Source organism: Alosa alosa, chromosome 6, assembly GCF_017589495.1.
Source record: "Alosa alosa isolate M-15738 ecotype Scorff River chromosome 6, AALO_Geno_1.1, whole genome shotgun sequence".
NCBI lineage: Eukaryota > Metazoa > Chordata > Actinopteri > Clupeiformes > Clupeidae > Alosa > Alosa alosa.
Window position 1 is genome coordinate 9,924,968 of NC_063194.1, and position 133,134 is coordinate 10,058,101.

Below are 133,134 nucleotides of genomic sequence, written 5' to 3' on the forward strand. Positions count from 1 at the left end.
GCAGCCTCTTGTGCATGACTTAGCTGGGCGAACAAAGCTGTCCATACTATGTTGTGAAGTGCTCGGAGGGAGAAGAGGGAAAGCAATTTAATGTATTAATATGCACAACAAGTTTCATGCTGTAATCTAGACCTGACATCAAAGTAAATATCTGTTTTATGTAGATTTCTACACCTGCAGCATTTACTACGGAAGCGTATTGCATTCATGCAATAAAAAAAGCACCCTGTTTGTTTGAATTAATGACTTAGCACATCCTGTTTTTCTGAATTGTTGAGTTAACTATCTCATCAATACAGAAAAACAGCCCTGTTTCTCTGAATTAATGAGTTATTCTGATTTTCTGAATTAACGAGAAAATTATCTCGTTAATTCAGAAAAACAGTTCTAAAGACGGCCAAGCAAACAGCAACAGAGGTGATGATCAAAATATGCAGGCTGCATTGTAGTCTAGGCATCACAGCCAACATCCATATAACTAGCTACTGCTAGCTGCTAGCTAAAACACAAAATACTGAATGCGATTTAGAATCTAGCAGTGTTCTATATTCATCTACACAGACATTCTTTGATAAAACCCAAGTTAAATCGGACTTTTTCAGTTTGCTGCGGAGGGTTTGACAGCCAAACCAAACACCTAAAACAAACATTAAAACACCTCTTCCAGGCATCTAGCTTACCTCATGCAAGTCACAGCTCTGTTTTTCTGAATTAACGAGATAATTTTCATATGGCCATCGCGCCAGCTAAATTCAGAATGTATCACGATTCACGCGCTAGTGGTGTGCTTCCTGAACAACGGTCCATGTGGAACTATCAGATCCCTGCGCATATAGTGCGCGTCATAGGAATTTAACGAGGCTTCGAGGCAGGGTTTTTGCCTTGAGTAATTTTTGTAATCGAGTTATTCGAGTAACTCGATGAATCGTTTCAGCCCTAGTCAGAATTTAGAGGAATATCAAAGTAAATGAAAGATGAAAAAAAAAAAAAAAAACTGAAAACATGTTTTTTTGGTTTCAACTAAACTCATAAACTCAAAACCTGAAGTAATTTTTCAGGACAACTTTAGGCAACCTTTTGCCTATAGAGATAATTGCTAGTTAACAGGTATCAGGGAGTGTAATATGTTGAAGTTTGATGAATTTCATTAAAGAGTTCCTGAGACTAGAGACTGTAGACAGTAAAATAATGTCACCTCATCCCTAGCAGGTGTGACAAATATAATATAACTTCATGGTCAAAACAGCAAACTTCCATAGTACACTTTCCTGGCAAATTGATAGTTTGGATAGTCTTCTGGAATTTGTGCTCACAATTGTGACTTCTGTGAAAGTTACATATTAAAATGTGGGATATATGAGATGTTCAGAATGAGAATCTTGCCAATGACTGATTATATGAATACAAATGAGATGTTTTTATTTATTTTCCATTACAGTAATATGCGTGTTCACTGAGTGGAACAGAATATTATGAGTAATTACTTAATGAGTATGCCAGTAATTACATCATGAACTTCAATAAAGACTGACCTATAGCTTTCAATAACGTCATATTTCCATATTTATTCATTCTTATTGCATTCATCTCTGCGTAAGAATGACTGCACAGATTCACACGTTTCTTTTTTTTTTTAGGATGTCCTCTGAGCCAGTTGGTGAAGTGGGTGGGCACAGACCTCTTCCCTTATCCCAAAGTATAAGTATGGAAACGGTCTGTTTCAAACGGACTTTTCTTGGGAGGAGAGATGACTGTCCGAAATATGAGACCACAGACAACGATGAAAATATACATGGTGAGTGCTGTTCGCGTATTTGTTTCGTCTTTGCGCAATTGACTGGGGCTCGCAAAAACACTTTACCTATTCCGTGAAAGCCACCATCGGTTCAGCGCTGAGTACCTACCGGTTCCCACTATGCATTATGTTGGAAAAAGAAGAGGGCTACGCTATTGCTGTTACCTTTGGGAATGCAGCTGTAGCCTTCTGAAGGTGGTCGTTTTTAAAAACAATATGAGTTATGTCATTGAAAGGTAATTAAAGCGCTTGACATATATATATATATATATTCGCTCAACTTCAAACTGTCATTTCAAATAGCCACAGTTAGTCATCTCAGACAGAACATGCGAGTAAGAGTCGGAGTCGTAGTGGCTTGAATTAAATGTGGAAGCTATTGCCGCGTTCATTCCCGACGTCAGGAAGCCTACAAATAACAGGCTGAAAGTCAGTCAAACATGCTGCAAACAGGTCAATGATAGTCTTTTTTTCTGTTCTATTCAAGGGACAACAACGACTAACAGCTGTGCTTAGCCTACTTTGAATAGACAAATACATAGACAAATAGGCTACTGAAACAGCCTATACGAGAAATGATGAAGTAGGGATTCGTCTCATATCAGGTTTTATTTATGGAAGTTAGGCTACTCTACAAAAAGTTCAACCTGCATTCTTCCTCAGAATAGGCTAATAACCTACCTACTGAAAAGACCAGTTGTTTCCCATCCTATGTTTTGCATGTTGGTCAAGTTGGCCGCTACTCATTTGCATAGCCTACATCTATGTTTTGATGTGTATCTAAGTGCATGATCAAGAATGATTTTAATGGACTTTACATATGATTTCATTTTCAAAAACATTTGAATAGGCATGCTCAATATTTTTGCGCCTACAGATTAGGTTTATGCTTACTGAGTCAGCGGGGTCACCCTTAAAGCCGTTGCCATTTATCACTAAGAAAAAATCTCAAGTCTTTGATCTTTCCGACTGAGCAGGTGGGGGCTGTTGCACTTCCCTAATTCGCCGAGGTGTTGTGAATCGGCTTGACTAGATAAGCACTGTTTTCCATCTAACGGTGTGTTCGACATAAGCTACAGTTAGGGTACACTGAAGCCTTAACGTTTGTTTAGTTTAGTAGCAAGCAAGCCGATGGGAAGTAGTAGAACTTCCTCATTTCAGTCGGTTTGGGTCTACCTGCCAAAATCAGTGTTGTGTTTTGTTTTGCATTGACAGTCATAACTGCCAATAACAGCTACCCCACATTAGACTCTTCCTCGTCCTCTGGACAAAATTACATTTCAGTCCACTATGTTGCAGTGTACATTTAAAAAAATCCTTCCATTTACTACAAAGCATCAGTTGATGGTATTAACCTATATAAGGCATTAGGCTAATTAGGTTTCCCCCCGTTTTATCATCATAATATAAAATCAGTTTGAACCATTTACATTTTATGATCATAATGCCTCCTTTCACATTGCAGCAGGTCAGGTAAACAGAGAGATTGTAGGTGGGCTCATGAACTCCTGTGATCCTGTCTGTGGACGCATGGCTTGTGTACATAATCTGCTCTCTCTCATCTACATGCTGTTTGAAGTCATGATGGCTTTATGATGATGATGATGGAGACAGACCTGCAGTTGTCTAATGCCAGGCCTCCCAGGCGATGTCTGCTGGGCCTCCAGGCAAGGGGAACATCACAGAAATCCCAGAGAACTAAGTTTAGCAGTGGTCTCAGCCGGGTGATGCAGCCTGTATTGAACAGAGATGGCAGCTTTAATGCTGATGTGTGTTGGAATGTTGATGTGTGCAGAGTCTGTCAGCATCTAATAACGGGCTTAGTTTAATGCAAAAGGGTGGAAGGCGGGTGTTTTTCCTGCGTGACTTTTTCCTGTGTGACTCTGTAGTGTCAGTCATAGCTGCCTCCAACTGCCTGTATAGGGAAGATGGCCTGTACTTAGTCTAGAGGTCTAAGATGATGTCTTTGTTAAGGAGTGCTTGAAGCACTGATGTCTGTGTTAGGCTGTTGTAGTCTGAGTAATGCCCCATGTGCACTCTCCCGTGTCCTCCGTCCTGTCAAAGCAAAGAGTCTTCATTTGTCTTCCTGTTAGTCTGTGCGCACGCAGTGCACAGATTTCAGAAATCTCAGATATCTCACTCGCTGTTCCTGAATCAGACTTGTACCCAGGAATCAGAATCTGTATGCTATACATGACATGAAATAGATTCCCGACACCCGTTAACCATCCATGTCAGTGGCCTCAGTTACATTGAAACAATTAACCCTAGGATTTTACAGGACATTTGTCCCGGTTTATTTAACTCTAAATAAAACTATGGCTTATGATCCAGAATAATGTATTGATTTGATAGTCTTGTTGGCCGCCTTCTTAATTCGCATATGAATGGTCCCATGGAATCTTGGTGGTCATGTAGCTCCGGCTCTGTTTCTGTTTTTAATGTAAGAAATCTTGTAACATGCCTTTGAGTTTAAAACAACATACAGCCATACAGTACGTCTGACATAGATGAATGCAACATACCTTGAAATCAAGCGTTTGATTTTTTAGCTGGCAACAGGCCACAAGAGTCATCCTTTGTGAGTTTCCTTCAGATCATTTGAATGGTGCAATTATGGTCGTCAGAGGCCCTATACAGCCATATAATTATGGTCTAGAGCGCTGAACAGTATGTCATCAAATGGCAGCGTCCCACTGAACAGTGAAAAGGCTAAAAGTTCAATGGCTTTTCCACCCTCTTTACTCCTCTTCCTATGGCAGTCCCCCACAGTGGAACACATCGGAGGACTTAATGATTTCCTTAGAAATGCCCTGCCACCTGCCATGGAGAACATGACTGATGTTTGGTCTGGGCCCGGGACCCGTTCAGACTTTTCAGCCACTGTCACATCCTTCGTCCGCATGTGTGAAGTATGCACATCTGAGGAGGTGCCAAGAGAAGTCAGTCCAGGACAACTGGGAGATCCGGAAAACACGCCATTCCGGTTGCCGTTATTGTTGTTGTTTTGTTATGGCAGCCGGGTTTCGGGGAAGTCCGCCACGCTGCCGGCCAAGGGACCCAGAAACTTGCATAGTCTTCATCGCGACCAGACGCCAAATTCTCTCTCTGGCTTCATCAAACGTCACCTGTGTGTCGGGAACAAATCTCCACCCAGTCCTCGTGCTCATTTAGTCAAACATACACTGATTTAATGGATGTACCGCTGGCTAACATTTAAATTCTGCAGCAAATATTGACACCGTATGCAATGAGTATGCAATAAATTCTGTAATAAGTGCCTTGGGCAGGGTACAGGGCACTGATGTTGTTACCCCATATGTTACCACTGTGGTGTTGTGTGTCTCCTGGAGCGGAGCCTGGGTCATTTCTGGCCTTTACTCCCTGATGTATAACAACTGACTTTGATGTCATCTCTCTCTCTCTCTCTCTCCTCAGTTTCTCACCGCCTCCATTGCCTGGGCCCTGCATGACGTGCAGCCACATAAGTACTCGCATCGAGATCCGGTCACCTTCGAGCTGCACCTGTGCGACCAGTGCCCGCCCGGCACGGCGGTCAGCCGCCACTGCGATGGCCAGCGGCGCACCGAGTGCAGCCCGTGCCCGGAGCGGCACTTTGCGGAGCAGTGGCACTGGGGCGAGAGCTGCCAGTACTGCACGGCCGTCTGCAAGGAGAAGCAGCTGGTGCGGCAGGAGTGCAACGCCACCCACGACCAGGTGTGCGAGTGCGTGCCAGGCTACCACCTGGTGGTGGAGTTCTGCGTTCGCCACACGCCGTGCCTGCCTGGAAGTGGTGTCACGGCCCTAGGTGAGTGTGCTCGACCGTCCGCCTCCTCACTTCGTCTGTCGCCTTCAACAGGTGCACGTCCCTGGCCCATTTCTTGTAGGGCCCCACTGTCCACGTGACTCTTCTTTCCCAGGCAACTTCCACTGTCTGTCAAAGCTGAAGCTAAAAAATCACAGAGAGTGCAGCTGCTGTTAATGGAGGATTGTGAAAGCATACATTCTGTCATCTTCCCCAAACTCCAGTTTCATGCCTTGTATAAACTACACCCGGAAGATAACAGTGGGAATAGCTAATAACAATGTGTAAATACCAAACGAGTGTTATCCCTGGCGTGCGTTGAGGGGTCCAGTGTGCTGGATGTGTTTGCTTGGCTGGGGCTGAACAGGCCATACGTTGTGTGAGTGACAGGGCTGCAAGGCGTGGGGAGAGCCTTCGAGGAAAGCGCAGGGGTAATAACTTCTCTGGCAGCGTCCGGCGGTGAGTGAGTGACAGCGTCATTCATCACGGCGGAGTTAGCCGGGTTCGGCTGGCTGTGATCGGCCGCGGTCCTCCTGCTCGTCCAGGCCCGGGGGTGTACTCAGGGGAGCGGCGGGATCCATCTGCGATGGCGTTTTAATTTGCACGTTTGTTTTTTGAGATTCTTTCCTCCCCACTTTTAATCAGGCCGCGCTTCATCCCCTGGCCTTCTGCAGTGCACTATGGACAGCGTCCAAGGGGGTATTTCCCTGGCCAAACCCTTCCCATCAACAGTCTGCTACGTCTCCATAACAGATGAGGAATAGTGGTTCTTTGTGGCATGTTGACATCTCCCTCAAACTCTTACTTTTCCACAGTTTATACAAGAATTACAGTTTTAGTTTTCTTACATAATGTGTAGTAACATGCACTGCTAGGTTTGTGCAATATGAATGAAAAAAGTTGCCTAATATAGACTGAAAAATGTAGACGAGAGACATTTATATATCTGAAGTATAGAAATGAAATGTTATATTGTTTGAATTTGAAATGTTAATTCATAGCCTGCAGTCACCAGAAGATGGCAATATAGTTCCTGATCAAGAGGAATTGTACTGTAATTTACAGTGTGAAGAAAACATATAGCTATATAGATGGATTGATAGATAGACAGAGACAAAGAGAGACACTGCCACTAAGTGTTAGATTAAGGGCATTCATCACCAACGAAAAGTTCTTAGCTTCTTAACTGTGAAATGAACTGTTTAAGAAATATCAGTTCTTCACAAGGGGAAAACCCCGTTAGTTTTCTTCATTGGCTATTTTTATGTTCTGAGTGTGTAATTATAAATGTTCTATTTATAGCCTATGAAATGGGAGTGTTCCTGTGTAGCAAATCATGTGACCCGGAATGAAGGGAAGCAGGAGCTTCAGTATCAGAAACTGACCTTTCTGTGTTTGCTGTCAGGAGGTTTCTGTTCCTGATTGTCTGACCTTCATCAATGAAAACCTCAAGCCATATGTATGATTGCTGAAAATGACCCCTATTAACTGCACGTCCACGCCTCTCCCACAGTTATCAGAACTAAATGAGAATCAGCTAGTGGTCTTTATACTATTTATTTTTGTGGTCAGTGCCAAAAGTTCAGGAAAATCTTTTTCACAGGCAGATCATTTGTCTGCCCATCATGAAACCATTTCCAATTCAGACCAGCTGCAAGTGATTTGGAGACCCTATATTATTTAGAGGATGCAGACAGTTAGACAGACATCCATTACAATTCATGTGTATGTCAGCTACTTAAACTGTACTTTTGACCTATACTGAGTGGGACCACATTTCTACATGAAGACAACATGTCATGTAGGTTTTAATGCTCCTGAGATACACAACAGTAGACATTCTGGTGAAGTGAACAGTCCAGTTACACATATTTGAATAATGTATGTAAATATCAGCTTTTTACCTATCTGAATCATTACATTTCAAGTGAAGCTCAGCCTGACTTTGTGTGTCTGTATTTGTGTGTACAGGGATGCCAGAGAGTGACACGGTGTGCGAGGCGTGTCCAGATGGCTATTATTCTAGCGTATCGTCGGCCACAGAGCCCTGCGTCCCCCACCGCAACTGTAGCCAGCTCGGCTACAAGACCCTCCGACACGGAACCAGCACGCAGGACGTGGTGTGTGATAACGAAGCTTTAGTCCCCACCGAGTGCAACACCCTGGACATGCAGTGCCACACAGGTATGCCCTGCACCCAGACAATACCATGACAACCATGATGGCACCAATATTCGAAGGTCAGAGTAGGCCAAGGTAGCTAGGGTGGCACTCACGGCATGACTTTTCAATGGCAACATGAAGTTTTACGACTGGCTGCTGTCAGAATGGGTTTGCACCTTTTCAAATTTTTGATCAGTGTGTAACATTTGTCATATACCCACTCTTACATGAGAGCCATACAATGGTAATATATAACATTCAGGCAGCAACAAAAATGTTTTTCTGATCGACTTCATGTCGGCCTTGGGTAGAATAAAGCAAAACTTGTCCTAGCAGGTGCTCCGTTTTGTACTAATAGACCAGGTCGCCACCTTCAACATAAGACTAAGGATATTTCACATTTAGGAAATAATTTGGGGCCTCTGTGCTGTAATGAATTATGACTGGATTATGTCAGATGAAATTCTACTGTACATCAACCATAGCTATTGATTGAGATTATTAGTGAAACACACTGTCTGTCCAATAAAAACACTGTGAGGCTGTGGAAATGTATTGGTTACATATTAGGCAACATTATGGAATTTGGGGGAAAAGAATGTGTGGGCTTTTTCCTGGCAAATTTAGTTCAGTAAAGCGTACAGTTTATTGCTCTGGCATGGTATCATTTTTTTTCTTAATGAAAAGGATTCATGAGGAGCTGTATTGGGCTAAATCCAGAGAGTTCAGACGCTACTCTTATATTCATGAGTTTAATATTGGTTTTATTCTGCAGCTCTGATCAAACAATTTTTTGTAGATTGAGATTTCTCATGAGATTTTATTTTACCAGTTTATTTTACAGTTGATATTCTGGGAAAAAAATTTGATATTTGATCTCAACAGTCAAACAAAACTCTCCTCCAGGCTCCAATCTGCAAATCATGGATGCACACTGTTAAGGCAATGACATTAATAAGTGGGCTTTACTGACCAAAAGAGAAATATGAAAGAATCCAGAACATCTACCGCCTGAAGGCCAACCGTTCACCCAGGCAGTGGAGATAGTCTTAAACATTCCAACCTCATACAGCGTTGAAGTATATTATAGTATAAAACATCATCACATAAATAACCTGCCAGCACACTAAACAGCATCTAAAAACCCAACAAAGTCAAGATCAGAGAAAGAAATTTTGTTGTGTTGATTGTTTTAAAACTACAATGGCCGAAGACAGGATTTTAGATTTGTGTCAGATAACCAAACAAAAAAGGTATTGATACCAAGCAAAGTTTTTTTTAAAACATGCATAAATCCAAATGGTAAGAGGAGTAACCGCTGGAGCAGTTGTGGCTGCTCCAGGGCCCATTCTCAGTAGAGGCTCTTACTAAGCTTCCCTGATCCACAGAGGATGTCTGTCTGTCCATGACTGACTGACCAGAACTGATTCAGTGACTCATTGATTGACCAAATACCGGTACTTGATACGATCTTGAGACTTGAACGATCAACTTATTGTGACTGTAACATGAACTGGTGTTTCTTTAAATCTAGCTAGACCGTAAAAAGGAGAGAAAAAGGACCGAAACTCAAGTGCATTTGGCTGAAATACAAAGAGCGAGAAAAGTACGAGAAAATTGAATTGCATTCTGAGCTCTTCTTTCGTCTTCCTTCAAAACAATGATGATGATCTAAAGCTAAATCGAAAGCATCGCTAACAACAAGGCTAGCTTCAATTAAAGCTTAGCTACCCCTTTCCATGAAAAGCACACCTGAGAGGCTTAGGAGGACAACCACCAGCAACTGGAGAAGCACATGCAGAAATGACGAAGTCTTCAATCAATGCACTTAAAGTGCCTCGTGCTTTGAGGGGAACTGAAACTATTTACAACCAGAAATTCTCTTCTGTTACTATATAGCTAGCAGCAGAGATGTAAAATTCCAGCTTCAAAAAGTAAAAGTCCACATGAACACATGTGATTTCAGTAATTAGCTGATCTACCTGGCTGAATTGTGCTAATTAGATTTTAAGTGAATGGTTGGAACAAAAATGTGGCGGGACTTTTACTTTCTTAAGCCGGATTTTTACAACTCTGGCTAGCAGCATCAACACAACAGTACAGTATACCTAATATTACTTACTGGTACCTATCAAGCAGAAACAGAGAATCTCCACTCGCTGTTCTCCATGGTTGGATGTTCCATGTTAGAAGACCTTTTCACCTTTGGCTGATCATTAGTCATTTCCTTAGCATGGTTAGTGCTTATACTTGGCTTCTATGAATTTCTTGAATTTCCCCTTGGGGATCAATAAAGTATCTATCTATCTATCTATGGTGATCTAAACAGATAGATGGGACAACAGTCTATTGTGGGTTAATCCAAAATCCAAAATCCCAAAGTTGTGGGTTAATCCAAAATCCCAAAGTCTGTACCCATTTTACAGCTCAGTGGACTGAGACCATGCAGATAACACACCATGTCCAGTCCAAAAGCATAACGTGCTTCACTGAGTTACCATGTTGGGACTCAAACCGGCAACTTTCAGATTTCCAGCCTGACATCATACCACTGATGTGCTTCTTACCTAATCTGCTGATTTGAATGATTTGGCACTTGCCACAATTTTCTTTCTTTTGACTCTCTTCTCTTGGGCATTTTCTCCACCATGTCTCCTTCCTGGCAATGTGATTAGCCTATGTTGACTGTGGAGTTGTGGATCATGTTTGCTCTCTCCCTGTCCTGTGCATGGGCTGAAGGACTCCCTGTCGCTGTGTGGAACAGTACCGTTTGGCAGAGTCAGTGCCACTTTGTAGTTTCCCCAGCTACAGAGTCAGGGCTGTGTACAAACACTGCTTTTTTCCCGCCTCATACAGAACTGATAAATAGCAGACCACGAGGAGGCATTTGCTGAATTTGATTTAAAAAAGTTTATTGCATTAAAAAGTAAAAAGCAAAGTGGAGCATTCGCAAAATAGATTTTGAACAGCGAAATTGTAACCGTAACTATAACTGTCAGAAAATACTAGATTTTATGTTTTCATTGGCGACATTTGCTGGAGTGGCAGCAAAGTAGCAGCCCTACAATTTGATTGCTGTGGAGAAAGCATCGATAGCCTACATAATCCTCCATCCAGTCCACATTCGCAATGTGAAAGAGAAAGGGTCGGAATACAGAAATGGACAGCTGTTAGGACCCAGGAGGAAATGTTTAAAAGGTGACATCATATCCTAAGACAACCAGAGAGGAAACTGACTCACGTTGATGGCAACATAAGGAGTTCCTTCTGGATCTGGCCTCATACTTAAGTATTAAATGGTGCTAACATAGGCACTCAGCAAGGACACATTACTCATTTTTAAGCAATGAGTATTTGCTTACACATACACACACACACACACCCCCGACTGCACCCACCCGCACACACAAAAACACCGACATGCCCACACACACGCGCACACACATATCTTGCACCAGTATGAAATACCTTGCAATATTTGGAAAGGATGTGAAAGGTGTGGTACAGGGTACATCTGAATATAGTTTGACTGTACATGTCAGTAAGAGGCGGACTTATCCAGAACTGAAGAAATGATGAATGATTCTGATAACAAAATATGGTTTCACTGTAGGTTTCATTTGTGTTTCTGGGAAACGGCACACATTATATCTTGTCGCAGCTTTGTTTCATTTGAGGCATCAGTGACAGAAAGAATCAAACACAGTGCATAACTGAATCATGTGTTGGTAATTTGCAATCCAGAAGGCTTATCCAGAACATGTGAAAGTGAGTTAGCCTGGGTGTTTCTCCTTTGAAAGCTTGGTGGTCCAGAGACATTTATCACTGTAACTCACGTTTGACTCACTTTTACAATCACCTCTTAATTAAGAGGGGGAGGATGTTTTCTTTAATTACTGATAAAACCATGACTACGGCCGTCATTTAGAAAGAATTTCCGCTCTTTGCAGTGATAAAGGAGGCTGTTTAAAAGAAAATTGAAGGATAACTTCAGTGTCTACCCTTAAAGTGATGTGAAGTGAAAGCCTTTTTGCCAACTGTTGAGCTCTTTTTAAAGGTTCTGTAAAAGTCATTTGCTACTGGCTTGTATAAAGGGTTCTTTTACACAATAAAATTTACAGCGACAATGTTGGACCTCTTTAAGGGGTGTAGGGTGTATTTTTTGGTTTCCCACCAAAAAAAATTGCTTTTGATTCATGCCTGTCTGGTCATATTGTTTTTGGGACCTTTGGTCTTATCTAGATTTTTGCCTGGAAACTTTGCCCAACCTATAAACTAAAGGAACAGCATACATTTTCTTACAGTCTTCACATTACATAGATCCTTTGAACGATAGAATACATGAAACACAGTTTCAAACACATGCAACCACACACATCAAACCTACAGAGACCAATTATGTACATCATACTGTATACCTCAGTGTGTTAGAACCTTGTAAATCACTGGTGGGTGACACTGGTTTGGACTCTGCATTCCTAAACATAGTGTGGACTGTAAAGTGGCTTATTTACCTCATTATCAGAGATTATTATTGAATTGTAATATAGCAAGGTTTACTTGACAGCTTATTTTTCGTGGCCAAAAGTCACAGTATCATATCTAAGTAAGATATAATGGATTTCATTTCTTTTTAAAGGGCACTGAGTCTAAAATGCACTACATAGAAAAAAAAAATACTATAATTTTGCTCATCTTGCAGTCATTATTTGCAGTCTTAGAGAGCACTCTGGCGGTACAAGTTGAACCCGTCCAGTAGGGATTAGTATAAATCTTAGGTATCGCTGAGAGTTTAAGTCGAATCAGCCCAGTTTGATCTGAAAGAGTTGACAGGAAACATGATATACCTGCCCAGACATACTGTGTGTCGTCATTAATCCCCCTCTTTCCCTCTCTCCCGCTCAGACACCCTGCTCTGCGAGGAGGCGATCTTCCAGTTCCTGGCATCCCCGCGCCTGGCCTCCATCCCGCTGGAGCGCCTGCTGGAGAGCCTGCCGGGCCGGCGTGTGGACTGGAAGAGCGTGGAGCGTCTGAAGAAGGCCTGCAGCCCACAGCAGCAGCTCCTGCAGCTCCTGCGCCTGTGGAGGGAGCAGAACAAGGACCAGGACAAGCTCTTCAGCATCATCCAAGGTCCGACCCCGACCCCCGACCCCCGACCCCGACTCTGACCACCAGTGCACTCATCCTCACATTCCTGCTCTGCAGTTGTGGGCTACATTACAGTGGCCTGCCTACTGCCTAGTTGTGGGTTGACTCACTTGTGCTGTTGAGTCTGCAAGTTAGTTTAACTGCAGGATGTTGGTTAAGGAAAGGCATGAAGGGACTTGTGAGCCAGTGTGCTTTGCCATCAGGTTACTCTCAGGTATTTTTTTTTGTTAAAGAGTGATAAAGCTGGTTTTGCCTTATATTTTAGTCAAACTCAGTCTTACTCTCATGAGAGAGCAATGAGGCACTTTTGTAGCGTTGGGGTTTCACTTTCCTTCCATGTGAGTCGCCAACAAATTACTCATTACTCAGTAAACAGTCACATTCAACACTGAACAGAAATCCCTTGTAGGACTCTCAGATCAGTCCCCTACACTCAAAGAAACTCCTGTAGAGGCCAACAGCTTAAAAAAATTTGCCTTTGCTGCACAGCAAACCAATGGCATTGTTACCATATTTTTGGTCTTTTTCACACAACTGTTTCAGATTAGTGGAGGCATAGTGGCTTCAGTAGGTGCTGATCTCCATGTGCTGCTTCATGAATTGTTCTCCGAGGGTCTTCTCTAAGCACAGGGTTCAGTTTCCGAGAAGTCTCTCTCTCTCTTATAGTAACACACAAAGCGATGCAGAGCAAGAAAATGTCAAGCTGACTGACCATAACCATATGACAGGGATTACTGTAAAGGGTATGGTTCTGTGGGCTCATACTAATAATAACATCACACACACACTCACACACAGTAGTCTTTTTGTTACGTCATTCATACGAGACATTCAGAAATACACAGTTCCATAAAGGATTACACAACCTGTGGTAAAATGCTACAAGTTTGTTCATTAAAGTGGTGTAGAGTATCCATACATACTTAAATGATTGAAATAGTTGAGTGTTTGGCCAACTTTATGTTTGTTGAGCACACAGGTATAATTGCTCTATTCCACATATTTTAAATCCTATAATTCACAATATGTACAATACAATGCAGGCAGACACTTTATGGCATGTGCTGTATAGGAAGAGAGCACACATACATATCCTTATAGGTGCTGCGTAGGTACAGATACAGATAACACTAAATGTAAAGATCTGCATCAGTACAAGATCTGAATTGTCCTTTGTGTAGTTGTCAAATTGTCCTTCTATAACCTGTATGTTTCCCTACTCTGTTTCAGGAGTGAATGTGTGTGAGAGGAAGGTGCTGCGCTGTGCTGGCCTGAAGAACCTGACGCTGGGCGACCTGCTGGCGGTGACGCAGAGCCTTCCGGGCGTGCGCGTGAGCGACGAGGATGTGCGCACGTTGGTGGTCTCCTGCCCCTCGCAGCAGCACATCCTGCAGCTGCTGCACCTGTGGAAGAGCCGCAACAGCGAGCGTGACGTGGGCAAAGCCCTGGCCCAGAGTCTACGCCGGCTCCGGGGCCGCGGTCACGCCGTCTCCAAGCGTCTCCTCAAGAGCCTCAAGCGCATCGCCCGCATCATCGGGGCCTCCACCATGTACCGACTTTACGAGAAGATGTTCTTCAACATGATTCAGGACAGCTCGTGCTTTAAATCCAAAGCCTATAACGACTAGCCAGACCAGTGTTCCACCAGCAGAATTATTTAAAGAAGTTGTATATAGTTAAATGACAAGGGAAAGGAAGGGAGGGTTTGTATTTAGAGTGGGGCTGGGGCTTTGATGTGAGGACGGAAAAGACGGGGCTTGGTCCTCTTCTTTTTAACGATTGATCTTTTGGTTTGGACTGCTCAGCTCATACAAAAATAACTTAACAGAATTTTGTTAAATGCAAAACAGACATTAGTTGACATGAATGTACAGTAAAGTGGAGTGCAATTTTTTTGTTTATTTAAGTGTTTATTTTTTTAACCGAAAAGTTCTAGAGGCTTATGTGTGTGGATTTGTCTGGAGGCTGGACTGTGAATGCTGCATGTCACACATCATCTTGTGTGCTTTTCAACCTGTTTTTTATCTGTTTATTGTGTAACGGTACTTGAGTTTTTAATGTGAGGTGATTTAAATTAATTTGTATAATTTGTACTATTTTTCACAGAATTAGAGGTTTATGCCATATGATGTGTGTGGCAGTCTGAATGTATACAGTGTATGGTGACACCATTTGAAGACATGAAATCAATATTAATATCAATATCCTCTCTCAAAAATTATACTGTTTTGCTGATGGTCTCTGTCAAATGGCATTTGAGCAAGTTGTGACATGGTCTCCTTCCTCGGGAAATTGACTGGAAAGCAAATCTATCACATGGCATTTGAACTCATGTTTTGTTTTGTAAATCCCTGGTAATGTTAATATTTGTTCACTTAAATTAAATGTGTACTGACTATTTTAGACAGCTTCCTGAATGTCATTTCACTCATTAAGCATGAACTAGCTCAGTCACTATAAGAAAAAGAAAGGTGGAGGATAAAAGATGGGTGTTCTCCAAGGGTGGGTGAGGTGTCTCATGTCCTCTTCAACTTCCCTATAAAAAGGGAACTCTCTCTCTCTCTCTCTGGTCAACAGTACAGTGTGGCCCCTGGTGAGTCATATCGCTAGTAAAACATGGTGGCGCATGTGACAGGAAAAGTATGGTCTACCTCGAATGACACAGCAGCCAGTGGTTCCAAGGAGCTGCCGAGTCATGGTCTGCTGAGCCTTCTCTGTACCGTGACACCGGTGTCATTGGAATGTTGGGAAATGAAAGTTCTAAAGGATATCTGGCTTCGTTGAATTCAAAATAGAATTTTAGAACCATGAATCAAAGATCCTTAATTACCGCTTCAACCCCCTCTGCTTGAATTGTTGCAGGACAGAATCATTTGTTAGAATGTTCAAGAACTTACACCTTTAAGTGGTGAAATAAGCAGGTGGCCAGAACACAAGTTGATTGACTGGAAGGTTCAACAGGACATTACAGCAACTGGACAATATGGTTGCTGTTTATGTTCAAACAAACAAATTGAGCATTTATCAGTTCTAAGAAATCAGTTTACAGAAACAGCATGAGTGATTCATAAACAGAGGTGCACGGATCTTTATCTGAAAGTGAGACATGGATAGATAGTATTTCTGAAGAAAACCTGGTCCTATATTGAAATTTGTCTACAAAGCATGCTCCAACTAGCCCTTCAAACCTCTCTTTAATATCTTAAGTATTTAGTCTCCACCTATTCTTCAATTCCTTAGAAGAATGTATGCATGTTAAGTATGCTACCATGGGTCTGCCTGCCAGCTAGACCTCACACAAATTTAACCTTCTTCACATACAAAAAGAATCATCTGGCAGAAACACCTAAGAGCAACAGGAGAAAGGGAGGTAAGAGGAATTTATGTGCAATTTCTAGCAGCTGGCTATAGAATTAGAGATGTTGTCTTTTGTTGTGTTAAATATTACATGCAATCTGTACAAACAAATTACTGTACAATACAATCTACAATCTCATGTTAAGTTACAGTGTAACATAGGCCTAAGCCTTTCTAAATCTTAGTCACAGCTTCACAAATTTTCTCACCTCTGCTTTTTCCTGTTTGAATTAGCACAATACGGCTACAATGAGCCTACAAGGTGGTAGATAGAGACTAATAATTATGCTGTTTTTTGGACACACTTAAATGACCAAAAAGGAATCAAAGAGGCTACCTTTGATGATGTCATTACTTTTTACATATTTTTGCAAATCAAGTCTGACTAGCTTCTATCTGTATTCTTCTTTAAGTCTTCTGTAAATAACTTTTGTACACTAGAGAAACTTTTGATATGTTCATACTCTTCTGCAGAGGCACTTTAGCAGGTAAAAGTGTGACGTAACGCTCATTTTTTGGTCTGTTGTCTTTTCCCACTGGTTTGATGTGACCTGCCCCCTAGTAGCGTAGCCAAAGATCTTTGTCACACACTGACCCTTTTGTCATCTCTCAAATTTGAAAATTTCTCAACTGAATGGAGCCAACACTAGCCATTGATAGCTATCATGCAAAGTGGGTTTGGATAGAGGACTGTCGTGTCTCATGTTTGCCCATGGTGTTTAATGGAGTGCTAACTGTTTTGAGTGTACTGTGTGTGTATGTGGGGCGGGGTGTTGTAATCAGATTCTGCCATGACTGGTGCTTCCTGCTCAGATGAGTCATTATGTCACACCTGTCTTGAGTATGACTACAGATTCAAAGATGTCAAAAATGTAAACCAATCAATACAGCTTTGCAATTGCTATCTGCAGTTCTTAAATGCAATGACTGTTGCATTAAGCACTGTCTGAGTGCAGACATAAACCATAGACACATCCACCTGAAAGATACCTTTGACCTTTAAAGTAACCGTTATCGTGTTCTCCAGAGGAAATATAGACACATCCACATTATTGTACTCACGAGTGTCTGCAAAAGGCAGATGACATTTGCAGGTGTAGTGATAGTTTGACCTTTCAAAATAATCCAGTACATCCAATTTGGAATGACATTTTATTATTAATAATAATAAAATACAGTTTCCACTATGGACTGTGGGCCATGTGTATCTCTGTAACTCAAAACAGAAATTATTAAAACATATATTATGAATAAAAGAATACACACACAGACACACACACACACACACACACACACACACACATATATATATATATATATATATATATATATATATAATGAAAAAATGGGCGATATTGAAGTAATGGTTTGAATACCATGTGCTAAATGATTAAGTTCTGATGACATCAGATTGATGTTTTATATATTGTTGTTTATCTATGGAGAAATTGGGAAGAGGTATTGAGAATACAAATGTTTGTAAATTTGTTTGCTTCCATGGAACATTTTACACCCGTCACACACATGCACAACCCACACCTACAAAACCAAATAAAATAAAGCTTCTCTTTTTCAGTTCCTCAAAAGTAATCTGCAGTCATTATAAAAGTCTGTGGAACCCCTAGTCCTCTCTCTTTTGTCAGAGCAACATCTTAAAATGGTGAGTTGACATGATGATATGCTTTAGCATTTATTTGGTAATACAAAAATGTAGCATTAAGCATTTTTTTGGTAATAGTTCCAGAAGCAACTGCACTTAAATTCAGTAATGTATGCCTACTACAGCAGATGGGAATGTAAGTGTTTGCCTGATTAAGACTATGGCTGTGTTCCAATTCGCATACTTCTGTACTTACACTAGTGATGCAGGAGTGCACAGCCTTGAACAACCGGGTATGCGAGTGCAAGGAGGGCCTATTAGATATTGCACAGAAGTGAGTACAGAAGGTATTGTACAGAAGTGTGCAAATTGGAACACAGCCTATATCTTTGTTTGGATTTTCACATGTTTTATTAATGTAAAATGTAGTTACAGACCACTTGTGTAAAATACATGTTTGCTCTCAGTGTGATATTCTAGTTATGTCTCCTCCACAGCCTCCCCACACACTGGCACCAGTGGTTGTCTGTGCCCTGTTGGTCAGCGTCACTTCAGAGCCACACACCTTCCGGCACAGGGACCCTATGAGCAGGAAGATGCTGATTTGCGACCGATGTCCCGCAGGCTTCTACATGAAGGCTCCCTGCACCCCCAACAGGCAGACCATCTGTGCACCCTGCCCTCTCAACCACTTCACCCAATTCCACAACTACCTGCCCAAGTGTCTGTACTGCTCCACGTTCTGCAGTGAGCACCAGGTGGTGAAGCAGGAGTGCGCGGCCTTCAACGACCGGGTGTGCGAGTGCCAGGAGGGCTATTACAAGCGCGCTGATTTCTGTGTGAAGCACAGGGACTGTCCCCCTGGAGAGGGCGTCAAACAGAGAGGTAAGCAGTGGTCCAATGTAAACCATCCAGGCAGCACATGATCTGTGTTCTCATTCAAATTTCAGGGAAGTGAACCATTCCTCCTGCAAACAACACATCCACAAATGTCTTCATGTCTTTGGCCATGGTGGTAACATTTCTCTCGGAATTTCTTCAACAGGTAGCGCCATGCGGAACACAGTGTGTGACACCTGTGAGCTTGGCACATTCTCTCCAGAGAGATCCTCCACTGCAGTCTGTGTCCATCACACCGACTGTGCAGCCCGTGGGCTTAGAGTAGCCTTAAAAGGTTCTGAATGGCATGACAACATTTGCATGTCATGTCAAGAGCAGAGGGACCAAGGTAAAGAAAAATTTTTAGTCACACACATAAAATGTCTAACATAAAAATGATAAAAGCTGAATGTCTAAATGCAGTAAATATATTGTTCCAATACCATATATGCAACTTAAAGGTGCTCTAAGCGATGCTGGGTAACGTCACTTCTGTTGACTTTCAAACAAAACAGAGAGCAAGCTCGCTACTTCCTCCCCCTCTCTCCCGTGCTGCTCCCATGCAATTGAAACTCTCCAAAACGCGCATCTCGTCTGTGATTTGCTGGAACAGTTTGTTACGTTTTTATGGGGTAGGTTTGCCCAGGTTGTTTTTGTTGCTGTTTTTGAAGCCTGGACTGTCCACAGAGATGTCCACGTTTTTTTACAGTGAATTCAGGACACAGACAGCTAGCGGTTGGTTAGGTGATGTTTGCAGTAAGTGACATTAAATGTTTTAGCCTAAAAAATGCGTGGCATCGCTTAGAGCACCTTTAAATAAACAAAAAATGATTGATGATGTGTCTTATAGCTCCATCTTATATACTATACAGTTATTGTAATTTTCTGTTGTTGTGTTATATATATATATATATATATATGGCTGCACAGCCTGACCAATGCACTGATGGTGAAATGGCTGTGTGTGACTGTGTGACAGGCCCACTGGCTCCACTCAGGCGAATCCTCTCGGCCTTCTTCAGCCATGAGAAGCTACGGCTTGGGAAGATGAGGAAGTTGGCCAGGGTCCACATGGGCCTGAGAGTGGAGACCAAGCAGCCTGCAGGCGAAGAACGGTCCCCGTCCTCGAAGCGTTCTGGTCTGCTGGCGGCCATCGACAAGTGGGCCAAGGAGCAGCCGGAGCCCAGACTCAGGCAGCTGGTCAACACCCTGAGAGGAGAGATGTACAACGTGGGCCGCGAGCTGGAGAGGAAGATCAGTGAGATAGACGAGCAGATGAAGCACTGTGAGCTTGAGAACAAAATCGCCACACAGAACCAGCATCAAGGCACACACATGAAAGACCAAAGGAAAAATGACATTTATTAACATTTAGCATTTTGTATTGCACATACAGTACTTTCAACTTTCATAAATAAATGTGTTTTTTACAACAACACCTTTAAAATTCCTATAATTATGTCAATAAACTGGCATACTACCTACTTTTTCTATGGGTGAGTCGAGTGGAGTCTCACTGTTCTATCCAGAAGTTCAGTTAAGAAGAGGTAATCCAGTGTAACAGTCTCGTCTTGCTCATAAAGCACATTCCTTGTGGTTGTATCTGGTTAGAATTGGAGATCAGGCAAGGAGCGGGAGACGAGACAAAATAAATAAGAAACACAACAATGCCCTCCCAGTCTACGTGATTAGCTTCACAGTCATTAATCAAACCGCACTTCCACTGGTTCCATATGGCTCTCCTGCAGAGATGCACAAATCCACAATTAGGCAGAAGTGAACCATGAAGATCACACCTACCACTGAACAAGCAGTACCACCCAGGCTTCCCCCAGTGACTAGGGTTATGACTAAACCCAACTGAAATGTTTATGAGTGCCCAGTTATGTGTGGGTTTCCTATGGAGGAGCCAATGCCTTCCTGATGATGGGAGCCATGGGATGGCTGCTGTGGGCCATTAGTGTGTTCTCACTGCTGTTAGTTTCCTATAGACCTTTTCAACAAGAAAAACAAAAACAATGCTTGAACGTTCTATTTTGTTCCCAATCTACTTACGCTTCATTAAGATAACATATGGAATGTTAAAACAAAAGCCTTGCGGGAACAACTGATAATGGAACTAAGTATAAGTATATATACTCTTTTGATCCCGTGAGGGAAATTTGGTCTCTGCATTTATCCCAATCCCTGAATTAGTGAAACACACTCAGCACACACTAATCCCAGCGCAGTGAGCTGCCTGCTACAACAGCAGCGCTTGGGGAGCAGTGAGGGGTTAGGTGCCTTGCTCAAGGGCACTTCAGCCATTCCTACTGGTCGGGGTTCAAACCGGCAACCCTCCGGTTACAAGTCTGAAGCACTAACCAGTAGGCCATGGCTGCCCCAACTATCTTCAAACGGTCAATAGAGAGAGTATGACTGGTGTTAGTCCACACATCTTTAAATGGGGTACTGTCTCTCTGCATGTTTATTTGCATGTGGCTTTGTGCGTGTGTGTGAGTTGGTATATGAATTTGTATAGAGGTGGGCGGAATAGCATGTCAGTTATGTGTTCAGTAAGATTATGTGTAGACTGATAGACTGAGAATTTGCATGAGAGGTATGTTTTGAGGTACACTGTATGTTTTGAGGTACACTGTATGTTTTGAGGCACGAAGCCCTGATGTTACAGTATGTATGCAGCTTCATGCTCGGGACACACTGGGAGAAAAGGGAACCCAAGAAAAACCAAACCAACACAAAAGCAGAACCTGACCTTAAGGCTTAAGTAATGCAAGTTATCCACACAGACGTACTTCAGATAGTGACCCCTATTAACACTGCTCAAACAACACTGCTGAAAGGCGTCAGAGGAAGACAGTGGAAGCACTGGAAAGGCCAAACTAACACTTAACACTATTATAGTATTAAAATAGTATTAAAATCTTGTCATGGGTCTAAAACATCTAGTAGTTAGCCAAATCCATTCAAAATAATCAAAGGTGTTGCAGCAAATGCTGTATGTTTTCAGTGTATTCTTGACTTTGAATGGAATTTCACACTCTTTGAGTATGTGTTTTTAAGGAGGCCAATGTTTATTTCTTTGCTTTTTGGAAATTCCACTTGAAGCAAACAGTGAAGTAGAATTTCCCAAAGACACGGTAAGCCTGAAATAAATGCACGCTGGATGACCTCCTGAGGCACGCACAAACTCAAGCTTGTGTGCCTTGATCGGAGACTTCCTCGGCTCCGCTTATGAGGTGCCACGCTCACGTGCTGAGAGACGTATGCACTGTATACGGTGAGTCAGTAAGGGGGAAAGTCACTTTTAGCATCCTCTCACAGAATAACTTGCAGGGACACAAACAAACGATCAAATGACTCACTGTATGCACTCACTGAGTCACATAGAAGGAGTGTCCTCCCTTGAAGCTATTCCTGGTGTCCTTTGAACTTGGATACAGGCAGCTCACAGTGTCATACACTACCCGAGCGGCTTAAAAAGCACCTCCCCATCCCTTTTATGATGATCCACAGAACAGGACCGAGCCACCGCAGGAAGGTTTGTGTGGATCCCATGTTTGATTGATAGTGGATGAAGGTGGTTGCAAAGCTGAGCTACATAAGTTAGTGACACGCATACTCACATCCAAGGCATGATTCATAATACAATAAACACATCTTCTCTTGTATCCTCAGTGTATTGATATCATATTGATAATATCAGCAAGTATACTGACAATGCTAAAGACTAAAATGCTAGAGAAGCAGTGGGACCATTTGTTTGCGCAGAGCCTGAGAGTCCAATGGGAGTAGGTCCCTGGTCACTCTACTGCCATAGATGTCTACCAGATGCTTGAGAGCAAATCCAGGACAGACTGTTCAACCCACCAATTCACCTGACGCCATGCCAGACAAGTGCAGAATGCATTATGGAAAGACAGAGAGTGGGCAGGCCACAGACATAAAATAAAGAAAGGCCTTAATGTTTTGACTGGAAGCGACAGGGACAGCTTGAAGAAATTACAAGAACAGCAAGGTTCAGGTCATATATAAAATAGGGCTTTGGAAAGGCTTTCAACTCTCTCTCTCTCTCTCTCTCTCTCGCTCTCTAAGTCGCATTATATTTTACTATTTAGTCTCGTAAAACTACCGACTCGATGTTCGCTCACGAGGCTGTCTGTTTCCATCACATTTCCCCGAAAATTGGAAATACACTGTTCCTAAGTGTTTGTGTGTTGGTGAGTCCTTGGAGTGATTGGATGTTGAGGAGGGGAAGTGCCAACAGTTTTATTTTTATTCACAGGACTTTCCAAAACTAAATTGAGGTATCATGTGAGGTCCAAAAAAAGGACACAGGTCAGATTTGGTGTGTTGTCACTCTCTTGAACAAAGAGTGAAACCGATTCATAAGACTGTGGCATCGGCTCTGGTTGTCACTAAGGCTGAAGTTTTGAAAATTTTCCAGTTCAGTGAAAGAGCCTCAGATGTCTAGCCAATTTTCACACAGACATGCAGCAGCACTGGGACAAAGCACATGTCACACATCGAAAAAGTAACATTTTCCAGCTTTCCGTCTCGGAAAATGTCATTGAACTCAAACAAAATGAATCCTCACTATTCTCTTATTCATAAATAAGCAGAGCGTGGAAAAAGAGGTCTCTCCCAACGTAAGGCAGAACTCTTCCCCTCTCAAGAGGGCACCTGTTGAGTCAGAGGGTGACGGACAGAGACCCAAACATGGGTGTGAGGTTGACCTGTCCATATGCCAGAGAAAAAATACAAAGTGTCATTCATACAATCACTAAAATCTCTCCACTTGATCTCAATACAAATATCAAATGTCAGTCAGTCATTTAGAACATTGCTGACCACCAGTAAATAATATGGACTTGTCCATTATCCATAATATCTTCCTGAACATAATAACTTTTCCTCCTGCATTTCAGTGAAAGAATATCATCCATTTTGTATGCATTTCCCGTTATGTAATGATTTATCACTGTGTTTTTGTAGTAAATTCACAAAAGGCTATATTTTTAAATGACATGTAATATCAGTTAAAGTTGAATACCATGTGTTTTAAAATATAGAATCGGAAATGAAGACTAAAGAGACAATAATTCCAATACTTCGCCCAGAAAATATCAAAATGTTTCGATGACAGGTAAAACATACAGTAGGAATAAACAAATTGCTCCTCTGAGAGTTTCTCCTCAGTACCACAATTTGTCTGAGCTGCTGCTGAGCTCAAATGGTTTCGTCTACTTCTCGTTCCAAAGTAAATGCAACATAAATATGTACTGCCATCTAGTGGGTAGGATTTGCCGTCAGTAATGACAATGTAGGCTTTAACAGTGCAAGATGTAGTATTTTTTAATGCCCTACTACAACTAAAAGCATATCATTACAGAGTGTTGATGTTGGGTGTTGGTTAAAGATATATGTAGGTGTTTTGATAAATATATATACCTATATAGAAGTACATACAGATGCAGCTAAAATTGTTGGTACCCTTCTGCAAACAAAAGAAAAGAACTCAATTTTTCTTTTAAATACTTTGACACACAAATGTTGCGCAAGGTTGAACAAACTTTAGAGGCAATCACTTAAAAAAATGCTTTCTGTAGCTTTGAATCAGACATCTGTTAGTTAACAACAGACATCTGTTAGTTAACAACAGATAGTTTTGACCACTCTTTCTGTGCAAACTGCTCCAGATGTCTCAAGTCCATCTGCTGATTGCATGATTTAGTCCTTTCCTGAGATGTTTAAAGAGTTTTCGGTCTGGACTTAAGAAGCCCATTTTCAGAATAGTCCGCCGTTGCTTACTTGATCATTCTTGGATGCTCTATCTTTGGGTCATTATCCTGTTGGCGCGAGTCCATTACCTGCGACTGGCACTGCACTCTCTGACATTGGGCTGCATGTTTCGTTCCAGGATGCCTTCTAGTCTTGAGATTTCATTGTGCCCTGCACAGATTAAAGGCACAGATTCCATTTTTTCATCTGTGAACACAGAACTGATGTGACTTGCCAAAACATCTCTGTCTCATCCGTCCAAAGGACATCTCTCCAGAAGGATTTGACAATATGCATTTTAGCCAATTCCTGTCTGGCTATTTTTCCTTTCAACAATTGAGTCCTCCAAGGAGCTCAGTGTTGTCCAAAAAGTGACCGATGGTGTGATCAGACACCCTGACCTTGGAGTTTTTCTTGGATGTTTTCTTTGACTCATCGCTCTTTTCCTCTTTGCAACTAGTCACAGGAATGTCAAGCTGCTTGGAGATAGACTTCATTATGCTTGTCTATAATTTCCTTTCTGATCACAATGGTACCAAACTGAAGAGTAACTACTTTTCTCCATTTAGATGAGATGAATGAATAACATCACTTTAATCCAATAATGTATCATATTCTTAGGGTTACCAACAAATCCGTACGGGCCATTTTAGAATATATACTTAAAATAATTTACTAATGATCTCTTTTCAAACTTCCTTTGATTTACTCTTTATTGCATACCAAACGCATGCAGTTATACAAGAAAATGGCTTTGAATTTCATCACTTTTAGAGACAAGATGAAACATTCTTTCAATATTCGTAAGGGTGCCAACAAATTCAGCCAGGATTGTGAATAGCAGAGGAAATGAAGACTAAAGAGACAATAATTCCAATACTTCGCCCAGAAAATATCAAAATGTTTCGATGACAGGTGGAGAGCAGCTGGTTCCATTAGGAGAAAGTAGCACCACACTACAGAAAAGGTCTGTCCTGCAGTCCAAGCATCTGTGGAAGATATTTACAGAGGGCACCCTGAAAAATATAAGCTCAGTGGTTGAAATGTGGGTGCAGGTGTCAATCTGCAATCTGGAGAGCTACTGTAGTGTATCCTTAAAACTCTGCTCTTGGAGTGTTGCAAAAAGGCATTGTTTCAGCCAGGGGTGCTGCTAGAACTTAAAACACAGGATTATATGTTATAATCCCTTGTGCCAAAATCCAAGGTAAAAACACATTCAAAAGCCCCTACTCAAATTAACTTTAAAAAAAGCACGCTAACCACAAATCTGCCAACCAATGATTACAAACACAAGACAAATGGCCCATCCAACAGCAGTATATAGTATGGGGCATGTCATTGGGGTTATCAAGTGGGCACCCTCATTCACCAATGTTTCGTTAAGTTAGGCCCATGACACCTCATGAAGGCTTAACAGTGAAACCAGCGTCCTAGAGACACTCCCCTCCATGCTGCCACCATATTACCACATTGAAATATCCAATACCCAACATACTCTTAACCAGCCTAGGTATGGTCTAGGTTGGCTAGGTTGGTCCGTCCCGTTGATGTGGACTGAACCATAACCATAAAAACCCTAGCCAACCACCATCAACCTAGGCACAGTCCGTCACAAACACAAAACAAATGAGCCAGTTAGCTTACGCCCCATGTTGCCACCACATTACCACAATATAATAGAATATAAATAGAAAATGTGGGCCTATGACAGAAAATAATTATAGTATTAATTATATTAATAATAGCCTACTCTCTGTCAGTGCTGGGCCCTTAGAGCACCCCCCTGCGGCTCCCCTGATTTTAGCAGATCAACATTAAATCCTATCAATAAAGCCAAATGTTTTTGAAACAGCACAGTGTAGGCCTACATCTAACACAGGTAATGCCACAAGCCTACACCATCCCAATCATTGCCTAATCCTTCAGAGAATCTGTGACATACAGTGAAAGACACCATGCCATGAAGCTATGTTTGATGAAAAATGTTACCAAGAAGAATGAGACACTTTATTCTCCTACGCAACCCTAAAAACGGTTTTGCATTCCCCTTTCAAGTATAGGGTATTTGTGGAATACAGAACTACAATGACAGAATGCAGCACGTAGGCCTAATAAGAACCAATACTGATAGATTTCGTCAGGGCAGTAGGCCTAATTAACTCAACTGTGTGATTTCAGACGAAAGCCAGCAGATGTCACTGTCTGAACATTCCCATTGCCGTTCAGTGTTGGAGATTCAGTGACTCAGGGTCGCCTTGTCTCCTGATATGCGCTGCGGCGGATGTCCTTTGGAGGGCTCGCGTTATCACTGGCTCGGTGAGGCGAGGGTTTGAATGAGGAGGGTGTGTGAGTCTTCCGGGCGGTTCATTCTCGCGAGGTGAGCCTACAATACTACCGAAGCTTAATCGGGGGATTCCTTCTCTCGGTCTCCGGTTATCACTCAATACATGATTTTCCTCGTCGAATTCATCATAAGCCGACTGAAAGAAGGACATGCTACGCGACAAACGTGGATATATAATACCGACATCGCAGGGGGAGGGAGACATGTAAAGTGTCCGAAGCGGCACCTGATACCGATTGAACGAACACTAGGGGAATAGCCTACCTCCACATTCTACTCCGTTATATGTTTGTTCATCTCCAGAGCGCATTGTCTTTCAGTCAAGTCAGGATAATCTTCATGTGGATATAATTACCGACAACGAAGTCCAGGATGACTGAGGAAATATCAGATGTTCCCAAAGAAATGCTTGGTAAGCGTTCGTATAAACATTTTTGTAGCACGTCTCCGGACATGGTTGAATAATCCTAGGCTACTATTTCTACTTAAACTGATGTGAAATTGCTGTAGTCATTTTCAAGAAGTTTCCGTAGATCTTGAAAAATGAATCTTCAGTTATTGCCAGATTTGCTCAATGCGTGCGCGCTATGGGCAGCTTACAAATGTCTGCTGACTGATCTATCTGAAACTGTCTTTGTTGCATATTAAGCATTCGTCTCTCTGTAAAAGTAGGGAGTATAGTCTATCTCGAAAACTACAAATATCGTGTCTATATGGCATGCTATCGCTAGTGTTTACAGTCCGTTTCATCACATTAACGTTATCCTATAGCCTACTAATTCCCCCCATTGTGTTATTGAGACTTAGGTCGTGTAGCGCCATGGGACGGGTTTGACAGCAGTTCATACTCTTACAGCGTTAAAAATGCTGATAGGAAGCCACGGACGGCTTGAGAACAATACACATTAGCGGTGCGTAAGTCATAGCAGTACAGTTCAACATAGTGTAACTGAATTTTCTTTTTCCTTTCTTGTGCTATGTTGAGGAAAATGCTTAATTACACTTAGTTTTAGTAGGTCCATCGAAACCTTATATTAATGATTTGATTTGAAAGTTAATTTTAAAGTCTGTAATTTCGTGTCTCAGTGAATCCATCTATGTATTAGATTCATACCCGCATCAAAACGCAGCTGTCTAGACTTTTATCACATTGTAGGCTTGTGAATCCCATTAGATTGATGAACCTCTGAATTGCTCTCAACCTCTGAAAATTGGCCACATTTTGACCTGTCCAGTGTTCAGAAATGCTTTTACTGTAGGTATGGGCATGGGCGGATTATGAACTTTCGGGCCCCTGGGCCCAGATGTATAAAGGCCCCCCACTAATTGTCGTATATGTGGGAGGGAGGGGGGATTTGTTTGATGTGATTTCCTGTATTCTGGTGGATTTTGGGGATGGCCAATACGAAATTCAATCAGATTCATAGCCTACATCCTGATTTGTTGATATTGAGGCAATGATTCCATGCAAAGGCTTGGGCTTCAGGGCCCCCTGACACCTTGGGCCCCTGGGCCCAGTAGGCCCGTGCAGTAATCCATCCCTCCTGGGTATGGGATGAAATAGGAAGAGGTGATGGTTGGAAGACTAGTCTGAAATCCCCTCTGCAACCATTGCTCATGCCATGACTCGTCTATGTTGAGTAGGACAGGGAAGAGGTTTTACCTCACTCAACAGACTCTGGGATAGTCCACTGTGTGTATCTGCAGACCCTTGGGACCTTGCACCTCATTCAGCCATCGTGGTGATTAATACTGTGACACTCATGGCCTCCATATACTCTAGGATAGTCCACTGTATGTATCCATCCACAGATTCTCTATGTCTGAGGGACCTTGCGGCTCATTCAGCCATTGTGATGATTAATACTGTGACACTCCTGGCAGTGGGATGCACCTCATGCATCAGGCACACTAAAAACCCCAGAGACACTCCTGGCTGCCTCGCCAACCGCCTTGTGGCAGAGTCTCTCTCCACACAGGTGCAGCGGAGAGGTTGACAGAGGGTCTCATTTGCAATGCAAGCGCTGGAGTTCTGACAAAGCGCAATTAGCGCCAGAGCACGGCTCCGCTGTAGGATGGGGAAGAGAAAGTGGATGCTTTGTTTGTCTGGCCGGCCACAGAGGTCTGCCCACTTGCAGCAGAGCAGAGGAGCTTTGTTTGGAGACAGCTTAGAGGATGCATGCAGGACAGCACACCTGGGCTGTGTGTGTGTGTGTGTGTGTGTGTGTGTGTGTGTGTGTGTGTGTGTGTGTGTGTGAGCGAGAGAGAGAGTAGCATGAACGAGCTAAGCAGCATGAACAACTTTGTCTTTGTCTGCTGACATGGAGCCTTCTCATACGCAGATGAGAGATGCCATTTACAGCTGAAAAGTCAGCTGTTTTCATAGGGTGTCTTAGTGGTCAAACGCCTGCTTGGGGGGGGGGGGGGGCAGCAGAGGACCTTTGCATGTGGGCCTCATGTGGCCCAGGAAGCCTTTGGTGCTTTATGAGTGACATGACCCACTTTGGGGTGAAGCCAGTCCTACTTCCAGACAGAACTTCAAGAAAGGGGTGTGAAATCAATGTGAGGGGTGGAACCGGGGGCTAATATGACGGGGTGGTGGCACCAATCTTCTAGCCATGAGCTGAATGCTAATGCTCCTCTTGGAGAGGCAAACTCTCAAATGACAGAAAGCTGGCTTTAAAAACTGATCCACAAGGACTGGCTGAAATGAGGAAATTAATTAATGTTTGTCAGTATTGCCATTATTAATTAACACACTAGAATGAACAGCATATGGTAAATGATCAAACTCATTTTTAGTGTAACTGAACATCTGATGAGAGTGTCACTTCAGGGACATTTTCAACAGGATCAGCTATTAGTGCAGTGAATATTTGCACCAGGGATGCATTCCCTACATGAAATGCCAGTATCTCTCTCTCCCTCCCTCTCTCTCTCTTTGTGTGTGTATAGTGTCTGTGCCTGTATTTCAGTGTTTGTCAACATGTACTTGTGTGCGTGTGCATTTAAGTGTCTTATAGGGGTATACAATGTATTTTGAATGCCTGATGTCTGCAGCTGAGTTGCATACCCAGAGATGGAAGGAGAGAGAAAGACCGTCTGTGGACGCAGCTGCAGAGCAATTGCTCATTTCAAGTTGATTCACTCTCTTTCTACTCCTCTCCCGTCCTCAGAGAGCATAAAGGATGCAGTGGGGAGGAAGATCAAACTGTCCGTGAAGAAGAGGGTTAAACTGGAGATCAAAGGGGACAAGGTGGAGAACAGAGTCCTGGTAAGTCACTTGTCTCCTTCCTCTCTCCTTTTGCTCAGAGTCACTTGCGGCGCGCAGCGCACCGTCTCCCTGTGACTCTGTGCTTATGCCTGGTGATCTCTTTGTTCCTCCTCAAGGCTTTTCATCTTTCTCCACGGGTAGTTTTCATCTCGCCTTCATCCATCATTTCTGCCCCCAACCCCTGTAGGCTCACATGAAGGCAAAAGTGATGGTGGTGGAAGTGATGGCCGTTGAATCACTCTTCCCCCATGAGCCTGTTTGTGCTGTAGACTGTTGTTGGGGTCACAGAGGCTTGTAATGGTCTGGAAATCTGACTGATGGCACAGTTAACGTGCTTACCCAGCAATCCTCACACTTCATGCCTGTAGCATTGTTTTTATCTGAGTGGTCTGAGATGGTTAGGCCTTTCTTGATGATTCCTGTGCTTGTCTATGAATAAAGGTAGTGCAAAGACGACAGCAAGCAAAGGCAAATTCAGACCAGCTATTCCTTGCGTAGCCACTCAGGCTTCAGCTTGATTACAAGTGTCACTTAATCATGTGTTCATGATGACCATTGATATAGCCATTGTTAGGGATGACAGTGGAATAACTGCACCCCATCCAGATGTTATCTTCACTTTAAGTGCTTTTAGATGTGCTAAGCAGTAATTGCTAATAGTTGTTCTTTAAACTGTCTGGATTATTACATTTAATCAAGCCAACATGTCTATAAAGTGTTTGTGTAGTCTGTATTTATTTATGGGAACAAAGCACACGCATATCAAACAAATGGTCAGAGCGAAATTGACATTCACAAGAAATGATTGCCACAATCTCAAGCCAATATTTATTCCCACATATTTTACATGAGAGGACAGCAGCTGGTGTGTAATTTCCTGTTCTTTTGTGGCATAGTCACACCCAGTCCACACTATCAGAGGAATCCTCAGCAGGCCCTGCAGAGTCAACATTGCATTTGATTGCTGCTGGGAATAGGTAAGGTGTGTGGGATGAGTGTGTGGGGTGTGTGGGAAGTGTGTGTTGGGGGTGTTGTGTTGCTTATTCACTCACAGTGCTGGGCTTTGGAAGGAATCAAGGATACTCAAAATCTCTCACCGGAGCACTTTCTGAGCCAGTGCTGCTCCGATCCTGCTTGCTCTGCGTTTGTAAGAAGTCTCCCGTTCAGGCAGCTGAGTTGGCTAAATGTAATTAAAAACCTGCTTGACCTCGCTGTCACTGAATGCCATTCTTCTGTTACTTCATATCAGCACACTAGTGAGCCCCGTAACAGTGATGGAACCCCAGTGATAATAATAAGGACAGAACTGACCTGTGTGTGTGTGTATGTGTGTGTGTCATGTGATTGACAGGCCTGTGCTACGACAGGAGTGCTAAAGAGGTCAGTGGGTGAGGAGCTTCCTCTCACTCCCTCATGTTGTCATAATGCTGCTCATAAACAGAGAGTAGCCAGAGCTTACAGCTAACAGATTTATAATAATTTTACTGTATTGGGTCGAAGAACACATCAACAGATGGTGTTGACTTGAGCCCCTTGAAATATCTGTACTAGCAGCTGAACGGACTCCTTTTAAGTGGACCAGGGCTGAGTTTTCCACACTTCTGATTGATTGTATATGGTCAGGCCTCCCACGCGGAGACTGGAGTGCTTTTACATGCTGGGGCTTGTGTCACTGAAGCAGAACAAACCCTGCTGTGTGTAGGAGGGACTCTCAGACAGCACAAAAAAAGAAAAGTGGCAAAATTATCCTTGGAATTTCCCTGGAGTTGACACAGAATTCCATGAGTGGGACTCTCTGACCATAGGAGTACTATGCTCGCCGGGGTCCTCGGCTTGAAAGGCCGAACAAACAAATGGCAACCGAGTGTTTGTTGTTTCAGAGGTGGAGAGAATCATTTGGGAGGAAGTGATAAAAAAGAGCAAGGAAACATCTGAGATCTGGATCCCCCACTGGAACCCCCATATTTGAATCCTCCTCTTGGTTCCCATCTCATGTCACTATCCTGCTGCATCAGTTTTAGCTATAAAATGAAATGGTCTCTCTGGAGACTCCTGTTTGTATTCTCTTTCTTCAGTGGCACATTGACAGGCCATAGCCTCGAATTCAGGTCGCAGCAATCCCTGATCCAGATGATCTTCCATATGGGCCAACTCTGCGTGTAGCCTGCATTTAATTAGCTAATTTAAACAATTGATTGGCTTGAGACTGCTGTCCACTGTTTCCGAAGAACAAAATGGGGCTAATGGATGGGCTAGCATTAAAGCTGGCCAAGCCTTCTTGTCTTGGAGGTGTGCCCTCTGCACTTGCTTTTTGTATTATTAAAATGCTATGGGTGGGATACTCTAGCCAGCAGGTTTTTCATTCTAATAGCCACCACAACTGTAGATTCTCTATTAAATTCCACGGCAATTGAACTTAAGTTAAGATTAAATGCTAGCATTAGTAACATATTTTACTTGATATGAATTTATATGTCTATACTGGGCTTGTGTAAGGAGCTGGGGTTTGTGGGAAGACACAGTATGAGCTATTGTCATGAGCTGTCTTTTAAGACATTGGGCCTACTACTTAAAGAAAGCTGAAGTGACAGCTGTCATTTGTCTTGTTTTGAAGGCACCCCAGTGTGCTAATTTTCATTCCAGGACAGGTTGATCATAGGGTGCTGCTATTTGTAATGAAACCACATTGCATTGTTTCTTTCCCATCCTAGAATAGGTTGAGCTGCACACATTGAGCAGTTACTAACAGAAATTTCAATTTATTTGAAGCAATATTTAGAAACAGTAAGGATTATATATACTTATACTTGTTATATTATTGATATTGTGTTCTACAGATGATTGAACCCATAGTTCCTGCACTGCTCGACAGCATGTGTTCAATAAAATAGTCTGCCTCTTCTTACTTCGTGTCTGGCGTATTCGGAAGGCAATGCCTTAATAACCACTAATCACTCTCTGACAGAGCAAGCTTCTCTAAGCACCTACAATAAAACTCAAACAAACCCCTAAGCCGAGGCAAGCATGGATGTCTTCAGTAGGACATGGAAAGATGAAATGTGTTCTTGTTGGTTGCCTAAAGCCCTTTCGGACGCAGATATCAGGGAAACAGATGTTTTAATAACTCCACTCCATCAGCAAGGCATCCCCTGGGACCAGGCCTGGGAGGAGACGCGGGGAGACGCAGGATTATGGCGGCTGGTGTGTGGGGGGGTGTCTGCCAGAGGAAAGCCCTGCGCTGCCTTTCATTAACAGTCAGCCCCTGCTGTCTGTACCGCTGCAGGTTCCACGAAACAGACACATGGAGAGAGTGAATCAGACCTGAAAAGAAAGACTGAGCCGCAAAGACGGAGGAAGGGATACATCTCGCCTCAGATCCCCTTCTTTTCACTTAGAGTTGTATTTGTTTGTGTTTTTGTACACTAATAGGGGTGCTGGTTGTGATTAATGGCCAGCCAGTGATTATTCTGTATAAGCTTAGCCTGTCTGGTTGTCCAATTTATCAAGGCAACCCAACCCAGGACAAATGGCTTTTATAATACATCATAAGAGCTGGCACATTATTAAAAAAAAAAGTGAAATGGAATGGAGATTGAACTAGGAATGGAGAATAAATGAGAGATTTATGCAACTCAATCCTGATATTAGCCTGCATTTTTAACATTAACAGTGTTGTTACACATTGTTGAAATTCTGTGGAAAAACATAGCATCAGATGTTTGCTGTGCTTTCGACCTAGACCCACCCAGTGGTGCTTCCTTGACAGAGGACAAAACATAGATTGGGCTTTTCTTGTTCAATGTATTTTTCTCTACTCTGTAGTCCACTGGCTCATTATATGTCCATGCCTGCAGGGGTGTTATGTTTGTGTATATGTCAGTGTGTGACAGGGGGTGGGGAGGGGGGGTCTCATGCTAAATTCTACACTTGTGTGTTGGGCTCTCCGCTTCCGACCTCGGCCTGTCTTGACTTGATGGCATAGATTCCAGAGGCATGCAGACAGGGCCAACCAGCGGTCTTGTGCTTAGGATCACCTACCCGCACATCCCAGGACCCCTCACCTGTCCGTGTGTGCTGTGATAGCCTGCCAGTCATTGTGTGTTACAGGGTCATTGTGAGGGTGTCCCAATGCCAAACATACGCCTAGAGAAGTGGAGGCCGTTGCTGGTTGGTGTGATAAGGCTGTCCGGTTTTTATATCAGGCACAGAGGATGTGTGTAGAGGGACACTGGGTTGCTGGCTGAGCCACTGACATGGAGTTAGTGGTCATGCTTAAAGGAAGTGTCACTGGTGGCAATCTGTCATTTGTCACATGAGTAAGTGCTGAAAAGACATTACAGTTCAGACAGTATGGCAATGTCACAAGCAGATTGGTTACTAATAAATGTCTGTTTAAATGTTATGAAGGCCTGTGTTCTCTCCTGCAACAGCAGCAATGATTCTTAACTGCAGAATGGCAATACTCTGAGTGTTCCAAGGATCAGAACAATGCAGGAATAGATACACACATATTGAAATGATTGACTAAGAATGTAGTCATAATATCAATTTTCAGTGTAAGTGAGAAGTCTAAAGTAAATGAAGTTTCACTTTCTCACCACTCATTATTTAATCACATGTGCATGGCTGTCACCTCCGTTATTGTGGGTGGACTAGCCATAGCAGTTACTGTAATTTGCATAAACCAACAGATTTATGAGATATTATACTGAACCTAATCGTTATTTCAATCAGTTACCCCTGGGGAGATGGTTTGTTTGGTTAGTCAAATTATAGCGTTGTATCCAATTAAAATTCAAATCCTCTTACAATTAGCACTTGCAGATAGCTTGTAATGATCTCTGATTTAGACATGTTACTTTAGCAACAGGAGGTTAGGCTTGAACAGAGACGGGGCTGGACCAACTGTTCCTATGAGCTGGCCGTTGGTGTGGGTGTGGTTCAGGTCTAGGCTGGGTTTCCCTCCCCACGCTGAGCTCAGCCTCATACCCATTCACCTCTAATAAGCTCCCCTGGGGGGGTGGGGTAGTGTCTACAGCAAACACACATGCACATATGCATTCATTTGGATTTCGGCTTCCAAAGAGGTAGCTTCCTTCTCTAGATTCACTCCACACTCAAGATCTCTAGTGTGATCTCACTTTGAATTTGAATTCACTGTTTGAATTTGATCCTTCCAGTTATGCCACAAGTGTTGTGCCTGAAGAGAACCGTACATGGATTTGATCACTGTTGTAAATTGCTGGATGCAGCAACACCAGTAGTAAGGTCCCAAATACTCAGACATATCTGTGTGATATTTACCTCTGGGAAGGACATAATCATTTTGGTTTGGTTTGTTTGTCTATCCGTCTCAGCGGAATTATACAAAAGCTACTGGCTTGTTTTTGTAATGAAACTTGGAAAGGTGGGGCATGGGCCAAGGAAAGACCCATTAGCATTTTGGTGCAGATATGACTCATGGGGCGCCTAGAGTAATTCAGTTTCACTTTCACCGATGATGCAAGGCACAGTGCTCAGCCTCGTTAGAGTTCTGAGCTCTCCGAGTGCCCTTCTAGTTAAATGTGTGTTGGTGGATGCAGTAAGCTCATTGACATGAAGGAGGTCTGTGATTTGTACTGATTCATCACACCGGTTAAAAAGTAAAGACAAGACATTAAACCAATAAGGAACATACTGTGAACCTCAGTGATTGACACAAAGACAGGTTAACTTCTCAAGTTTATTATTGATCTAATCCTTGGCTCATCACATGCTTTAGTAAATTATTTTAAAAAGGAAATCTCAAAAGGAAATCTCATTTGCTAATTGCTTAGAAAAGGAATTCTCGTTTATTTGTCTACACATTTCATAAGGGCTTGGCTGCTGCTCTTACCATGGAAACACACCTCATGTTTCTCTCCTTTCATCTATGACTCCAGGGAGTGCACTAGTAAAGGATTTTTTGATCAGGCAGCTCACATCTCCCTCTTTCTAGTCTGTACATCCCCATTTCCCAAGTATTTACTTCTCTTGACTGTTCAAGACGTGGAGACACTGGAATTCACTAGCAGCTAAATGTCATTTTTTTCATGAAATATTTATTGTTCTTCTGCAGTTACAGCTGTAGTAAGAGATGGCATGCAATTAACTTAACATGTTCACTCTTTATATATCCTGTTTAAGAGCTAAAATAAGGAAGACTAGAAATAAAACTGAAGCACATACCACAGCATTACCAGCAACACAGAGGGTGGTACATGTCCAGAAAATATTCAGCTCTCCAGGAGAGGAATAAAATCATGTTTCTGTGTTATCAGGAGTTTCCATGATGTAAAATCACAGCCTGGGCTCAGACTGAAGTTTAGCCTCCCTGTGTTTGAGAGAAGTGCACAAAAATGTGAGCCAGTACACACACACACACACACACACACACACACACACACACACACACACAGTTTTTCCAGTCTGAGTCATGGTGAGTTTTAAGCTCATGGTGATTATTCAGTGCCCTGGTAGGTGGTGATTCTGAACATTAAATCCTTCTTCAAGAGGTTGTTCTTTTCTTGTCCCCAGTTTTTATCCAGCCACTGTTCTTTGGTAAAACAAGCTTCACAGATCATCACATTCTGAACCATACAATAAACATATTTGATACAAAATGGGCTGTTATTATTTTGGAATAACGTTAATGTTTAAAGAAAGTACAATCTCCAGCTCCCAAGACTCCTCTCCCTAGTATGGTAATGTTTTGTAAACATGTAGATAGTCAAAGATCTCCATTGTGTCTCCATTCAGTCTCTGGCAAGCCTTTATTTACTCTCTCAGTATCCTCCCTTCTGATGTAGTGGCCTCCTAGCCGTGGCGCGCACCTTTCTGCTGGGCGTGTAGAGACTCTCAGGCGCGTGCAGTAACACTTGCCCAGAATGAAGAGAGCAGCTTGTAGGGTTTAATTGGGTAGCAGAGCAGGGCACTGGGGGTTTGTTCCTCCTGCTTGAATATGTTTATCAAATGTGGTGTGTGCTGGCTCTCTAGATCTGTCTTCATCTGTCTGTCTGTGTGTTGGTGACACAATGATGCAATGACACTGACACCCCCTCTCCTCTCTCTCTCTCTCTCTCTCTCTCTCTCTCTCTCTCTCTCTCTCTCTCTCTCTCTCCCTCTCTCTCTCTCTCTCTCTCTTTCTTTCTTCCCCCCCAGAGCAGTGAAAGGGTCCAGGGTCAGTAGAATGATATGCAGACATACTGAGGCAGCAGCACTGCTGAATGTGGTGTGCTTTTCTGTCACAGTGGTTGACTACTGTTCATAATAATTTAATGAACCCCTGTTTGTTCTATTGCCCGTCAACACTAGTGGAGAAAAGATTTGCTGTCTATGAACCGAATGGAGAGCTTGACAAAGCACAGTTTACACATCACTTGATAAGCTATGGATTTATTAAGATTTGTTTAGCCTGTAAATTTTGAGATTATGTTTTACCTCCAGAACTTCTTGCAATACATCTTTATTACGAGAGAGGTCAACATTGCTGCCCGTCATGTAAACCTTTGCCCCTTTATGAATTATTTTATTGATTCCCACGTACCATAAGCGCCAGTCTTTGTCTTTATTATGTATGGCTTGTCAGAAACCATGTTTCTGTGGAAGTGGGAGCTAAGCAGTAATACATTTAGAGGTCCATTCAGAAGACATGTAAAACATGCATGGCTGGAGTCCTTACATGACTGTCTTTTACAAGCCCTGGAACATGAATGGCTGCAGACAGTTTTGTGTGTGTCAGACTGGTCGTCTGCCTGAGGGAAATGCGCTCCTCTGTCATCTCTGCGAAGGTTGGGGCAATGCCAGGTAGGTGTGTGTGTGTGTGTGTCTGTCTGTGTGTGTGTAAGCAGTGAGGCAGGCCTATGTGGAGACACCTGTTCTGTTCATGTGTTTGGACCTGCCAGAGATGTCTGGATATGGGAAGAGTATTTGGTTTAGTGTGTGAGAATGCTCTTCTCTTCTTTTCATGTATGTATAGCAAGGCAAGTCAGAAGATTGTAATTCTTGGTTATGTATGAAAAGGTGTGTTTATTTCATGAAAACTATTCGATTGTGTACAACTAAGGACCTTTTGTTTCTCTCTACACTTCAAGATGAACTCCAAAAGCTGGCATCTTGTAGCTCCCGGTGACCACACCAACAGTCTTTATCTGAAAGAAAGTGACTGATGGGCTGAGGTCAGCACAATAGAGACAGCCATGACTGGGCAGCAGCGTGCGACCTGCTGATCCCCCTCTGGCAGGCTCTCGGCTGTGACGGACTGACATCACTGGCTTAGTGGTAGAGCAATCTAGAGCGTCGCTATTGTTGTGTGCAGGTGCTGAAAAGGACTAGTGCTTACATGAAAGCCGCGCACAAGTTGGCAAACACTTCTCAGTGAAACGTAACCAGAAATTCTTGTCTTTGTTTTTGTACACACACACACATACACATATATATATATATATATATATATATGTATATGTATATGTAGTGTACATCAATATCAGGACACTAATTGAGAATGACTTATTGCAGTGGCAGATAATCTGATTTTAATATCTAATTTGTTGGAGTCCCCCCAGATTTGCGTTTCCTTGTTTTTGCTTCTCTGTGCAGCGGGTAAGTGTTGGCCTGTCTCTGGCTGTGTGGAGCTGCAGCAGTGGAAGCTGCCTCTTATCCTGTCATCTGTGCCATGTGAACGGTTGCGAGGGCAGGGGAGCGGGAGCAAGGGAAGCTGGTCTGGGTGCGGCCCGTGGCGCTGTGTGGTGTGCCAGCCTGCAGATGAAAGCGCATGTGTGCTGTGTGTTTTGTGTGTTGTGTGTTTTGTGTGTTGTGTGCTCTCTGAAGTGGCCACTGATTGCTTGGGGCGGGGGGGGAGAGTCCTGTGAGTCCTGCGAGTCCTGCAGCTGATGTTTATCATCAGCCTCCCAGCCGGCGTTTTCCAGTCTCTTCTCCCAGGGAAGCGTGCGAGGCTGCACCATTACTGGTCTTAAACTAGCGTGCTGCAACTATGGGTCAGATCAGTCCTCCTCCCATCAATGGGATGGGTGCTAGCCTTTAGATTAGCATGTTAAACCGTCATAGGGTAGGAGTCCTAATTTCAAAGAGTCCCCTATAGTTTAATGAAAAATGTTTAGTACAGGAAGAAATGTTTGATTTTAGTTGTGATAAATGTTGCAAATGTCCATTTTAAACATCTAATCGTATCCATTGGAGTAGGAGTAAAGGGTTGTTGTATTTGGTCAGTGTTATACACATTGTTCTGCTTCATTGAGTAGCAATATGTTAACCTGAAATTCGGATTGTGCTAAAACTCCACCCTGGCCATTAATGACCAGTCCAGATTTTTGTGGCATATGCCAGCCTGTCTAATCTCCTGAGCTCATAAATAAATCTCCCCCTGAGCCCAGACACAGAGGCAGGCAAATTGAAATGAAATTTGGAGTGGGTTTGTGGCGGAGCAAAAGCCGTTTATGCGATATTCCGCACGTTGAGATTAGCCTCTACATTATCAGGGCTGCCGGCGCTCATCTCATAGGACCTGCCCTAGAAGACATTAGCTCTTCAGGAAACGGTGCCATCCATCAGAGTGATCAGGGATATGAGGGCACACTTACGTGTGTACAGTACAGCACAGCTGTGCGCCGTCTATTAGTATGTTCCTCATCCTCATCCTGTTCTTAGTAAGAGGGCACTGCAGTGGGCTGTGAGGCTGTGAGTTTTGGCAGCGGGCCAAACTCTACCGTGTGTGTGTGTGTGTGTGCGTGCATGCGTGTGTGGGTGTGTGTGTGCGCACCAATAGCTGTTAAAAGGGAGGGGGGCATGTGGATGTGTCATGGATGGAAGCACCAGGCAATGGGAAAATCCATCTGCAAAAACCCCCTATTGTTACGAGCCTGTGTTTGTGTGTGTGTGTGTGTGTGTGTGAGTGTAGGGAGGCTGGCTCCTTTGTCTAGGCCTATGGTTAGACTGACATGCTTGGCTCTTGATAAGGCCCCTTTGGAAATGGAGCGGGAGGCAAAATGCTCAGTTTTATCAGCAAGTGCTTGAAAATGTACTGAAACTGACATATTGAAGAAACAGAGCTTTCGTATGATTTCTGAAAGCTTGTTTGCAGTAAGCAATTATCAGCACTAGTGTAGAGGCACTAGCATAACCCCATAACCTTTGGTGACATTAGAACCGGTGGTGTCTTTAGAACCATACATGTTTTCAGCTCAGCTGCAGTGGCTCTAGAACCCTATAGTGTTTGCGGAGGCCGCAGTATAGCAGAGGAAGCCGCTGCTGAGGCAGAATGCTGTCCACCACGCTGCTCGGTTAAGCTGCCGCGTCAGCAAGAGGCTACTGCCGTGCCGCCGTAGGGGAAGAGACCATCTCCATCACTGACACTTCAGGGAGGGGCAGTGTCACCAGTGCTCACGGTCAGTTGGCTTTATCCTGCCTGGCCACACCTCAACACTTAGTCAGAGTGTGTTTGATCCTCGTAGCCACGTTTTTATCAGTGCACGTGCCAGCCGTGAGATAAGACAGTCCCGCAGTCTGGTCTAAGAATAGACTCCGTCCGCTACCCTTACTTTCTGCATATTGAAATTGTTTGTTCACATTCATATTTGTGGTAGAGATACTTCATTGGCTTGTGCTGGAATGCCTGCCAGCACCCTGATTTGGGAGTTGAATTTATTGCCATTGGATTTGGACCACAATCTCCACAGCTATGAGCATTGTCTTTTTGTCAGCTAGTTTGAAAAGGATGTCGCAGAGCTCTAATTTGTTACCCTGCAGGGGCTTATTTAGCTGCTATGAATATCTTGCAAATGTTAACGCCATCTTTTACGCCTACAGGCCTTTGTGCTGTAATTGTGCAATTGCTTGTGTTATATTTGGTGGTGAGAGTAAAGGAAATGAGAGGCTGTCTTTAAGGGAAATGAGCGGTATGTGCTGCGTTGGAGTCTCGATGAATGGGAAAATTAATAGGAATTATGTATGCATGCATACTCAGAGGAACACGTGGCTGGCTTTCCTCAGATGCTGCCTAGAAGACAGATGTAATGTCACTCCCATGAGTGTGTGACTATCTGCTGTTTAAACACACATGAACTGATGGAGCATTGTGGTGTGGTGAAATGGTCATAGAAGTAATGACTGCACTAATTGCGATTGTCTCTCATTGCACAGCTAGTCAAATTGCCCTGCTAATATCATGCAATTTATTATGCATAGCCCTACATCAACCATCAACAACAACAACAACAACAATCAGCAACGTGTTTACTTGTCTGACTGTTTGTTATGTTTCATGAAGTGCGTTCATTCTGCCGTCGTTTGTCTCCCCCAAACAAAGGTGTGTGTGTGTGTGTGTGTGTGTGTGTGTGTGTGTGTGGAGGGGTGTAAGACACCGAGGCGAGGCGCATCCGTCTGGATCCTGCGTGTGGCGTTAGTCACAGCTGCCCCCCTGCGTAAGTAGGTTAATGTGCAGCAGTGCCGCGAGCAGCCGAGACGAGGGAGCACCAGCGAGATGCACGGCACAGGAGGAGCAGAGCTTTGTCAGAGCTCCAGGGGAGAGGCAGGCACGGTACGGCACAGAAGGGGGGGGGGGGTCCCCCAAACAGGCCCGCGTCACTGCCTTCCCTCTCTCTCTGGACTGGTCTCTGGAGTCAGTGACTGTGCTCTCTGGACACAGGGTGGGGCATGTATGCTTACGTGGTGTTTAAGATTTTCAGGAACTGGTTTTAGAATACGCTGTTTATTTAGCTCATTTTGTTAATCGTGGTCATGGTAGCCAGAATGAGTCATCCTGGTCAGTCATGTGTCTTGCCCCAAATCTCAGCAGCGGTTGAGGAGTAGACGTGCGCATGAGAACGGCATATGGGCAGAGACAAGTGGAGAGCGAATTGTGGAGGCTCTATGCCCCTTCAGGGGCGAAGAGGACTAAGTAAGTACTGTAAGTAAGTGAGAAGGACATATGGGCAGACATGTTGTGTGCCTGCCTCACCACGCACGCAGGCTCGGGCCAGTCACTACTGGCCTGACGGATGGGTGTGCTGCACTGCCCGAGGGCGAAGGTCACATCCTCCCGCTCTCGCCTTCCCCGTCACTGCCCCGAGGGCGCCCGAGAACACCGCAGAGCGGCCTCGTCATTCCTCCGTCGTCGTTTGCGTAACGGCACGACGGAAGAGCAGTGCTCAAACTCTTGCGTGCAATTACGAGCGTGGGTGATCACTAGGCTTGAACGTCGAGCACCACACAACCTAATCTCCCCTCAGCGGAACAGACAGAGTGTAATTAAACAGAGTTGGACATGGTTGGAATGGTTCCCCCCTCCAGGGTATTGATTTGTGAGTTCTACATACATAAAGCTGTAATGCAGACCATTACAGAGATGCCCAATGGTCTCCGTCCTTTCTTGTGTTATTTGTTTGAGAGAGGCCTGACAGGAGATTATGAAGATAAAGTGCTAGAGCAATTAAACCTCAGCGCTGTTCTTGCAGCCACAGTGTTTGATTAATCCAACCTCAATGCAGATGGGACGTTTTCTGTATATTGTTTTAATATTCCACAGCCTTGATCATATTTCCATTTTTATCTAATTTCGCTTTCTCTTAAATTCAGTGATTCAGCATTAATAAGTAATTAGACGAATTAATAAGATCCGTGCACTGTGCAGTAATTCGTCACAGATTGGGTCACCCACAGCTGACTTGATGGATGGTAGTGGAAAGGAATCGCTTGACAGACAGACCCTGGTGAGACAGATCTGAGTCAGTCAAGTGAAGGGAAGGCTGTACATCAGAACACGGGGTCTCTTGGTTCCAGGTCAGTGGTTTGGCAAAAGCAGCATGAGGTGAGCTGGTGTCTCTGTGCTCCCTTTGCTGCAAGCTGTCCCTCCTGACAGGACCCTCAGCTGAACTGCAACACTATCCCACAATATGGCCGTCAGAGCTCAGCCCAGAGGGGAATAGCCGTGAAAGCGAGAAACACAAACCGCACTGGTCGTCACAAAATGTGACCGATCAATCTGATGACCCCTGTTTTTTTTGTTTTTTTTCATTTATTGATTTATCATTGCAATTCAGGAAAGCAGAAAATTGTTTCCGCTCCCAAGTTTAATCTTTGCAGGATTTAGGGCATTTTGTATTCTGTCCCATGTCCTAGCATGTCATTGCCATAGCCATCAGCAGACTGCCTGACTGATCCAACACCGACATGGAAGAGTGCAGGCCTGACGGTGGGAGTGGGAATGAGGTGCAGAGTGAGGGTAGGAGGCTGTACTGCCCGACAGATAGACAGACAGATGGGCCTTTGCATTGCCAACCGAGTCACACACACACACACACACACACACACACACACACACACACACACAAAGAGAGAGAGACACACACACACACAAAGAGAGAGACACACACACACAAAGAGAGAGACACACACACACAAAGAGAGAGACACACACAGGGACAGACAGAGACAAACACACACACACACACACACACACAGAGAGACACACACACACACAAAGAGAGAGACACACACACAGGGACAGACAGAGACAAACTCTCTCACACACACACACACACACACACACACACACACACACACACACACACACACACACATAGACAGACAGAGACACACACAGAGAAAACACACACACACACTTCATTATTTTATGCACTCGTTTTTCCTAATGTCATCGCTCCAGTCCATTCACTTGTATGCGCTAGTCTTTGTTCTTCCTCTGATGAGGTTAAGGATGGCTTGGTCAGTTGGGCTATGCAGGCAAGCCAACATGGTAGTATCAGAGCATGCTCCACTGCTGCCATCTGGAGATGCTGGGACGTGATTGGCTAAGGGAGAGCTCATGCAGGCACTGGGAGACGTGGTTGGCTCAGGGCTTTCGGTGGTGGCTTGATATGCTGCTGGTGCATAACTGTATCAGGAAGTTCAGATTTATTCCTTAACTCTGCAGTAGGGGAACACATCAGGAGATGGCTTCATCAAAGCTGCACTACCCCCACTCTCCTTTACTCCCCATTACTGGAGGAGACAACCTCCTACCTGAGGAACAGGTATCCCAGTGATGCAGGGATGCTCCACAGGTCTGTGGTAGTTGTGGAAGATGTGGAGTGACCGGGACAGTGGGCTCTGGCAGCTCCCTGGGGCCAAAGCTCTGAACTGACGTAAAGAACCCCTGCACTCATCTCTGAGAGGGAGGGAGAGGGACGAAAACACCTGCATGACCCACCAGCTGTGGCCATTTGTGTCCATCTCTCTCTCTCTCTCTCTCTCTCTCTCTCTCTCTGTCTCTGTCTCTCTCTCTTTCTCTCGCTAGCACAATTCAGTCAATGTGTACACATTTTCTGAATAAGAATGATTGTCACAATTTGCACACACTTTTGTTTTTCTGTATTCTGTCTTGCACAATGGCATCATGATGTTGGCAGGACACAAAAGGACTGGTGTTTTTGGTTAATAGTCTGTGACTGAGCTGCAGAATATATGGCTGTGTTTATGCTTCATGTTTTGGCAGGTTATTTCCTATGACAACCTGTGATTGAAAGAGTGCAGAATCCTGGAAAACATGTGGACACACACACACACACACACACACACACACATTGAGAGCTCAGTTCAGTCATAATTTTATTGTAGTCTTTAGCATAGATAGAGAAATCACACCAGACTGTTTTGTGAGACAAATCAAAGATTCAAACACTAGTCTCAGTGTGTAGGCAAATGTAATGCACATTATTATTAAATAGTAATTTTACAGGGTTCAGTGATTTGTTTTTTAAAGACAGTTTTGAGCCATTTTCTTTCCAGAAGATAACTAGATCTGCAGCTCTACCTTCTACAGTGGATTTCCACAGAGTGCTGTGCTGTCTGTTCCAGTGTGGACCCTTACTCTGTCTGTCACATTAGAGATGGGATTTAGAAACTGACTCTGTCTGTCACATTAGAGATGGGATTTAGAAACTGACTCTGGGTCAGAGATGGCTCTCACTCTGTCTGTCACATTAGAGATGGGATTTAGAAACCGACTCTGGGTCAGAGATGGCCCTGCTCAGGTACAAACGTGACTCATCACGGCCACATCATCATCTCAGAGTCCGCTGCCGTTTCGAGCCCGTTCCTAGGAAGTGGCGAAGAAGCCCTGTGGCAGGAGCTAAACTGGGAAGGTTCCTATTTGCATGAATGACCTCATTTGAGCCGAAAAAATTATGTTTCTGAAGCTAATTATGCACCATGATTCAAAATGTAGTCATGGAAATAGATCAAATGATTTGAGTGAGTAACTGGAAAGACGAAACATTTGACTGACTATTTATTGTCTGCCAGATGTTCAGTCGTGCAAGTACTGTATGATGCATTTTTGAAGAGCAGCTGTTTTTTCTTGAGGTATTTTCGTGTTATTTCCCCCAAAAGCTGGAGTTAGACCAGTGGGTAAAGAAAGCTCATCCTCTGCAGCTCTGTGTAACTTACTGTCTGGATGGAAAAAGGCAATCCTGTAGGGCGCTTCCTATTGAAGATCAAATCAAAATGGACCCATGAGATAAAACTCAACTGCACACAATGCACACGCTCAACAGACACGCACACACATATACAGAGAGACATAGAGATACATACATACAAGGTCACTGTACACATTTTAGCGATGTCGTTTTAGAGGCACCTTATAAGCTTTGTGTGTGGCCTTGAATATTTCATGATGTTCTTTCTATGTGTTTCCTGACTTACAACTCACCTTGATTACGCTGCTTTCCCCTTCATGGTTTCAGTTTGCTCTTATCAGCCATAATGTCATGTTTTTGTGATATACAACTTAGCAATGACACTGACACCCCCCCCCCCCTCTCTCTTTCCGTTCCACAGGCGCTTGCCTCTCATCGGGCCTACATCCTCACCGCGCGCATCCCCTCCAAGGTAAGACCACTCAGCCTGGTAGGCTTGTCAGCACAATAGCACAGAGTGAGCCACTACACAAGCAGATAACAGGCCTGCCTTATCTGCGCCTGTTGAAGCACCGGCGTAGCCTCCTCACTATCTGTTTTGCATGAATATGGGCTGGTGTACTGGTATATCTATGGGGCCCTACTTCATCGTGCCTCTGTCAGGATGCTGTAGATCCAGGAGGGATGTCTGCGTGCCTGCTGGGTGGCTGTATGTTATGTGTGAATGATTAAAGCTGTGAAGCTGTCCCTTACAACAAATAACTGCCACAAATAACTCAAGTGTCAAAACAGTTGCTGTTTTCTGACTATCAAAACTATTTTGGAGGAATTATTCGCAGTTCATATGCAGGAAATGCTATATTTTGGACATTGCACTACATAGTATTGCACTTGACTGCAGAAATACAATATTTTAAACTTGGAAATCTGTTGTATGCAGTATAACTGCAATTATTGATTGTAAGGGTGGGGGGTGTTCATGTGTTATTTGTTTGCTTACTGAAAACAGCTCGGTAAGTCTCTCTGTAAGACCGCCTGGGGGAATGTCCTGAGCAGAGTTGGTGTGGAGGATTCCTCTGAGATTATCCCCTTCGTCGGTTCGCTCCCGCTGGGATTAGTGGGAAGGTGGAGACTGCCTGAGTGGAGCTGACCAGTCCTGGATGCTCGTTTGCTCTGAGACAGACATTACCCTCTGGGGTCAACTCGCAAGCAGACAGTCATGTGACCTAGCAACCCGCTGACCCTGAGTGACCATGTGACACTGACATACTCCACCCATGACATAAATCCGTAGAGTGGCCATAAAATGGTCAGGTGTGGCCATTGCCATAGTCATACTGCTGCTTATCGTCTTGACTGTAGCATGTACATTGATGCTGCATGTTGAAGCTGCTCTCTACTCCTTGCAATTTGAGGACAAAAACCTCACAACTTACTCAGCAAATGCAGAACAAGCTTCTTAAAAATGGAAAGACTTTGAGAGTCCAGGATTTTTTCTGTATTGAATCCAGATGGACGGAGCATTTTTAGCGCTTTTTTTTCCACCATTGTGGCCGTGTGTGTGCACTACTTGTGGTTTGGGTCAGCCCTCGCGCCAGGGTTGAAAGAATGCGTTCACGAGGGCCCTCACTTCGGATGCTCTACAAATATAGATTTATTTATTTTTTTACAGCGAAGGCTCGCCTGTGGGTGCCTCCGAGAACAGAGGCTGAACCCTGGCAGGTCGATGATAATTACAGCCTCCCGCTCAGCAGCGCAGTGGCTTCGCATCTCTCCCTTTTGTGTTGGTAGTATGGCTCTAGGCAAGGGTTTGCATGTTCCGTGAAATTGGGGCTTGGATCTGACCTCTCACCTCTCGACAAACACATCCACCCACCCTACCCTACCGCACCACACACAGAGGCGCTTGTGTGATGTAGCGCCATATCTGGAGGTGACTAGATTCCAGTTTTGAGGTAGCCTAGTGATTCTATCTCTATCTCTTATTTCCTTTTTTCCCCTCCTCCCCCCTCTCTCTCTCTCTCTCTCTCTCTCTCTTTCTCACCACAGCAGGCTGACATATTGTGGTGGTGGTTTCTAGTTGTAGACGTCTGTAGCTGTAGGGTCTCTTTGTGTCTGAGGTCAGGTGCTAAATGCTAGCTGGCAGCAGGAGGCCGGCCTCAGTGGGTTGGCTGGGCGGTGCTGCTGCTGCTGCCTCCGCTGCCGCCGCTGCTGCTTCGGGCTACTGAGCAGGGCCAACTCCGCTCTGCTGGGGTTAGATTGCAGGGTGGTGCTGCAATACCCTCCAAGGCTCTGGATTCAGCGTGTGTGTATGTGTATGTGTTTATGCTTGTGCGTTGTGTGTGTGTGTGTTGTTTATGTTTGTACTTGTACATTGTGTGTGTGAGTGTGAGTGTTTGTTTGTGCTTGTGCGTTGTGTGTGTTGTTTATGTTTGTGCTTATTCGTTGTGTGTGTGCTTGACCTAGAGCGAATGTGATTATTATTGGTAGCACAGCATGCATGCATGACACACATTCACACAACACACACACACACACACCCACTCACACTCACACTCACACACAGTTGCATACACTCTTCTACACATAGGCATATTCCTACAGGGACTTGTGTCCAACCTTATGCATGTTCCTTTGTGTATAGCACTGAATGAGACAGACACTTGACATGACACTTCAGCGTTATTGTGAGTGCTGACTGATGTGTGGGAAATGGTTTGATCATTCAGGTCAACACTTTGATTTGCGGCGTTGTGGATGACAAACAAAGCATAAATCACAACCCCTGTGGCAAATGTGTGATTTAAAGGTCAACTACTGTAGATGTCACTCTGAACAGATAACACATTGCCTTTAAATTCTTGTCTATATATTTTTTAAATGAACAAAAAAAATTATATGACCATTACATGGTAGCTTACAGTATGTGTTACAGGCATTATGGGAATGTTATATAACATGATTTGATCTCTTCTCATATGATACACAGTCCTTTGTGTTCAAAGAGAAAGAGCTCTGTTTTCAGACATGGTTAATTTCCTGAAAATAGGAAAGAACTCCGTCAAACCAGAAATGATCAATAGTCTTGCTATGCTGTAACTTCATCTTGTAGACAGTGTTTTTTCAAATGCTAGACCCAGTTGTTTTCACAATGTCAAAACACCTTACAGTATGTCTATTCCTTGTCTTTGATAGGTGTTTTGTCTTAGACCCACTTTATGTGTTTATCAAAAGATGACAAAACAGCAACAAAACTACAAATCAAATTGGAGTGGAAATGACCAGTTCCATGACCTGTGTTCCCAGCTATCTGTTTACACTTGACCCCAACCCCTCGCTCCGTGCTCTGCTCTGTGAAGGTCTGACCTTCTTTTGTTCAAGGTCGCTGTCTGCTGTTCCTCCTCTGATTCAGCATTTCAGTTTTGCATTCTTTCCCTTACGACTCACCCTGCTGTTGGCGTGATTACACAGGGGGTGGTGATGCGGGAAGCTTCAGAGTGGACCCTGCTCCGGTCATCTGTTCCCTCATTGGCTCAGCCGAGGGAGGAATGCCCACCGTCTCCTGACTTTCAATGGAATCACTGTGTAGTAATAATCTGTGAGTGTGGCATCTCCCTTGGGTGCTACAGTTGTTACTGATATGATTATGGTAATCAGCCGTCCCCCTGGATGTAAATCCACAGGTGACTGTTTGAAGGCTCAAGAGCCGGTTTTAACATGGTAATCAGTTCTTTGACTGAAGTAGAGGGAGGCCCTCTTCAGTGTTCGTGCGTAGAAGCCACAACCAGGGGAGGCATTGAAGTGGTGGCCGTGGGAGCTCGGAGCGCAGGCTGACATTTGGAGCTGTTTACTCACGCGGAAGGTCCTGAGCTGAGTGCTGGCCAAAATATGATCATGTTGGCATTGGTCTTGGGGGCTTTTTTGTGTGAATTATATGCAATGGTTATAGACGCAAACTGTGAACCTAATATATAGAATAGTCTGATATTTTGTTTGTTTCCACTGAATTTGAAGAAAAAACATGTCTCAGCTATAGAAGCAAAATGTGAACATAATATAGAAAAAAAAAAATTGTTTGTGACATTTAGTTTGATTCCCACTGAAGTTGAAGAAGAAATATGTCTTGAGTCCTGTGGCTGAGTCCTCTCATGTGTAGGCTGTGGGTGGGAAACTGTGTCATATCTCCCCCAGGCTGCTTTTCAGAGTGAAGCAGTTAATTTGAAGGTGGATGCACTCAAGAGAGACTTTGTAGTGTTTGTGGTTCAGCTGGATGCACCTCAGTAGCCCCAGCCATTAGTATTCGGATCTCTCTTGTGTATGTGTGGGTGTTTTATATGTGTTTACGATGTGTTTCTGTCTGTCTGTGTCTCTCTCTCTCTCTCTCTCTCTCTCTCTCTCTCTCTCTCTCTCTCTCTCTCTCTCTCTCTCTCTCTCTCTCTCTCTCTCTGTGTCTGTATGTGTGTATTTTGTTTTGTTTTGTATTTTTGTTGGCATGAATCTGGTTGTGCTATGACACCGCTTCCTATTGTATGTGAGAGTGTGTGTGTGTGTGTGTGTGTGTTTGTGTGTGTGTCTGAGAATCTGCATGCCATAGATATAATCAACCTTTTTTAATCTATATAAAATGCACAAGCAGGATATATATTGAAAATTATATTATGTTAGCCTTTAAATGACAGTATCCTGACCTTTTTTATCACTTTTTGTCATATTAGGTAGAGCAGACTTTCAATTATCTGGAGATTCAAGGGATCACATGCAATAAACCGACACAGGTAAGAACAAAACGCAATGCACAAAAGCATATAGTCTACTTGAAATACTGCAATTCTTTAAAATAACCATGCACTTTACTGGCTTTCCTGACTTGGAAGTTTGCTATGACGAGTCATTGAGTGTAGGTCACAGGTACCTTAAAGTACAGGTTTGGGACAGATCTGTCTAACTGCCCCTTGTGTCCTCCAGTTGGCCATAGAGTACGAGCGGGGACAGGTGTCACTGAAGCTGGCTTCAACAGAGGAGGTGAATGAATTGGTGGCCCACATCGGCAGCTGTCTGCAGAGGATATGTCCAGGTCTCTCCCCACTGTGAGTCTCTCCACCCCCAACTCTCTTCATCTTTCTCTCCTTTCATCTCTCTCTCTCTCCATCTCTCTCTCTCTCACTCTGTCAGATCTATTTCTGTTTATCTATCAGTTGTTGGGTCTCACCTTTCAGTATCGAGAATGAGTACATTTTACCATTTAACATTAAAGCTGACAGAGCCATGTTGCAGTTTTATCTTCTGTGAAATGGGACATGCCTTCATTGTTTTATGATGGGGAATTAGGATATGTCTGCACATCCTCTCACGTTTTTCATTCATAAACGTTATATAAAACCCAATGTGCTTTCAAAGCATTAATCCACTACCACTACATAGTGTAATTATGCGTGTTTGAGTGATGTCTGCTTTCTCACTGTTTCTGTAGGAAGGTGATGAAGAAGCTGGTAATGGAGCCAGCGGACAGAGTGACCAGTCTACAGAATCTATGGGACAACCAGAACCTCCCAGAGCCTGGACCATGCGGTGTGTGTGTGTGTGTGTGTGTGTGTGTGTGTGTGTGTGTGTGTGTGTGTGTGTGTGTGTGTGTGTGTGTGTGTGTGTGTGTGTGGGCGTGCGCGTGCGCATGATTATGCATGCATGTATGTGTGCATGCGTGTGTGTGCATAATTGTTTTGTACCCACGGAATAGATTGCTGTCCTTAACATAAATGTTGTAATAATGTTGCCTAGGTACATTAAATATACAACATAAAACATATACATTTACCAACGCATACTGCTCCAAAGGTTTGAAAGTAGAAGCAGTGAACATGATTGAGATGGGCACATGATGAAAATGCAGACCCACGGATGAGGTAACCCTGCTCCTGCTGTCTCCTCTCCAGGGGGATTCTCTCAGCAGTATCGCTGTGTGTGTGACTGGCTCAGCCTACCCTACAGAGAGGAGGTCCAATGGGTACGCACACACACGCACATTTATACGTACATACTCACACACTCACTCACTCACTCACACTCACTCACACACTCGTGCACACTCATTCACACACACTCACTCACTCCCGTGCACATTCACACACACACACACACACACACACACACACACACACACACGCTCACTTACTCACACACTCCAGTGCCACTTCACACGCTGACTGTAAGCCCCACCATCATGTTTTGAGCACCTCCAGCCCAGCCTGCTGTGAGCAGGAACAGGAAGCGTCTCGCTCAAGAGGCCATCTTGTGCTTGATGCGCTCAGTCGCAGCCTCTTCTGCCCTCTATTGATTCATGCAGCTGAAGCTGCAGCTGCCCTCACAATGGCAACAGCAGCAGCAGCATTGCCCAGACCCCAGGGAGCGGCTTTGCAAACATGAAACCTAATTGATATGCACAGAATCGGAAAACGTTGCAAATAGTCGGAATATATAGGCTTTGTGTACTACTCTATCTAGGAATATATATGCTTTGTGTACTGCAGTATCATCTAGTTTTTATAGAATATAAGTATCTATAGTATTTAGTATCTATAGTATATAATCTTTCACAGTGGAAATCTTTCTAACAAGTATGTTATTTAATATTTTATATTAATTGTATCCCTGATTGGTTGTGTTATTGTCACATAAAAACAGGATGTAGACACAATCTATTTGACCCAAGACACCCGAGAGCTCAATCTTCAGGATTTCAGTCACCTGGAGAACAGGTAAAGTTCCCGTCTGTAGTTTCTACCTCCTCTCGCATGTGCCTGTAAGTTACCATATCTTCAAAAAGAAAAATGGATTAGAGTCAAGAACGTGGCTGCAGGCAATCTTTTCCAGGTGCTTTCTGTCTTCATTTTTTCATTTTGTGTAATGTCTCCTTTCACCAGGGATTTGGTGGCTATTATTGCAGTGCTGGAGTACAACCAGTGGTTCACAAAGCTCGCCACCAAGGATTATAAACTGGTGAGTTAATCTGGGTCTCGTGACTGACAGGCCTGGCAGGTTCACCTTTAGATGCACCGATAACTCACTCAGAGCGCTAGTCCCACAGAATGCCAGCGGTCAATCGTCTCGATTACAGCGCCTCAATTAAAGCTGTAGTCCTGGGCTGGACATGGGCTGTAGGAGCGGGCAGGTGCTGGAGGATATGTTATCGTAGTGTCACCGGTATTCTGTCCTTCGGTTGATGAGGATTAGCTGGCCGCAGAAGGAGAGGGAGGCCAGAGGCTTAGGTGCTCAGATGAGGAAGCGCAGGTTCCTCTTACCAGCTCCCATTCATCACTCTCCGCAGGATTACGTCGCCATAGAGACCATGAGTGTCATCTCCTCACACACATAGTGTAAATGGGCAGTGTTTAATCACTCAGAAGCCTGAAATTACTGCCAGTTTACACAATTTGATGAAATGGTGTATGAAGCACAACTAAGCGATGTCTGTCATATTGTGGGCAAAATCCCTTACCAACAAAGTCATGATGATCCCATTTATAGGTGGAATGATGTGTAAAATCCAGACTGGACACTACACAGATTAATGGGGAATTCCAAGCTCAAAGCAGTAGTTTGGTACTAGTTGTATAATTAGATTGTGTGTGTGTGTGTGTGTGTGTGTGTGGCCATTTTTGGCTACATAAGCAACATTTTGTTCTGAGCCGGAGTTACTGAGTCCCACAGATGCACCAGCTGGAGAAAAACACTCAAAGAATGTGAGCCGGATATGAGGATGCTGGCGCTCCTGCCAACCTGTCCTGATTAATGCAAGCGGCATCTCTCTCAAATCCCCGCCAAAAACACAGTGCACCTCATTATGGGGGTTTGAATTCCCATCTTGGGATAAGAGAGTGATGCAGGATAGGAAGAAAAGCAAAGAAGGGATTTAGGTGAGGGAGGGGGGGGGGTGGGTTGGCTGACAGAGAGGGAGAGTGAGAGTGGCATTAAATCGGGACCCAAATTGCTTTATCGGCAAGTCTAGTGGGTGATTTCATTGGCACCAATTCAAATGTATTAATGTGTGCAATGGATTAATGTGTGGCAATGAGCCAGTGATACTCATCTCTTGGAAGCCGTGACGCCCCTGCCGTGTTTCTCTTTGTCTTTGTGTGTGTCCGTGTGGGTGGGTTTGTGCTGGAATACCTTGTGCAAGACAGGGCGGTTTTGTTAGTGTGTGTGTGTGTGTGTGTGTGTGTGTGTGTGTGTGTGTGTGTGTGTGTGTGTGTGAGTGAGAGTGAGAGAGAGAGAGGGGGAGGGAGGGAGAGAGAGAGAGATAGAGAGGGAAAGAGAAGAGTGAGAGAGTGGTTATTGTCCATTTGTTTACTGCATGACTTTGTCACTGTTTCCAGTTTTGTGCCAGAGCTGCTTATTAGGGCGAAACCTAGCAATATCCACATATGATGACACAAAAAACAAAACATAGACGCAAACTAATACAGACCACAAATCCAAAAATAACACACAGAATTGGAAGCAGGATGTAATGAAGTGATTACCATCTTCAGCATCAATAACGGCAACAAATAAAAAGGAACAAGACTATGAGGTACTCTAGAGATTCAAATGGGAAATATCCATGGAGCCTCGCTCACTAATGCATTCTGAATGCCCCATTATTCTGTTGAGATGTCTCTTTGCCTCTGGTCAATGTAGTGTGTTTGTGTGTGTGTCTGCATGTATTCATCTGTGTGTGTGTGTGTGTGTGTGTGTGACTGCCCTCTCACTGTTGTGTGTCGAGCTGAGCGGAGTGGAGCTGTGGTGTGTATCGGTGCCGACCATCCTCCTTCACCGGCCCCCTCTCCACATTCCTCTGCGGACGCCCACACCACCGGTCTCGTGACCCAGCACCCTCCCCCCCTCCCTCCTCGGGCCCGTTCTCTGCCCTGACTCCCTCCTGCTGCCCGCTGAGAGGACACTGCAGCAGGCCCCCACACAATACCGCATTGTCATGCACTGGCTGGCCACAAACAATTAGCCAGGCTAATGAAAGAGACATAATGGGATGTGTATGGAGCATACAACAACATTTAAACAAGGGGCTAGTGGGGGGATGGATGTGTGTGTGTGTGTGTGTAAGATGGCCTGGTTAGATAGACGAGGATGTCTTCGGCAGAGCTGGGAGAGAGACGGAGACGGGCTCAGCCGAAGAATTGGGTCAGAGGAGCTCGTTAGACTTAAATTTTTAATCTAACCCCAATTTATTTCTGTCTCTGGGCTCCAGCAGAACCCCTCGCCCCCGCCTCCTTCCTCCAGCTCCGGCATTCGGAGTGTTTTGACTACCCTCGGCCTTCCGGCCTCCACACTCTGCAACGGAACCAGTCCCAGAGTAAACAACAGTCTCAGTCGCTACACACACACACACACACACACACACACACACCACTTCCTTTAACTCACGTCACTGATGGCAGACACCACTGGGGTCTTGATGTCACTATTTTTCACTCTCCCTTGGGCTACCTGGGACAACGTTTTGATTTGCGATGTTGGAAGTCACATAAGGGGGATCATCATTGGGCATCCGTAGTGGGGGTAGCAAGCTGCTAGCGGCTAGCAGCTATGCCATGGTGATCAGGCGCCGCTGTGGTTAGTGTGCCTGAGAACACATCCCGTGCTGGCCAAACCACTGTCTCTACAAAGTCGTTAAGTTTAGATCAAGTTCACACACTGTGTATGTTCTGTTCACAGTAACCTGTGTTACTATTGCTATCCTTACATTGGCTATTCTCAAGCCGCATTAACTCCTTATGTCTTCCCATCCTTTTGATCTCATCCTCTTGCAAAAGCATGTAGTTAACAAATGCACCCTGTTTGTTTTGCGTGAGGTGTGGTGTGTGTGTGTGTGTGTGTGTGTGTGTGTGTGTGTGTGTGTGTGTGTGTGTGTGTGTGTGGTCCTGGAATTGTTCCTCTCATTCTGAGTGTGCTCTGTGTGTCCCATCCAGTCTGCAGACGTGTGCGAGCAGATTCTGAGGGTGGTGGCCCGGTCCAGTCGCCTGGAGGAGCTAGTGCTGGACAACGCCGGACTCAAGACGTGAGTTGGGTCACACCTACATCACTCACATCCCTCAGTTATCTTTAAGATGGAAGCATAACAGTTTTCTAACAGATATACATGTATCGTTGTCTCTGCTCTATGCATGTCTATCAAATTTAAATGCAGTAGTCCTTCATTTGGCCATGACAAATGCACTTTTATTGTCAAAGCAGCTGTTTTATAATTTAATCACAACATGTACAGATACAACACATCAACACACATAAATAACGGCGTCTCTCAATTTCTCTCTCTCTCTCACATCTTTGTTTTTTTTTCTCTCTTTTGTCTTTCTCCTCTTGCTGCCTTTCTGGCCTGAAGGGACTTTGCACAGAAGCTGGCTAATGCGCTGGCCCATAACTCCAACTCAGGGCTCCATACTCTAAACCTTGCCAACAACCCACTGGAGGACAGAGGTGGGTGAATTTAATTAAGCAATGCAGTGCATGCCATTTTCATTTTTGGTCTGTTTAAATGCATACAGTAGAATAGCATGTATCCTCAAATGTCTGATTTAGGTCTTTAGTGTGAATATTCAGTTGTGTAGTACTGGTATTCATAACATTCATTTATACTTAATGATATTCTTGAATTTAATTTCTAAATGATCTCATAAATGAACTGAATATTATATTATATGGTGTTGCATCTAAGTTCCCACCCATCCAAGGAATTGAAATATTAAGAAATATTCAATCAGGCTGATTGGGAATTGTGCAACTGCAATTCTCTACAGATGCTGGATTGTCCCCAAAAACTCCCCAAACTGTTGTGAAGTTTAAATGTTTCATGTGACCGTAACAGAGTATGTGCCCAGCCCTTGACTGCAGACCGTAGCTCTCTCCTCATATAACATGCATCAGACTGTCCAGGCCTCAGTCACCCCTGACAACAAAGGAATCCACTCTCCACTGGGCTGCCAGTGCCTTTGAGTCTGGACTCTGTATGAAAACCACGTCTGCAAAAAGGAGGATGAGGGAGAGAGAGAGAGAGAGAGAGAGAGAGAGAGAGAGGAAAGGGAAGGGAGGAAAAGAGGGAATATCTTTTGAGCTGAAGGCAGACGGGAGGCAGACATGCAGCAATGGCAGGTAGTGGGGCAGACACAACTGCCTGCTAAGGAGAGGGAGGAGAGAGCGAGGAGAGAATACGCTGTGGAGTCATAGTTATGTCTCATCATGTTGACAAACTGGAATCCAACAATCCACTGTTTGCTAAGCAGTAGCAATTTAAACCCACCCATATGCATCATATTAGGGAAGGTTGTCATTAATGCATCATTTTGAATAGATAAGATTTTTGTTTACTTTATATCCATATTCTTTTTCTGTCCACTGCCAGGAATCGCCTCGTTGGGTGCCCAGTTTGCCAAACTCCGCAAGGGCCTCACACATCTCAATTTCTCCAAAACCTCACTGTCACCCAAAGGTACGGTCAGATGGCCATTATCAGGCCTCCACTTCAAAACCAGGGAAATGCCTTTGGAGTGTAAATCCTTCTTAGCCACTCCGTAGCTGAATCTCCTTAGCGGTAGGTCTTTGGAAGCTACTTAACATTTGGGGGTTGGCCTGACTCTCTCTCTTCAGGAGAACTACAGAGCTGAGCGCTGAGGCTGTTCTGCTGCACAGCTTGATTCTTTGGTCTGTGTTAAAGGCTCAGTTAAATGAGCTGGGAGTTCTCTCTCTGTCTTTCTCACTCTCTTTCTTTCTCTCTCTCTCTCTGTCTGTCTGTTCCTCCCCGAGCTCACACCTCTCCTCAGCTGTGTGTGTGTGTGCTAGTCTCTGTGTCTCTCCCTGGTTGCTGAGGGAGGTTAATGAGGTGCTAATGAATGGGCTCTCCTGACATGACTGTGAGTTTCATCCTAATGAGCGAGCCATTGCACATCTCCACTCTGTTCCTGGAGTCGACTGCAGATGACTGACAGGTGGACTGGACTCTGTGTCATTTATGGCGGAAAAGTGAACTTGACCTTTAAAACCCCTAAAATAATCCAGAACCTTGAAGATTCCGTGCAATAGTGTGTGGGTGTGTATAGTTAGCATGTACATTATACCTAAAATCACCAGTGGGAAGACATATCGATGTTGTCTTCATAATCCATAATGGGTGATATCATAGTATGTAAATAAATAGTATGCAAATTAGAGGTCTCCCTGCACTGCTGTTTAATTTCTAGAATAAATTGGGACTTTGTTCTAATTTGCTGTTATTTGAGAACAGTGTCTGTGTGGCAATTACCTGGAGCTATCTGCTGGATGTGTGATATTATCCGATGAGTGAAATGAAGTCTGAGAGGCAGCCTGTAGGACATGCAGATGTGTGAAATGAGGGTGATCAGAAGAGAGAGTGGGGGAGGCGAGTGGCTCTACCCGGCGATTAGAGTTTAATATGAAGACATCGGTGGCTTTTTATGCAGATGGACCCAGGTAGACTTTTATTTAAATGCACACAATATGCCTAGCAGAAATGAATGCCTTACTTCTAAAGTGAGTATTACTCACATTTGATTTCATTTACATTCGGTGTGCAAAATATACCTTTACTTTAATAAACTCCGGCTAAGCATGGAGCGGTCAGGGACGCCACATCGGTCCTTTTGCCTCTCAGGGACGTTTTGTCCTCTGCTGCTCTTTGAGGCCGTGTCTGTAAGAAGCACTGAACAAATGCACTTGAATGAATCGAATTAGTCCAGAATTCAGTGTGCTTCACAGTAGTCCTTTCAGGCTGCTGCTGGCCATCAGCAGCTCAGTTTATACGATGAAGATGCCCAGCTTCAATAGACAAGTGGAGTGAGGAGTGAGTGAATGAGTGAGTGGGGGAGTGGAGAAGTCTTTTTTTTTTTGGTCTTCACATGTGGCTGAGAACAAGTCATCACTTTTCACAAGTATCTCGGCTAGACGTTATTGTGATGAATGCGGGCTATTCTCAATAAATCAATTAAAGTCCTGGGAGCCCTTTTTAAGGAAATGTCAAAGGCAGCAGGAAGCCTCCTCAGCAACTCTATTAACCACAGCTACAGGCTTTCCTGGGACTGAAATATTCATGGTATTCTCCTGCTACTCTCCCTACTGAGACTCTTTCTTTGTATCTCACATTCATTTGTTCTTTCTTTACCTCTTTCTCTTTGTGTGTGCATGTACTTACATGGTTACACCTCCAATTGTATATGTATAATTTTGCATATACTGTAGTATATGGTGCCTGTGTAATGTTGGATTGATTTATTTAAAACTGAGGCTGTAATTCAGTGCATGTTATACACTGTGCATTTTTCCCCAAGCAAAGTGACTCACTCAACAATAGTTGCTGCTGGTGTGCCGTTTGCCTGATTTGTTTAGCCTCAGAGCGGCCATGTTGGTGTCTAATCCTTTGGCTCTTTGTCTGTGTGGCCGTCCCTCTCCCCTAGGGGTGAATAGCCTTGCCCAGTCACTCAGTGCCAACCAGTCCATCCCCAGCACCCTCACCCACCTCGACCTCTCAGGGAACATTCTGCGGGGGGACGACCTCACGGTAGGTACCCCCTCTCCCAAAAGCTCTGTCTGTCTGTCCGTGCGTGTGTGTGTAGTAAACAGGCACAAATATGTATTTACATTGTGGTAAGACATCTCTCTCCTAATAGAAGTTATATATATATATATCAGGCTTGTGCAAAATTCCAGAATTGAATTGAAACTGGCTCTTAAATTCCAATTCAATTCTTGAATTTCACTTGCATTTCAATTGAGGTAGCAAACAGGAAGCAGAATTGCAATTTGAATTGTGCACAACCCTGATATATATAGATGTAATATAGTCAAAACCTGACACTACATAAATAATAAATAATATATACATAAAGTGCATGTAGAAACACATATACACATACATCTGAATTGACATAGCATATAATGTTCTCCTACTGAGAGGGCATCCGTAGTGAGGAATGAGAATCATGGCTCACACGTGCAGGCAGTAACACTCATCCCATACTAATGCCCATGTCAATAGCAGCACATTGATTCCCCTGCGTGCACAGAGCCACATGGTGGCCAGTCTGTGTGTCCAGAGAGGCGCTGGTCTGTGTGTGGGCCGACTGGCCAGACAGCTACATATATAAATCAGCAGGGCTTTTTCCTTCGCTCCTGAAGTCACCGCTGACCTCAGTGTGGGGGGGCTGGACGTTTGCAGCCGCAGAGCCACCGACCAGCAGTCCGTCAGTACCACCAGGAGGGTTGTTCGAAGGGCAGAGAGTGTGGTTGCTGTCGTGCCTGATTGATGGCCAGTGGGGTGGGGGCTTTCTTTTCCCCTCCTCTCATGCTGGACACGGAGAGAGAGTGGAGGAAACATCTGTCTTTGTTCAGATAAAACATGGCCGTTACTCACAGATGACCTCCGCGCTCCTGTGGTTGTAGATCTTGACCTCATGTGGATGGGCTGACCATGACCAGCGGTTCCTGGGTTTTAATCTGCAGTCAATCATGTCTTAGAAAATATCACTTGTGCCTCTGATGTTTGTCTGTCTCTCACTCTCTCACTCTCTCACTCTCTCTTTTTTCTGTGAAGAATTTTTACAACTTCCTTGGCCAACCAAACAGCTTGGCCACACTGGACCTTTCCAATACTGACTGTTCACTTGACCTGGTGAGTCATGTTGTTTCATAATCATGGAGATTTGGGTGTTAAAAATTAGATAGATAGATAGATAGATAGATAGATAGATAGATAGATAGATAGATAGATAGATAGATAGATAGATAGATAGATAGATAGATAGATAGATAGATAGATAGATACTTTTTTTATGCAGTGATGTGTCTGTGTAAATTGTGCCTGGGAAAACCCAACACATGGTGAAATTTCACCAACTTAAGATTCTGATATTATTTTAGCAACATCCAGTATCCCGGTAGGATGGTATCCTGGATGTTGCTAGGGGACGGTATCCAGGATGTTGCTAGGATTGTATTAGAATCTTAAGTTGGTGAAATTTCACCAGAGAGGGTTGAAACAGAGCAGTAATCAAGGATTTTTGATTTCACCATGTGATAGGTTTCCCCAGATCCCATTACAATTATGCTTTTGAAATACTGGATTACATGTCTTACTGCCTACAGAAAACGTTTGACAAATTACTTGATGGTTCTACTTGCTGACTGGCCTCTCTGACCTCTATTCACAAGCTTTTCATTACAGTCTGTCGGTGTATGACGGATGCTCGCAATGCTCTATGAGTGTCTTTACTGATGGGTGAATAATAATGAACTCATGAAATCGTTGATATGAATGATCATCACCGAGGATGTCTGTCTGTCCTTCAGGTCTGTTCTGCTCTGCTCAGAGGGTCAGTACAGCACCTCTCGGTGCTCAACATGTCCAAGGGAATCTTCCCCCATAGGTAAGCAACGGAATAGTTTGTATATTAAAAGGAACACGCATACACAACCATATATGATTAAGGACTAGATAATAAACAGCTTATTCATAAATAAATGGTCACCCTTATATATACACACACACATGGAGAAACACAGATGTGCTCATACACAGACACACATGGGGACTTTATTACAGATGTCCTAGTTAATCTCAGTCCTTAAATTTGCCAAATTTGCTCATCTTATTTGCTCTGTCATTCAGATTTGTCTGTGGTGTGTATCCCTTGCCTAATTAAATCGTGTAGTCTCAAACGTCTCCATGTAGGCTTTTCTTTGCTGATCTCGTTTTAGCATTCTGCTGCTACATCTGTTCAATGCTATCTGAATGACACCACCATGGTTATGGTGATGGTACCATCAATATAGAAAGGGTGGGTGTGTTTTTGTCAGAATTGATTGTCACAAATGTTGGATGTATGTACTGGAAGTCAGTCTGGATCCATGTTGAGCTCAGCTCAGTCCTTGTGCTGATGCAGGAAGAGGTCAGCAGGACTGGTGATGCGTGTAGATTCATTCACCCCAGTCCAGTTCCTTTGCCCTCTCTGGTCATCTGCACTCATGTACTGCTGACTCTGCTGTACGACAGAAATGTGCAAACACCATGATGATATCCAGGCTAGCCTTAGATTACATTGAGCCAAATAAGACCTTCCAAGTGCCAGACTCCCTGAGTAATGAGAAAAGTGGTGTGAGTAGAGGTACCTCCAGTAGAGCTCTAGTGGTACCACTCTAAGCCATAAGCCATATCAATTTAAACCACACCAGACTGGTTGAAAGAGCTGGATGGGATGTTTACATATAATGAATATAATGTATATATTATGGCAGACAGATGGCAGGGAATGAGGGAAAGGAGATAAGTCCTCCTGCCTAATATGGCCTAATTGTGGGCTGACCTTTGACACGGTTGCCAAAGTGCTCAATATATTGAATTGGTGTCGGATTCAGCGTGTAAGCGCAGACCGCTATTCTCTTAGTGAAAGTAAACACATGAGTGAGGCTGCTGACCTCATGTGATGATGATTGAAATGACACGGATGGCCGGTCTGTCTGCAAGGCCCTCTAACAGAGCAGGCATGTGATGCTCCTCCTCACACCAGCAGGGTTGGCTGGGTTGGGGTGTGTGTGAAACGTGTAAATGTGTTTACACATGATGTCTATCGTGGTGTGATGGGAGGTGTGGGGGAGGGGAAGACCGGGTTGGTCGGCCATGCATCTTCAAAGAAACCTTGATCAAACAAGACATGTTTTGCAAACCAAACATTGTGAACTCTAAAAATACATATCTTTTTTGGAATCAGGCCACACATAAGTACAGAATGTACACATGTACAGAAGCTGCTTTGAAAATCAGACGAGGCTGCTATATCGACAAATAAATGGAAATGTTTACTCTTCTGACGATGAAAGTTGACTGTTGACTGTTCACAGGAAGGGGAAGGACATTCCTCCTGCATTTAAGCACTTCTTCAGCAGTGCCATGGTCCTGAGCAGTGTCAACGTGTCTGGAACTAAACTACCACCAGAGGCCTTAAAGTGAGTGCAGGGTCCCCTCTCTTCGTCTCTGTTACCTCTGGAAACGTATGCGAGTTCTGAGGAGCCAATTTGGAGTCTTTTGATTACATTGTATTGTGTTCTTATTGTATTACGGTACAATTTCAGTGTGTGTCCTTGAAAAAAACAAAAAGTTTAAAGTTTATAACAAATCTTCAAGTTGTGTATTTCACTGTTAGCTCCATTGTTAAACATCCACTGTAGCTCTGCTATTTGAGCTGTTCAACATTTGGCCGACTAGTTAATCTGTGCCCAGATTTACATTCCTACTTAACGCTTGTTTCTTTTCCAGAGCTCTTCTCCTGGGTCTAGCCAGTAACTCAAATGTCAAAGAGGTTTCATTAGATCTTAGCTGCTGTGAGGTAAGACACTGCCCATTGACACTGCCTATTGATTGTAATCTTTCAAAACCTACCTATGATATTATCAGATTCATATTTGGGATTGCAAAATCAACACATGAATTTCATTTTTGTGTTCAGACTATTGAAGACTAATGGTAATTCTGAATCTATTGAGAGGATGGTGAAAACTGAAAATACCACAGTGAATGGAAATGAATGAATCTGTGACATTACTCTTTGAGCAGAGATGCATCAATAGGCATCAGACAAAAATGTTACAGCTGTAAACCTGTGGATTAAAAGCCTATCAGCATACGTCTTTATTCTGCACTGAAGTAAGATGTATTCAGCTGAGATGCAGTATGTTTATCAGAGGGAAAGCCTAAATGCCTTATGCCAGCGTATTTCCACCCTGTTAATCTGCACGGCCTGCCAATCACACAAACCCTAAGAGATGGTAATTGTTAATTTTAGCCCAGTGGCCCATCTATCAGCATATAGCCTACCCTCTATCATGTAATACTCAGTTAATTTGTCTGTCAGGAAATTCCTTTTGAACTGTCAATTAAACTATCAACCATGTGTTCTATCCGTTAGCCTATGTTCATATTGTAATTACTGTTAGTCTATCAGTGTTAGCTGGACCCATCTGCTGGCGGTGACTCAAATGTGTATAATGAACAAATTTCCAATTTTCTGGTCCGTGTAGATTGAAGGAGGCTTCAAATTCATTATTTCGTAATCCTTATCTCCTATCGCATGTAGAAAGTGGATTGGAAGTATTCTGGAATCAAATCATTTGAGAACCATCCGCATAATGATGTGAAACTTGAAAGCAGTCTGGGTCACGATTCCTCCCAACCACAGTCAGCTATTAGAAATGCAGCACAATTAAATAGCCATGAGTGTACATGTGCAAACAGGCCGAGGGTCATTTTGTTGCGGTTGATGCTGGCCCGTGAGCAATCCTCACCACCCACTGTCCGGCTCTGACTCCCTCACAAAGATATTTGACATTCCTCTGAGACATTTATGCATAATGTCGCCAATGGCTAAGCCAGAGGAGAAAAATTCAATTTATATTCTTTCTCTCTTTCTTTCTCGCTCTCACTCTCTCTCACTCTTTTTGTTTCTCTTTGTCTCACACTCTTTTTTTTCTTTTCTAACACACACACACACACATTCTCACCCGGCTCCACTCTCTCTTCCACAAACATTCACTGACACACACACACACACACACACACACACATTCTCACCCGGCTCCACTCTCTCTTCCACAAACATTCACTGACACACACACACACACACACACACACATTCAATTCAGCCTTCCATCGGCACAGTAATGCTTTCTTTCTAATTTGCTGAAAACTTAATTAGACGCAAATAAGCTTAAAACACCATTAGAAAACGACAGTAAAATTAAATCATTGCAATCAGTGGCCATATTTGGCCAAAGCAAAGCAGTTGGATGAAGCATGTTTGATTGTCTAACAATCTCCGACTGCGCTGCACTGTCTGTGCCTGTGTCTGTCAGTGTGGGTGGGCATATGTCACATGCACATACACATGCATGGCAGTATTTGTTCTTATTTGTATGTGTTTTGATTTGTTTATGTTTTGTGTCTGTGTGTTTTGTTTGTTTGTTTGTTTGTTTGTTTGTTTGTTTGTTTGTGTGTGTGTGTGTTTGTGTATAACTGCTTGCCGTGCTGATCTGTCTCCCCCTCCCCTCTTTCCTCTTAACGCGTTCCTAAGCTTGGCCACTGTGTAAGTAACTCAGCTCTCAAACACCGCAGACCGCTCTGCTCTCCCTCTCTGCCCTTGGCTGTTTCTCTTCTTCACATAATTGAATACCTCATTCAACTGCTCCTTCATTTCTTCCAAATTTGACCCTGGTCATTTCTTCTTTTGGACATCAATAACTGATGAAATAATTCTACTTGTTCAATTATTCAATTACAAAGATTTAGTCTTTTGGACAGAAATTCCTGAATGAATACATTCTGCTTGTATAATTATTAAATTACATTTCTACATATTCCTAGGCTAATTCGGGGTATAACCTGTTTAAAGGTTTGCACCAATTCACTCCTGGCCAAGAGGAGGATAGACGCTATAGTTCAGATCACATGCACTTTGCCGGTTATACTTCACGGAATCTCACAGAATGCACTGCACCCCTGTCCTGTGTCCACAGGCAATATTTATTTGTTTGAGTGAATTTGTTGGTGTGACTATTTCTGTGTGCACAAGACTTGTGATGTTCTTCGGTTCTGCCCTGGTGCCTGGGCGCTGCAGTGATGTGTTGTCATATGTGGTCATGTGGTTCCCCCTTGCACAGCTGAGGTCAGGAGGCTCTCAGATCCTGGAGGGCTGCATCGCTGAGATCCCCAACATCTCCAGCCTGGATATCTCCGATAATGGTGAGCGGGCCAATCAGAAGCCAGCCCTGTGTGATTGACTGACATATCGCTCAACCAATAACGTGATTGATAAATGATTAATCTTCTCTCTTGTAAACCAATAGGACTTGACTCTGATATGGCCACCTTGTTAGTGTGGTTGGCCAAGAACCGGTCAATTCGTCATCTCTCTTTAGGAAAGAATTTCAACAACATCAAGTCAAAGTGAGTACTAAGAATGTAGGAAAGTCTATGACCTTATAAATGCACCTTAGTGGCATTGTTTATTATTGTGATTTTTATCTTTTTTATCAAGCAGTTAGCTGTCAATAATGCTTTTATTAAGGGGGCTAATTCTTTTTTAATTCTAGTTTTTTTGCCCAAAGCTTGTTTACTGTAAGATAAAGTACTAATACCATACCAAAGACCCTGCTGGCCTTGATGGAGTCTGTGCTATCTCACCTATGTGTAGAAACCTGGCTGCTGTCCTGGACAACCTAGTGCACATGATCCAGGAGGAGGAATCGGTGAGATGCGTCTTTCACATGCCATTTGCTCAGCCTTAGGCCATTTTCATGTGACCAATACATGACATGTTTATCCTTTCTGCCTAAAGGCAGTGGTACAGTGACGGCAACCTTGTGGCTGTCGTGGTGTGAAGGGAAGTCAAAGGGATATATTATGCTGTAAATGTGTTTACAGTACTGTATTAAAACACAGGAGACAGGTTCTTGTAATGGGGAGGGGGCATAGCTGAAATGCTGTGATAAGGATTTTATATGATTAAGGCCATAACGCCTGGGTGTTGCACCTAAACATTAATTTGAATTGGGTCTGTGTATCTGAAGAGTATTCTGAAGCCTACATTTGAGTGAAATTACCACCAGGACACACATGGCTACCTCCTGCGCCCTCATGTATTTTGATTTAAATTCATGCACATTACTATCTCTGTGGAACGAACAATACATGGTTTCAGTATGGGAGCAGACATACAGGATTTTGTGCTTTCCTCTGGCCAGGCACATAGATTATTGCACATCCTGCTTTAGATTTAACAGCTAGAGATATATCTAAATCTTTTTTTCATACAATTTGTTTTTATATATGCTAATGCTAGTATAGCAGTTAATGTTTATCTGTTTGTTTTTATGGTGTTCATGCCTCATGTCTGTTGTGTTAAATTGTGTGTTTGATGTGAACTGCTGCAAAACAACAATTTACCCTCCGGGATGAATGAAGTATCTATTTATCTTTATCTTTTTGTCTGTCTACCTGTTTGTCAGTTGATCGTCGGTCTCTCTCTCTCTCTCTCTCTCTCTCTCTCTCTATCTACTTATGATTGAGTAATTCTCTCCATCCATCCCCAATATAAATCTAATCAGGCTGTTAGATTTGGTTTAAGCCCAGAAATATTCAATGTCAGTACAGCAGTGTAAGGTTAAAGTAGGTCAATGAAGAATGTTCCATCTCTGTTCCACTAGCAGATCTTGCTCTGCATACACAGGGTATTTGGGCATTGCGACACCAGTAGTAGTTGTAGTTGTGACCGTTATTGTAGCAGTGCTACTTAAATCATAATCTCTTTTACTTTGAGCCAAAAAGGCAAACCTCATTCATAAGCTGAATTCCTGCTGGCAAATACCTTCTGAAAGGCAGATTGGGTAGCTCTGTCTTTATTCCTGAGACTTTAAACGCACTGGTGCTGTAACAGCCTTGCCCTACGCTCACCTCACACATACAGATGCTCATCTGCTCAGCTCGCAGGTATTTCTGCTTCACAAAGGCTCAGTTGGCTGCTATTCGGGTGTCCTGGAAATCCTGAAATGTTAGAATCTTGACAAAAATAATCCTGTCAGTCTTTAGGCCCCAGGAGGAAGAGATAGAAAGAAAGAAAGAAAGAGAGAGAGAGAGAGAGGAGGAGGGAGAGAGCGAGCATGTGGAGAGGAGGGGAAGGGGAGGAAGTGGAGTCTTAGTGTGGGAGACGGTGAAGAGAATAAATGTTAGCTTCACTATGTTGAATACCTCAGCTTATCTCTAGAAAAATGTGGAATTTCATTTCTGTGGAATCTAAAACTTATATATTGTCATACCAACTACATCATGCCCTTGTGTATCTGTGTTTCCATGGAAGTGCAAGTTAGGGGCTCCAGAGTCCTTATCCTTTATCTACATTTAAACACAATTGTTCTTTTTACTGAACATTGAAATGGGAGCACTAAAGTTTCTTTCCTGAGGAATAACCTTTAATTGCTTCCGTTGAATTAACGTGAATCGTGTTTTTACAGCCGCTAACGTCCCTGTCCCTTGCGGACTCCAAGCTGAAGACAGACTTGACCATTGTGCTGAATGCACTGGGCAGCAACACCTCACTGACACGGGTGGACATCAGTGGTAATGGCATGGGGGACATGGGTGCCAAGATGCTGGCTAAAGCGCTACAGATAAACAGCAAGCTTAGGTGAGATTTCCCCTATTTGAATATTTTGATAACCAAGAGTATACTGTGGTGAGAAGATCTGCTCAAGTTATTTCAAGTGAACTAAATGTTGGAAGTCTACTAGATTGTGTGATACACAGGGGCCGTCATAACATGGATAAATAGAGCTTTTGAGTGGATGCATTAATAATGAAGGGTATCATTTGTTAAACATCACAAAGGTTCATAATGTGTCGGCTTGCTTTTAAGTAATATGGTGATGGCTGCATGTATTGTTAATGAACATTTTGCTCTTCAAGGACTATCATCTGGGACAGGAACAATATCAGCCCACAGGGCCTGCAGGATGTGGCAGCTGCACTGGAAAAGTAAGTGTGTGTGTGTGTGTGTGTGTGTGTGTGTGTGTGTGTGTGTGAATATAGGATCTGATGCCTAATCATCAATGCTTTCATTCTGATCACATAATCAGGTGGAAGACTAGCAGAATGCCTGAGAGGCTAAAGATGGCTTAATGTTTAATCAAGAGGTCGAGCTCTTCATTAGATTCATTAGTAGATGATGTATCAGTTGCAGTTGTTCAGTGGGGGAAAATGTAATACGATTTTCAAGTGCAATTCACAATTGTTCTTTTTGTTTTCTTTTTTTGTTTTGTTTTGGAAGTTTTATCTGAATAAGTAGGCTCAGTTCTCAAGGACATGCTCAGTGTATCCAATTTTTAGAACACATGGATTTGAAGGATGTCCTGTTCTTAGATTTTTGTTGTGTCCAGAATAAAATGCATATGGTTTACAGTTTACAGATGTTTTATACCTTAGGGCCTACTAGTAAGTCATATCAGGGACTCGGTGCTAAGGATCCATCAAGACTGATGTCTTGTCCACTCTATTGTGCTTTCCATGTTTTACCTCAACTTTGCTTATTGGGGGCAGAAAATGCCTGGGATATAGAAATTAGAGGAGTCTCATTAAAATGAGACATTTAATAGGAAATCATCCTGTGCATATAGTTTTAGATATGCATTTGAAATGCTAGTGGATTATTTGTTGTCTGGTGTTTATGGCTTACATGACTTACTAGCAAACATCACAATATATTTGACCTTATTTGATTTATTTTACTGCTTGTTTACATTCTGACATATTCTAGTTTCTCTGCATGTTTACATTTTGACATATTCTAGTTTGTGTGTGTGTGTGTGTGTGTGTGTGTGTGTGTGTGTGTGTGTGTGTGTGTGTGTGTGTAAAAGAGATTGAGAGTGATGGCTAGCAGGGAGAGGGTTGAAAGCGAACCTCTGAAGATTTGGCTCTTTGTGATTCCGATTGAAGCAACTGAGGCCAAAAATATATATAAAATAGTGAGTCAAACAAATAAATAAATAAAAACATCAAATGGAGAAAGAGCAAAGGAGGTGAAGGAAAGCAGGACCTCTCCTATGGGACACCAGGGTTCTCTTTCTGTTGGGTTTTCACTCACAGAGTATGACAACTACAAGAGATTTATGAGATGGCCAGAGAAGTTAGGGTGTGTGTGTGTGTGTGTGAGCACGTTCGTTTGTGTGTGTTGAGTTTTCATGTGCACTAGACACATGTTTGAAGACGATATTCAGAAGAAGTGGAAGTAAAAAACTGCCTGTTTGTGTGCCAGTCTCTGGGTCTCTCTGTGCCCAGCCAGTGGAGTGGTTGGTGGGGTGGTATGGATGTGGAGTGCCAGGCTGCCGTGGTGGTACAGTCAGGAGACTGGGGCGAGGCGAGGGAACCCTGGGGACAGGAGACAGGGGGAGGGGAGGAGAAGAGAGGGGATGGGTAGGGTGCGGTGGGGTGGGGGATGGGCCTTCAGGGATTGCCATCGGCCAGGCTGCTGCTGAGGACTCTTCCTCCATCTGTACTGAAACTGGAGAGATTGTTCCGTCAGTCAGCAGAGAGTACAGGAAGCCAAACCTTAGCATTTTTTCCATGTTGTCTATGTGTCCAGCTCACTGTTCTCTCACCTATATGTTGTATATGTTAATATTCATAATGGCGCTAAATCCAAGTTAAGCCAGACTTATCTTTGGGATTAACCTTTCCCACATCATGGCTTAGGCATGCTTACTTTTAGTAATTATTAGTGGGGATTCATGACTGTGTAATTGCAGATTGGTGACACTTATACTCAAGTATAATATGTGTAGGATAGCTGGTTTAATTTCCAACCGTTGGATAGGGGCTTGTCCTCAGAACACTCAAGGTCAAAGGTCAGTGTGGGTGGGATGAAAACAGTGCATCATTGTGTCCTAACTGCTGGTGCTGCTGCTGGTGGTGCTGTGATAAGGCCGTTAATGGGGCCCTGGGTGTGTCTCAGGTGAGGGGGTGCCGAGCGAGCCTCTTCATCAGCCGCTCCCTGCTTGTCCGCCCCCAGAGCTCATGAATGTGGATGAGTCCGGCTGGCGGGTGGCGGGGTGGGGAGACGCCTCATTTTCACAGGGTCACCTGCGCCTCTAATGATGTCAAGTCCAGACAGTTAGGCTGTGAAATGGGTTCGTTTCATTTCTGATCTGGCCGCTCCGCCGCCGCTGAGATGGATCTGATGAGTTTTTTTTTTTGTTAGAGGAGCTCATCTGATTTTTCACTGAGAGATGACTGTTGTCTGTCAAATAGTATTCATAATGAGTCAAAAATAGAAGAAAAGACAGAAGAAATGAAGAGGGGAGATAAAGAAAGGGTTGAATACGGTCTTGTGTTGCTCTCCTGGCCTGGTCCTGGTCTAATTAATCACAGATTATTCAGTGAATTCATTAAGCTGTGAATGTCCATCAGATGGCAAAAATCACTTATTCACTCTCCTCCATGCAGCTCATGAAGTTGTGTTAGTTAGTCGATCTCTAGGGTTTGTCTGTACTCTGTATTGTTAACGTGATGCCTGTGGGGATGTGTCATGAGAGAGAGAGAGGTCTAGCCCTGCCGACTGTGGTCTGACAGGAATGCACTGCTGCCCCCTACAGGAACTTCACCATCCGCTTCATGCCCATCCCCATTATCGACGCGTCCCAGGCGCTCAAAGCCAGCCCAGAGAAGACGGAGGATGCCCTGCTCAAGGTGTGGCACCTCAACATCTCACCCAGGCCTTTCAGCAAGAAGGACATGACCATTTATGTGTTCAAATGTATCTGTGAAAGCACTCAGTTACTACTAACCTTTCTTGTCCTGTAACTAGCTATTCTATACCAGACAGTATGCAAGCCAGTTCATATCTATCCATGTCTGACCAGGGTATCACATCCTAAAATGAAAATGTTTTGTCTTCCCCATCTTGAAACAGATTGAGCATTACCTGTACAGAAACCATGAAACCCGGAAATACCTCCAAGAACAAGCTTACAGGTTGCAGCAGGGCATAGTCACGACAACCACGCAGCAGGTTATAATTATAATAATAATAATAATAATTCATATTATTATATGTATTATTATTGTCTGGATCACAGAACAATTGTTTGTTTCATGACACATGCTAGAATGTATAAGAATTCCTCATATGAATTGGTAGCACAGGGTGTTAAGTAGTGTGTATATATACTCTTTTGATCCCGTGAGGGAAATTTGGTGTTGATAAATGACGCAGCTTTATGAGCAGATTTACTGGGCAACCATACAACTGGTTACATGTGACTGGATGATCATGATTATTTGCCTACTGATGATAAAAGCACTCGAAACTTGATGTCCAACAATACTCAGGAATATTTCTAAGCAACATTGCTCAAAAGCCAACTGCCTTGTGTATCATTAGCTTAAACAAAAGCAAGACTGTACTTCAGCAGCAAGCTGCTGCAAGCAACCATGCACAGAATCAACCTTCTCTCTTTCTCTCTCTCTCTCTCTCTTGCTCTCATTCTCTCTCTCTCCTTCAGATGATTGACCAGATTTGTGTGAAAGTCCAAGACCACCTCAACTCATTAAGGAATTCTGCTGAGACAGACACGGTCATGGAGGATATCAAGACCGCAGAGAACCTGATGAAGGATGCCAGAAACTCTAAAACAGTAAGGAGGAAATCTGACCAGTTACAAGTGTATACATGTCAGAATCCATGATGTGTCTTGGTACACCTATAAACACTGGTCTTCTTCCATTTCCTTTCCTTTGCCCTTGTGTCATATGCTGTATTATCTTTACATATAAATGTTGGTGATATTTAATGATGTATCAATCACATAACAGTCTCAGTACATAACATCTATGTGATGTAGTCAAATGTTGTGATGCTATGCTTTTGTGATTTTTTGACCCTCTGTTCCTGCTCAATGTATTCCAGTTGAAGTGGCAACAATGATTGTAGTGTTGTCTCTGGGGTTTGCATCTGCATGTACGCCATCGCTCAAATCAAAGCCTTTTCTTCCGCACCGCCAGCTCCTGCCCAACCTGTACCAGCTGGGGGCGATCTCCAGAGAGGAGCTGAACGGCTCGTCAGTGGGGCCCATCCAGGAGAAGCTGGACTCCATGGCGGGGGAGGTGGCCCGGGTCATGGATGAACAGCTACAGGTACCGATGGCATTCAGACACAGAGGAGGCCATGGGGAGTCAGTGGGGGAGAGGGAGTAGTGAATATGGTGGATTGTGGTAGTGGTGGATGGGGGTATTTTATCACCTTACTTCTATAAATCGAATTCTCAAATCTCATGACATCTTTACGATCCCACGTCCTTGTGTACAGACAATAATTGAATTTCAATCACATCGTTTCGCTGATCGTTATTTAACCCTGGGTGGCGTTTTTTTCGAGTTGGATGATCTACAGTCTTTTGGGGAAATGGCCTGGGAATGGACTCGAATTGTTGCACAATTGCATCAGCCCTGGATGCCTGTGCAATTCATCTCTGTCAGATTGGCTGGCTGAATAAAACTCCCAACTATATCTCCCTCCAAGCTGTCAGACCCTGTTTTCAAACGCTTTCTCTGGAGAAAAGGAGAGAGGGAGAGAAGGAGAGCGAGAAAGCATGGGCTTGAGAGCAAGAGGGGTAGGGAGAGGGATAAAGAGAGAGAGAGAGAGAGAGAGCAAGCAAGGCAGGAGAAGACGCTGTATGGGGCAAACCTTCAATGCCCTGCCAAGCAAACATTTTCAAACTGACCTCACAACACAGCCAGACTCAGTAAATATGTACAGTGTGTAAATTGCTGGCCTGTGTGTGTGTGTATGTGTAGCTGTTGGCCGTGAGGGGCTGTCCGTCATCCTCTCCGTGAGGCGTTAATGAGCCGTGAGGGAGAGAGAAGGAGGAGGCCGGTGTGGTGTGTTGTGTTGTGTTGCGGAGCGGAGCAGAGTGGCCGCTCTGGTGGTGGAGAGCGATGTCCACTGCTCCAGTCTCCCTTGTTTGCGGCGCCAGTGCCACAGACTGCAGGGGAGCACAGACAGGCCACTGTGTGCCGTAGCCCCGGCCAGACAAACGCGCCTTTCACAGGCTCACCCAGAGAGAGCTGGCCAGGGAGGAAATGCCCCCTCCCCTCCCAGAGGCTGATGGGAAGGAGTGCAGCTCAGCATTCCTGAAAACCGCCGGCTCATACGCTGACTGCAAATAGAAGGCATCTCATTTCTTTTTTTAGATTTAGAGCATTTAGAATCTGCATATTTATATCTGCATATTACAGTTTGGTACAGACTGTAATAATCATTTGAAAGTGTTGTTCAGAACCAGCAGCATATTGCTCGCAGGGTGCCACTCTGTCTGGCTGTTTAAATATTTTAATCATCAGCTGCAATTTTTCTTTTCAAAGAGCAGGTAATTACAAATATGTGTTTCAGCGTGCTGTTGTGTGTGTGTGTGTGGAGGGAATGGGGGGGTTGTGTTTGTGTGGGGGGGAGTGTGTGTTACCAGCAGTGAGGGTAGCTTTGTTTGCTCTTGATCTCCACACAGTGGGCTTGTTTACGGCTGAGGGCCTCAGGTGTATAAATAAGCCGCCTCTCATCCAGCGAGCCTGGCTAGACACATTGATCTGTGAGGATATCAGACAATGCAGAGGGCTCACTGGAGTGGTTTCACTAGGTGTCGCAAGCAGAGAGCGTAATATCAAATGCTCTCAATCACACACATCACCAAGCTGGGCTGTGCATTAAGTCTCTGGCATCGGTATGTAGTTACAAACACCTCATCTGTAGGCTACACTCTACAAAACAGTTTAAATAAGGTGTCACCAGTGCTAAGCTGGTAAATCTTTCCATCTTAGCTTTCTTTTGTTATTTTTTTGGCCTTTTGTTTTATGCCTTGAAATTGATAGGACAGTGAAGTGAGTGGGAGAGAGAGATGGAGTGGGATCGGGAGACCCAGATGTGATATAGGTGCTGTAGCCAGGCATCGGGAGACCCAGATGTGGTAGAGGTGCTGTAGCCAGGGATTGGGAGACCCAGATGTGATATAGGTGCTGTAGCCAGGGATTGGGAGAGCCAGATGTGGTAGAGGTGCTGTAGCCAGGGATTGGGAGACCCAGATGTGATATAGGTGCTGTAGCCAGGGATCGGGAGAGCCAGATGTGGTTGAGGTGTAGCCAGGGATCAGGAGACCCAGATGTGGTAGAGGTGCTGTAGCCAGGGATTGGGAGAGCCAGATGTGGTAGAGGTGCTGTAGCCAGGGATTGGGAGACCCAGATGTGATATAGGTGCTGTAGCCAGGGATCGGGAGAGCCAGATGTGGTTGAGGTGTAGCCAGGGATCAGGAGACCCAGATGTGGTAGAGGTGCTGTAGCCAGGGATTGGGAGACCCAGATGTGGTAGAGGTGCTGTAGCCAGGTGCACCACAGCGCCCCCCCAAGCTTCAGTGTTTCTTTATTTACTCAGTCATGTTTTAGACAACAAAGCATTTAGTGTGAAAATTATTTTGAAATATTTTAGTTGAATAATATTTTTTAGAATTACAGGACCCCCCAGACCCATACTGTATGTATATTCATGCACACAAGTACCTGATGCTGGAGTCCTGACGTAAACATGGTTTGGTTTTCAGAGTTTGCTGGAGTCGATGGTGGACGCAGCAGAGGGTCTGTGTCCGCACGTAATGCGGAAGGCCAACCTGCGGCAGGACCTGATGAAGGCCAGCATGGGCAAGATGGTGGTGCCCCGCAGCTTCGTCAAGAACACCCTGCTGGAGCAGTCAGGCATCGACATCATCAACAAGATCAGGTGGGTAGTCCAGTTTGTAATACTGTTTGTAAAACATGTAGTGAAATGGCATTTAGCTGCTCAACTTTCCTGTGCAGAGGTGTCTTTTATAAGGATAAAGAAAGAAAGATTTAGAAATAATTTAATAAATAAGATTGAGAGAGAAGGGGGGTAAAAAGTAAAGTGTAGTATGTTTTATGTGTGTTCAGGATGCGGGTGGCTTGAGGAAAGAAACTCCTCCTCAGTCTTTCTGTTTTAGCCATGTGAGAACAGAGACGTCTGCCTGACCTCAGTGGTCTAAACAGTCCATGGTCAGGGTGTGAAATGTCTTTTAGAATATTTTGGGCCCTTGTTCGTGCTATTCTGGTATAGATATTCTGCAGGGTAAGGAGAAATGCTCTGATGGGCATTTCAGTCATAGGATTATGTTTATTAATGTGCAATGTCCATGTCAAATAAACAAAAAATTAATACATGCATAACATACATACATACAGTACAAATGAATGTATGCAGTGTTTCCCATAAATTGACTTATTTGTGGTGGCCCACCACAATATCAACATTGACCACCACACAATGAGTTTCCAGGTTGTACTAAATTGTGCTTAAATCTGGTTAGCATCATAACCACGCTGCACTAATTTGTTAAAAACTGTTGCATTCAAGTTAATTCTGCAAACCTACCACCACAAATAGAATTTAATCCTGTGGGAAACACTGATGTGTATGTGTGTATTTGTGTATGTGCGTACATACAGTACACATATACACATACACAAGCAAGCCAAATAAGCCAGATGTTGTCTGCTGTGTCTGCAGTGAGGTGAAGCTGAGCCTGGCCTCCTTCCTCTCCGACCGCATTGTGGATGAGATACTTGAGGCCCTCTCTGGTTCCCAGCACACACTGGTAAGGACGTAGTTAATCCCCTACCTATAGCACAAGGAATTATAACACCTCTCCTGTGTAAAGCCTATATAAGTTATATAGTCTATCATCTTTTTGGAATGCATGTCAAACTTGATATAGACTCTATGTTCTATGTTTCTAATACAATATTCAGTATGAATAAGCTATCCCCCCTCCGTAGGCTGAACACTTGTCCAGGAAAGGGCAGGCACTGACGCGCCAGGGCTCTCTGGATCTGGATGTGCCTGAGGAGAGGGTCTCCAAACGGGGCACCATGGAGCTCATGGAGGGGGAGAGGCTGGATGATCTCGAGACTTGCATGGTGAGTGTCTTCTCCTCGAGAGTCGTCCTTCTTGAAAGCAAGATGGATATATAGATCGAAAGGGCTCTCTTTCATAGTATACGCAACGAAAATGGCTCTTCTGCGTAAGAGATTGAAGAGAATTCATTTTGAAATGTTGTCCAGCTCTGCTCTGGGTTAATCGTGCATGGGAGCACTGATGAGTTACATAATTCCATGTTGGCTACATTATAAAGTTTGACAGAGGAAGGAACTATCATTCACATTATTATATGAGTGGAATGAATCTGTAGCTTCATTGAATTGTGTATATCAGGGAAGGGAGTCAGCAACCATGTGTGTTTAGATATTTAGAAGTGTTTATCCTGTGATGGACAGTGAGTTCTGTCCCCTCTGGCCTGTGGGAGGGTGATGAGTTCATCCCGTAATGAATGTTGATGTGTTATAGTCTCACACACCCGGCCTCAGAATAGAGAAAACATGACGAGGACAAGTGCACCCGTAGGATGGTAGATGGTGTTCGCTCTCTCACCATGTAAAAGCCTTGTGTTGCTTCTTTGGATGTGATTGATGTACAGGGCTGTGTGCTGTGGGTGGACCAAGCATTTAAAGTCATTTAATTTGCTCAAATCTCAGATCATGTTTTCTTCATTTGCAGTGGAATTTGCACTATTTTTATTATATTTTCAGTGGAAAGACTAACATGATCGCCATCGTATCTAAGTGCTGTGGAGGTAGTCCTAAAAAAATTAAAATTGTCATGAGGCTTTAAGACCAACAGTACCAGACCATGTAATAGTGTGGTGTGACAGAAATGATTTTCCATTCTGGGCACCATGTTTGTTTACGATTGCATTTTCATTTGTTATTGGTGGACGGAAGTGTCCTGTTGCTGTGAACCACTTTTATGAAGCCATCAGCAAACACTTTATGTGACACGGTGCTGAAAGCCGTTAAAGAAAAAAGCAGCCATGGCCATAATTTCTTCTCTCAAAGGCAACAGAGCAAAGTTAGGTCTGCTGTGCCTTGTGGATGTCTCTGTCACACAGATGCCTTTTAAAAGTGGTCTTATAACTCTTTCTACTTTCTTTCTTTCTTTCTTTCTTTCTTTCTTTCTTGAATTTCTCCTTGGGGATCAATAAAGTATCTATCTATCTATATCTCTCTCTCTCTCTCTATCTCTCTCTATCTTCTTTCTTTCTATCTTTCTCCCTCTATGGTTCTTTCTCTGTCTGGGACTGGACTAGCAGTAGATGTTGCCAGGTCTCATTAATCCTCTCTTCTCATGCTCCGTTCTTTCTGCCTCATCTCTCTCTCTCTCTGCCATTTGCCTTCTCTGTTCCATTCTTTTGCGTCATTGGAGACTCTGTGCTGTACCAGTGTAAGTATCGCTTTTTCTGTCTTTCCCTCTCTCCTGCCTTTTGTTCCCTTTTTTATTATCTCACTCCTCCTTCTCGCTTCTCTCTTTCGGTTCCTCTTCAGGTCCTTTTTTCTTCTCTCTGTCCTTTTCTCTCTCATGCTCTTCTCTCTGCACCTCTGCCAGTCAGTGGTCACTGCCACGGTCATTATCACAGAGGACCACAGCTGTCCAGACCCACAGTCTCAATCTCACTGTGGGCAGTTCAGTTCAGTCCCCCCAAAACAGATGGACATTTCTGGCCCCATGCCACCTCTGTGAATTGATTTCAGAAGAGCTCATCTTCTGATGGGCTGCCTGCCTGTGTGTTGTTTTTTGCTCCCTCCTTCCCCTCCCTGTGATGGATGAGAGCCCCCCAAGACGCCGGCCTGTGTTTGCTGCCACTGCCTTACATGGGAACCAAAGACATGCATTCCACCTGTCACCTGGTCATGTCATGCACCTATGAGCCAAACCCAGTGCCCACACTAACCCAACTGAGAATGGAAGTTAACGCTAACCGTGTAGCTCCAGTGCCAACCCTTCGCTGCTGATCCATGTTTTCCTGTTGTATGTAATGCTGCTTGTCATTCTGGGACTTTGTCCATGTTTGTAGCCCTGTTCCATCAGCGTGAATCCCTGCCTGTCCTCTGCAGTTGCTCCTTCTCCTTGTCCAGTCCATTTTGTAAAGTAGTGACGTATTTAACGTGACCCAGAGTTAAGTGCAGAGGACAGGTAGCTGACAGTGTCTTGGCAGGAGTCCATAATATCATCTCTCTCTCTCGACTGCTTGAGCATAAACATCCCCCCACACTGGGTTCCATCAGCCAAGTGGACAGAGAGCTGCAGGTAGAGCTCTTCTGGGTGGGCTCGGAGGGCTTGTAGTGTGATGGCATGCTGAGCATCCATGGTTACCGATTGCGGCAGGATGGTTTGTTTGAGGTGTCACTAATAGGGCTTCACGGCCAATCTCCTTGAGTGCTCACACACACACACCACACACAACACACACCAAACACACACACATACACACACACAGAGCATGAAACACACAAGGACTCACGCGCGCTCTCTGCATGAAAAGAGGCTCGTCTCAATCCCTCGGCCACTTGACAGCAGGTCATTCGGCTGCCGGGTGAAGCTCTGCTCAGCTGATAAAACGCTATCTGCTGAGAGGGACGGTGATGGACAGGGATAATGGGCCTGCTCCTGTAGAGCAGAGAACACTCTCTCTCTCTCTCTCTCTCTCTCTCTCTCTCTCTCTCTCTCTCTCTCTCTCTCTCTCTCTCTCTCTCTCTCTCTCTCTCTCTCTCTCTCTCTCTCTCTCTCTCTCTCTCTCTCTCTCTCTCTCTCTCTGCACTGAATAGATTGAATTTACCTTTTTAAGACATTCATGATTACTCTGGTTTTGCAGAGGTAGTAGTGTAGAAAATGAACAATTTATTTTTGTTAAAGGATTCAAGATTATCATATTTATCAGGTTAAAAGCTTTCATCAGATTTGGATAGGTTCAGTTTCACTTCCGAATTTTAAGTCTGTAATGCAAAGACCAGATATCTGATTTGATTTTCAGTGTAGTCATGCCATTTTGAAAAACATGGGAGCATCTGAGTTACTAAGGGCTTTCATCTGTTTTCGAGGCATTGATAAAAAAAAATTGAAAGATTGTCAGTGAAAAGGATCGTCATTGGTTAATCTTTGCTTCTAATCCACAGATGACCCCCAAGTCCAAGAGGAAGAGCATTCACAGCAGAATGCTGCGGCCTGTCTCTCGTGCCTTTGGTGAGTGAGTGAGAATTCACATGGAGATACTGAGATCTCACAGGGGCTGATATGTAATCCTGAAAAGAGTCCTCTTCAGGGGGGAGCCTTTAACACAGTGGTAGCGTCGGTGTCCCAAACCACAATCGGGTCTAGAGCCCATAGGGACTCCGGTTCAAATCCAGCCTTAGGTAATTTCCTGTTCCCACTCCTCACCTCTCTCTGATGTTCACCATCCTGTCAATTAAGGCTAAAAAAGCTCCAAAATGTATTTTTTCTTTTAAATATTTCTAAAAAGTGTCCCCTTCCTTGTCCATCCATCAAGTCTCAGCAGTACAATTGTAGCATATTGTAAATGTAGTAATGTAAGTAAATGTAGTTTAGTGTAAATGTAAAGTGTAAATGTAGTTTAGTTTAGTAGCAGTAGTTGCTAGAGTTTTTCCTTTACAGACTGTTGATGCACTAAAGTTCTAAAATTCTCTTTGCTCTCCCTGTGCATCCCTCTTCTCATCCAGAAATGGAGTTTGACCTGGACAAGGCTCTGGAGGAAGTGCCCGTCCACGTGGATAACCACCACCAGGCTGCCCCCTCTAAGCTGGAGAAGAAGCCGCCGGGGTCCATGGGGGAGCTGCCCTCGGATGAGGCCAAGAAGCTGCAGCACTTCACCAAGCTGCGGCCCAAGAGGAACAAGAAGACCCACTCCAGCAAGGTCCCGGTGGGTGTCTGGCCCGTGCCTTCTCTCTCTCTCCCTTCTCGCTGCTGACTGACCAGTTTCGCTGAGTTTCACTGGTGTCCGGTTCAATTAGACTAATCAGCAGTAGCCCAGATTCACTCAAGCCTTCATGTTGGTTCAGCTCACTCACACTCGCCTTGTTTGAGCTGTGAGCCAACACCGTTCACGGCCTAATTGATTCATGTGTGTGTGGACAGTGATATGGGGAAAACACAGCAACCATAGATTGTAAATGAATGATTTCAACTGTTTACTGTGAGTACTTCTAGTCATTTACAGTTTTGTGATGACTGAATCACTCTGTCTTTTTCTTTTTGCCTTTTCTGTTTGTCTATTTGTCTGATTTGTGTCGTCACGTTTGAATGCATCCTCGTGAAGGCCTTTGAGGCCATGTTGAAGAGAATCTTCTTGTTGTTTTCGCAGCAAATCGCCACTGCTCCTCCCCAGGAGGGCGAGCAGAACGGCCTGATGGGACGGGTGGACGAGGGAGTGGACGAGTTCTTCTCCAGGAAAGTCAGCAAAATGGACAATAAGTGAGCGGTTTGGCTGCCATTTTCATTTCCTGTCTAATTGTACAATGCGTGTCCCCACCACCACCTCCACCTCCCCCTCTCTGTGGTTACCGAACCTCGTTTTTTGTAATTATGTCAATTATGTCATTTAGTTTTTCATCTGTGTACAGCATATGGCAGAGTCTCTTGGATTACCCTTGTGGTGCTATGCCAGACAAGTGGAGTTACAAGCCATGCTCACTCAATTGATTTGAGATAAACTGTTTTTGACCATTTTAATCACTCTGACGTGTTGTGACATTCAACTTGTGTATGCCACTAACGACACATATATAGTTCTGTTAAATTCACCATGTATATCAATCAGAGAAAGAGCTTTCTATCTTTCACTCAGCTCTCCTTTATAATGTTGGCCTCAAAAAACGTACCTTAGGAAACACAGAGTTGATGCCTTGAATGTTGAGCATTGGGGAGCATTCCAGAATGATCTCGGGGAGAAAAACAGCAATGTTGGCTTGGAGGCTGTGAACCAGAAATATGTTGGTTTTGAAATATTTTGGCATGGGCTACCTCCTGCTTGGTTTTTGTTACGTGCCTGATCCCATCCGTATGTCTCTGAGGTTTTGATAGTTTTGACTTGTCTGTGTGTGTGTGTGTGTGTGTGTGTGTGTGTGTGTGTGCACTGCTCTGAGCTGAGTGTTTGACTCTTGACTGACCTCTGTCCCAGACGGCCTTCCCTCCGGAGCTCCGACTCCCAGGACGGAGAGAAGAAGAAGAAAGGAGGCTTCCTGAACCTCATCAAGTCCCGCTCCTCCAGGTCCGACAAGAGCCATGCCGCCTCCAGTCCAGCCCCAGCCCCTGCTCCAGCCCCGGCCGCCGCCACCACCTCTGGCCCCTCGGCCTCCAGCTCCACGCCTGCCTCTGCACCAGCGTCCACCCCCCTGATCTTGGAGGAGCCGTCCTCACCCAAGGTCAGGAGTCCGGCACCGGAGACCAGGGGCCGACCCCCCGCGGCGGAGCGCAGTAGTAGCTCGGACCGCTCAGAGGAGCTGAAGACGCCCGACTCCATCGACTCGCTGGACTCCGAGGGCAGCCCCCAGAGCGGCCGGCGCTACGGCGTGCAGGTGATGGGCTGCGGCCTGCTGGCCGAGATGAAGGCCAAGCAGGAGAAGAGGGCATTTGGCTCCCCGAAGGTTTGTTTCAGTGAGCGTGTGCGTGCACATCTGTGCGTGTGTGTATGTGTGTGTGTGTGTGTGTGTGTGTGTGTGTGTGTGTGCACATGGTTGCTCTGGGCCTGCTCCAGATGGATCACTATCACTTTTACCAGCACATAGATTAACACAGGATGACAGTCAGTGTGATAAGTGTGCTAATGGGCTTGGTTTGTGAGTGAGTTGAGTGACAGAGAGCTTTTTTTCAGTTTGATTTTACATTTGTTTTTTTTATATTGATTTTTATATTGACATTCTAATGTGACACTACGGTATGATCACTGAATTTTAATGTGGGTTGTGCTGCTGTGTACGTCTGGACAGAAAAAGGTTTGACTTTTGTCTTGAAATTCATCAGTTAGGTGGTGGTTCCCCCTAGTGACCAAGTCGTAGTTTGCAGTCCAGCTGCAGGCTGACTGAAGTCTAAAGTGTTATTGGGACTACTGTATGCAGTTGTATGCCACTTTTTGAATGCCATGTTTTCATAGGCATTGAACATGGCCTGAACTACACTTTTTTTCCACTATGGAATGCAATGGGTCTGGATGCAAATGACCAATACCAGCTGGCCTGAATACCTTTTGAAGTTGCAGAGGAGTTGTCAGAATGGATGTGTTGTCTCAGGGCCATTTGTGACCAAAGCATTTGAGTAGGATCAGGCGACGTGGAATTCGGAGCGCTTTCAGAAAGAGGAGTGTGTGTGTTGTGCTCTCTGTGTAGTGATAGTTTAAAAGGTGAATACAGCCACAGACTGTGCAACGTTAGGAAATAACAACAACAGAGATAGTATAGAGCTGTCCACCACAGAGAAATGACACAGGTGTGTGTGTGTGTGTGTGTGTGTGTGTGTGTGTGTGTGTGTGTGTGTGTAGGCGTGTGTGTGTGTGTGTTTGTTTGTGTGTGTGTGAGAGAAAGTAAGAGGTTTATGGTGTTTGCCTGAGTTATGTTTGCTCTGACCTGGCCTCACTGTGCAAAGCTGTGCCTGCCATCTGTTGGCCAGATTGTCACTGGTGTCAACAGGCCTTAACTCTGTCAGTGGAGCGCCATCTACAGGGGATGGAGAGAAATGTTGGCCATGACACACATGGGTGTCCTGTTGTGTTGATGGCAAAATGATTCTATCACATACAATCAAATATAAGCCAGCATAGCTCATTATTTAAATGGTACAATTTGATTTGTTTTAGCTTAATGAGATTATCAGGCAACCAGGGTTTTACAAAACTATCAGTCACCCAAATGCAGAAGCACTTTGTCAAAAGAAGAGAGTGATGTGTATATTTTGGTATTACTTTAGATTTGCATTTAGCAGGCGATCAGAGTCATTTTAAAACCCGTTCATGGGGGGCGCTGTGGCGCAGCAGGCTGCAGCGCCCGTACCATATACGTGTCCGAGTGCCCATGGGGACCCAGGTTCGAATCCGACCTGCGGTCATTTCCCAATACCACCCCATCTCTCTCTCCCACTTGCTTCCTGTCACTCTCCACTGTCCTGTCCAAATAAATGCAAAAAAGCCCCATATATATATATATATATATATATATATATATATATATATATATATATAAAAACATGTTCATGATCAGGACCTTCAATTTTCAAAGTTGAAAGTCAAGCGTTCCCCTCTCTCTTCACCTCCTTCACCCCGTCCGAACCTCCTGCTCGCCTGCTTGTTGTGGGAGACGCTGGGGAGACCTAACTAATGGGTGGCGTAGCCGTTCCGCCACCTTAGCTTGTTAGCGTTAGCACGGGCCATTGCTGCTCACATTGAGCTTGCAGAAATGAATGAGGCTTGTAATGTGCTGTTGAAACCCTTTCCCCCCGTGAGCGTCACTCTGGTCTTTTGGCCTTTGGAAAAAAGGTAGAGCAAACAGAGCGTTCTTGCTAAGCAGTGCTCATAACTCTTCCTGAGGTGTAGCAGTGCTTCCAACTGATGTTTTTGGCTCTGAGTTGAGTTGACATGCCAATACCACAGCTGTGAAATATGTCAGGGCGAGGTGTGGCGGTTGGTGCCGCTGGTTAAGCCTTTGCTGTGTCTAGGTGGTACCGCCTAAGGCCCGGCGCCTGGAGGAATGCTCTTGGCTGGGCTCCGGATGGGAGGGATGGTGCTGGTGGACTCCCTATAGAGACAGAAGTGATGTTGATGGAACTATTTGTTCCTCTATACGGGTCAAATTCGTCCATGCAGTGCTTCCCCCATGTGGTAAATTATGAGTTAGTTGATGGAAAGGGCTACTGCTGTGGTCTAAAGGAATCTGATGTACTCTACTGTAGGTTTCAGATTGTTGATAGATCTGTTAAGTTCTCAGGGTTCAGATGTTTAGGTCATGACTGCTGTATCTATGAGTATATTAACAATGCATGGAGACAGCTGTTATGTGATGGAGTGGATTATAAACTATGTGTAATAAATGTGACCTATCTGATGTTGTTAACTGTTGTCTAATGATGTTTGTTTGCTCTGTTCACAGATGCCAGACTCAGGGTCCAGTCTGGAACGACCAGAGACTCCTGTGGCAGGTGGGTGCTGAGGGTTTAATTCGCAGATGTGGTCAGGGGACAAAATGAGAAGAGAAACGTAGAGTAGTCAATAATTTGCTCCAAAAGTCTCCAAAATGTGTTTTGTATAAGTGTGTTGAAGTATTCAGATTCCCGTTGTTTTCAAAGGATGTCATGTGTATTCTCTCCCTCACTCTCTGTCTCTGGCTGGTCAGTTAAGGGTCAGTCCCTCAGCACTGAGAGCAGATCTGCTTCTGGAGTGAAGAGTGACGGAGCCGTCAACTTAGAGAAGCCTGCGCTGGCCGAGGCCAAGCCAGACAAGCCCGAGAGGCCGGAGAAACCCGACCCTTCTTCCAAACCCAGGGCCCCGTCCACCTCCCAGACGCCGCCCAGCCCCAAGCCCCCACCGCAGGGCACCAAACCGGCGCTGGCCGCCCGGCCTGCCATCCCTCAGAAGCCGCGGCCCGGCTGCAAGAGCACCGGTAAGCAGCCAGGGGGCACAAGCCCTGAACTGATACTGCACAGCGCTTATTCATTATGACAGTCCTATAACTGGAATTTGCAGAGCAATCAACGGACCCATAACCACAGGCCTCACCTGCCATTTAACGCCGCCTGCTGGGGTTTTCTCTGGGCTGGCATTACGTGGGAGGGAATTGGAGAGCTCTTAGAAAGTGAAATGCTGAAGTTTGTTTATGTGTGCGAATTAGGTTTCATGTGTCATATCCTGAGATTTATGTAAAAATTGGACTGTTATTTCAGTACACTACAGTCTGCCTGTCTGTCTGTCTCTCTGTCTGCCTGTCTGTCTCTCTCTCTGTCTCTCTGTCTGTCTCTCTGTCTCTCTCTGTCTGTCTGTCCGTCCGTCCATCTCACTGTCACACCGTATCCCTCTCCTCCTTCAGACGAAGCCCCTGACTCTCCTGGCGCTAGTGCGCCCCCTAAAGGGCCTGGCTTGCCCCACAGCCTGAAGAGAGTGCCCTCACTGAAGGAGGGGACCACGCTGGCGAGCCGGCGCTCCCCTCAGGACGGTAGGTACCAGGGGGAGGGAGCTGGAGAGGAGCTGCCTCTGGCTAGGGAGGTTCTCCTCTTCGAGAACAGAAGGTTTTAACAAATGAATTTATGCGGGTTGTTTTGGGTTCTTTTGAAGGTCAGTGTGCGATGCATGTTAACGTCTTTCACTGTCAGTGCATGGTCTTTTGTCTTTTGCCTGCTAGCTCTGTTGTGCTGAATTTAAAATGTCTTTCCATCTTCACTTTTCATTTCATGTTTTGCCATTATGTCAACACCACAACTCCCCCAGTTTAAGGAAATCTGCAGAATTTGTGCAGAATCTGCAGAATTGGTGTTTGTGGTCATTGATACCTGGTCATTTCAAGAGAATACTGGGGCCATGTCCTGTTTTACTAGACTACATTACTGGTCAAAATCATATCCCTCTGACCATCTAATATAGTTTTCTTCAAATCAAGTCATTTTCAGTGAGCTTGTGGTGGCCTGGTTTCACTACATTTATACAGCAAGGATGGCTCCATGTCATCTCCCCACTATAGACTCTTCTAAAAACATGTTGGTTAAGTAAAGATTGACACTACTAGTTCTGTTTAAAGAGTGTTACTTGAAGCGTAGTTTCATTCACAGCTGGACTTAATGTGGTTGTTCTTCTTCAATGCAGAACTGTGGAGGTGGGTTTATTTAGTGTCAAACAGTTGTTAATTATTAACAGACCGGTTACACCAGGGGAATATAAATGACTTGGTAGTTAGAATAGACCATAGACCTTGCTGACTGATTATCTAATTTATTTCTGAAGGTTAGGCTATAAAATGGGGAGAGCTAGGGTAAGAGTCCACAAAGCCTTCACTCTAAGGAGAAAGCCATCCTCACTGAGTAAAAACATTAAACGTAGAACTTTAAGAGCCGTAAGAGTAGCCAGGAGGTCGGAGCTGGTTAGAGATTGAGGCTAAATGGCAGCCTGCGCCCCCCCCCTTTTCCTCAGCGGAGCTTCCAGCAGAAGGTAGTGCGTCCAGCCTAGGCCAGGACCCCGAGCGTCCAGCCACGGCCCCCAGGGTCCGACCCCTGCGCCGAACCTCCAGTGCCACAGCTGAGGAGGACACCCTGCAGAAGGCAGGCCGGATGTCACACACTTGGCCCGGTTAGACCTCCCTCAACCCCCAACAACACCAACACAGTCTGCACACCACACACACACTACCTACGCCTCCCCACCCACCCACTGGCCCTGCATCTCTGTGTGTCCAGTTCCACATCACATCTTCATCCTAGCGCACTCAGATTCTTGCTCCTTTCTATGCTTCTTCCTGCAATGCTTCTTGTCGCCTTATGGATGTTAATTGTAACGTCATGCTTAAGTTACATGTCATGTTTAAGTGTCATGTTTTAAGTGTCATGTCCTGTTTAAGTTACGTGTTTAGTTTCACACAATAGTCATTCTGGGTTTGCCATGTATTTCATTAAAGTGTCAAGTAGACAGAGCCCAATAAGAAGCTGAATGTGATGCCTAGTGGTGTGTAGAGCCGAGCACTGCTGTGGCTGTAGGCCTCCCCTGAGTGCTGCCCCCTGCTGGTCAAGCTCTTTTGTAACCTCTTTTATTTCCTCTCCCGTTGAACACACAGTGAAGCAGGGATCCACGTCCACATCTGACCCCCCACTGAGCTCCAGCCCAGGCCCCGGCCGACTGGCCGCCCGAGAGAATGGCACCAAGTCCAAGGACCGCTCGCCCGCTGCTGACCGGGACAAGGACAAAGACAAGAGCAAAGGGGAGGACGGGGGCAACAAAGACTTTGTATTTATCTGAGAAACATGTGCAGCGACGCGATGTCCCCCCACTGTGTCCACTTCCTTCCTTCTCCACAAGAGCCACCAGGAATTGCTAAAAGACTGTTAGAGAAGCTGCCTTCCACCTCTGCTGTAGCGTTAACCCTCAGGTTCCGCCCTTTAAACCAGGCCTCTCTTTGTTTCGGAGGGCTAAACTGGGATCAGTTTAACCTTTTTGACTTTGAATTAATGAGGTTAGTAATGTGCAGGGAATCCCTGGTCACAGGTCAGCACTCTTTTAAGAGTTTTCATGAGTACTGGTCCAGGTTTTGGACAGGCATGTGTGCGGACGGTGTGCATGTTCTAGAAGTTTGTGCTGTGTGAATCTGAAAGGACAGTCCTGGACTGTCCTCTCTCTCCGCCGCAGGGCCAGTGTTTGTCTGATTTGCCCACTCCTCATGCCCTGTGCTTCACCAGCACATTGGTAAGGGAGATTTGATTGTTCTTCCAGAAGTTTCCATTTTCTTTTTCCAGGCCTTAATCCTAAGATACTGATCTTAAAACCTCCTCCTCATCCTCGATCCCGTCCTTTACTGGGGTTACCTGCCATTGCAGTGAAGTGTCAGGTGTCTGCAGTAGACCTACTGCAGTGGATCACCTCAGCCCTGTAATGTGGCAAAAGGGCTCAAAGCACTGTGATCAAAAGAACAGGGCGTTTAGCCACTGTGTTCAAACCAGTTACTCTAAGGTCATCATCCCCCAAATGCACTGACATGGAATCTTTATCATGACATGGCATCTATCCTGAGCTAGTCAGTACTGTGATGTTCCTCCCAGACATAATGGCTGGACAAGATATAGACCAGGAATACAGACCACCTCTCATACACATCCCCTCTTTGCCTCGGGCCTCTATTTTTCTAGATTGCTTTCCCTGTCTCTCTCTCTTTCCCCACTCGCACACACTCAACGCTTGCACACACAGTCCCAAGTCCACGTGCTCAGCTGCATTATTAGTGCTACTGCGGAGTTCTAGTCGGCATGTTCTTGAGCTCAGCCTGTGTGTGGAACTAAAGCAGCTGGCAGATTTCTGTTGTGTCTCATGAATGAAGGAGCCATGTTTTCTTTTCCCAGAGGACAAGCAATGTGCTCTCACATGTCCTCTTAACAGCCCATTCTATGTTTGCCACTTACGGTTTGTGACATGCATGTAAGGTTTATGTGTATATATGTGCATCTCTGTCTGTATATGTATGTGAAATGTACAGTACCTTGGTAAAAAAAAAATAATAATGTAATATATGCACACAAGTGTGTGTAAACAAAGTCCTATATTAATATGGTACTAAGCACACTGTCATCAAGACAGTTTATGATTTGTTGTTATACAAACTGGTTGTTGGTGATGATGTCTTTTTTACCCATTGCAATAGGCTTATCCTTCTTTCTATGTACATAATGTCAATACCATACAAAATCAATTAATTTTAGTTTTGTTGTTGCGCTGTAAGCACAATGAACATTGTTTTCTTTATGGGCTAGGAAAATAAACATGTGAGATGAATCTGAATTGTTTACTAAAATAACTTGAATTGATGTTACTTATTGAAGTAACCACATTATGTTTGTCCCTTTTGTCCTGCTGGTTCTGACTATGGCACCTTCTATTCATAATGCATTCTAGAGAGTGGACATTTATTTGTGTATATTTATAACAATTAAAATTCTTTTACATAGCAAAACAATTGACCCTGTGTCCTTTATCTACATGCACAATGTTCATAGGGAGAGAGCAGGTTAGAAGAAGTGAATCCACTGACTCTTCATTAAGGAAATGATATATGACATGTAAGGAAGACACATTTTTATTGCCTTACACACCCTACCCATTTGTTTTATTGGCCCATACTCTGTGAGGTAGGACAGCGTCGTGGTTAACTAGACACTAGATGGTGCTATAAAGCATATTTTCCCATTGTGTTCTCGTGTTTGCAGCAGTAATTACATCACTTTTATTTCCGCAAAACAACCACTTGAAATTGTATTTTTAGAAAAACAATATTAGACATACATTCACATTTGTTCATTTGGCAAATGTTTTTTGCAAGACTTTGCCTACAACGGAAAGGCAACAATCAAGCTATAGTAGGCGATTGTGCTTACTCTGAAAAGGTTTCCTGACTTGCAAAGTAATTTGTATCAGTCTGACAAAGGTGCCGTACCAAATGTGTGCAATATAATGTGAATGTCTGTAGGCTTACAGTAATATGTTGAGAGACTTCTTTGGGTTCCGGAAGTGGGACATAATTGCACCGCAAACCTGACCACAAGTTGGTTGTCAAAAGCTGACAGCAGTCAGTTGCTTCCAGTTTCTCAGTGGAGAGCATACGCGTAAAGTCTCTCGCCTCTTCTCTCCATTCACTTGACTGGCATCCGAGCCCAGTTCTTCGCAATGGAGAGCGCTTTCGACAACTTGGACGCAGCAGGATTTCTGGAAATTTGGCAACATTTTGATTCTGATGGTGAGAACTTTTCTATTTTGATAAATCTATTTGTATAGAATGTTTAACCACAAAACTCGGGCAGCATTTAAAGACGATGTAAAACGGAGTTCTTTTTTTCCTAGATAATGGCTATATTGAGGGGAAGGAACTCGACGATTTTTTCCGGCATATGATGGAGAAACTGGCACCCCAGGTGCGACACCCAATTGTCTCTGCAGTTACAAGTCTTATGGAATCATTTGCATAGATCACCAGATGTTGGTACCTAATTGGTAAAATGAAATTAGCTGTTGGTAAAATGAAAATAGCTTTCTTTATTTCACCCATGTGTGACATTCAAATACAGGCTAACATTTTTATAGTCAGGAAATGTTGAATAACATCCTTTAGACATTCATTTATTCTGCTTCAGCGGGCACATGGATCCACCCATAATGTAATAAAAAACACAATTATGAGGTTCTGCTTAGTGTCAGAGAGTGTGGCTGCATGAGATGGGATTCATTATTGCCAGCACAGGCAATCAGCATATCACCAGAAAGCTTCCACTAAAAGCGGGAGTTGTGGCCACAAAAGCAAACATTTATTTAGTTATATACTCTATGTTTTAGGCTTTAAATATTATTCTCTTATCTTGACAAATGCAATGTAGCCAATTAGTCAATTCTTGAATTTCCCCTTGGGGATCAATAAAGTATCTATCTATCTAGCATATTATATCTGTTGAACCTCACTTAACAGACTTGACAGATCTACATGAAACACTTTCTGTTGCAGTTTATGGCACCTAATGTACTACAGTGTAGTGTTTTAATGAATGAATTCTGCAGCATATCCTCATGAATCTTGTTTAACAGGAAGACATTGTTCAGGAAGTGATTTCTATACTGATAATCAAGAAACTGTAGTCAGATTGCCTTCCTTGACAGCCTTACTGTAAGTACACAGTGTTTAGTTCTCAGTGAGCTCTCACGAGGCACAGGTCCAGGATGATGTTTCAGAACTCACAATTCAGGATATTCACATCTTTACCGCAGACCTGAACCCAAAGTGTATGACTCAATTGGATCTGTGTTTGTTGCATCCATGATAAAAGGGACACTCTTGAGCAGTGACATAATAATTTAAGGGCACCCTGTGTCCAGCGGTGAACACTGTCATGGCAACCCTGTTAATGCCATGTCTCCCACTAGGATCAGGTAACAGAAGAGAAGGTCCAGCAGCTCAAGCAGCGCTTCATGTCCGCCTATGATGACTCAGCAGACGGGCGTCTACAAATTCAAGAGGTATTCTGTCAGTCTTGACCCTCACCTGTTCCCTGTCACCTGAGCGCTAACTCCCTCTCTTACCACCTCGGGCCTTTATGTGTCAGTGTGCTAGCTGTCGTGAGGACTGTTGTTGCACAGACGGTGAGGTCTTCTGATATTATCTCTGACACAATTTTGAAGCCATAACTGTCACTTCCTGAGTGTGTTTTAACTGAGTGGGTTGGTTTACACTATTGCCATGGTAATAGGGTCTAACAGAAACAGACATGGTCATCAACCTAAAATTACATAAATCAGTCAACTTCTTTTAATGTAGCATACCTCAAGAAGCGTAGTGACCGATCATTCAACCTGTAAACCCACTGAATCCACACTTAACAAAACCCTATAGTCCAGCACATTGGTGCACTTGAATCACTAAGCACTTCACTGAGTGAAAAACTATTATGTATAGTTAGCTTGCTGATTGCATTTATGTCCACACAAAGTAGATGGGTCACAGTTTTTCTGTTTGATAGCATTCGTACATCTACGTTTGATCTTTAATAAAAGACAAGAAATGTAGTCTTCACTTATTCTTGGTATATTATCTGCCGTAAGGTCTGCAGTGATAACTTGGGCGCAGACTGAGCACAGGCTGGGTTTATTTAGCTTATGTGAGTTTTGAACGCAGTCCAAGTCATTCATCTAATGCATATGAGACATCGTTAAAAACAGACACAAGGAGGATAGCCAAGGCGGGGCCGCAAATGGTCGGCTCTCTGCCCACATGCATTACCCTTGAGTGGTTGGACAACTGCTGTCTTGGGCATGAAAGTGATTTAAAGGGTGGAGCGAAGAGAAGAGGGAGATTTTGAGGGTGTGGTGAAAAGCAAGTCTTTATAGGGACATAGATAACAGGTGGAGAACTGCAATTGATGACGAGTGGAAACCTTTAGAAATGAAATTAAGGTTTTGACAGAAAACTGTTCTAATAATGTAGGTATACATCTAGAGGCTGTGCTGATGGATATGATACTAATAGATGGCCATTTATGCATATGCATATATGCACAGGTTGTTATGATATTGTCTTAGTATCTACTTGCCTCGGTTGCACAATGAAAGTGTATAGTTTGCATGTTTTGTTGATTGTATTCAATTTTAATTTGAACAGGTTGTGGTCCCCAGCATCACATGTTCAGCATACTGTATGAGGACTGCTCGGTGACTTGAATGTCATGAATCACACTCTATATTCATGCTCTGTTCTAGCTGGCAAACATGATTCTCCCAGAGGATGAGAACTTCCTGTTGGTCTTTCGTAGGGAAACCCCTCTGGATAACAGCGTTGACTTTATGAAGGTGAGCTCACAACTTGCAAGTTGGTTTTGGCATTCTTGGAATTCAAGGAATTCTTGTTATTCTAATACACCAGAGTAGAAAACAACAACAGAATGTTGTGGCCCTAAAAGTTGAATTTGACAAGTATACATTTAACATCATCAACCAGTAAACTCTTTTTACCACCTACAAACACTTAACACAACCTCAGAAGCAGAGTGACATTAGAGTGATTAAGCTCGCTAGATTGCTCCATTGTTTAGACACTAGTGTAGATAGTCAGGCAATACTTACATGAATACTGGATTGATCAGTTCAACCAGACAGGTGGTATGTTTCGATGGCTGCAGCTGAGTTCTTCCTCTCTTCACAGATCTGGAGGAAGTATGACATGGACAGCAGTGGCTATATCAATGCCATGGAGTTAAAGGTAATGTCAAGGCAAAACAGCCAACACAAGTCACATGACACAGCACACTGGCCTTATCACTTCTTATTTTATACTCTGTGGTAGGGCTCTCTGAATGTGGCAATATGTTGAGTGTGACGAATGGGTTGACAGTCATATTCATAATTAAGAGACCGCTGAAAATGTGACCATCAACTCATTTGAATGTCACTCAGCAACCATAGGATGATATCAAAAAAATGTGCAGATGTGAAGAACAGTGAAGTGAAGAACAGAGCACCCTGTATTTTACCCTGTATTTTAATGAAGAATATTTATTTATTTACGATACATTATTCATTCACAAAGAAAATTGGTGTCCTTAAAGGTTGGAGTTTTCCTCATTTTTTAAATTAAGGCATTAAGATCAATTTCCAAAAGATGATTTTTTATTCCTCTTTTTAGTCAACTTTAGCAGGGGGGTGAATACTTATGCAACCCACTGTATGTAAAAGCTTATATTATTTACATGGAAAAGCAATAACAAAATGTGATGTAATAGAAAAGTAGTAGACTGAAAAAGGAAATCAAAAAGAGAATAGAGAAGAGTTACTACTAGTATGAGCAGAGCTCTTGTTCTCTAAACAGACATGCATGCATGCATTTACAGACTCAGATCTCCATAAGTGGAATGTCTTTTCCTGCAATTGTATCTTAGCTGATGAATTGATCATTATTAAACCTCTCCATGTTTTCACATTGCAACATACTGCAGATGCCTGCATGCATGGCCTTGTCTGTGTTCTTAAAAGCCTAAGAGTAAGTGTGACATTTGGCACTTCCCGTGTTTAACACTTAGCTGAAATGCTTGAAGTGCCTGCTTAGATGCTATGTCTGTGCATTTGTGTATTTATTTGTGAAAAATAGAGTTGACACAGCTGTTATTATAATGGACATGAAATGATGCCAATTTATCCATTCAAGTCATTGGTTGTCCTGTATTTTTATCAGTAAACAAATACTTAACTTATTCTCTCCCCCCCATCAGAGTTTCCTAAAGGACCTGTTTGCCCAGCATAAAAAAGATGTCCCCTCCTCTAAGTTGGATGAATACATATATGCCATGGTAACCACAGCTTCCTAAGCAACATATACTTTCCAGGCCCACATTAAAATTGTGACTCTTTCCTTATAACCAAGACAACACACGTGCCAGCCTTTGAAATGTTGCATTCTCAGAGACTATTGCATGCAAAACAATCCAAAACCAAAACAAGTGTGTTGAGTGATATTATTTCCTGTTTGAGAGACCCATGACTGGGAGACATGCCTTTGTCATAGATAGTTGAGCAGTAGATTGAAATGGATATGATATCCTTGCAACATTGTGGCAAATTTGAATTTATTGACCAGAGTTGTTTTTTTAATGCAGTGGAAGGCGTGCTTGGAAGTGTCTGAAGTGAGGGTAGAAATTGACTTGACATAAGTCACAATTTCTACTGGTTATAGATAGTATCTTGAAGGCTACCATTTTTTATCCACAGAAATGATTGTTAGTTTTAAAAAAAAGCTCTCCAGAGTGCCCTATGCAGAGAACAATCATTTTGCTTGCAGGTCTCCATAAAGACTGAGATGTAAGACTGAGGATCAGTTAAAATCGGATTTGCAAATATCTCCTTCAGTACATAGATATACTGTCGCTCTCTTGAAAAAGATTTTAGATTAAGATTTAGATTTAGTTTATAGCACAGATTCAAGCTGGCATGTGAAGAGCAGCATTAGTCAGCAAACTAATCTGATTTTAATATTAATGTTAGATTCCTTGTCCATTTGAATATAATATTGAGTACCTACCTATATGTGCAAATTTATAATGTTTGTCAAAATTCCATTCTGTGTGCTAATAATTGTGTGTGAACCCACTAAAATCATGTACATACCTGCCTTGTGTCTTTACAGATTAAAACTTTTGACAAAAATAAAGATGGGCGTTTGGATCTAAATGATTTAGCCAGGTATGTACATCCCTGAATGTTTATACCCAAATCACATAACAGCAGACTGCACTGTTGTGAATGTACGGGAACCCCATGTGGCTACAGGGCTTGATTCATTCTTGACAAGGAACTCAGCTCTTGTTTTTCTCTAAACTATTGACCAATATTACACCCCTAATGCAGTCATTATCTTCATTATCTGCATGATCTACTAATGCCTCACTCAGTCATTCATTCCGTAAGGACTGATGCTCCTAAAAGGATGAAAGCATTGCCAGTTGTTTATTAAACGAGTGAGATTGCATTTTTTGTGTGCATCACTAATGCAAATGTAATAAGTCCATTTGGAATCCTACAGTTTACATCTCACTTCTCACTGCAGCACTGCTCCTTTCTCTGTTAGCGATTAATCATAAATTAACTTCCAAAAAGACTGGCACCCCAACCAGCCACTTCTGTTGTATGTGTGATCTAGTATGTACTGTACAACATTGAAAAGAGGCTTATAATTCTCATTGTATCTATGTTTGGCAGTGGTTAACCAAACCCATTATGTCGACCACAGTCGGTTTAGGTTACCTGTTTCTCAGTGAACCTACGATGAATGTATGGAATATCAGATGATCCTTGTAACAGTTAAGCCTTATGTATACTACATGTGTTATAAACGCTGCGTGATGTTCACCTTTGTATATGTTTACAGGATTCTGGCTTTACAAGAAAACTTCCTGTTGCAGTTTAAGATGGATGTGAGTTGTTGTCCTTGTAGCTTTGCCAGTAATCCAGCCATAGAGCCAGAAACAAACTGAACTTTTCATCTTAAATGTGTAAATCTTCATTTATGCTTCCTGCTCTTCCACTGCCACAATGCACAATGAAATAAACATGAAAAAGAAAACATTTTTTCCTGATATTCACAGGCATCCAGTCAAGAGGATCGGAAACGTGACTTTGAAAAGATATTTTCCCACTATGATGTTGTAAGTACTTACTATTAAAGAGGGAGACATCCTGGGAACAGTATAATGAAACTATGTTGCCTATTATGTTTCTCCTGGACCTCGTGGGGTCCATTATTGAAACAGCAAGTCCCCCTATTCAGTTTGCTGATATTAAGACTGATGCCTAGCAACTATTTCTAGCCATCTCTTTTTTTCCTATCATTCTCAGATGTGTTCTGTGTCCATTTATTTTCCTCTCTACTGGTCTCCATGCTGTTTAGCTTTGTTATGTCTGTGGCTCGTATGATTCTGCTCAGTCACATCAGTCTTAGTGCTCTCTTAAATTGGGTTATTCCGTTTGGTCCTAATGGGTTCTGTGTTCCAGAGCAAGACTGGAGCCCTAGAGGGGCCGGAGGTGGACGGCTTCGTAAAGGACATGATGGAGCTGGTCAGGGTGAGTCATGGGGTCAACACTGTTCAATATCATCTCTGTGGTGTCTTGAAATCAGGTTGTAGTTCGTTATTGATCACATTAGGAAACAGATTGCCATGTTCTCTGCCCTCCAGCCCAACATCACTGGACCTGAGCTGGACAAGCTTCGGGCCATCCTCTTGCGCCACTGCGACGTCAACAACGACGGGAAGATCCAGATTAACGAGCTGGCCCTTTGTCTGGGGTTGAAGTCCAAACCCTGAAGTTCTGGCCTACTGCTCGGGCTCATCTGGGTGTCTGTGAAAAGCACTGACAGGATCTGCATGGGTCAACGGACCAAGTTAGGAAGTGTATGTATTTGTGTTAGACTTATATGAACTGTTTTTGTGCATATAAAGAAGAGATGAAGCTACTCGATATTTCCCTTTGTAGCAATCCATTTTTAAGCTTTGTGAATTGTGAGTGTTGTGTTACTACTTCAGATAGCTTTCTTGCTGTAGGTAAATACCTATTAAAACTGCAAATCAATTGAAGTGCTCTGAGCCTCTGCTTTTGATGAATGTCCAGCTGGTGTGACTGCTGCCTCTCTCCAAGTGCCCCCACTGCTCAACACACCTCTGTGCAGGCAATCTGCCCTCAGGCTTCACTCTGCTGATATCAGCCCATTAGCTTCCAACAGATAAGAGTGGCGACACACAGCAGCTGTTGGCAGCCCTGGGCTTTCACAGACTAGCTGACACTGCAGCAGGTCTGCAGTACTTAGATACCCCTGGAAACTACTGTGGACACCGGGCACAGAGAGGGGGCACTTAGCGCTGTGTTGAAACTAGTCACTGGTCAGATGGTGGCTGCCACTCGTTGCAAGTGCAGACTCCATAATCATCAACTCCACACATGTGAGGTATGAGGGTGTTCTCTGCGCAGCTACTGCTGCTGCTGAAGGCCAGTGTGCGAAAAAGCCAGCAGCTGTTCGGTCCGGCAGAGTGTTTACTGTCTGCCTCCCTCGTGGTTGCCAATAGCACAGCTGCCTCTAAGTCAACAAACACCGCTAGTGACAGTCAGGTGCAGTGACGGACTGGGATTAAAAAACGGCCCTGGCATTTTCACCAACCAGCGGCCTACACGGGGACGTGCGTGCAGGTGTCCGCAACACACAGATATAACTTCACATGCACGGACATAACACGTTTGTAGCCCCATTGGTGATGAACTCTAACTTTAATATGCATAAAGACTGAACCAAGAACATGGATAGCCTATATATCAATGCACAACTCCAAAAAAATGAATGCAATATGAAATATGAAAATGAAAAAAGAATAGCCTAGAATACATGGATTTCTATGCAACGTCACGAAAACATGCGGGTGCAAGAGGCAGAAAGCACCATAGAACAGCATAGATCAGTGTTCTCCATGAAACGAATAAAATGAGTTTTTGTGCTGAAAACTGCATCAATTCGAAATCACGATGGTTCAATATGTTCAATATCCCTAAAGGAATGCATGTCTTCGCCAACAATTCCGATTGTAGCTTAGGCCTACAGCAGCCGACTATTTAGCTCAAGTTTATAACGTTGTGGACGGCCACCAAGCGTCTTCTGCCCCACGGCTGCGCGCAAATGTAGTTTTGTTGGTAAACGGGAAACCCATGTATAGATCATCAGAGCAGCCGCTCCACAAACGTGTCTTAATTAACATCATGCAGTTAACAAGGTGCGAAGGAGCTTGCTCTTCCCCGCAACCCTGTCTATCACGTCATCAGCATCCAAGTTCATAACGACCTCTTTCTCTGTCGCCTAGCATAAAAGCCTCCAAATTATCCTGTGCATTGGTTTCTATTCTGTAACTTGGAATCCTAGCCTATGATTGCTCTTAAACAAATCATGAAGGAAATAACTGAGATGTACTCTGTTGGTCTGCTTAGTTTTACAGTGAATCCTATGTAAAGGTTTGGAAGGAACTTCAGCTTCAGACTTTCTCTTGGGAAACTGTCAGGCCTATTCATCTTCTCTAATGTAGGCTAGCTGGCTACACCATGTCATTGCCACACACACAAGTGGGGGCAGAATTGGAAATGTGTCATAGAGTGCATTGGTTGATTTGGTTAAAAAGTCACAGGTTAGGTTATTGGTTATTATTGTAATGATGCTATTCATAAATAATGAGCTGTAAAGTAACTCAGACTTTAACAAAAACAAATTTTTAAAGGATATCGACTAATTATCGTCATCGTCAAAATCACCAAAAATATTGAGATATTATTTTTTGTCCATATCGCCCACCCCTAGTCCAGTCCGTCACTGGTCAGGTGTGCCGTGCATGACATGGTGCTGTGTGGGAGGGGAATCCGACATCAGTGATCTATACATGCACCTTATGGTTTCTTATAAAAATGACAGTGTATTGTTTTCAACAGAGCAAGATATTAATCTATATAAATTCTGTTAAATACTTTAGTGCAGGGGTTCTCAACCTTCTCTGCTTCAAAGCCCATCTATTCATACTTGTAACAGGCCAAGGCCCATTAAAAAAGATCCCCACTTTGGGCTAGATTTTTTCTATAGCCTGAAGTCTGTTTTCTTATGCAGTAGTATGCTGGGGAGGAAGCACAAGGAAGAAGGATGTGGGGCGAATTGACAGGCTGGTAAGGAAAGCTAGTTGGAGCTGAACTGGAGTGCATCACTTCACTATCTGACAAAAGGACCCTGAACAAACTGATCAACATCTTGGACAATGAGTGTCACCTACTCCACAGCACTATTGTTAAGCAGAAGAGCCTGATCAGCTGGAGACTTCGCTCACTGCCTTGCACAACTGACAGACTGAGAAAGTCATTTGTCCCCAGGGCCATTGAACTGTTCAATGCCTCACTTAAGGGAAGAGGAGAGATAGACTTCTCTGCATAGTCTGTCTGCCTCTTCACCCCCTCCATGTTTGGTACTGTCTGTCCACTAGCCACTTGTACCACTGTCTTTATGCCTCACTGTTTGCGTGCTATATTAGCACATCGGCACATATGCATACCCCCCCCCCCCCTCCATGCCACAGCTGAACTGTGGCCACACTTATACATTGTCTTAAATAGTTGAATATATAGATATATAGACTATACTTTACTTTATTTCTGCATTGTTGCACTGTTGACTTACTCATTTGCACTATCACCATGACCACTATCACCATTGCACTACCACCATGACACTCATTCACACAGAGCACCTTAGAGCACCTTACCATACCTTACCATACCTTACCATACCATACCTTACCATACCTTACCATACCATACCGAGGCACCATCGAGAGCATCCTCTCCAGCTGTATCGCTGTGTGGGGCGGAAGCTGCACTGAATACAACAGGAAAGCCCTGCAGCGCATAGTGAACACAGCTGGAAGGATTATTGGTGCTTCACTCCCCTCCCCTGAAGGACATTTTCACCACCCACCTCACCCAGTTAAGGCGACCAAAATTGTGAGTGATGCAAGTCACCCCGCTCACAATCTGTTTGATCTACTGCCCTCTGGGAAGAGGTACAGAAGCCTGCGCTCCCACTACCAGACTCACCAACAGCTTCATACACCAAGCTGTAAGGATGCTGAACTCTCCCTCCTCTCCCCTCCACCCTCAGCTACATAACATCCTGGACATTGGACCCAAAATGGCCGCCTGCACTACTCCACTTGCACACTTGCACACTTGCACACTTGTACACTTTACAACTGGTGTTGTTGTCCTGAACACAACACTTCTGCTGCTCTTACATAACTTGCACCACTATGCCACTTTCTTCTTACTTAGGTCAAACAGAACTACCCAAGCCTTTTATTGGCCTGAATTTGCACTAGTATTTTTATTGACTGTCTATGCACAATTTCAACCACATTTTGCTGCTCTTATTTTTTCATTATTATATGTGCCCTCTTATTTACTTATTTACTTACTTTTTTGTTTACTTGAATGTTATGTTTGTCTGTGGACCTAAATTGGTAAAATATGTCTTGTCTTCACCGTGGGATAGTGAGAAACGTAATTTCGATCTCTTTGTATGTCTGGAACATGTGAAGAAATTGACAATAAAGCTGACTTTGACTTTGACTTTGACTTTGACTATGCACAGAGAATCACAGGCTCAGTCCCTGCCTCAGTCATTGCAAGCGCCTCTGATTTATTAATCACCACTATGTGGATACTGTTTTTAGAATTTATTTAGATTAAGTGTTAGTATAATTTGTATTTTTGTAATTTGTATTTTAGTATATTTTTATATATTGTATTAAGTGTTAGTATAATTTGTATTTTAGTATATTTAGCATATTCTTTATCTTCTACTGTCCTTATTGCTTAGTTGTGTTTTTATATTATATACTTTAATTACTCTTTCTGCTGTTAAAGAATGTGTTTGTGTTGTATGTATGCTGCTGCTGAGACCTTGGGGATCAATAAAGTATCTATCTATCTATCTATCTATCTATCTATCTATCTTTTCTTTTGAAGTAGTTAACCGGCTTGTCTCCAGATGCCGCTTCAGTTTTGAAGGCTCATTTGACAGCATTAATACACATGCAATACACTGCGCTTTGGACTCAATATCATCACCTCCATTGACAAATTCATATTTTATGGAATCCAGATTGTATTTTCGCAGAACCTTAGTAGTTTTAGGTAAAATATTAGGCCGCTGGCTTCTCCGCGGGCTGGAGAGGCTAATCAAGTGGGCAAGAATGGCCTTCAAGCCAGCCAAATCTAGGTCCTTGGTCCTGAGGAAAGGGAGGGTGACAGATAAGTATCGCTTCTACCTGGATGGAGTTCTAATCCCACCAGTGTCTGACAAGCTGGTGAAGAGCTTGGGGAAGATCTTCAACGAGACCCTGAAAGACACCGCAGCGGTCCAGTCAACACAGAAGGAACTGAAGACATGGCTATCAGCTATGGATAAGTCAGGGCTTCCAGGGAAGTTCAAGGTATGGATGCACCAACACGGTATCCTGCCAAGACTCCTTTGGCCACTGCTGGTATATGAAGTCTCAATAACCACTGTGGAGGGCTTCGATCAAAACATCAGCCAGTTCCTGCAGAGGTGGCTGGCCCTGCCAAAGAGCCTCAGCAGCATTGCACTGTATGGGCACACCAACAAGCTCCAGCTTCCCTTCTCCGGTCTGACAGAGGAGCCAGGGAGGTGTTACTTTACAGAGACTCTGTTGACACCAGAATCTCCTCTGCAGGCATCATAGTGAAAACTGGGAGGAAGTGGCAGGCTCAGGAGGCAGTCGAGCAGGCAGAAGCAAGGCTAAGGCATGGCGTTCTGGTAGGCTCCGTAGCAGTCGGACGAGCAGGGCTTGGTAGTCATACAAGACCACAGTACCACAGTGTTCAGGGGAGAGAGAAATGGCGGCTAATCCAGGATGAGATTTGTGCAGGGGTGGAGGAGGAGCCCCCCAGCAGCACAGTGACCATGCGCCAGCAAGGAGCTTGGACCAACTGGGACCATGTTTCTACCTGGAAGATCACCTGGACTTTGAAAGGCAGAACCAGCGAGACTCAAGTTCTTAACCCTTAAAGGTGTAGGTTTTTGAACATTCTAAGTTCCGCAACAATTGAAGGTTCTAAAATTCTATGTTGAATTCAATGAACCCAGATATTCTTTAGAATGTTAATTTCCCAACATTCCCGTCACACCAGTGTGACGGTACTCCTTTAAGGGTTAATTCAGTCTGTGTACGATGTCCTCCCAAGCCCTTCCAATCTGCATTGTTGGAGCTTGGCAGAAACACCTGCGTGCCCATTGTGCTTAGCAAGAGGCTCCCTGGAGCCTATCCTAAGCTGCTGCCCAAAAGCCCTGGGAGAAGGGAGGTTCACATGGCGCCATGACCAGGTGTTGAAGGCAGTAGCGGAGACCATCATCACGGGTATTCAGCAGAGCAAGCATCAGCTCCCAGCAAGGCACAACATCGCTTTTGTCAGGGCAGGAGACAAAACACAAACAGGGCTGAAGACCTCAACAGGGCTGCTAACCTCAGCGTGTGATTGGCAGCTGAAAGCGGACCTCGGGAGACAGCTGAAGTGCCCGGAGCACATCGCTAGGACATCACTCAGGCCTGACTTGGTTTTAACATCTGACTCCTCAAAACAAGTGGTGCTGTTGGAACTTACAGTTCCCTGGGAGGACCGGATGTAGAAAGTCCATGAGCGGAAAAAGGCCAAATACCTTGAGCTGCTAGAGGCCTGCAGAGGGAATGGGTGGAAGGCACGCTGTGAGTATTGAGGTGGGCTGCAGGGGATTCGCTGGGCAGTCTCTGCACCGGGCACTCAGGCTCCTTGGCATCAGAGGATTGCAGAAGAGAAAAGCCACCAGGAACATCACTGAAGCTGTAGAAAAGGTGGTTGTGGATGAAGAGGGGGGATCCATGGTGTAGCGTGCCACTTGGACACAAGCCGGGGAAACTGATCATCCCCGGTTGGGTCGCCCAGGTGAGGGTGTCTGATGATCAAAGACTTGACACACCCAATGACCTTGGGTCCATCACTGATGATTTGTCCAAGCTGCACCATCTACAGGTAGATGGTGTTTCTCCGAACTGGCCTGTCACTAACATCACTATCTATCCTACGTGCACCACAGCACAGAACAGTGTTTCTCAAACGTTTTCATACCAAGGACCACTTAACCAATAAAAAAAAAACCTCACGGAAAAAAAGAGGCCTACTTCAACAGTATTATACAATAGGCCTACTCACTGAACCACCTGCTTATGGTCTTTGCACCTTGTTTATTGTGTCAGAAGATTATGATTTAAACTGGCATAGCTTACTTAACTGTTTGGATTTACATACAAGTTGGTTCAATATTGCAAACAACTCATCTATATTATATTTTACCACGTCTGCTCGCGGACCACTTGGGATAGCTTGCGAAACACACTTTGAGAAACACTGGCATAGAACATTAGCTTGTCAAACTGAGCGTCTCAAATTGATGACGTTTAAACATTTCCCGGCCCACTTAATTGCTCTGCACAGCCCACTAATGGGCCCAGTGTTGAGACACACTTTAGTGAACTTCCTTTTCTCTGATACAATTATGTGAACTTCCTTTTCCAGATACAATTATGCTCAAATAAAACCAACTTACTATTATTATTATTTTTTTCATGTGTAGATATATATTTACTGTATATAAAGGAACTTTGCAGTTTTGTGTTTGGGAAAATTCAGAATTTGATTTACCTAGATAAATGATAAACTCTATCCTCCTATCAAACTTTTTTTTATCTTCATTATATCTTCATCGTGTGATATTTCATCATTTCAATATCTATTTATTTGATATCCATTTTAACTATGTCTATTTCTTTTGGTGTATAATTATTAGTTCATCTTCTGAGCACTCTAGGTGTACAGAAAGAGACATTAACAAAGTAGACCCCCTGTAAATGAGAGAGATTGAAAACTACAAGTGGTCTCAGAAACGGTTGTGTGAGTCACAACCCCAGAAATGATCTAGCTGATTTATGGCCTGTATCCATAGAAACACTGCTCTGATATAATAGGAAGGGTTAAAGTAGTTTGCCATGCAATGAAGAAGCTGTAGGCTGAGTCCATCTGTGCTACCCAGATACTGAACTTTTGTAGTCTTTTGTCCTTGAAATGGTTGTTTTTGGCGGGAAATATCAACCTGTTCTTTGGTAGCACCAAGTTTATTTGCTTACTCCCACAAAGAAAAAAAAACAACAACTCTATTCTTTAGGGCTACTGTATGTGTTGACAGGGCCATCAGTATCCCCTCATAACTTTGAAAACTCATTTGTGTTACCATGTTAGCACTGTGTCACAACAGGCATTGTTGATTTATTTGTGACAGCTTACTAGCGGTGACACATCTGTGATGTTGATTGGTGGATGACATGTAGCAGCAGACCTTGTAGGTAGGCTATCCAAATAGAGTCTAACAGGGACAGGTGGAAGGACCTGCTGCACTTTACAATCAAACGTGCATTGTTCATTACAAATATGTTTAAGTATGCTACACTATTAAATATTTGTGTAAGGCTTGGATTTTGGGCCAACGCAGCCAAATGCGAGCCAAATTGAGGTTTGTTTAAATGTTTGATGAATTGTTTTATCTGGTGTATTTGACATTCTAACTTGTTAACTTGTTAACTTGTTAAAGGAACTATATGTAAGATTGTGGCCAAAACTGGTACTGCAATCACTTTCAAATTACTGTAGAGCGATGTATCCCCTCCCCCCTGACTCGAGGTTGCCAACCCGAAACACTACTGACTTTGTGATTGGTAGATAGGTGGAGGGTGGCGCATCAGGCCAAAACACAACATGACATGACAAAACACAACATCATCAGTTGAGGGCTGCAAGTTCACTTTTTAAATGACAATATCCTGGCCGGACTACTGTTGTCAGTGATATAAGTATTTGAAATGAACATGATTTCTTAATGTCTAGTGACATATTAGGGCCATTTTATGATTAATTGAAATACATTTCTTACATACGGTTCCTTTAAGTTTGCATTTAAGTTTGTTGTTTGGTTAAGCTTACTTTGTTTCTTTGTTCCTTTGATACAGTACCGGTGTATGCCTATCTGAGTTTTACCTTACATTCAATTTAAGTGATATTGGTCACATTTACCTTTAAGTTTTACTGGTTAAATAAATTGTAAATTTACCCACCAATTACATATCTCTCTTCTCATATGCCATATCTCATATGCCATATCAATACTCCGCTATAGTTGATTCATTACTTGGTGATAATTCGAGATGCAAGTTCTTGATTTTATGGAGTCAGATTAATAGTGGTTTCTCGTAATATTACCATTGCTTCACCAGTCTGAGTCTTATTGTTCAACATGTGCAAACTTGTGAGCGCCCAACACAACTCTCCTCGTGAGGAACGTGTCTGTGGCCTCTCTCTACTTTCAGTGCTGAGCCAGACGTGATCTCATGTCGCGGCCTCTCCTACACTTCCTTTAAGCAGTTTCTGTTTTGGTAACAATACACAGCAAAACATTATTTGAACTGACTATAACATGAAAAAGAAGTAAGGACTATTAGGATTGGGAATTAGGAATTAGGATAGGCCCATTCATCATTGTGAAGTTATACCTGTCTAAATTGCATATTTGTGGTTATCAGCTGTAGGTCAATGTTCTATTAAGTATTAGCTTGAGCATACCCTTTTAAATCTTACTGAAATTATTGAGTGTTTTTAACTCAATGTTATGAACTGAAAGTACATATCTATGTTTTTCATTTTCCATTTCTACTAAGTGGGCTATGATGTGTGAGAGTTTGAGTGCCCCCTTGTGGCCTAATATTTTCACTACAGATGGGACTGCTCTACTGACTAAAATCCTTTTACCCTCACCATCTCAAATGTCCAAACGTTGATTTCAACATGAAGATGATGCTAAGATGAAATGGATCTAAGGCTAATATTCTAGGAGGAAACACTGTACAACCAGTACTGCTGCATCAGTCCATTTACTATGTTTTTAGTAATGCAGAGTACAGAATTACAAAATTACAACTAAAGCTGCATATATTTTATTGCAAAATGAACCAGGAAAATGATATATCAGATGAAGAGCAGGTGAAAATCTTAATCTCATTTTGTTTTATCTCACACAAATCAACTGCTTAATAAACTACATTTAAAGTGTACAAGTATCAGATTACAAGGTATCACTGCATGACAGAACAACTAGGATTTAATGTGATCAAACACTTGATTTATATGGTGCTTGGTGTGGAAATTTCAGACACCTGACCTGAAAAGACACTGGGATGGTGCTAACATTAGAATGCACAGATGACTGCCCAGATCAACAGCAGCAGAATCCAGGACACGCTGGCCATGTTGGATGCGTTTGATGGCCCTGGTAGCGGTGGAGTTCTGTCACAGCTGGGGTTCGGGCTCTCCATCATGTCACTGATCTTGTCAATGGTGCCCCAGTAGGTGTTCTGCCAAAATTAGAGAGGGAAGTATATCTGTTTATTTGCATTTTAGATTTGTAATTATTTCTATGTTTGAAATAGGCCTAGGGCCACGGTTGTCAAACTGGGGTACGTGCTGATTTCAGGGGGTACGCGAAAAAAGATCTAAGTCATATACCTTTTCAAACGTTTTCTCTATCCCACGTTGGTAACTTAACTTCCGCATTTGCACTGCACATTAAAAACTTATTTTCTCCGCATTAACAAAATGTTCGAGAGTGGAGACAGAGAGGGTAAATTAGTGAACGTGCTTGCAGATTCAAACATGCGCTCTTCCTCCAAGAAGAGGCGACTCGGAGCTCAAACACGTGACAGCACTTTACCTCGGGAAAGCTACCTTGCCTCGCTGTGAAACAGTACAGCCTTTTGGTCAGCTCCCATCTCCTCGCAAACTGCGGAGAATAGACGCGCTTTTAAGGGCCGGGTCTTGATGAAATTCACCACAACTCTCACAACCTCATTCAAAATCTCATCCAGGTCGGGACTAACTAAGCTGCCTTGACACGAGCGCTTCCCTATGAATAACATAGTGCGTCCATTGCGCATCGGGTGCTACCTGGGCCTAGGCTACAGATAAAAAAATAATAAAAAAAAAAACTGTTTTTCACGTCAGTTCGCGACCCACAGTTTGAGAAACTCTGACTAATGAACATTTCTTGACGAAGCTGGCCTATCTTAGCGATATATTTGGAAAGCTCAATGAGTTACAAGGCAAAGACAAGCACCTAGCAGATAAGATCACTGCATTCAACAAGACGATTGTGTGGTGAGATTAGGTGCAGATCTATTTAAAATCATTATATTCAGCACATTTGTAGGCCTATCATATGTTGACTATTGATGAGATTTGTATCATATGTTTATGATCCTATTCACTATTCTCGACAACATTGATAAAAATAAATATTAATAAAACAATTGAAAAAAAACTTGTTAACAATTGGTGGTGTTGGGGGTACTCCGGAAGATCATAATGTCTCAGGGGGTACATGCCTGTTAAAAGTTTGGGAACCACTGGCCTAGGGTAAGGTCTCCAAGAGTGTGTAAACTGATGTTTGTGCTTTCACAATTTCAGTGAAAACCTGAGCCTTGAAAGAATGCATTGAGATGGAGGTCAGTATCTAAATATGAAAAAGATGAAGAAAATGCATGCCTTGGATAACATGTCTATGCTATGATAGGGCGTTTTGATGACCATAGAATATGTTGTCATGATTTGAGCTTGGGCCTTGGCCTGCAGAAACAAATATGGCATTTTGGATGAAGTATTTGTGTTTCACTTGCCTCTCCATCATCTACCATAAGGTCTTGCGGGATATCTTTTAAGGTCCTCTCATACTCAGTGACTGCCTCTTCATCCCATGTCTTCTGGCTGAGTATAGTGTAGAATTCACTACAACACAGTTGGCACAATATTAATACAAGCCACCCAGCTGAGGTACTGTAGAGGTGGTAGAGGTGGAACAGGTTTTCCATTCTATTTAATAGAATTCCAAGATATTATGTAAGGGATAATGGACGACACAGCGTTCGGTTCATAGAAATTAATGCACGTTCAAGGTTGTAAAGCGGCCCCGACGCACAGGTGTGCATATGGTTATTACACATTCTAAAGAACGCAGGACAGTGGAAAATTCAACCAAGCAGTGTAATTAATAAAAAAAAACAGGGTAATTGGTAAGGTACATTCCAATTGTTATGTTTAAGTCATAGTCCTGTGTCTTACTTATAGTTTGATGCTCCCAGGTTAGTCTTTAGAGCGTCCATGTTAGGAAAACTGACGCAGTTGGTTAAATTGGAGGCAGGATAGTAAAAGAGGAAAGCCAGACACATCTCGTCCTGTGTGCCCAAGCCACCCTGATGAGAGAAAGTGACAAAGTTTTAGTGATAAAGTGGAATTCAAAGCTGTGATTAAAATACTCAATATTTTCATACTGACCCATGTGAAACCTGTGCGATTAGCGGTGTCATATGTGCACTCTACCAGAAGAGTATCTCCCTACAAATCAAAGCCAGGCATAATCAGACAGCAGTTAGCAGCAAGTGTTAGCACAGACTTTTAAGAAAGTTTGAAATATTGTTATACTGTCACAATTTAAACCATATCCATATTCTCTAGGTCTCTCCAGGTCCTATTCACCTAGAGAACACATACACCAACACCCTCACATTTAAGTAGGCCTACAAATATTTGATCTGTCATGCATGTCAATCTCATAAAACATTCTACATGATAATAAACCATAGATGCAAACCATTTGAAGAGTTTTTGTTTTGCCCAGGTTTTTGACTTCCTGATATTCAAAGTCGTAGTGATCATCAAAGGCCATAAATCCAATCTGTTCGCCATCCCTGAAACATAGTAGATAAGAGACTGAAGAATTTGCAAACTGTTTTGTTCCCTCCAGTGATAGATCCTCTAACTGCATAGTTTACACGGACATTAATATACCGATATTAAACCAATTTAGACAATATTTTAATACACTGGCATATAAATAACATAAACAACATTTTCTGATTACCTTAACCCAAGTAAGTTCATAGTTGGAATAAGCAATAATTGAATAAAGACAGGAGTATTCCGAATCGACAGGAGTATAATTATAACGTCCTATAACAATTTTCATTGCAGAAACTTTTACAGAATCAACCGTCTTTACTAGTAATAATTGGGTTATGCTGCATTACATGTACACAGGAATATGACTGGAATAGTCAATCAACACATAATGTAAACCCCATAATTGCAATATTGACTTATTCTGAATAAGGTCAATAGTTAGAATATTAATGTCCATGTTAACATAGTCACTGATGCAATCATATCCCTTTGCTGGTATATTTTAGTATAAAATTCTTCATGTAAAGTGGTGGTAGTATTGTGGCTAAGGAGCTGGGCTAACATAACCTGACAATAGCCAGATGAATTTCGCTCCGCCTAGCTCCACTCATCCATCTGGAACCGATCCATTGAAGTATTGCTTCAGAAGGCTGGGCCTAATCAAAAAATGCTTGCATATGATTGAATAAGCCACTTGTCCGTCATCTATTGACGTGCTACTTCAACCACTCACATCGAAGCCAACCCGTGGCGCTGATAACAGTCTCACAGTCGCTTCTACGCTTATGTCACATCTATGAAACTCCCGCCCTGCGTCCCTGATTGGCTGAACCATAAAGTCGGTTGCAGAAATCACTCTCAATGGAAGAGGTCCCAGATGGATGTGAGTGAAGCTAGGCGGAGCTAAGCGGAACGACATTCATCTGGCTATTGTCAGGTTAGGGCTAACATGCAGCAGCCAGAAAAGATGTGGGTTCTATTCCCAACAAAGACCTTGAACCTTGTGCCCTTGGACAAGGTACTTAACTCTGAGTTCATATTTTTTCATTTTATACTTGTAGTTTTCTCTTATGTGTTTTGTTGACATGAAACATCTCCATCTCACCTAAAGTGACCCACCCGAACCTTCCGCCCTGCCAGGTGAGTGTGCAGTCCAGTTGCAAACACCTGCATATCCTTAGCCTGAGGAACCCACACATGCGAAAAAGAAAAAAAAGAGAAACAAGAGAGAAAAAAGAGAAAAACAAGAAATAAAAGGATTAAGTCACTCAGTCAAGACGTTCAGGTTAGTACCTCCGACGCAGGCATGATAAACATCTGCAGGATCTGCAGTTTTATGAAGATGACATTTAGCAACTTCCATCATTTCATGAATCGGAACATTCTGCAATACACATTGCAATGTTACATGATCGGACAAACTGACGATTAAAGTACCTCTGTGTTAATGGAAGTGTTACACACACCATATGTGTGAAAAGATGTGGCATTGGGTGGTATGCTGTACCCAGGGGCCACTGCTAAACCAGCCATCAGAACACCTGCATCATGCTTGCGGAGCTGGGATGTGTAGTGAAAGCGCAGCCCTGAGTTGTCCACTCGACCTGAAAGAGGACGAGACACGGCAGACATTTTGGACATTACCGTTGTGACATCTTACAACTTTGAATAACAACCAAGGGTGTCGCTGTGGTAGCGGATGCCATGCAGTCCACTTAAGTTATCATTAATTAATCATTTCAAATCATTAATTAATCATTACAAGTCATTTGCTTTGATTTCTAGAATTCAAATTATACAGAGCAAGACATTCTTTCATACTTAGATTGAAACTGATATTCAAACCACTTTCTATCCAACTAGCTGTAGTTTCTTTTAAAAAAGCCTACAAGAGGACTTTACTGAAGAAGGGTATAGCAGCCTTTTTTCTGACATTGTGAGGCAACACTGTTTAAACTACACAAAATCTAGCTCTGTGCAATCACCTGCTATACAACAGAGTTTAGACAGTTCTGCATAGTACTGTACCTTCAATCAAGGTTGGATTATTGTAGTGGATCTCAAGCCTATACAGACAGCCCCCCTCATCTCCTCCAATAGGAATCCCCACATGCTCTGGGACCTCGAAGTCCTGTGATCAAAAAGATTCACATTTCCACATCAGTGTTTAGAGAGAGGTAAAGCAACGTCCTTGCTATTTGAGAGGCATCATGCATGAACCAGACAATACATGCACTTTGTCTCTTACATTTCTTAGTTTATTGTCATGCTTAAAAACCTTAAAAAACAACAACAACAAAAAACTCACCCCGCCCCCAACGCCCCATGCAGCCATGACTTGGAAGCAGACTCTGTGATCGGGATTAATGTAGCATTGCCCCTGAAAGGTTTTGTTCATCTGCGGCGGACATTTGTAGAGAAGCAAATGGTGCACGAGATCCAGGTGATCAATCAGTGGTTCGATCTAGATTATGGGCAAGGACAGCACAGCATCATCAGGTAGTCTCAGAAAACAACGGATTTCAATCTAGATAAATCACTTGCATTTAACTTGAGCAAACGTGGATTTACATGTGGAATCATTTTCAACAAAGTAACAAAACCTTGAGTGAAACATATTTCTTGTTAAAGAACTCGATTCGATTCGATTCACTCATTTGGAATACACAACATAAATTTAGTTCAAACCTAAAAATATGAACTCTTTCCCTATAAATGTATTACTTCATACATTTTACTTCATCCCACTGTAGTACTAACTTTCTGCCGCAGGATTTATTTTGTGTGCCATAGTGTAGACAGGAATGCATTAGTATCCAACTAGAGTCATCCATTAGTAATCATCCATTAATAAACATTATTGATAACTTGAAGCAGAGAAAAAAAATATTGTAAATAATGAATTTCCATTTTTTCAGTCTCATATCCATTCAGTTCCAATACAAAGTTTCTTGCCTACCCGATAGATGTGCTGTTTCTCAGCAAATGTGGGAGCATTTATTATCCTGCACTCATAACGGGTTTCCTCAGTAGGAATTGTGAACTGCAAAACAAAGTGATATGATTCAGTTCAAACCACTGATTGCTTTTTGCCAGGTCTGTTCTCATATTTGGATACAATAGGAGATATGAGAGAAGTCATTTACATTTAACATGGTCATGTCGAAGTACTGGCTCTGGGTGGGGTCGGAGCGAGGCATGTACTTGAGCAGATTCACCTCCTTGGTGCCCCGGCGCTGTCTGTGATACCCAATCTGATCAGTCTGCCCATACGCATAGATCAGCTTGACTGGAAGTTCCTGCAGGTCAGGTGGGAGGAAGACGTGGTTAGACAAGTCTTAAAGACAAAGATAAACTGCGCAATAGTGTGTAGATCAAACTGGGAGATGAGCGATGATTGATATTGATATTTGATATATGCCACATTACTATATGATCTCCAAGAGGTCTAAGAAAAGGAAGCATTTTGATGAACGAAATTTTGGTCCAAATATTATGGTGAAAATTCCAACAGATGTAGGCCTATTACTGAGATTTATTCTGAGTATTGTTTTCAGTAAGTAAGGCCATTTATCACCGCAAATTAAAATACAGACCTCTTGATTAAGTGGTCACTAATTTCACACTGAACTTTGACAGTTCTTGACAAACGTTCTAGGCCATTGGCTAATCATAATAATGGGGAAAAATGTTTGTGGTTGTCTAGGTCATCAAGTAACCTAGAAACTAACAGTGTTACACAACAAACACAACAAAACCAACTCCATGAGAAATTGATAACCATCTCCACCTCTTCTGAACTCTTCTGAACTTTCCTATCCAGCTTCCACCATCCTCTAGCTCTCTCATTTCACACTCTCAAATAGCTTCATTTAATACAGCTAAACTCCCTGCACAATGGACCACAATGAATCTTTACAATCACCCTTTGTGCCTATTATTTACAGACCATGTTTAAGAAGGTGTGCCAAAAACTTGTTTTTCTGCTATTTTAGAATCACCAGTTGTGAAATGGGTGGTCCCATGATTCCTTTGAAAATAAAGTAACTGATGCCTCGAGTGTCCCGCAGCTCAACTGGTAGAGCAAGGTGCAAACAACGTCTAGCCCAAGAACTGAGCAGCCAGAGAGCCGGCACACACGTCTGCACTGGACTGTAATGGTCTCCTTTCATTAAGTAATTTGCTATGAATAGTCTACATATAGTATAGTATAAGGAGGGTAAATGTAAAAACACAATATTTTAAAATGATCCTCAGTCTGGTAAATTACTCTCTACTGTCCTCAATAACCATGATAAATTAAAGACATTTTTATGGGCAATGCATCAGAACTGTCTGAGCCTTAAGTGAATGAGGTTGCCCAAACGGTCCAATCAAATGACAGTTCAAAAGTCACCCAGATGACTATTCATAATATCATGCATTCCTTAAAACCACAGTCATGACTTTATCAATTTCCTTGAGATTTATACGGTAAACAGAGGCGGACAGAGTACACCACTTCATTACTTGAGTAAAAGTACAGATACCCTTTGCTAAATTTTACTCAAGTACAAGTAAAAGTAGATGACTACTGATGTCTACTTAAGTAAAAGTACTGAAGTACTTGTTTTGAAAAGTACTTGAGTATCAAGAGTACAAGAGTAGCCTACATTTTTTAAATATTGCATTACTACTGCCACAGTGCTTACATTTATGTACAGAAACGTCATACATGGAGTTATGAAAAATGTTAATGTTAATACCTTGGAGAATGTAAAATGAATTGGAAGTAAAATCAAGTCATTTTCATCTCTTTACCATGTTGCCAGGGATGGGCAGTATTTCTAATACATGTATTTAAAATATGTATTTCAAATACAAAATACTATTTTGTAATTGAAACACTTGAAGCGAAAACTATCATTAACTTGTTTAGAAAATTGAAATAGTCCTGCAAGGTGGGGCCACAGGTTGGCACATTCCCGGGATGGACCTGCTGCGTCTTCATCCATTGTTTCGTCCATGGTTTCGTCTCTTATCTAAATCTAACCATGGAGTTGACTTTGGCGGAAAGCTGAAGGTGATTGCTGATAGGCTGTCCCAATCATTGGCACCTGCACAATCCAATCACGTTTGAGAGGGAAACAACAAATTGAGGGTTTCCGAGATTTTTCTTTTTTCCTTTTTTTTTAGAAGTAGTAACGGGAACTCACGGTTATGGATAGAAATGTAGTGGAGTAAAGAGTACAATATTTGCCTCTCAAATGTACTTGAGTAAAGTCATGAGTACTCCCCAAAAATGATACTCGAGTAAAGTACAGATCCCTCAAAATTGTACTCAAGTACTGTACTCAAGTAAATGTACTCCGTTACTGTCCGGCTCTGATGGTAAATATGGGCCTGTCTAGTAATATTGTATATTATAGAATTTATATCGGACATTTTTAGACACACAAAGTGCTTTACACAGAGAACATAACAAGACATAACAAACAATTATTTGTAAAAATCCATAAGTTAATTGAATGATTAAATATTGAATATTTGACACAGTGGGGACAGTCAAAGCATCAACTACAAGCATGTATCGCTAGCTTCACCTAAGCATATCACAAGCTGATCCTAATTAATTAGGGAAAATAACGATTGCTTGGAGGAAATTGTGCCTCACAGTAATAGGATGGTCATCTGTGTCACAAGACTTGATGGACCTCTCGAACCTCATGGTGGTCTGTCCATCGGTCTCAGTGAGAGAGAGCAGACTGTAGCTCTGCTTCTGGTCAAGTACAGGCCTCTCATTTCCACTGGCATGGTAGTCCTGCAAAGGGTAATAAGAAGATGGTGGAAGATCATTGAATATTGCTGGATGAATGAAACCTACTTGGCTCCATGATTCTGAAATTTAAAAATGATCAATTAAGCGAAGTTTAACTCAATTAAAGACTTCCAAGATGTCACATTAAATGTTTCATTACAAAAGCAAGAGAGAAAATGGAAGTGGGAATGTCTGAACACTAAAGATAAGGACAAAGAAAGATAAAAAAAGAAAAGTATGAGCATAATTTCTGTTCTTTACCCCAAAATAATATCCATCTGAGTTCACTCCTCCAATGACTATATCAGCCCCATTCATGCCCCCATTGGGACTCAACCCAAAGCTGATCCAGCCTGTGGTATTTACGCACAACTCGAAGGTAATGTTGCCTTGGACGTCGTCAAAGCCCCATTTCAGCATTACCAGCTCCTCTGAATCCAGGCACTCTGTAAAGGGTAAGAGTGGGTCCTCTTGAGCTCGGGTCTCCATGGCAAGAACCAGGACAAGGAGAGGCACGACTATCGGGCAGGTCATACTGCTGACCAAAACTAATCTTGTGTTCTCACTCTGCGTTCCTTCCAAATCACCTTGCTCTGCCTTAATCTTCTGCTCTCTCACATCCACCCTTGGTCTGGATAGGTAGGGTCACCTGCTCTCATTCTTCTAAACAGTTTTTTTGTCAGTCCTCCTCTCAAATTTCTGTTTTGGCTCAGGTATCAACTATAGGTGACAATGTGTGCATGACACTTTACATCTTTGTTTCTCTCTCTCTCTCTCTCTCTCTCTCTCTCTCTCTCCCTACCTCCCTCTTGACTTTTCAAGACTTTTTAGAGAAATTGTTGAAATCAAGGTTGCGAGCCTCCTTTTTGAGAAGCTCTCACTTCATTGCAGTATGGATGTCTAGAAATGAATTATCTATCAATGACAAAAACAGCCATTTTTTAACTCTGCACCTCCCACCTCCCCTGACACACTCACACACACACACACACACACACACACACACACACACACACACACACACACACACACACACACACACACACACACACACACACACACAGTTCTGTTACTGAATTGAAATTGAAACCTTGCAGACTTGGAGACCAGCAATGACAACAGAAACTACCTAACAACAAATAGTTGTATCCATGGGCAATTTCGTTTTAAATATCTTCAAGGTAGGACTGGAATTTTCCCATTTATTGGAAATCTGTTGGCAATATTTAATTTTCCATTTTAAACACATCATGAAAGAATGAACAATAAATAAATAATTATTATTTATAATTTATCACAGCTAATTGTGTGATTATTTAGCTTTTTTATGAACAATGTAGGTTGTATGCCCTCAGTGTCAGTCGTCAGTGAGTCAGGGGCTGGCTAGTCGCAGTGTCCTCCATCTGACCAGCTCCACCCGGTATACTACATCAGACAGTGTCTCTGTCTGTCAGTAAGCACTAAGCACAGACAAACCAGCATCCGGTTTAATACATTAGACAGCGTCTCTGTCTGTCAGTAAGCATAGACAAACCAGCAGCCGGTTTAATACATCAGATAGTTTCTGTCTGTCAGTAAGCACAGATAAACCAGCAGCCGGTATACACCAGACAGTGTCTCTCTCTCTGTCAGTAAGCACAGACAAACTAGCTCCACCTGGTATACTTAAAAACCTCCTGAAGACCCAACTCTTCAAGTTCCGAGAGTACCTCCACTTTTAGCACTAAATACACACTGGCATGACGACAAACAAACACAACATCAACGCTGCAGGGGTGCACAGGGGGGACTCCAGCATTTCCATCTGGTATGCCCAGGACCTGTCGATCCCAGTCTCATTGCCAGCAGCTGGACAGGATCGTCAACTGCGTGGCTTCTCTGGCTTCTCTAAACACAGCAACCTCAAAGTTCCACCCCTGTGCCAAAGTCGTTTTAGGCAAGTCCCTCCACTCGGCGGCCATTTAACAACGCTTTTTGGGCACTCGTCGGGCATCCATTTCGGCACAAATGCGCATGCGCAAGGCTTCACGACACCAATCTTGCTCCAGCGGCGAGATCACATGAATTGGCACGATGTCTTCACAACACACCATATGATTGGCTCAGTGTATTCACATCACACCACATGATTGGCTCAACGTATTCACATGTCGACGTTTTGCCGAGGAAGGGGTGGGATCCCAGATAGCAGACGGGCATTGAAACTATGTAGAATCAACATTACATTGTCAACCATAAATCATTGAATCAATGTCGGATTTCGATGTTGATTTAACATCAGTTTGCACCCTCAGTTAATATTGAAACAATGTTGATTTATTAACTATAGACCAGCGGAATTTCAATTAAAATAAATATTGAAACAATGTTGAAATTACAAGGATACAAGGATACAAGGAAGTTTATTGTCACATGCATATAGTTACTGGAAGTAAGAAATGCAGTGAAATTATGTCTGGTGTCAGCCTATTTGTGCATTAATGGGGGGTAGAAAGGCTAGGCAATCAAGGACATGGGTAGATGGAGGAGAAATCAAAAATAATAAATAAAAAGTGTGCAAAAGTTGGAGAAAGTCAGATATGTGTGTGTGTGTGTGTGTGTGTTTTGACGTGTGATGAAATAAGAAAATAAATAAAAGGTCTGTAGCATAGGGAGAGGGATGTAAAAGTGCTAAAAGTCTTGTAGGTGTGGGTGGGTGTGTGTGTGTGTGTGTGTGGGGGGGGTCATGAGTGCTGAGGAGGAATGAGTGCAAAGTCAGTATCGTGTGAGTTCAGAGTTGGGAAATGTTTGAGAGTGCTGAGGAGTGAATGTGTGCAAAGTCAGTATAGTGTGAGTTCAGAGTTCGGATGGCCTGGGGATAAAAACTTCTCCTGAGTCTCTCAGTTCTTTGTGACTACATAGGCGTCTTCTTGATTTCAGCGGTAGGAATAATCCATTGTTAGGATGAGAAGAGTCCTTCAGAATCTTTTGGGCTCTTAGGAGTACTCTTCTGGAATAGATATCTTGTAGAGCAGGGAGTTGAGTTCTTATAGTACGTTCAGCTGAGCGCACTACTCTCTGCAGAGTACTACAATCTCTAACTGTGGAGTTCCCATACCAGGTGATGATGCTACCAGTTAGAACACTCTCAACCGCTGAAGTGTAGAAGGCCTTCATGATGGATGTAGAAACTTTGAATTTCCTTAGCTGACGAAGGAAGTAGAGTCGTTGTCTGGACTTCTTCAGAACATATTGAGTGTTAACAGTCCATGTTAAGTCTTCAGTAATGTGGACACCAAGGTATTTAAAACTTGTGACTCTCTCTCTACAGGTTGCCCGCTGATCATTAGTGGGGTGTAACTGTAGTTCTGCTGCTGCCTTCTGTAATCCACTACCATTTCCTTGGTTTTATTGATATTCAGTGTCAAGCTGTTAGATTGACACCACTGTGCCACCTCATCAACCTGATCCAAGTAGAACTGTTCATTGTTGTTACTAATCAGGCCCAAGATCACTGTGTCATCTGCAAACTTGATGATGGAGGTATGACTACTGTTGGCTTTGCAGTCATGTGTGTAGATGTTGTACAGCAGTGGACTCCAAACACAGCCTTGGGGAGCACCAGTGCTGATGGTTAATGAGTCAGATGTCAGACCCCCACTCTAGCCACTTGTGAACGGTTGGTGAGGAAGTCAAATATCCAGTGACACAGGGTGGTGTTCAGTCCTAAGGCCTTCATCTTTGTGACCAAGGTGAGAGGTACTATCGTGTTGAATGCTGAACTAAAGTCAATGAACAGCATCCTCACATAATTCCCATTCCCTCCTCCAGGTGAGTTAAGGTGGTGTGCATGAGGTTTGAGATGGCATCCTCTGTAGACCTGTTGGCTCTGTAAGCAAATTGGGGGGTCAAGGAGGCAGGGAGGGATGAGCAGATAATGTTTTTCACAAGCTTCTCAAAACACTTCATCACTGTAGACGCCAGGGCTACTGGGCGTAGTCATTCAGACATGATGGACTTTTGTTTTTCGGTACTGGAACAATAACAGACTGCTTGAGGCAAGTAGGAACTGTCTCTTGAGCCAATGATGTGTTAAAGATATAAGTGAACACAGGAGCTAACTGAGCAGCATGAGGATTTCAAAACCCTGTTAGAAATTCCATCCGGTCCAGTAGCTTTTCTACAATTTACCCTCCTAAAGGCATTGCTCACATCGACCTCAGAGACACAGAAAGGTGCATCCTCATTTGCTTCACATGCTGCAGCTAGTCCAATATAGTCTGTGTTTTTCATGTCAAAGCGAGCATAAAAAGCATTAAGTTCATCAGGGAGGGCTATACTCACATTCATCATAGGAGGGGACTTTCTTTCAAAGCCAGTGAGGGTTCGGAGTCCTTTCCACACTCGTGCTGGATCACCCTCCAAGAAATCAGCTTCAACTCTGTCTCTATAGCGCCGCTTAGCATCTTTAATAGCTCTACGTAAACTATAAGATGCTGTTTACAACCAAACTAAAGATCAATGCGATTTCAATGGTATTTCAATTCATATTAAACCGCACTATAAATCTGGCAAAATATTGGGAAATTCATACCCAGCTTTATCTACAGCCAGGATACATTTGGCTAGGCCTAGGTATGTCTGGTTTAGGCTACACAAGCTTGCATAAATAACCATTGACAACTTGTTATCAGTTTGAAAAGCAAGTGCATTTATTCACTCTTCTTCATTTATAAATTCCCGTGTGCTGTGCTTCCCTGCCATCTATTCAGTAGGCCTACGGTTGCAGTCAGCCTGACCATCCAGTTGAGTGAAGCGGCACCTAACAGAAATAGAAGAAAGATATACAGTGTTAGATAAATATGTTAAACTGAAGGCTACTTACAAGTGAAACTAGAATAGTTCATAGAATAATCATATTCCGTCTATGTACATCGTAGCCTAACTTACAAACTCATTCATGCTTGAGCAGGGTCGGACTGGGAACAAAATTCGGCCCTGGCAATTTTTCCCTGGACCGCCCACTACTGGACCGACGACCCCACACACACACACACACACACAAGCCCACCAATACCAAAATCCCCCCCTGATTCCCCCCATAAATAACAAACACACAGTATCATGCTGTAGCAACACTTCATAAACTGAACCCAAACATTTAGATTTGGACCTATAGGTTATTATATAATCAGTATCGTAATTTCTGTCAACTATGACGATCTCCATGCATGTTCAGTAGCCTATATTTTTAATTTAGTCAAACAGTGACATGTGGTTTAATCAGTGTTGGGCAAGTTACTTCAAAATCGTAATATATTATGTATTACTTATTACTGTCATTTCAAAGTAATTCATTACATTATAATATTACTGTCTCTGAATTGTAAGGCATTGCACTACTATTGTATTACTTTTAAGTTACTTTTACCAAAATATCTAGAAATATGGATTTGGAATTCTAAATGCAGTTTATTATGCTCAATGTAGCTCATTGCACTTCTAATGGAGGGTGATGTGGTACAACATAATGACTGAGCTAGGCTTAAGGCTACAGTAGAATGCAATAGGTGCAGTGATGGCTCATGATGCAATACAAGGAACAATCATAGCCAGAATTTTGTTAAAAGAAGACAAAAGGTCAAAGTCTGGTCAATTGTGATAGAAATGCTGTAACTTTAGGCTTAGGCCTACTCATTAAAATCAACAGAGAGCCCACTACCTGTATATTGTAACCCAAAAACTTAAAGACATGTCAAGATAGGCTACACAGTGCAGCTACTGGCCATTTTGTGCCCTAACTGGTGAAATACAGTATTAACCTAAGTATGTCATTATATGGCCAACTATAAAGATGTAATCTGCCTGTTCCCAGGGATGGGTAGTATTTCTGAAACATGTAATATGTGTTTCAAATGCAAAATAGTAATTTTGTAATTTTAAAAATACTGCAAAATACTATATGTGAAAAACACAAAAAAAGTAGATACTACAGACAGCTGTAATGAATAATTGGTAATTAGGCAACAATGGTTTATGTTTATCGCAATAAGCTAATGTGAGAACAGCTGTGTGATGAGCAAGTTGACCTGTGCAAGTTCACATAAGGACACTGACAAAGGCAACCATGTCCCATTGTCTCCATGCCAATCTTTAACAGAAAAATGTCAGATATCTCAGCCACAATGACATCAATATATGGTAAGGTGTTGAGTGTACCCAGATAGGTCAGTCACTTACGCCTACCATATATCGTCACAGGTGACAAGCTAATCATCGCAAAGTGTTGTGCTAATGCTGGGAACAGGCAGGGATGGGCAAAAATACATCAGAATGTATTTCTAAATAAAATACCTAATACCCTAATTTTTAATGTATCAAAATAAACTACAAAATACAGTAGGCCTAACCATATTACGTATGTATCAAAATAAAATACTGTATTTTTGTATTTAGAAAATACTCAAAATACTTTTTTCAAGGAAGTATGGAAGCACTGCAAAAAAGCTTTTTTTTATCCCAAACATTTAGCCTATTAAAACTATATAGTAAAAAACAATACAATTTGGCCCCTGTCGTATACCATATGCAAGTTCATGTAGTGTGATCAAAATTAAGAATAATTCAAGAATTTACATTTACATTTAGTCATCTAGCTGATGCTTATCCAAATGACTGACAGAGCTTTCAATTAACCACATTATAATCAATAGGCCAAAATCATAATTGTGTATCTGTGCCAAAATTCGTAATTCAAGTCCAGTGCAGAACTGAATAAGAAAATCATACGGCTATGTATCTTGAAGTTCCAGTATGTGAGAGACTTGACGTGCCTTAATATATCCAACCTCAAGTATGCAGCTAATAAGGAAATAGAATTGTTATTTAATTAAACAAGGTGAACTTCTCCCCACTGTAGAATGCAGAAAAGGATGCTACAAGGAAGGGAATTCAAACACACTCAACACCTTACCATCTATTGATGTCATTGTGGTTGAGATATCTGACATTTTTCTGTTAAAGATTGGCATGGAGACAATGGGACATGGTTGCCTTTGTCAGTGTCCTTATGTGAACTTGCACAGGTCAACTTGCTCATCTTTACCAGGGCTGATGCTTCAGCAATAGCCGTCACTGAAAAGCTGTAAGTGTTGTTGAACACAGCCGTTCTCACATTAGCTGATTGCGATAAACATAAACCACTGTTGCCTGTTATAATAACCAATTATTCATTACACCTGTGTGTAGTATCTACTTTTTTTGTGTTTTTCACATTTAGCATTTTGCAGTATTTTTAAAATACAAAAATACACACCAATAAAGTATTTTGATACAAAATACAGAGCCATTTCCTTCAACCCAATAAAATACAAATGACAAAATACTATTTTGCATTTGAAACACATATTACATGTTTCAGAAATACTACCCATCCCTGGGAACAGGCAGATTACATCTTTATAGTTGGCCATATGATGACATACTTAGGTTAATACTGTATTTCACCAGTTAGGGCACAAAAATGGCCAGTAGCTGCACTGTGTAGCCTATCTTGACATGTCTTTAAGTTTTGGGTTACAGTATACAGGTAGTGGGCTCTCTGTTGATTTTAATGAGTAGGCCTAAGCCTAAAGTTACAGCATTTCTATCACAATTGACCAGACTTTGACCTTTTGTCTTCTTTTAACAAAATTCTGGCTATGATTGTTCCTTGTATTGCATCATGAGCCATCACTGCACCTATTGCATTCTACTGTAGCCTTAAGCCTAGCTCAGTCATTATGTTGTACCACATCACCCTCCATTAGAAGTGCAATGAGCTACATTGAGCATAATAAACTGCATTTAGAATTCCAAATCCATAGATCAGTTCTAGATATTTTGGTAAAAGTAACTTAAAAGTAATACAATAGTAGTGCAATGCCTTACAATTCAGAGACAGTAATATTATAATGTAATGAATTACTTTGAAATGACAGTAATAAGTAATACATAATATATTACGATTTTGAAGTAACTTGCCCAACACTGATTAAACCACATGTCACTGTTTGACTAAATGAAAAATATAGGCTACTGAACATGCATGGAGATCGTCATAGTTGACAGAAATTACGATTTGTGCCAACATGTTGTAGAAACACAACCACAGCCTTTAGGCCTATTTGGTGCAAATCTTCTACATTGGTTATAGTCAGCGATTCACATTAACTGTAGGCTATCACCACAAGTGTATACTAAACGTTTCTGCCCAAGTTTGTGTGCCGTCATCACATTTTGCAAAATTAGGCTACCTTCGTTACTAACCTACCAGTTGATACTTTTTACGTGCATCGAGATTGATTGTGCATCTAATGTAACACTCGGTGGAGAGACTTCCACTTTCCAAGTTCCACTTTCATTGTAGTTGTGAGCTAAAAGGCTACTATCTGGGAAATACTTTGAAGTTCCTTTTGAGTCCAAACATGAATAGGTTTTCTTTAACCTGTGCTACACTTTTCCACCAAGTTGTGCGAAAATTGTAGGTACCCGGAGTTTTTTTTATGTTGACAGACAAACCGCACTACAGTAGCCTACATGGTGCAGTAAATGGAAGCTCTTCAGTGGCGCTGCGTGCAACTTACGCCTATGAAAACAATATATTTCTGGAATAAAATTAGACACCTCTGATTGCTGTTTACGGTTAAACTGCGATGATGTGAACACCAGCCAGCGGAGGGCACTTATATAGCCTTGGCTACCATGCATGGACTCGTAGGCTATATTTCCCCACAAACCAAGCGGCTGCTTGGACAAATCCACTTGAGGGGTGGGGCAGGGGGCTGATCGTAACACACACTGAACCTGTCATGAAGAGGCCAAAATGATTGACCTGTCACCCCCCAATCCAAATGGATGCAACTGCATTTATAGGCTAAGCCTAGGTCTACATGACGGGCCGCAAATAGGCTAAATAACTTTAAAAATAATAATAAAAAAAATCCGAGGTCACCGCCCACATATGGACCGCCCACCGGGCAAATGCCCGTTGTACAGATTACCAGTCCGAGCCTGTGCTTGAGTCAACTTAGGCTAGCTAGCTGGTAACAGAGCCATAGAGATCTCTATGGCTCAGGGCCCACTTCCCCGATAACGACGGAGACACGCTCTTAAACCCTTTAACTAGGCTACTCTGTTAACATTACCTATTTCAGCCATAACAAATTTCACATTACCAAGCTGACATATCTACAATATACTCTGTTCAATCATTAAACTAGCTTCAGCTCACGTAAATATTCCAGACTATCTTCTAGTTTAGCTAGGATAATTATTTTGATCAATGTCCATGATTTTTAACTCAAAAGCTAACTACCAAGGAAAACTCCTTCCTGGCTATGGTTAAATTAATTTGCAACATGAATAATATTATGTAATTATGTAATAATATTGTTTGTTCATAGTCAATATGTTTACCTGTTAGAATATGTCGATTGAAGTGCTCTATACATTGTGCGTACTGTGGCCTGTAGCAACAACTCTCTAAAGCAGGGTTTTTTTTTAACCAGCGGTGGTATGGCAGGTGGTCTGTGAAAATGGTCTAAATTAGCCACACATCTCATGAAATAACAACTAATAACTGAATAATACAGGGACAACAAAGAAATGAATTGGGGTACATAAAAATGAATATTTTGATGTTTTGTTTGCCTTGACCTTTACATAAATGCATTTTCTTGAACTCTGGTGGTTTCAAAGTTATCAGATACAGAATGGGCACCCAAAGGTTAGTGGGAAATGACACCTTAAATGTTTTTCTACTGTGTTTGGTTCCAACGTGAGGCACTTTTGAATATTGTTGGCGGCCATCTTGGATTTGACCTCTCCCGGGCCTCAGAGGTCAAATTTGACTTCCCTCCCAATCTGAAAATAAACCTTATGGTATAACCTAACTATGGTAGAAGTTTCATGTTTCTTTCAAAAAGTGCACAATTCCCCTTGATTTGAGGGCTTAACCGCTGTACTATTATACCAGTGTTTCTCAAACTTTTTTCTGGGGACCCATTTTTAAAAATGACAGACTATCGCGACCCAACTCGTGACTGTGGTAGTTAAACTATACACACACACGCTTCTGCTTATCACCCAACAGAGCTTGTTGTATGATAAAAATAAAAACTGAAAATCAATAATAATAAAAAAATATATGAAATCACTAGGGCTGTAGCCTACGTTTTCCAAAAATTAATAAATAAATAATAATTTCATACCTCTCCTTGCTTTCATTGTAGACTATGTGTGCAACTTTACCAAACAGTAGAAGTAAACCCCCTCTCCTTGCCCCTCTCCCTCCCTCTCCTGCTCAATGAACACGCGCGACTTAAATAAAACATTCACAATTGTGAAAGCAAGGACGCATAAATGACGACTAGCTAAATTACTATTAAATCCGCTTAGCATCATTAGCTATTATTGCTGCACATATTTGTTTAAAACTCTTGCATTGAAGTTGACTGATCATCTCAATACCAGCGTTTCCCAAAAGGACCTGTCCCAAGGAGAACAATTATTATCTTGAAACTTAAAAACACATGGGGAAACTGAACAGTCCAATCAGTAGACTATGATGGGCTAAGCTAGCCTACTATGCTCCTTTGTTTACAACATTTCCAGGCTTAACCAGACAGCTGAATTAAAGAGGTAGAATTGTAATAAAAAGTAGTAGGCCTAGATAGGCTATAGGCTAATCTGCATAAAGTGTGCTGTCATAAATATCAGTCATTCAGAAAAATATAAAGGATATAAAATAAAAGATATATTATATTGTAATCTTCTGGTGTTCTAAGGGAGGCTATTAAAATGTTATTTAATAAAATGTCTACCCCCAAAAAAAAAAAAAAAAAATCGAGATTTGTATCGAACGTGGGTCAAAAATCGTGATACAAACCGAATCGTGAGGTTGGTGTATCGTTACAGCCCTAGAAATCACACTGTATTCCAAATCAATAAACAAAAGTAGGCTACTTAGTACAGCGGCTAAGCACCGGAATCGTTCAGTTTTCGTAGAAAGCATGAAACTTGGCACAGTTACTGTATACTACCATAGACAGTAAAAGAAATGGACGAACAGACTCCGTCGTTTTCAATGGGAGGGCACTGAGTCAAATAGAACGATTTTTCAGTTGGTCCCCCAGTACTGCGCAGACTCACACTTAACTTCGTGACGTTAGCCATAGAATCTGAATCTTGTAACTCATATGATAGATACACAGAAATTCTTCTCACACTTCCTTCGCCTTCAAAGTCATCAAAGTTAAACATTTATTTATGTATTATTATTAATATCATTCTCACCAAGTCGTGTTAATGTTGAAGCTACCATACATGATCATCTTCAAAAACAGTCATGCTAAAACAAAACAAAGTTATAGCCTTGAAGCTAATCTTCTTTCCACTTTTCCGACCTACGGTCAATCCATCGAAAACCTCTGAAATGATTAGTGCCGTTTTTAAAAAATTTAGGTTTACTTTTTTATTATTATTAGGTTGCCTCTGTGTAATGCTTTACCTTAACATACGGTCGTGTATGCTAGGTTTTGCTTATGAGTTACCGTCATAGACAGTAAGGTGGACTGAGCTTCTTATCCAAACAATACGGTTATATCCCTACGGCGCGAAAGAGAGATTACGTCAAAGCTAGCTTCCCTCCAACCGAACAAGCTACCCATTCTTCTTACGGGTAACCAACGTTACGGACGAGGTAGTGGAGTCTGTTTTGCCTTTGTAGTGTTTATGTGGATTACACAGAAGCTACAATATCGGCACAGGATAGATGTTATATGAAGTTATGGTATTTCAAAAAAATCCTAGAATGAATGGACTTCTATGGGAGTTAGCAGAGAGGTGGTCCCTCCAGCCTACGTCGATTCTTCTACTTCCGGGAATTCGCCTGCCCCCTTGTATACTACTACCCCTAGTGATCAAAAATTGAAATGGACCCCAACACACAGCGCCCCCTAGTGGCTGCCATCTTGAATTCAAATATGGCTACCATTCTTAATAGAATTGTTGATACAACTTCAAAATTAAACAAGATAAAATTTTTTTTAAAAAGTTCTAATACTCAATTTTTAGGGTCAAGGAAGCTATTGACATGATTTCCAAACAAACTTGATGTTGGCCATTTTGAAATCCAATATGGCGGATACCAAATGTGAAAATATAGACCATCTCTATTGTTATTATGACCGCCGCTTGGCCGCCGGGCGTCATATAGGTTTAGTCAGATTTTTTTTTTCTTTTTAAGCGATGCCCAAATTTCCGTCAATGATTCCCGGGACACTGAAAGACCGGGTACACTGAAACTTGGTGGACATGTAACCCCACATGGATAGCATGGAACCATCGATTTTCGTTTTGATCTGTAGCCCCCGCTGAATTGGACCCCGAAGGAGGGTAGGGCAGACACAGTTTTCTGTGAATATCTCGAAAACCGTAGGGTTTAGGAGGACCATTTTTTTTGTATGTTGATCTCAAGGGGCCATGTCAACCCATTCCATAACCACTCATTTCATGTATAGCGCCACCTAGTTAAACACAAAAAGTAAAAATGAGGTGGTGTAATTGAAGGTATCTGTGACCTAACATAGTCAAAACTGCACGAAATTGAAGTGTAGGATCATTATGACACCCTCTGTATGCACGCCAAGTTTTGTGGAATTCCGTTCATGGGGGGGCCACACAATAAATTAATTTATGTTACTATACACCAACTGGCCTGTAGGTGGCCGGAGACAGTTTTCTGTAAATATCTCGAGAACCGTAGGGCCTAGGAGGTCCACCTTTTTTTGTATGTTGGTCTTAAGGGGGCATGTCAACCCATCCCATTACCACTTATTTCATGTATAGCGCCACCTAGTTAAAAATTAAAAAGCAAAAATTAGGTGTTTTCATCTCAATATCTCTGGCTGACAAGGTCAAAACTGCACGAAATTAAAAGTGTAGGATCATTATGACACCCTCTGAATGCATGCCAAGTTTTGTGTACTTTCGATCATGGGGGCCTTACAATAAAATAATTTATGTGTACATTTAGTGACGTACACCAACAAGGATTCCCCGACACTGAAAGACCGGGGTACACAAAACTTGGTGAGCATGTACCCCACATGGATAGCATGGAACCGTCATTTTTCGTTTTCATCTGCAGCCCCCGCTGGACTGGACCCCGAAAGGAGGGGTAGGGCAGACACAGTTCTCTGTGAATCTTTTATGGTATGTTGGTCTCAAGGGCCCACATCAACCTGGCTCATAATCACTCATTTGTGATTTGCCCCCGTAAAAAAAATGAAAATCAGTAGGATTAAAAGAAAGCCAAAATAAATATTCATCATCATCATCATGGCTGCATTTTCAGTATTGGCGAGAAGTAGTCGCTTGTCCACTAGATGGCGATCGTTGCAGTGAGACGTAATTTTGTTGGAAGTTAAAAGTGGGTTGGAAAAAACAATGGACGCTTCATACAAGGACTGTAATTTACCGCAGCGAACATCTAAGAAGGATAGGACGATGTTCACATGAAGTGTAATTCCCATTTCTTCTTGAAGCCGAAATAAATCTGAGGATGTTTATCGGACATGCTTGGTTTTACTGCAGGTAATGTTAATCTTGTAATATCAATAAGGACCTAGGTAATGTTACCGTTAAGCGTTGGTTGAGTGATGGAGGCATTTGATTTATTGCATTTGTAGAAAACTATAAATGCGGTTATACCAAGCAAATGTATAGCAGCACTGTTTGTATCTTTCGACTGTCATTTATTGCACGTGCTACAAAATCATTCTGTGCAATGGAAGATTTACCAACGTTACACGGTCTGATACAGTTTTGCCTATACATGCATGAGACTGAGACGCCTGTTTATTTTGTTTTAAGTGCGTGCAGGGTGTGAGAGGGGGAATCGATGTGCTTTGATTACAGCTTGGTAGTTGTAGTCTGTGAAATTAAAAAGCACGCGTGTGTGTGAAGTATCCAAACAATGACACCTTCATTTCATTATGGCTGCTTTAGCAAAACACCTTAAGCTACTGTGTAGTGGGTCCCATTTAGAAGTGGCTACTTCATTCGCTTTCCTTGACTCATGGAGCTGCGTGAATGTTATTACAACTTTTCGCCACGATATGACAGTTTAAGTCCGCTTGATACTGTAAGGCGTAGCCATTGGTTTCCAAAGGAGATTTTATTTGTGTCGCCAGCATAGCCTATTGACAATTTATGTTGTCAATAGGCCTACCTTATAATCCTACCTGTAGCTTAGGGAAGCTAACAACTTTCTATTAGGATCTAGTTTGTTAGTTACCGTTTGTCATAACTCCCTGATGCATTTTTGCATTTAGAATAGCCAGAGCGTGTATATCTCAATCGGAAAATTAAACAATATCGGGTGCCTATGGACTAGGCTGGGTGAACCCAGCCTGATCTGCCCGCTATTTATTTTTTGATTTCTTAAAAGATTGAGCTTGGTCTGATGAAAGCCAGACTAGCCATGGACCTCAGTTAAACAATGCAAGGGAACATGAATCAGCCTATATTTGCACTAACAATAACGGACAAAAGCTCTTCAACAAGAGCATCATCAAGGCCCATTTGGACATGTCAGTTATTTGCACCACTGGTTAGATGTAAAACAGCATTTCGTTTCAGACTAGGCTACTGTTACTTAATTTGTGCATTAACAATAACGTTTCAGACTACTGTTACTTAATTTGTGCATTGACAATAAAATTATTACATGAACTAAAGATGACTAAAATCTTATGTAGAAGAAGAAACATTCACAAAAAATCCATCCATCCAAAAATGACCTTTGTTTTTGATAGCTGTTGAAAACGGCATGGAACTGACAGAGATGATTTTGTTTATAAATACATAAAAAATAAATAAATAAATAACATTATTACATTACATTACATTACATTACATTTGGCTGACGCTTTTTAACCAAAGCGACTAACAACATGGTAAACAGTAAGTTTTAGAACAATTCTCACAATTTTAGGACAGTTTAAAAAAACATTAGAGTACAGTAAGAATAAGTCGCCGGTGAGTGCTGTTTTAGCAGTTACTTGTCAGTTTAAAACGGCTGGTGAGTGCTAGGATCAGTAAGACTTGTTGTAAGTGTTGCTATGAGAGTAGATGTTCTCTAAAGAGCTGGGTCTTCAGGAGTTTTTTGAAAGTGGAAAAGGATGTCCCTGCCCTTTAGGAACTGGCAGTGTGTTCCACCAACGAGGAACAACAGATGAGAAAAGTTTGATTGGCTTGAGCGCACCGGTGGGTAGAGCTAGACGCCGCTTCGTCAGGAGGAGCGCAGCGGTCTGGAGGTAGTGTAAGTCTGTATGAGGGCATTCAAGTAGGTGGGAGCAGAACCGGAGACTACTTTGTAGGCAAGCGTTAGAGACTTGAATTTGATGCGGCCGCCATAGGTAGCCAGTGTAGCTGGATGAGCAGCGGGTAACATGTGCCCTTTTGGGTTGGTTGTAGACCAGGCGCCCGCCGCTTCTGGATCATCTGAAGTGGTTTCACTGCGCAGGCTGGGAGACCTGTCAGGAGGGCATTGCAGTAGTCGAGTCGTGAGATGACTATTGCCTGAACCAGAAGTTGGGTAGCATCTTGAGTCAAGTAAGTCCTGATTTTCCGTATGTTGTAGAGTGCGAAAACGGCATGACCGGGCGACTGAGGCAACATGATCTGAGAAGTTTAGTTGGTTGTCGAGAACAACTCCTAGATTTCTTGCAGTCCTGGTCGGGTGAAACAGACAGGGAGTCAAATTTGATGTTGATGTCGTGGTGTATGGTAGGTTTAGCTGGGATGACCAGCAGTTCAGTCTTTGAGAGGTTCAGCTGGAGGTGGTGTGCCTTCATCCATGTAGCTATGTCTGAAAGGCAATCTGAGATCCGTTATTATGCTGATACCTTTTGCTTTTCCCAAATACAATGTAGCCTACAGGTGTAAGTGACCTTTCATCAATCCAGTTGCAATGGATGAACTGTGATGAACTGCCCTACTTGTGATTGTTTAGAGATTTTAAAGGTTTTATAACAATTCTACATCTTCTTTGGCTATTCTACAATCTATTCACCTTTTCAGCACCAGTAGGGTACTTTCTGTGCAGCCGCACACACACACTCAGGCATGCCAAACAAGCATACACAAAAGTTTCAAGAGTGGGGGATGGAGTAAAATATGGAGACAAATTGAAGTGTGATTTATTTTCGCAGAACGGACGTACAGGACTGAGCGGCGGTCATTTTTTGTACCGCTATGCGGTACATCTAGTTCATGATAGAAATATCATTCAAAAACAATTTCAAAGTTTGAACAGTCATTTTATCACATGACAAACTCAATAATTTACGAGGCATCAAGTATAATCTGGTAAGATTCCAATATGGCCACAATGTGTAAGAAAATAAGACAATTATTCTATATCTTGGTTAATTGAAGTGACTACCTACATCATCAATAAATTCTTATTCTACCTTCTTCTCTTTCTGAGCAAACCTTAACTCTTACTATAGTCTGCTCAAAAAAATTATACACTTTAAAAAATAAAACACATCAGATCTCAATGGGGGAAAAACATCATGCTGGATATCTACATTACATTACATTTGGCTGACGCATTTTTAGCCAAAGCGACTTACAACCTGGTAAACAGTTTAACACTTTCTCTCAACAATTCTAGAACAATTTAAAACAATTAAAAAAGGTAGAGTACAATAGGGAAAAGTGCATCAGTGAGTGCTGTTTTTATACAGTCAAGTCAGGTGGTAAGTGCTAGAATTAGCTAGTTGTAAGTAGTGCTACGAGAGGAGATATTCTCTGAAGAGCTGGGTCTTCAGGAGTTTTTTGAAGATGGAGAGAGATGTCCCTGCTCTAGTAGGAACTGGTAGCGCGTTCTACCAACGAGGAATAACAGATGAACAAAGTTTGGATTGACCTGAGCGTACCGGTGGCAGAGCTAGACGATGTTTGTCTAAAGAGCACAATGGTCGGGGGGTAGCATATATGCCTGTATGAGGGCATTCGAGTAGGTGGGAGCAGTAGGTTTAGCTGGGAGGACCAGCAGTTTGTTTTTTGAGAGGTTTAGCTGGAGGTGGTGTGCCTTCATCCATGAAGATATGTCTGAGAGGCAATCCGAGGTCCGTGCCGAGACCAAGGGGTCATCAGGTGGAACAGATAAAGCTATGTGTCATCTGCATAACAGTGGTATGAGAAGCTGTGCGAATAAATAATCTGTCCCAAAGAAGTGGTGTGGATAGCAAAGAGAAGGGGGCCCATGGAGTAGTGAGCCCTGGGAGACCCCTGTGGTGGGATGGTGAGGTGCGGACAGCTCTCCAAGCCATGATACGTTGAACGAGCATCCTGTGAGGTAGGATTCAAACTGATATGGACTGGGTAATATGTTAGGAACAAAAGGATGGCACTTCGTTATTTGGGAATGAAAATGATCAATCCACAGAGGACTGAATTAAAAGACCCCCCGAAAATCTAAGTGGAAAAAATGACGTGGCAAGCTAGTCCATTTTGCTTGAATTTCAGCGCAGCAACTCATGATGGTACTCAGTAGTTCGTATGGCCCCGACATGCTTGATGGCATCGGGGCATGCTCTTAATGAAACAGCAGATGGTGTCCTGGGGTATCTGATCCCAGATGTGGACATGGCCATCACTGAGCTCCTTGACAGTCGGTGTTGCAACCTGGCGGTGTTGGATGGACCAAAATATAATGTCCCAGAGGTGTTCAATCGGATTTAAGTCAGGGGAGTGTGGGGGGACAGTCAATGGTATCAATGCCTTCATCCTCCAGGAACTGCCTGCACATTCTCGCTACATGTGTCCAGCCATTGTTGTGCACCAGGAGGAACCCAGAAGTTTTCATCCTGATGCCTAAGAGCAGTGAGGGTGCAGTTGTCTTGCCCGTAGAGGTGTGTGCATCCTTCCAAGGATATCCCTCCTCAGACCATCACTGGCCAACCACCAAACCAGTCATGCTGAATGATGTTGCAGGCAGCATTACATTCTCCAAGACATCTTTAGACCTCACATGTGCTCAGGGTGAACCTGGTCTCATTTATGAAAAGCACAGGGCGTCAATGGCGAAACTGCCAATTTTGTATTCTATGGCAAATGCCAATTGAGCTGCACGGTGCTGGGCAGTGAGCATAGGTCCTTCCAGGGGCCATCGGGCCCTCAGGCCACCTTCATGAAGTCTGACAGTGTGGTCAGAGACATTCACACCAGCGGCCAGGAGGAGGTCATTTTGTAGGGCTCTGGCAGGGCTCCCACTGTTTGTTGTTGCACAAAGGAGCAGATACTGGTCCTGCTACTGGGAGGACCCTCTACCATCCTGCCCAGCTCTTCTAGAGCAACTGTCTCCTGGAATCTCCAAGATGCTCTTGAGACTGCGCTGGGAGACACAGCAATCCTTCTAGCAATGGAACGTTTTGGTGTGCCATTCTGGAGGAGTTGGACTACCTGTGCAACGTTTGTAGGTTCCAGGTACTGGCTTATGCTACAAGTAGTGACACTGACCCTAGCCAAATGTGAAACTACTGAAAAATCAGTCACGGAGGATCAAGATGGAAAAAGTATAATTTGCCACCATTCCTTTTTTTACAGACCTATCTCCCTTCTTCCTTTCTTGTCAAAGTTTTTGGAGAAAGTGGTCTTCAAGCAAGTCTTGGACTTAACTATATCAGAACAACCTCAACTTTACCTGTATTGAGCTTTTGGTGTTTCCACCACAAAGCACACCCAAGGACTGGGCGCTGAACGCACTAGCAAGTGTCCTAAAAGTGCTGGTTCACTGACTAGCATCCATGGGTTTTAACCTCCTTGCTAGCATGCCAGCCTCTAGGGGCAAATTAGAAGGATTGAGTCCAGGCAAGTGCAGGGTTTAGTCACACAGTCAAAACTTCACACATAGCCTAAACGCACCCCAGTTTTTGACTCAGTGTCATAATGTATGGCTACTTCTTTAAAATCCAACATGTCTGCCATTATTTATGCATGATTGTCTCATCATATATTTCATAATGCTGAAAGATGGCTATAGATGTCATATTATGTG

The 133,134-nt window shown here is 43.0% G+C and overlaps 5 protein-coding genes and 1 pseudogene across 11 annotated transcripts; 5 read left to right on the plus strand and 1 right to left on the minus strand.

Moving 5' to 3' along the window:
* Positions 1 to 1,700: 1,700 nt before the first annotated feature.
* LOC125296354 (tumor necrosis factor receptor superfamily member 11B-like) lies at positions 1,701 to 15,314 on the plus strand. The gene is made up of 5 exons (XM_048246232.1): positions 1,701 to 1,795; positions 5,234 to 5,603; positions 7,572 to 7,784; positions 12,669 to 12,893; positions 14,142 to 15,314. Exons 1-5 carry the CDS (start codon positions 1,748 to 1,750, stop codon positions 14,537 to 14,539), a joined length of 1,254 nt encoding a protein of 417 aa, XP_048102189.1. The 5' UTR covers positions 1,701 to 1,747; the 3' UTR covers positions 14,540 to 15,314.
* A 910-nt stretch (positions 15,315 to 16,224) lies between these two features.
* On the plus strand, positions 16,225 to 20,197 carry LOC125296475 (tumor necrosis factor receptor superfamily member 11B-like). Of its 2 annotated transcripts, XM_048246408.1 has the most exons (5): positions 16,225 to 16,281; positions 17,845 to 17,928; positions 18,366 to 18,753; positions 18,914 to 19,096; positions 19,727 to 20,197. In XM_048246408.1, the coding sequence occupies exons 2-5, from the start codon at positions 17,926 to 17,928 to the stop codon at positions 20,113 to 20,115; spliced, it is 963 nt and encodes a 320-aa protein (XP_048102365.1). In that variant the 5' UTR covers positions 16,225 to 16,281; positions 17,845 to 17,925; the 3' UTR covers positions 20,116 to 20,197. The 2 variants fall into 2 exon arrangements, with proteins under 2 accessions (XP_048102365.1, XP_048102364.1); XM_048246407.1 differs by lacking the exons at positions 16,225 to 16,281; positions 17,845 to 17,928 and adding an exon at positions 18,155 to 18,202.
* Positions 20,198 to 26,861: 6,664 nt separating this feature from the next.
* Positions 26,862 to 88,766, plus strand: LOC125296055 (F-actin-uncapping protein LRRC16A-like). 6 transcript variants are annotated; one of them, XM_048245703.1, is made up of 40 exons: positions 26,862 to 27,284; positions 30,049 to 30,146; positions 46,020 to 46,070; positions 50,314 to 50,373; positions 50,564 to 50,685; positions 51,069 to 51,166; positions 51,529 to 51,599; positions 52,277 to 52,350; positions 52,516 to 52,591; positions 54,840 to 54,944; positions 55,561 to 55,649; positions 55,974 to 56,068; positions 56,991 to 57,077; positions 59,056 to 59,159; positions 60,192 to 60,269; positions 60,947 to 61,023; positions 62,495 to 62,599; positions 62,910 to 62,979; positions 64,720 to 64,731; positions 65,306 to 65,387; positions 65,492 to 65,591; positions 65,839 to 65,893; positions 67,655 to 67,827; positions 68,106 to 68,174; positions 70,787 to 70,880; positions 71,104 to 71,202; positions 71,696 to 71,827; positions 72,195 to 72,326; positions 74,777 to 74,952; positions 75,754 to 75,841; positions 76,023 to 76,163; positions 79,254 to 79,320; positions 79,815 to 80,014; positions 80,456 to 80,565; positions 81,272 to 81,737; positions 84,228 to 84,276; positions 84,471 to 84,737; positions 85,161 to 85,286; positions 86,255 to 86,410; positions 86,892 to 88,766. In XM_048245703.1, the coding sequence occupies exons 1-40, from the start codon at positions 27,245 to 27,247 to the stop codon at positions 87,071 to 87,073; spliced, it is 4,476 nt and encodes a 1,491-aa protein (XP_048101660.1). In that variant the 5' UTR covers positions 26,862 to 27,244; the 3' UTR covers positions 87,074 to 88,766. The 6 variants fall into 6 exon arrangements, with proteins under 6 accessions (XP_048101660.1, XP_048101661.1, XP_048101665.1 ...); XM_048245704.1 differs by having other exon boundaries at positions 54,843 to 54,944; XM_048245708.1 differs by lacking the exon at positions 86,255 to 86,410.
* Positions 88,767 to 89,371: 605 nt separating this feature from the next.
* LOC125296397 (secretagogin-like) lies at positions 89,372 to 96,420 on the plus strand. Its single transcript, XM_048246293.1, has 11 exons — positions 89,372 to 89,555; positions 89,660 to 89,730; positions 90,731 to 90,823; positions 92,060 to 92,149; positions 92,502 to 92,558; positions 93,565 to 93,642; positions 94,476 to 94,531; positions 95,217 to 95,262; positions 95,434 to 95,493; positions 95,840 to 95,908; positions 96,022 to 96,420. Exons 1-11 carry the CDS (start codon positions 89,486 to 89,488, stop codon positions 96,148 to 96,150), a joined length of 819 nt encoding a protein of 272 aa, XP_048102250.1. The 5' UTR covers positions 89,372 to 89,485; the 3' UTR covers positions 96,151 to 96,420.
* A 4,089-nt stretch (positions 96,421 to 100,509) lies between these two features.
* LOC125295592 lies at positions 100,510 to 102,372 on the plus strand (annotated as a pseudogene).
* A 3,065-nt stretch (positions 102,373 to 105,437) lies between these two features.
* moxd1l (monooxygenase, DBH-like 1, like) lies at positions 105,438 to 114,630 on the minus strand. Its single transcript, XM_048246556.1, has 13 exons — positions 114,306 to 114,630; positions 113,901 to 114,047; positions 111,394 to 111,546; positions 111,207 to 111,290; positions 110,556 to 110,711; positions 110,276 to 110,378; positions 109,685 to 109,851; positions 109,353 to 109,429; positions 108,159 to 108,255; positions 107,843 to 107,902; positions 107,630 to 107,760; positions 107,188 to 107,296; positions 105,438 to 105,870 (listed from the first exon to the last, which is right to left on the minus strand). Exons 1-13 carry the CDS (start codon positions 114,576 to 114,578, stop codon positions 105,706 to 105,708), a joined length of 1,722 nt encoding a protein of 573 aa, XP_048102513.1. The 5' UTR covers positions 114,579 to 114,630; the 3' UTR covers positions 105,438 to 105,705.
* Between the last annotated feature and the right edge of the window lie 18,504 nt (positions 114,631 to 133,134).

Coding starts and splice junctions, on each gene's coding strand:
- LOC125296055 (XM_048245703.1), top strand. CDS start 27,245: ATGACTGAGGAAATATCAGATGTTCCCAAAGAAATGCTTG. Junction 50,686..51,068: donor TGTCCAGGTCTCTCCCCACT/GTGAGTCTCTCC, acceptor CTGTTTCTGTAG/GAAGGTGATGAAGAAGCTGG. Junction 59,160..60,191: donor TGCGGGGGGACGACCTCACG/GTAGGTACCCCC, acceptor TTTTCTGTGAAG/AATTTTTACAACTTCCTTGG.
- LOC125296354 (XM_048246232.1), top strand. CDS start 1,748: ATGACTGTCCGAAATATGAGACCACAGACAACGATGAAAATATACATG. Junction 5,604..7,571: donor AAGTGGTGTCACGGCCCTAG/GTGAGTGTGCTC, acceptor TTGTGTGTACAG/GGATGCCAGAGAGTGACACG. Junction 7,785..12,668: donor GGACATGCAGTGCCACACAG/GTATGCCCTGCA, acceptor TCTCCCGCTCAG/ACACCCTGCTCTGCGAGGAG.
- LOC125296475 (XM_048246407.1), top strand. CDS start 18,164: ATGCGAGTGCAAGGAGGGCCTATTAGATATTGCACAGAA. Junction 18,754..18,913: donor AGAGGGCGTCAAACAGAGAG/GTAAGCAGTGGT, acceptor TTTCTTCAACAG/GTAGCGCCATGCGGAACACA. Junction 19,097..19,726: donor TCAAGAGCAGAGGGACCAAG/GTAAAGAAAAAT, acceptor ACTGTGTGACAG/GCCCACTGGCTCCACTCAGG.
- moxd1l (XM_048246556.1), bottom strand. CDS start 114,578: ATGACCTGCCCGATAGTCGTGCCTCTCCTTGTCCTGGTTCTTGCCATG. Junction 110,379..110,555: donor CATGGGGCGTTGGGGGCGGG/GTGAGTTTTTTG, acceptor TTTTGATCACAG/GACTTCGAGGTCCCAGAGCA. Junction 107,761..107,842: donor ATCGCACAGGTTTCACATGG/GTCAGTATGAAA, acceptor TTCTCTCATCAG/GGTGGCTTGGGCACACAGGA.
- LOC125296397 (XM_048246293.1), top strand. CDS start 89,486: ATGGAGAGCGCTTTCGACAACTTGGACGCAGCAGGATTTCTGGAAATT. Junction 92,150..92,501: donor ACAGCGTTGACTTTATGAAG/GTGAGCTCACAA, acceptor CTCTCTTCACAG/ATCTGGAGGAAGTATGACAT. Junction 94,532..95,216: donor GATCTAAATGATTTAGCCAG/GTATGTACATCC, acceptor ATATGTTTACAG/GATTCTGGCTTTACAAGAAA.